Here is a 122417-nt window from a genome sequence, read left to right on the forward strand (position 1 = left end):
TTTGTGAATATTCAGCACGAAAAACACGAGAAATGATCGAGGCCTTAAAGGATAAATCCACCAGCTGTCTGCATTAAAGTGTGTTGTGTCTTGGGGAGCACTGCTACATATGTGAAACAGTATAAAGCCTTTCTGTGGCTCCAGAGGAAGCTGCATGTAATCTGGTAAACTGCCTCCAGTGATGTCACTCTGTGGCTAGATTGTATTGTGGGTAATGTTTTGAATGTTTTGACTTACATTTCCCACAATGCATCACTTAACCACTGAGTGACATCACTAAATTATATTGTAATCACAATATCTGTCAATATAATATTTTGACAATATCATGCAGGGCTAAAACTGACCTTCGGCCGTGATGGGATGTACTTAAGTAGCTAATATTTTGTGGTACTTGTACTTTACTGGAGTATTGAGTATTTTTCTGCTACTTTATACTTCCACTCCACTACATTTTGGAGGCAAATAACACACTTTTTACACTACATTTATTTAAACACTTTAGTTATTTGATACTTTGCAGATTGCATACTGTTTAGATTTTTTTTTTAAAACAATAAAATACAAAAAAAACACTGATATCAATAATCAGAAAAATGCTGAGCATCAGATTCAATAATCAGCCAGGTCGACTCATAGTATATGCAAATATATGCATTTTACTTTTACATGTACTTTTTATACTTCTGTGCACTTAAGTACATTTTATATCAGATGCTTTAGGACTATTTGTATGAGTGACTTTCACTTTTTAAAGATTTATTTTATAAAGATATCTCTACTTTTAAAAAGTATGACTTCTGGGGACTTTTCACAACACTGAACTCAAGTGAGCTATTTTGAGTTAAGTTGTGTTTCCAGGATTAAAATGTTTCCTTAAGACTCTGAGGCATTCATTTGGCCTTCATACGTGCGCCGCTGAATTTCTCCGTGAAAAACCAAACTCCCGGAGAGCTGCGTGTTTTAAATTTCGCATTTATCGGGAGTAAGCTGGTTTCCATCTCAGCAACACAACATGAGCGCCGCCGAGGAGGAACAGGGGGAAGCGTCGAAGAGCAGCGCAGCAGCGCATGCGCACGATCGCGCCACTGCACCAACCATGACGTCACCCATTCAAAATACGGACAAGTCTAGGCATACACACCGACTGAGCGCTGGACAGGCGATGTAAGCCCGCTTTACTTACGCGACCCAGACAGCCTCCGGCCCGGACGAGCTGACGATCCTCGGATGGTTGAAGACAGGAGGCGGCGCACCGACACCCGGCCGTGATTGTTCAAAACGCGCTGTGCGGCGCGCGTGTGTGTGTTTTTAGAGCTGTTCTTGTTCCTCAAATAGGCATCATCAGGCTACCTGTCAGAGCAATCTGTCACACGGGTTATCGCTGCAGATCCGCGGGGCTGACAATGACTCTGGAGGATGATCTGACAACAGCCGCAGCGACGGGAAACACCGCAGATGTGGAGTATCTCCTGCAGGCCGGAGCCGAAGTTAACGGGCTCAACTGTTTTGGACGAACCGCTCTCCAGGTCAGTGTCACCAGATGCGCCTCATCGGCCGAGAGGAGCAAGTTTTTACGCACTAAAAATGCGATTCGTGAACGGTGTTAACATCATCAGCCTCTTCAGATGACAATACGCGGTGCCAAAAGTGGAGGGGAGATATTTGAAACCGGGCTATAAGATGTTTTATTAACTTAAAAAAACAAAACAAAAAAACAACGCATGTGGAAATGACGCGCGGCCCCGTCGGGATCAAACTTCTGCTTGTTTAAATGAGGAAAAACACCTCGCAGCTTTACTTTAGAGGTAAAGTGCGCTAAAATAAATCTCATCAAGCCAAATGAAACGAAACTGTACGTTTGTTAGGAGCCATTAAGACGACCGCACAGGTCACAGCTCATATATTGAATGTTGCTGCTGCGTAATTATCATTTCTCGCTTTTGTTTTTGTTTTTAATCGAGCTGAAAACGACCTGATTAAATAATATCTAGGCGAGGGTCGTCTTAACACGAGGTTGTGTTAAAAGTGGGAATATTGGTGTTATAATAAGGCGCCCAGGTCATCACAGCTCACTCAGGAAATATGCTAAATCTTTTTCCACACACATTTCACGTCTGTATCTCTAAAATAAGCATCGCCTGAGCACAAATAACATTACTGCAACACGGCACACAATTTTAAAGCAGAAAATGAGTTGTATGTGTTTATTCTCTCTTACTTTATTGAAGAGGCTGTCAAAATGCAAATCCACAATTTGAAGTGATCCGACAGTAACGAGGAAAAACGCAACCCTCCTTCTCTCTCGTGCCAGTTTCATAAAATATAATTTTTCTTTAAGATTAAAGAAATCGAAACTACATTTGTAATAACGAGCCTCTTTATGTCTACACACGGGATTTCATTTGCGCACTGCATACATTGTTTTGGTGCGTTCAGTGACACATACTGCTTCTTACTCTCATATACCTACTGAGAAATACGAGTTCAACTAAAGTTAATTGTGCTTCATGTAGCGTAAAACTTCACCCTGGTTTTTATAGCCCTGGTTCAGTCCTTGTAATGTGACATGCACATTAATAAAGAAGTGACAATAAAGCAGCCTAATTATTTTTACCGTCCATACTCTGCTCCTAAATGCGCCTCTATAATATTCCTTATAAGGTATTAACTATAAATGACTGATTATTTCTCTGTCTTTTAAACGTTGCGTGTGTGAATGTTTCCATGTTGTAATAAAGGTGATGATGATGGGCAGCACGCCGGTGGCGAAGGTGTTACTGAACCACGGAGCGGATCCCAACGTGGGGGACAGCAGCACCGGGACCACCCCGCTGCACGACGCGGCCAGGACGGGCTACCTGGACACTGTGCGGCTGCTGGTGGAGTACCAGGCTGACCCGCAGGCCAGGGACAATGCAAACTGTCGGCCCGTGGACTTGGCCGGTGAGCACGGCCACGCAGACGTGGTTGCTTTTCTGGAGTCAGTGTGAGGTTGTTTCCTGCTGCTTGTGTTGAACGGGGACTCGGAGCTCTGAGGGAAGAAAACGGGGCCTGGTGAGGCCTGCAGCCTAAATTATGCACATTTGACTGTTTTGCTGTAAAATATGTTTTTATTTATTTGTCTTCTATGCTGAATAGGCATCATTATTTTGTTTCTAACGAAATCAGGGTTATCTATAGGAGGAAGGGTCGCTGTCATGACAGTAACAGCCTCGATGCTGATGTAAACCGAGGCTGGCGGATTATTCAGGACCGCTTTTGCGGCGACATTAGTACAATTTGTTATTATTACATCTTCCGTTGTACCACTGAAATATTCCGATAAGCCTGTACAGAATCGCACTTATAAAGTGTACAGTTTTACTATTGCATTTCTACAACGTTGCAGGCTATTTTTAAAATAGGATCATTGCGATTTTCATCACAAACCTATGAGGTGATAACCGTGTTTTTAAATATCTTTAAATGTCATATATTTCACCAAATAACGTAAAAGCCATTCAAAAATATTTTGCACATTTGACGCACTATTCTTTAAGCATTATTCTGCAGAGGCTCGGAGTTTGGACATGATGCGATTTATTAAAGATGTAACGTTTATTTTAAGTGTTTTAAGGTTAGACGCAAAGATACTATTGTTGTGCTTCACATATTGTGTGATGGATGGATTAGGTACCAGAGAATAAAAATAAAATTTAAGAAAAACAAAACAGGAATCAGTCGATGATCGTGTGAGTTTGTGTCAGTTGGGAGTTTGTACGGCTTAAATGAGCAAATCACCCCTGGGCGACGACTACAACTTTCTGTTAGCCGACTCCTCTTCGGGTTTGCTTTTGTTATTAAATATTTTTTTTGTTATTGACAGAGACTAAGTGTGTTTCCTTAACACCGCATGGTAAACAGGCTGCGGGCAACTTCAGTTAAACACGCAAAAATGATCAACGCTGATGTAATAATTTATTCATTCTCCGTGAAATGTTTGAGGCGACATGTCAATTCAGATGGGACCAAAACATGCGAGTACATACTTGAAATATTATCATCTGTAGGGTGACAGAAGCTTTTTGTAGAATAATTGTGTATAAAACTGAATTAGGTAGAAAAGGACGTCAGCCTTTAAGAGATAATAATACCGCACAGCGCAACCACAGCGAGAAAAACAATATAATACACAAACATGACTCATAAAACAGGATGTGCATCTAGTTAAACATTTGCTTCATTCAGTTTATGCAAAGCCGTTTTTTTTTTTTATGGCTTTATGAAACCAAAATAAGATTTGAGATGAGCAGAAAAGTTCCCAAAACCACGAGGGGCATAAATTACACTGATTTCCTTTGAAATGGGAGTTTTGCAGGCTGTTTTTATCTCAACAATTAATATGTGGAGGTCACTGTTCAATGAAACCATTGACAAAACTTCTCTGTCTAAAGAGATTCGTGCCTCAAGATCAGTAATTCAAATCTGAACTCTCAAGTCAGAGGGACAAAAATGCACCATTACTGTAAACCTTTTTTTTTTTCTAATTCCCATTATTTATTGCACATGAACCTTTCTAGCACAGAATCTAATCTGCAAAAGACCATGAAGATTTTACTGACTTAAAAAACAACAACAAAAAAAACACTTTTTTTTCATTCAGTGATTTTATGCTGTGTATGCAGCATTCATATCGTTGAGACAAGACAAACGGAAATAGAAGAGGAAATACAAAAAGACCAAACGTTTTTAGATTCTGTGCAGTGTGTGTGTTGAGGTGCAGCAAACACCAGTGGCAACAGGAAGTCCCAATACTCCTATAAAAGGCTGATTTCATTCTGACTTGAGAGGATAAGGTTTCATTTTGCAATATGTCAAACATGTTAGGCTGCCAAAAAAGTCTTTCACCTCTGTCAGTGTGTCGACAAATGCTGTTAAGTACATGTATATAAAAAGTAAAACACTGATGAGTTTTAATTCATGAATCACACATAACCGTAATGAACCCAAAACAAAAATGAAAGTACTTCACAAGTGTAAAAAATGTGCTCAAATAAGCAAAGATGTAAACATGCCAGTGGTAATAAGATGTTATAGCCTAACTAGCTGGAACGTACCCAGTCATTGAAGAGATTCTACTTGAGTAAATACAACAAACGTTGAAGACATCAGATTTGACATTTATAGGGATATTAATTGTTCCTAAGGCTGTAAACAAAGTTTTCATGTGCTACACTTGCAAAGCATTTGAATTGAAACCTGCATTAATGGCAATAAAGACACCAGTGGTTTACAGGCAGCAAATACAAATTTGAAAAGATCACAAAAAATATAAATCCACAATTATTAATATACTCTTAGTAGACTTCAAATCTTTTTTGATCTCTTGAGCGGTTTCGTACACAAAACATCAGGAAACACCTGCTGGACTGATGACACCGATGAGTGTTCCAGAGAAAAATCGTGACCTGTGAATCAGTAGGAAGAGGGAGGGGGGTGGGTTATCTTTGTATTTTGAGTCAAGAAAAACACTGAATCTCCAGCTGAAGACAGAGCACATGCAATATTTATGTGAGGCACTTTCTTGTGATTCACTGATGACAAATCCACAGGCAGGGTTGAGTCTGTTGTCCGTGTCGGTGCGGGAGGTGTCTGGGATCCGTGAGCGTTTTCTGCTTCATTGTGTTCTCAGTGTTTTGGTAACATTACTGAAGATTGCGCCATCGCCTGTAACAGAAGAAACAAGACAGCTCATTTTCCATGTACGTCCACGATTATGAGACAACAATAACTACACAGATCGTGTTAAAGTCGACTAGCATTAGTTTCAGGGCAGAACGAGGCCAAAAGTTTCCAGAAGGTAAGTTAATTTGGTTAGACAGTCGATGACAAAAACATACTGCATAAATAAAAAATTAAAAAATCTGTTTCCAAAAGTTATTATAAGCTAATGTGTTAGGGATAGAAAAATACATATTAAAAATAAATATTAGGGAGCATTAATGCAACAAATTAATAATGAGCAAATATTTAAAGGTTTTGAATAGAAATGTAATTACTTACCTTCCTGTATCCTCAAAGTACTTCAAATACATTCAAAACTATTGTTGAAAATGGATGCAAAGGATGTACCCAGTCTAAAAACACGTGTTTTCCTGAAGTGCAATTAAAAAGGTAGGGAAGACAATTCTGGAGAAAGATAGTTGAGTGTTGAGTCGCATTCCCGGGTCGTCAAATACCAACGCTTTGGGTTAGGGTTTCATCAGAATTTGACGATCTTGGAATAAAACTCAACAATCAACTATCTTTCTCCAGAATCGCCTTCCCTACGTTTAATTTAGTCATTATCTATTCACCCTCATGCTGATGGGAAGTTGAGTGAAGTTTCGAGGTTCACAAGACGCTTCTGGAGCATCACAGCAAAACAGCATTGCAGCATTCCCTTAAACAACTGAAGTAGATGGGGACTTGTGTCTAAGTGTTTAAAAAAACTACTGAAAGAAACGTAAATGGCTCCATACAGCTGGTCTGGCATAATCCAAGTGACCAGAAGCCCAGAGAGTCCAAATTGACTTGAAAAGACATTACTTACACCCTTATTGAAGCCGAAAACTTCACTTTAGCTGCTAAGCTAAAAGCGTTAGCATGCGCCCTGTCTAAACACGCTCAATTGTGTCGAGGGTGTAAATAATGTCTTTTCAGATCAATTTGGACTATAGATTACACCGGATCAGCTCTATGAAGCCATTTTAGGATTGTTTTGGGGTTTTTTTTTTTTCAGTCCCCCTATCTACTTCAGTTATTTAGGAGAATGCTGCAACGCTGTTTTCCTGTCAAGCTCCAAAACATTTTTTTTTTTGGCAATGAAACTTCACGCGGCTTTTCTACTGGTACGAGAGTGAGTAGATAATGCTACATTTTAATTTTTTTTAACTTTTCCTTTAATCCCGCATTTATATACACAATTGCTAAATTTATTGAGTCAAGACTGTATTATGTGTGTTTTCATGCTCAGTTCTGTTAAATACAGACTTCCACTCAAAGTTAAACCAGCTGAGTTTTACTTTTTAATAGCACAAAAGATGCACAATGACAGTGAGTCAGCCTCGCTCATGGAGGTAACTGTCATCAGCTCACTTGTGCCTCATGATAATAACGGTAATAACCACCTTCTTAAACAGGCTGTGTTTAGAGAGCGGTCATGCTCCAGACGGTTTGCTTATTCTCACAGTCTAAGGAGGTGGCTGGGAGAGACGAATAGATAATTATATATTAGATCTCAGTTCAAGATACCCAGCTGAAAAAAGTAAACAGACCCTCTTTCACAACTTCTCTAAAGACTTACTGAATGGAAATGAATCATCATAAAGTTGACAACTTACTTTCAAAGTCTTCATTGTCTGAGCCCAATCCATCTGACTAATCTGTGGTATTGCAGTTAGCAGGATGCTGCTGGCTTTGTTGGCGTTTTCCTTCATCGTCTTCAGCACGTTGTCAACACAGACCTAGGAAAAAAAACAGCAGCCGTGTGGTAAGAATCCTGTACAGCAACACAAATTTCACTTCCTATAAAGACTCAGTCACTTTGTATTTCCCGAAAATGTACTTTCACATGTATCCTTACAGATGCTAAAAGAATATTTGCACTGTGAAGCACGTTGTGTGGAATCAGCAATGTAAAATCAGACCTGAATATCAGATGTGTTTATACATTTTTCAGAATTAACATACAGTTTACATGTTTACACTTTAACATGGAGATAATAAAATGATAAAACGTTCAGCAGTGAGGCGCATTATGAAGATATTTATGTGAGTATCCTATGGCAACGCTGTGATAGCAATCTAATAGACTGTGATATCATGGGGTGGTGTAGAAACAGCATGCCGTTTTATCATGTCTACACAATTTAAGCTTTTAGTGAGTCATTTAACAGCAAATTTTTTCGACATACAGGAATGGTCAAAGTCAGGTCATGTTTGTCAGGTGACTGCCATGGTAACAAAAATAAACATGAGGGTAATGTTGTCAAAAGTTTGGTTAGGTTTAGGCACCAAAACAACTCGGTAAGATTAAGGAAAAGTTCATGGTTTGGGTGAGACAATCGCATGTAGGAAATGCAGTTAAATGACACAGGAAGCAAAAAAAGTGTTGTGATAATACACAAAATAACTTAATTATTAAATAACATCATTCTGTGTTACCAGGCTGAATGATATTTGAATTAGGGCAGGGCAATAGTGTTGTCACAACAGTGGAATTTCTAATTTCTTTAGAATACCTTAAAAAAAAATGTTTTTTTGATATTCAATACCATGTTGGGAAAACTGACAACAATGAGGGTGAAAAAACATGGCAAATTTAGGACCTAAAATAAATTATTTTTAAAAAAGTCTGTTCAATTGCAAAATGAACTGTTACTCTTCACACATGAGTAATACATTTTTTTACTTAAGAATTTGTACGGGGGATTTTTGTACAACAGAGCACAGTCTGAAGAATCCGAAATTTGATAAACAATAATACTGATTTATCACCCAGCCCATTTCATTTCGAGAAAAAGCAGATGTTACTGCACAGATGTCAAGCAGAACTCCAGTTCAGTCGTGGCCAACCGGATGGGCTGGTGAAAGTTTGTTAGTTTCATCTCCAGTTTAACCAAATCACAATCGGATCTCAGCCACACAAACACTAGCCAACATAAAAAACAAGTCACATCAGTGCAGATGTGAGGATCAGTATACTGTTTTTAATGTAGCCAGCTGTGCCTTGTACTCCATGTGAGTCATTATGTGGTATTAATGATGCATTTAGTCTTGAGCCGTTTCACCTGCCATGTCTTGGACACTGGCAATCATCACAGTATTCATATTATTCAGCACTGCAAAGAGAGGGGAAATAAAAATCAAAACATTGCAAAAAGCATGTTTATTCATCTGCTGTAAAACGGAGGCCTGAGTCATATGTTCAAGATAAAATATCTACGTTTATCTGCATGATATTATGTGAGAACTACTCAGCCAGACATAGTGTACAGCACAGAAAGTTACAACATTACTTCCGTCCTGTGCTCGTGTTTACCTCCTGTAACCTTCATTAACCCGTTCCTTCCTTAAGTGCTTTGTTTTCATGTCAAACTCGCTGACTAGATTCATGTTTTCGTGGTGTTTGCCAGGATGAAGACAGTGAAGCTGATGACTCAGTGTGACTCAACCTCCTCTGGCAGGGCTTCCACCGGAGGCTGGCAGGCAAGCTGACTGAAGGGGGGGGGGGAGAGAAGGCCAGGAGGTAGTATGAGGCTGGGAGGGAGTAGACAGAAAGGGGGGGGCGGAAGGATGTGGCGAGTGTTCTGCAACAGGAGGGGGAAGAGGTCAGCTGCAGGAACTCGGAAGTGGAGTTGTGAGTTTGGCTGGATCTGTGACAAATAAGCCGAAACTCGCCCACATGCAGTATATCAACTGCACTATCCAGAGTGTCTGACACAGAGCATAGGTCACTCGGAAGCCATTGGAAGCCACAGATACTGTAGTCTGCTGGCAGAGCACATATGGTAAAAAACCTCTGCTGAGAACGCATCATACAAAAAGGAATCTAATTTCTGGTCTGGGAACATTATTCTTTTCTTAAAAATGTAATGTTTTAGTGATGTACCAACTTTAAAAATTGTAGAAAGCTCAAAGTGTTACTTGAAGCAACTGAAACTTATCATGAAAGAAGCTTTGTTATTTTGATCTCGCCTACAATTTAATACTTCTGCAAATCAGCTGAGAGCAAGAAAGAAAAGTTAAGCTTCATACAGGACTGCCCTAAAAGTGATCAAAAAGTTCATTTTTATTATCCTGACCAAGCATCATTTTGGCTGTTTATGTCTGTTTGCTTGTTATTTGTTTGTTTGTTTGTTTTCATTAAATATCCTGAAAAAGTACACATCATATATTAGGAGTGCAAGAATCCATTGATCCGGATCGATGTGTCGATTCAATGGTCAACAATCATATATCATCAATGCAAAGTGAAAATATCAATCAATATCTATCATTTTTGTCATACACCTTTATTTAGACATTTCTGTAGCGCCTGTGTCACCTTTTGTCGAAGCACCTTCCTAAACATTGAAACAGTGTTATTATTATTATTATCATCATTATCATAATATGGCCAACTGATTGTTAAATGAAAATATGATATTGTCTCATATTGATCGCAGGGCCCTGAAATGAGTTGAAATCAGATCGTGGCAGACATTGTGATAATGGTGAATATTGTACTGTTGACCAAAGAAATGATATCACATCATATCCTGATGAAACTGGTTATTTACACCCCTAGTCTGGCATAGCCAGCGCCTGAGAAAGGTGATGGTACCCTTTCAAAATAGTGTCGAGGGGAAACTAGTTTTGGTGGAACACTGGCACAAGGGGAGGCAAGTCCTGGTATTAAAATAGCTAAATGGTAAAAACTGCCAGCCTGTGTATGTAAAAACCATTAGCAAGCAGGTTAGGGTAACTTGCCTTTTTCAACATGTAGCTTGCTAGTTTGGAGGTTGTTGTCGTTTCCCGTAGAGGGGGATTTAAAAAAACTGTACATACACATGTATGAGAAAAAGGCTGCCAGAAACAGGCTTATACCAACAGTCTACATCCAGTGAGCCGGACATGACTTAATGCCCAAAACAATGTGTAACTATTCATAAAATTATTATTATTACTTTTAAAAAATTATTCTATTTGGCATTTCTGCTTTATATGATAGTGATAATAGAGAGACAGGAAAGGCAGGAGAGGGAGAGAGGACGGCTCGCAGCAAAGGGCCTGGGCTGCAGCAGTAAGGACTCCCCCATAATAAATCAGCATAAAGTGATCAAAAATAGAACGCTCTGAAGCATAAAGTGAGGAGGACCTCATGCACCCAAACGTTTCCTGTTTGCATGAGGACACTGATCACTACAGTTAACAGTGAACAAGGTCGTTTTGTTAGAAGCACAACTCAGAAAATCTTCCATTTGAAAAAAGTGAAGAGAAAACAAGCTAGTTATTATAGTCTATCCATGGTTGTAAAAAAAAAAAAAGTCATTCAAAAGAAAATAAAGAGCAGTGACTACTGCCCTGATGTGCTGTGTCGCAAGACTAACTCTTGAGTTAACGTGGGCGGAAAGGGGATAATTGTGCAATAATTGTTTTATTGCATACTTTGGCACAAGTGGCCCACACCTGCACATTTTAATGGCTCAGCACAATTTTATCTGAAGAGATTATTTTTGCTAATGGTTATGTGTCATAGATCCTCAGGGGTTCCTTGACCTTATTCTATATCACTGGCTAAAGGGACCTTGGCTACTGCTGTTCAGATTAGAAAATCAGCTGTCTGGTTATGAGGAAAAGGGAAAATAGGGAGGGCAAATCCCAGAGAGAAGGTCTAACCAGTAGACGGACTAATAAAATGGAATGAACATATAAAGTAAACAACTGTGTAAAGTTCTGATGAGAATGAACAGATACCTTTGGATGGTATCTGTCAAGCCAAAAGGAATAAACTATATTCAGGAATACAGTCCAAACAGAATAGGAAGGAAGTCACATCACCTAAAGTGCAGCAACCGTGCATCACTCTTTGCTGACAGTGACTCACACATGGCACAAACAAACAAGGACAGCAGAGACATCAAGGTAATAAAAACCCGAGTGTTAAGACCTCCAGCCTGCCACTCACCGCCTCCTCATGTTCCTTCCAACAGTCGTAGTCTGTTGCCATGGCGATGCTGGCATAGCACAAGCCGGCCTCCTTGGCGAGGATCACCTCTGGCACAGTGGTCATGTTGATGACGTCGGCACCCCACTGGCGGAACATCAGGCTCTCAGCCCGCGATGAGAAGCGGGGCCCCTCGACTGTCAACATAGTCCCTCGCACATGGCACTTAATCCCCAGGGTCCGCGCCACCTCCACCAACACCTGCACCAGGACAGAGAGTTAGTAACCGTCTCCAAAAAGCCAGTGACAGAAGAGGGGGGGGGGGAACTGTTGACACAGGTATAATGCATTCACAACAATCTCTCCCCTGCGGTGATGAAGGAATAAAAACATTTTTATGGATCTACTCAACTGTGATCTCAAAGTCTGTTCTTTTTTAAAAATATGTATTTCAGTCAGGAGAAACGGTGGAGGTGTCAACCCTGTGTATGTAGGTATAATTATTTGTATGTCTGGATTAATTTACTTCATGTAAGTCTTTCTTGGTGAGTAATGTTTGTCTTTTTTCTTTTCATGTCATGTTGGTAGGTTCCTGACATTGTTCATGTATGTTGGTCTTTTTGTTGTACTGTTAAAAAGCAATAAAAAGTGAATTACAAAAAAAAAATATGTATTTCATTTTCTAACCATCAACTCCAAATAATTTTAGAAACTTAAGTTTCTAAAGTTATAAAACTGTGTTTCTAAGCTTTATTTACAAGTGTGTGACAGCGCAAAATAATAGAATGTTTCTAAAATAATAAGAAAAAGTCCTCTCTTTTCTGTTTATATGTTTTACTCGCACGTGTGTTAATTGACATAGATATGAAGTGTCCATTGCACAGAATCATAAAACGTTAGTTAAGAGGAAATGCAGCCATCTCCACTCCTCCTCTCCTCCTCCTCCCTCCTTCTCTCATGTCTCCTCTCCTAAATTAATTCAGCAGCAGGGGTCACATTTCAGTAGACGAGATGTTTCATTTGAGACCAATGTTTTATAGAAACGAAAGTGTCAGGGTAGTGACTGAATGACAAGGGATAGATATGTGGTACTTAAGGACTCACCTCTCTGGTTCTGTTGCAGAAAGGTTCAGCCATGGGGATGTGACACACTCCTGGGGGACTGGTAGGCTGTCCATCATGCAGCGTCTGAGCTCTCTTGGTAGTCCTGGACCAAAGAAGTAAACAGGAAGTACTGACAGTTATTGGCAACATGAGGCAAATTCAGATGCAGACGTAGCTGGATAAAATTTTTGCAGATTAACCAAATCCATATGACATTGCAGTTTAGTTTATTTGTTTTGCAAATCTCAACCTTAGTTATGGTGCTGTCCAGATAAATAAATCACATTTCTACAGTTTCTTTTTAAAAACATGTCTTTGTCAGATTGGAGAAGTTAAAAAACTTCAAAATACTAAAAGACTAAAACTGATATCAAGAACCAAGCATTAAGCATTATACCCGTTTGAAATCTTCTAAAGCAGCCACAGTTTTAGTGATAAACTTTATGTTTATCAGAGTGGTTGAATTCCTCCATCATTAAACTATTTAACATGTCATGAACAAGTCCTTTCACAGCTTTCCAGGGCTATAATAAAAGCATTAACAGACACCAGCAGCAGCAGCCTGGTCTCTTGCACCTCGGCAACAATGGTTGTTCAATTCACAGCTGTGCTGAGTCAGTGAAGTTCCACCAGGCACGGCGCCAGCATGCCTCCCTTCAGTTCTGTATGGAGACGGGTCGGGAGACCACAAGAGACTGACTCAATTAGCACAGTGACCTGAGAAAATTCAAGATTCTGTGTCTTCCTGCATCTCTTCAGCTTGTTTGCTACATACTGAATTATATTTAGTATGTTCAGTTCTGTAAAAGGTATGCAGATCATCATGTAATCGAAAATAATTTAGTCATGTAAAGTCGCATCGAGTGGTTTTACAATTTGTACAGCATACAGCACCCTCTGTCCTCAGACCCTCGATTTGGATAAGGAAGACTCTCTCCCAAAAGAGAAATTAACGAGGGAAAAAAGGGCTTGTCTATGGCATAACTCTGGTTTTCTTCCTTTTTCCCAGGGATTACCTAGTCATACCACAATTATCTCAAACATCTAAAATATGATCTCTCCATTGACGGTAATCTTTAAAGTTGATGCCCAACCCCATCTCTTACTCATAACCCTGGCAGTAGAAGACTTAGCTCAGTGTTTAAATAGTTTGAGCCAGCTGCAGCTCCACCCTGCTGCAAAAAGAAACAGTGTGTGAGATATAAACTACGAGTAGAGGACAATGCATATTTATGCTATAAAATCGAGTTACCTTGGCCTGGCATTTCATTAGCAATGTGATTTCAGAATGGCTGTTGCAAATAATGGCTCTCACAGCCTATAATTATCAGCTGTTCAAATTATTCCTAAAATGCAAAAAGAATCTGCAACGGACAAATAATAACAAGATCTATACGGTGACACTCCCAAGATCAATGAAGTCCGGCTCCTCACTTGAAAGACCAAGGTTTCATTTTTTTCATGATAATCCAATACTCAAGAGTGTTTTTAATACTGATACGTTTAAAAATATAGATATCAGTGATTCTGAGATGCCACTTGGTCAGTAAGAGCAAAGTAAGCACTATTATCAGATGTCAAGATTAACTGTAGTACTAAACAAAGTGAATTTGAAAACAAAAATCAAACTGGACAAAGCCAGCAGCACTGAGGTGTTGACATTGAGAAAAAGTATGCAGCCAGAGCTAACATAACAATTGTGACATCATTACAGTGAAGCCTTGAGAAAACATGTTGTCACATGCTGTTGGACAAGTCTGAACAAGCCCCAACAAGAAACTTCCTCATTTCTGATAAATAGATGTTGTCTGTGCTCGCTTGATGTAGGTACTAGTCGAGCCATTCATCGGCTTCACCAGCACAGCCACAGGCAGCGTGACGGAGGCGATTATAAGTGTACTGGAGAGCACAGTGGCACAACTGTGAGACGGCAGTTTAACCAGCTGGATGCCAACTCATCGGTAACAAATAAGCCATCCTATTTAAACTGCACATATCGAGTTATTTAATGGAATTTGTGCAATCAGCTAACAGAGAGCACAACACTCCCACAGGGTCATGCTACACAGAAAGTGTATATGCATATGCCTGGAGGTCACACACTGCTGAGTTTTCCCATGTCAATAAATGAAAAAGATACTCTCAGGTTTACCAGCAAGTGTGACTAACGCTGAGTGTTACTTTCCAGTGATTATAACCCAGAAATACAAGGTTATTTACAAGGGTTCTGCTGCAGCTGGTATTTATTACAGATAGTCACATGGAATTAGTCAAGCTAGTTAATTTGGGGTCAGCTCTCATAACCAAAACCACAATGCCACATTCAATATTAACCTTAAATCATTATTTTATTGGACTTCAAGGAGACCTGTGATGCTTTTTCTGTTTTTCCCTTTCCTTCAGTTATGTAGCTTCTTGTGCATGTAAAAATGTCTTGAAAGTTAAAAAGCCCCAAGTAACAACAACGGTAGCTCCTATCTCCCACAGAAAACACTGCTGCTGAAGTGTCTGAAACGCCTCATCAGCAGTCCCGCCTTTAACTCTTCTTCTTGACATCACTTCGTCCCCATGTCACACATTTGACTAATATATAACTATATTCACAGTAGAAGTGAAGATAACTGGAAGCTGAAAATGCAACAAGGCCAACCAGAGAGATGGTGAGCGGTGCTGGCTCAGGCATGTGTGAACTAACCAAACAGAGCAGACTATTTGGGAGGGAGGCCTTAAAGAGACGGGAGTTAAAAGAGGGTCTCAGACAGAAGGGGACTATCGTGCTGCCGTATGAGAAAACTGGTGTGTTTTTTTGTGCATTAAATATTTTAAACCTATTCTAGTAGTAACCCAACAAAAGTGATGAACCAAAAATGAATAATGAATAATGTGTCCTTTGATAATACGGTCCAAAATTAGAGAGGGAAAGCACATCACTGTGTGAACAGGTGCTCTCCATTACAGCCACTTAAAGGTGATAGCGGGTGTTAGCTCAGTGACTTCAATGAGAACTGTACGCTGGTATTCCAACAACTCAGTGAAAGTGATACATTAAATGAACCCTGAGACAGACAGGAAGGAAACCTGAAGGTTTACACAGAATAATCTCTCTTTGGAGAGTTATTGCTCCAGAAAATAAGTAATAGTAATAGTAAACACATATTTGCTTTGATAAAAGTGTCAACTGTGGTGAGTCAAGCCCTCCCTCACTCAGATGTCTGGACACTCTTGTCACACAGTAACTTGAATCCTGTCAGTGAGATGTGTGGGAAATTGCTTGAATTTTTTTCACAACAAACCTCCTGTACAATCTTGATAGGGTAACAACCAACCAAAACCTTTAACAGAGGATAAAACTATTTACGGGCACACATTAAAGCTCCAGCGTATAGGATTTAGTGGCATCTAGTGGTGTGGTTAAAGATTGCAGCCAACAAACTTTTGTACTGTGCTGGAAGCTGGTTGTTTGCTCATGTCGGCGGAAACCATTTCTAAAATAACGTTGCTCTCTGTTAGCAAAGCAGGGAGAGGAACTGAGACGAGGCACTCGAGAAGGTGCATAAAGTCACATCCTTTGAACTGTCGCAGATAATCCGGCCCGAGTCCTTCAGAAAGAAATCCACAGTCCAGCAGCTTTAAACAACTTAAACAAAATCATCCTAAGGTTCGTATAGGCAACTGAGAGAGACGTTACAATCGGTTCACATATGGCCAACAAAAAAAAGTGATAAATACCTGTAAATTGGTAAAAGCATATATCCACTTTTTGAAAACAAAGGACAATAACTTTAAAACATCAAGATTACAATTTAAATCATTTGACATTCTCTGTTTCATATACATTCTTAGAGTATGTGGAAAGACACATAAAACATCTGTTGTGGTCACAACCCACTCACCTGTCAATGAACTGATCTATGATGACGATGTCTCCTGGCTGAATCTCCTCACGGAGTGAGCCACAGGCCGTAGTAGCCAACAAATGTGTACAGCCCTCTTCTCTCAATGCCCAGATGTTGGCCTGGAAGTTTATATTGGACGGCATTATAGTGTGTTGCCTCCCGTGCCTGAGTACAGGGAAAAGAATGATTCATTATACATTGTTTGTATTTATTTTAGGTCAATGTCAGAAACATGAAAATGCATTTAACTTGCACTTTGCTATTAGACTGAGTGAATGAATAGTGCTCCGTAAGTGCAAGGTATTTCCACTAGATGGTGCCAATAGATCACATTTTCATAAGTCACATTTTAAAGTAAGGTAGAATACTATATAATTACCATTTATAACTATAATATATACCCTTTCTCACCTTGCAAGAAGCACGCATTCCACGTTTTTTATCTTCCCCAGGATAAGAGCATCGGATGGCTGTACAAGAAGAGCAGAATAATCCAATAATAGATAAATACAGTACTGTTAGGTATCATTTGCTAGTAAAATAGGCCAGAGCACCAGTACACGCTGCTCTATTTGGCAAGAAAGATATTAGAAGAAGTTCTTGAAGGAAAAATAAATTGTGGAAATAAAATTTTTTCACTGTTGTTTTCATTACAGACACATAGACCCTAAATACTGCTCATACAGATGCACACACAGTCAGGACATATAGACATGCATTAATTGTAGAGTAATGTCAGCGTCATAGAGTTGCCACACAGTTGGTGCTTCAAGCAGTTAAGGGTTCAGTGCCTTGCTCAATGGTAAGTCAGAAGTGCCCAGGAGGTGAACTGGCACCTCTCCAGCTACCAGTCCAAACTCCATACTGTGGACTGTGTTGGACTTGAGCCAGCCACCCTACTGCCGCCCCCAGTTAAGACCTCACAAAACACAACTGACCTTTCCATATGGTGTGTCAACATAACGCTCAGTCCTTCCCTCCAAGATATCTGGATCATCGAGTCCTGAACCACCGATTATTCCAATCTAAATGAAGAGCGTGAGAAAATCATCAACAGATTATGGCATGAATCACAATATGGCCAGGCGTATAATGAAGTACTGTAGTGCTGCAGAGATGCCCGGTCCTACATATCCTGTTCTCCAGATGTAAGAAAACATGTTAGGTTTGTTACAGACCCCAACAAATGTTACATGATCATGATCTTCATGATATTTTTCAGGGAAAATGAAAATAGTGATGCAAAAAATGATCATTTCCACTAATCAATTAATCATACTGCAAGCTTTGATTACAATCAAAACATACTACAGCCAAGTTTTGGAAATCTATTTATCTACAGATGACACCTTGATGGGTTAGTGCATTGTTTGTGTGAATGCAAAACTGAGAAAGAGCCAAACGTCTTATATAACCAGGACATATATTCAGCTGACATGCTCCTTCAAGCACTTTGCTGATAATCCTTGTATTTGTGTAAGGTGTGGTAGGTGTGGACCTGCTATTTTAACTCCCCCACTGTTTAACTACCTGCTGACAGGTGTCACGTGGAGCGAGTCAACGCTGCAGACCACGTGCCAAATTAACAGTACCTGAGATGGTTTACCTTTAGCTACTTTACAGTACAACTACAGCAGCCCTGCTGTTAGCATGCACACGTTAGCTTGTGTTGTTCAACCACAGCCGTTTAGTTTAAGGGCTGCACATTGTGAGTACAGCTTTGCTAACACCATGCTAACAGCTAAGATGTTGATGAAGCTTCTCAGTCATCCAGGTCATGGTAAATGTAGGTGCTGCATCGTAGGCAACTGGACTTTTCTTGAAGAAACTGAAACAAGTCCAGCTGCCTACGATACAGCACCTAGATTAACAGCTAAGAGCTTTTTCCCGCACTTCCAGGTTGATCATGGCTGCACATCTGGCATTAAACACGCTAACTTACTCAGCTAGCTGCTCTCATTGATTTCCCCTCTGCCCCTCCTGTTCAAACGCACCATGTTCCGACAGTAAGACTTGTCAAGTGACGTTAGATGTTAGGTTATTACCTTAATAGGCAGTGCGGAGGCCATGTTGAAACTATTCTTCCCTGTAAAAGTGTAAATTTGGCTAACTTGTGAGGAAGACGCTCTATAGCATCAACCGCTAACATCCGTCAGCAGCACGCGGACATCACCCTTTTCCTGTTTGATATGCTCGCCTTCAGAATAAGAGCATGGTTTGTACCTTCTACTTGCACTGTTGACCGTTTCTCTACAAAACGACTTATTTACCTTTACCGATTTTTTATTCAGTTATGGACAAAATAAATATTTATGTTTTATCTATAATATATTATATATTGAGTTTATATACTGTTTCTGTGGGAACAGAAAGTTTGCTTTGGCTGTTAGTATTTTTTTGGCCAACAACCAAAGTGAAGAAGACAGCTTATTCTGCACATCCAACAATATTTACCACACCACTATGAGACTAAAATAACCGTACATTGTGTCCTCATTGCCTGTCTCAACCAAGTCGATAACTTACTTTCATTTATATTATAAAAGAGAGCTGGAAAGTAGAAGAAAATGCACACTGAAATCCAAAACACAACACGATGTTTCTGAAATAATCTGTGGCCCTGTAAATAATATTGTGTGATTTGTAGTATTAAACAAACCTATTCAAAAACAGAGGTATGGCCTTTGCCACTGTTCCCTTTCTCTCATCTCTGTCACAACCCTATAGCAACTGTTTTTTAATATTTTAGTATCAAGATATCAGTGTGTCACCTGTGTGCTTTGTGGAAACACCAATCCTCAATACATAGCAGTTATATAAATATTACAGAATATATGAAGAACAGTATGCAAGCACATTTGCACTGCCTGTTATGCAACCAGCAAGTTTGACTACATCATTCTAGTGTTACTTATACTGCCACACTTAAAATATACCTACGTTTACTGTACATACATATTCTACTGCACTGTCTACACCTGCTTCCTGTTTACAACCTCTTTACATCTCAGGATATATTTATTACTACAGTATATACTTATTTTACTATCATTACAAGCTGTTCTCTCGCTGACTTTTTACTCTTCATGTCTTAGATCGCAAGTAATTTGAATGTTATTTATACATTTTTATATATATATTACATATATATAAAAATATGCCTGAGACCTCAGAATTTCAATGATTACAGCTGCTTCACTGCAATTTTTGTGCAGTAACAATGAACAAAGCTTTAGTCGAGCTGAATTCTGATTACAGTTGGAAAATGTATGGCCACTGGTTATTACTAATATGAAATCAACACAATCCAACCTACATGAACAAAAAAAAAACAACATTAATTAATTGGCACATCACATATGCTCATGACAATTTATTTTAAATAAAATCCATTACAAAAGAACCCACTCTGAAATCCATAACAGGTATTACTCGGTGAGCCGCAGGTAGAAATTGTTTTATCTCAAGAATATAGCTGACTTATATTAACAACTAACATCACTGTAATTAACAATATCCCTGAGAGCACCTTAGAAATAAATCCATTAAAGAAAAGTAATTTCAAGAATATCTATTGACACTTAGAAAAGATGTGTGAACAGTATTAGTCCATTAGTCCATGTACACAATGGCACCTTGAACGTAAAATAGGATGCTTTTCGGTGACAACACAGTCAAGAAAGTCAACCTAGATGGTCTTAAACGGTCCTTTAATCCAATGATGAATACTCTCCAGTTCAACACAGATATTTGTGTCTGTCATGAAAAACAGCATCCAATGATCTGTTGCAGTAAAAAATACTTATGGTGGTGTTTAAAGGGATATGTGTACTCATCATATCCTTTAAAGGTCTGATGATGACCTTCAACATATTAATCTTTGTTTTGATCTAAAATACTGCTTGCAGGCATTAGCAGCTCAGGGTAAAGCCATCAGTTCCCAACCCACACAGCGGGAATTTCAATGCAACTACGCATTGGAGGAGGGAGAGGCAGGAGCCAGTGGGTCATCTGTGGTACTGTCCATCAGGTTGTCCTGGTTAGTGCTGCTGGCCTGGGTGACACCGTCGTTAGCAGCAGAATCACTGTCACTGTCGATGGTAATGACCGAGGGTGAGCCCTTCTCTCTGCGTTCACTACTCTTGTGCCTTTTGCTTTTCTTCTTGTGTTTCTTCTTTTTCTTATGGTGACGTTTGCTTCGCTCGTTCGAGTTTCCATCGTTGACGAGCTCCACACTGAGGCTCCTGCTAGTCTTTCTTGACCTCTCTTTGGATTTTTTACGCCGTTTCTCTTTGCTCTTTTTCTTGTGTTTTGTTGACAACGCTGGGGAGTGACCTTCGGCATGTGAGTTGGGAAGTGCGTTTTCTGACGGTTCTTCCAAATGCCTTGTTTTGTATTTCCTCTTTCCACCAGGCTTGTCATGGTGAGATCTCTTTTTTGCAGACGGGGAGCGACTGCTGGAATAAGACTTAGATCGAGAATGCCTCCGGTCCCGTCTCCGTGAATCCCTGCTGTGGCTCCTGGAGCGAGAGTACGAGTGTTGATCTGAGTACTTGCGGCTACTGTAATAGTAGGACCGTCTCTCTGTGTAATGTATCCCACTATCACTTCTCTCTTGGCTGTAATGCCTGTATGATTGATAGCTGTGATCACCATCCCTGCTTTTATAGTTACTGTCACATTTTGAGTAGAAGTCTCTGCCACTGGAGTGTGAATAACCACTTTCTCTGGACAGAGTGCTGACGCTGCTGTGGGAGACTACTGGGCTCTTGCTAGAGTGCCAATTCTCTCCAGTTCTTGACCACCTTCTTCTCCTATGGGCTCTGTCCTTTGACAAGTGCTTCTCTCTAGATCCGTCATTACCATCAAATCTTCTATCCGTGTCTTTTCTGTCTGACTTACTGGACTTCCTGTGCCTGCTAGATGTTGGGGGGCTACATCTGTCTTTTGTATCCAACGGATGATAGCGGTCTGTTTCTACATTTTCTGTCTGTCCAGCACCGCTTCGATCACTGCTCTGTGATGCAACGGGACTGAGACTGGAGAAGCGGATGTGTTGAGGTAGCAGCGGCACTTCTTTAGTATCTTCACAGGCAGATTCATCAGAGTCGGAGGAGAGCTTAACCAGCTCAGGAGTCCGATCTGCTGTCGGCTTAACAAAACCTACAATGACACAGTCATCGCTGTCAGAAGACAAACAATCATCTTTGTGACCTTCAGCCTGAGTCACATCGGTTTGGTTTAAAGGACTCATTTGCTGTGGAGAAGCCCCAAACTCTTGTGTCTCCTCCTCTGAGCTGCTGTCCGAGTCCGAGTCGAGGACTGACAGACACTCTGCTCGGCTCTGCTCTGCTGTCGTAGAATATGATGGCCCAGGCGTCTCATCGTCCCACATAGAGTGGCTCAATGTAGATGTGGAGTTTCCCGGAGTATCCAAATCCACCGAGTGTTCCTCATCCTCCGAGATGGCTATTACGGAAGAGTTGGAGCTGCTGTCTTCATTAGAGGAAGGGGCTGGGCAGTCGTAGACAGCATGCTGGTCATAGGCCTCAATATTGTAGGGGGACTTTGCATAGCTGATGAACTCGTGCAGAAAGTGCTCTGTGCGCCCCTGGAGGAACGGCCTGAGCTCTTCCTGAATAGCTCCATCCTCCATGTCAAAACGTGTAATACGAGACATGATGATGTGCTGAACTATGTTGACTAAAGTGCCGTGGGCCCCATATAGCACTATGAGTTCTCTCTTTAGCCAGGGGATCAGTCTATGTAGGCAGGCAGGATTTCTTCTGAAGAACTCAGCTGAGGTGTCTCGGCAGCGTCCGCCATCGCGTACATTCCTCACCCTCACCCCCTGTCGGTACAGTTCCCTCCTGAAGTTTACCATTTCCTGCTCTCTGATACGGTTCACTGCCCTCCCTTCACTCGCTGCTTTCCTCTTGGCTGCCAACCTCATCATCATGCGCCGGATGTAACGGTCCTGTGGCTGTTGGGGATGGTTTGTTGAGGCTTCAAACATCACTCCATTGTCTGGAGGTGTAGCGGTCCTTCCCTGCATCTGTCGATGGACTCCAGTGAGAGTCGTGCGGTATCTAAAGCGCACTCCCCCAAAAGTCCCAAAAGAGCCATTATCCACCGGCTGCAGGTCATACTTCTTAAAGTTTTGCTCTGATTTTATACTGTGATAGATTGAATTAAACGGCTGCTTGCATAGAGGGCACTCAGCTTTGTTCTTGGACCACTCGTGAATACAGCGGAAACAGAACTTGTGCAGGCAGAGGTCCAGGTAAGAAATGTTGTTAAATGAGTCCAAACAGATGGGACACTTGGAGTCTGGTGACACCTCTGCAGACATTGCTTTAGAGGTTTTCCTTTTGCCACTCTTCTGGCTCTGCTGCAGGGCAATTTTGATTGCTGACATGATCTGACGAAGAACAAAAAACGTATCGTTTACATTTTTACAAAACGGAAAACTGTCATACTTACCCAATCAGAATGGTAAGGCAAACATAGAGATATGACCACATTACACTGTACTGATATTTTTTTTTAAACTTCTAGTACCCCTGCTCTGCACATGAGAACAAAAATGCAATTTTTTTCAAATACAGTATGCACCAGATTCTTTGTGGATGATTATGACCTGCTGCTGTTGACTTTCTTGTTATCATGAACATTTTCTCATCACAATAACATTAAAATAAGTCTTCAAACAATTATTTTCTACACACCATATACGTTTCTCTATGGACAAAGCTGCTATGTCTATGTTTGTTGTGATAAACCAGCTCATTCGGTTACATGAACATTACTGTCTCCTCTCCAAAATGTAAACAGTTCAGAAACATGCATATATAACTTACATACATTCAACACCCTGCATGTCCTTTACTCCCTCCATATATGACCTATCTTATAATAACGACAAGAAAATCGTGTTTTAACAGGTAGCCTAACTGCTTGTCACGGCGAAGAGAGTATAGTAAATAACAGGAAATGGTGCTTAACTCGAACAGACAACGGACGGTGCTATATGACAACGTTGTGACAATCCATGATACGTAACCTTATGTGGTACTGTGGCGGTCCTGACGTTATATTAGGTCGCTGTCCATGTTAAACCCTGGAAATGTCACACTCATCCATCGCTAATATTGACAGGCATGTCACCACTTAAAAGATCACGTTAGTATAAACCTATCATTTGGTTTGATACTTGTTTTAGTCATTCGTCACCTTCAACTGCGTTGTTGTTTTCGGTTTGTTAGCTTAGCAGGCTCGGCTAGAACAGCACCTAGTTACCTCCCAAAAGTGAGAAACGATAGTGTCGGTAAACATTTTGAAATAAGGGCTGATATTAATTGAACAGTCCGTGACGTACAAAAAAAATATTCTGTCGAAAGTATTTTCACGTTATCGCTGATCCAAACGGCGAACACGAGCTATATTATTAGTTAACGAACTGATGAACTTGGTTAGCTAAAGTTAGCAAGTTAGCTTAGCAGGCTAGGCTAGGACGTTGTCGCTAGGTAGCTAAGGAGGCTAGCATAGGGGAAAAGTTGTGCAATATTTACCTCTGACCTTCTCAAACACGTATATAGCTGGCAACTGATACGCTCCCTCCGCTTTGTGTGAACACGTTCATTTTCACATAAATGTTGTTCCGCAGCGGCTGTTTATGAGACCAACGGTTCGACTTCATAACACTCCTCCCATGTCGGAACCTGCGCTGAGCGACACGCTCAAATCCACTACCGCCCTTCAGAATAAAAGCGCCGTCTTCATATTGTGAGGAGGCACCGAAAAGTACATTTTCACACACAAATTCTAACCCTGGATATTTTATAAGGATGCAACAGTTTTTAAACCATCTTTTTTTGTTTTTGTTTGGGATAATATCGGTTTAATCATGTACTTGATGTACTGCAAGCCGCAGGAAGCACACTTCCGGCGGATATTTAACAGAATAAGTGTCATTGAGGCCTTGTTTGTATATTACATGATACCAAATATTGAACATTCATAGTTATTTATTAGATGAGGGGTCTAAATCCAGTTAAAAGTAGTCTGAAGCATGTCTGAAACATCTTTCAAGTCGATTTATGTTCTACCACTTTTATTAGATCAAATTTACAACCAAAATAACATTTTGAACTGCCCTACATAATATACTGCAATCTGATATTATTCTTTCAACTGGCATTTATCAATGTGGAGCATTTGAATGCTTTTTCCTCACATTACACCCCTCTCAAGCATTCTGCTTCAAAAGAAAAATGCATCAAACAAGTGGAGTAACATGTCAAAATGTGATTTACAGCTAACTGCTCCACTACTAAGGTTTTGGATTTGGATGATTTGTCAGTGAACTGAATAAAATATATTCAAAGAAATACTACAGCTCTTGACTTGTGACAGCATCAATACGTGCTGACTGTGTACTGAACATGCTGACTTGTTTGTGTCTGTGTACAACTACTCCTAAGGTTGAATTGAACTGAATTGAATATGTGACCATTTACATTAATGTTTCAAGTCACTAATACTCGAGGAATGACTTTGAAATATTTTATTGGCATATACACAGTTTTTACAACAGAAAAATGATTGAAACATTTCAACTTCAGTGATGACCATGGGACTCTGGCAGATCTGGAACAACTTCACCCGTTTCCAGGATGGTGTCACCCTAAACACAAGAACAAGGACAGAAACATTGACAAATACTCTTTTCCTCCATCAGAGAGCAGCTCTTCTAGGCTACTATCAAAGCATCTCAGGACAATGGCCTGTTTGCATGGAAACACCTGCCATGTCTGGTAAAGCAAGCGAATATGCAGCTGTACATATAAAGTGACCACAGGAAAAACAATGTTAGAATTAATAAATGAGTCATACTTACTGGGAACAACTTGGGTTTCAATTCCACAATGCCATATGGCCTTTTCTGTGGGCGACAAACACCTTGTTATTTAGTATGACTACTGATCAGTACATAGTCACATGACCATTTATCTATTGACAGTACACTTAGATAGAAATAAAGTCACTGCTACATGTCTGTTATTCTCACGTGCCCTTTTGCTTTCTTTGCAAATCTACCTGCACGCTACCTCACAATGACAAACACTTCAGACACGATGCATACAGTTTTCAGTAGTCCTGCTTACCAAGTCATAAAATCCCGTCCATCAGATATGTTCTATGTCTCTATTCATTTAATTGTTATTTTTTAACTAATATTACAAATAATGTGAAACAATACTGTTCACTTACAGCCACATGGTATTTCACGTAGTAGTGAACAACCCAAGCAGGTATCAAGACGCGTGTTAATGCGAAGACTCCACCTCTGTACGCTTTGTAGGTCTGTAAGGAGATACACATTAGAGGCAGGAAAATATTCACAGAAGAGAAGTTCATAATGAATGACAGTGTCTATTCTGCGTGTTTTAAATAGATAACGCAGACTTCAAAATGAATGGAGCTAGGCAAGAAGTTTATGTATGTGAGCAGGGTTCATGTGAATGTCCTAATCTGACCAGACACTTAATTGATTGCCATTGTTTTTGTTTTGTTTTGTTTTGTTTCTTGGCCAGTGAGAGAAGAACCAGTCACTTGAATATTTTATCAGCATTTGGCTGGAGGCTGGTGTCAATGTTGTTCCAGGGATGTTAGATCAAAATTCTCTAAAATGTAATTCATATCTGCTGCAAAAGATAACTTAGAAAGACCTTTGTACCAAATTATAATGTGGCGTTCACTATAAATACTGTAAAGCCCACTGAGGCAATGTGATTGTGATTTTGAGCTTTATAAATAAAAGTGATTTGGAGTTTCCTTTCGTCAACATGTACAGAATCACAGGCCACCATGCAGCATGTAAGAAAACCATCTAACGCAGACTGACTAAACTGTTCAGTCAAATAGTAGCAGGTTTATTTTCATTTCCTTCACAATATGTAGTCACAGCAGAATATAATATATAGCGATAAGACCCTCTATACTAAATAGTCAACTGCTAAATGTAGTAGTTACAACACGCAGAAGTTTCTATTATTTTGACAGTCTGAAACCAGAGACAGCAGCAGTCTAAGTTGGGTTGGCATTAGCTGTTTCACCACACTGGAGGCAGATGAACCTTTAGCTGTGTATCTCTAAATATGTTAGCTTTATTCAAACTGACAGTGTCCACATCATGTAAACTGTTTAGTTTGTTTACCGATATATCGGATGTACTCTGTTAGCGTCAGTGCTTGTTTTGCTAGCTAGCTAGCTAGCATTAGCTGTGTATCAGGACTCACGTAAAGTCTCCACAGGCTCTTGGGCTCCAGAAAGCCAGCCCAGAACTTGGCGACGGCGCCGGCAGGTTTAGCGGGTAGCACGGGCTCCCGCGGGCTGAGCTCCTGGTCCTTCAGCCACTGTCTCCGGAGCTTCGAGAGCTGCTCGAAGCGGAGCTTCTCGTCTGGTGTGTACCCAGACATTGCTTATTTCCAGATATTCAACCTCGAGATACCTACAATGACACCATGGAGGACACTTCCCTTTGCAGGCAAGCGCACCAACGAAGAAGAAAAACAGGAAACGTGTCACAGATAAGAGAGTCCGACAAAATCTGGTGCGACATCTACTGGACCGGAAGAGTAATGGTGACAAGGTTTACTTTTTTTATTCTCCAAATTAGTATGCAATTATAAAAGTAATTTAGTGAGCGACAAACTGCTGTTTGAGAATTATGTCAGAAGCAGAAAATCTCTCTGACTATATGATGGTCAGGTTTAGTCACTGCAAGTAAATGGTTCAGTGTTTTTTTATAACATTCATGACATACAATATGTGACAGATGTGGCACTTCCCCAGTGGTCAGCATAGTGACGAGTTGCATTGATAAGTTTATTATCAACTATCATGTTTGGTGTTTATGCCCACTTTTATCCACTAGATGGCGAAAACCACAAGGATGATAAGGAGCATTTTCATGAGCAGCAGGTCTTTTAAAGAGGCCCAACTGATTTCATGTCATAATTCAGATTGCTGGTCTTGGTTAGTACTCCACTGCCTTCAAATATAATCCCCAGATCATGGTTATCCCGGCTTGGGTTTGGGGGCTAACAGGAAAACCAATGTATGTGGGCATTTAGTACTGTTCTTGATTGATTCAGATTCAAATACTTACATTTAAAATGCAAAATAACACACTTAGCTATTCTGTTCAAATGTATTATAGTACAAATTGAGTGTACGGCAGTTTTAATGCTTGAACTTTATATTTATTGAGCTGACTAATGCCTACACCAGACAGTACGCCTGCGTCTGTGGACAGCAGACCTTGCAGGCCTCCTGCGTCTGCGAGCAGATAGATAAAAGATAGAAGATATCCTAAATGTAGGGGGTTCCATCTAAAACCTCCCGGATATGCTCCCATGATGTCATAGGGATGTGACTTGATTTAATTTAGTTCATTTAAAACAGAAAATGCAGTACAATTTATCTGTTTGTGTAGTCACTAAGTGTATTTCTATGGCTGCAGTGTCCATTTGAAGAAGGAAGACGTTGTTAAAAATGTAATGGGTCCTATTTATAACGCCACCAAGACAAGTTTAACACTTTCACGCTCATGATTAACCCTTTTGGTACCAAGCCTTTTACGCTGACACCACTCCAGCTATTTGTATTTTGTTTATTGAGTTATAATGTCATTATTTGACCTACTAGGGTCTTTGTGGTATGATTACACTATTTTGACAGGAGTAAATTAACTCCTTTGTTGAAATATTTTGTGTACTTTTGATACCCTTTTGATGCTCCACTCAAAAAGATTGAGTAGTGAAGAGTTGTTGTGGATAAAGAGCGGGTGGTAGGGAGAGATTAACAAGAAACAGGTCTAAAATCCAGATTATAAACTCTTCATGAAGTGATGATGATGCACACTCCGGTACCGTAGGTGGAGACATGCAGCTGTCACGTGGATTCGCTATCACACGAAGAAGAAGCAGAAGAACTCGTAGAAGAAGAAAAAGAAGAAGAAGAAGAAGAGTGTATACAGTGCAGCTCTGACCCACCGGCTCACTACTTTGTCGGTCAAACGTAGGATAATGGATGTAATTAGCTAACATTAGATAATTTGTGGAGTTACTTACTACAGGCACAAAATGCAGGGTGTCTGCGGATATGTATTAGCATAGCATTTCATTTGCAGTGACTTCAGGTAAGACCTCTTGTTCCCCGTTAACCCAGAGCGTTTGACACTTCACCTGAGTCTACTTGGCGTTAAGGCTAGCAAACTCAGTTGAGTTATTGTTATGCTAAGCTAGCTGTCAAATCCTCTACACTCAGGATTGAGCTGTAAAATAAGTAATGCACGGCTTGCTACTCAGTGTCATCACCACTGTAACACGTCAAAACTGTTAAATTAGTTGAGCATTTTAAGTCAGCTTTAAGAAGCTAGCTAGCTAACTGTTAGCTGTCAAGGAACTCGCATGTTGTTAGCTGTGACATAAGCCACCCAGCTTGCAACAACAAGGCATGGCCTCACCTATAGAGCAATGTAAAGCCATAAGTCAAGGTGACATGTGTACAACTTGCGCAAGAAACCGTAATAATCAATCAGCGATTGTGTAAGTGTTTGTCCAGCTGTTGGAAGAATTGAGACTTAAAGGGGCACTATGGAGTTTTAGAGAAGAAATTCAAACTCAGGTTTATATTATATTATTATATCATATTAATGAGGTAACAATACAAACTCGTTTTTTTCCCTGTAACTGAATAAACAAGCTGTTCTCAGAGGAAAATAGGTCTCCAAGACACTGATTGAAGCTAGAAAGGTGGCAGGGTCCGCCACATTTAAACAAAGTAAAACAGCATGAAACTGTGTTGTCCTTTGAGGTCATTTTATTTACTCAGCTTAGTTTAATTAGTTTGTTAAGCCATAAACAACACAGTCAATGAAATCTTTCTCTTCTGATTAAAATTCCTTCCCCAAAACTACAAAGTGCACCTTTTAAAAAGCAAGGAAGTATATTTTATAGGATCTGTTGTGAAAAATGTAAACATAAAGGTAATATATAGTATAAATCTAATATTGCCATAAAGCATTCCTGGTCATTGATGTGCAGCCAACGGTAACTGAACATACCAACAAACTTGTTTGAGAATAAAGGATAATGTACATTCAGATTTACATGTTATTGCACAATGTGGAATTTAAACTGGCAGGACAAATAATTTTTCCTCTTACTGAAGGTTGATACATTTGGTAAATCCCTTTCTGTTCACCTCTGCAGGACCGTGCCAGACTTTGGATGGAGTCAGCACCCAGGTTTTCAATTTCTTGTCTAGTCACAGTGAGGGACCTCAGGGTTCATGATTCAGGCCATCCTGTAAATCAGCGAGGGAAGAATGGTCAAGTATTTCTGTAACACCGCAGACATCAGGAGTAGGTGGGACCATGTTGTCTCTGCTTTTTGGCAGAGGTACCCTAATCCGTTCAGGTATCGTAGTATTTTTCGTCATCAGTATTTTAACATAGACGGTCATTGTGAATGTGGTTAGTGTCAAAAGTCAACACAGTTTTGAAAATATTCTTGTGTTTTAATCTGATATTTCACCGGCAACAATAATTTGGAACAACTTCATCATAAATATGATGGGAAAGTGTTTGAATTTTCTGATCCATATTGATGAATTAGGACTGTCACACTTTCACGATGTGATTTGGATGACAACTCTTACATACTTGCAGGCATCTAATTATTACATTGCATTAGAATGGATGGAGTGGAGTCTATTGCTGAATCCTACTATACAATTTAGGTAAACTTTACCTACATTACTTTGCATATGTGAACCAAGAACTCAAAAGACCCTTCAGTCGTGATTAAGATGGAGAACTGAGAAAACACGTCAGAGAAGTAAAACTGAGTTCAGCGTATTAATAGTTGTGTGGTCGACCTGTTTTTATTTGCATTTGACCTGACCTAACAAATGTCAGAATCTAGAGGTCTTTGTCCTATTTTATCTCACAAACATTACAGTAGCATTAATGAACAAAATGTAGCACCGGGACCAAAAAACACACGTACATGTTTTCTTTTAATTGACTGTTACAACATGTTAAAAACTTGTTTTAAACAGAAGTGAAATGAATCACAAACTGATACGAAACCTGAAAGTTAAAGGATGGGTTCACATTTTTTCAAGTCTGTTTGAATTTACATGTGGGCACGTGAGTGTTGTTTAACGGTTCTCCTTCTGTGCAAAAATGTATTCCAGAGTTGAACTGTGAGTCAAAGTTGGTCTTTTTAGTGTTGAATCCCACATTTCCACAGACAGGGTTTCCTTGCTGAGCTGCAATGGTGGTATAGTATCTCTGACTTAACCCAGACCGCTGAGGCTTCACATTAACTTGTTTTGTTTGCACAAAATGAGGACTTTGGAAAATTGTGATCTGATCGTAAAACATGAACAAATAACTGTCTGTCTGACATGGCTGTGTGTTTTTGTGTTTTTTCGATCAGCACCCATGTTCTCACAGAGGACGTTGTGTACCGGGAGGTGACTGCGGACCACCGGCTCTTCTCCAGACGCCTCCTGATGAAGACCAATCGTATGCCTCGTTGGGCAGAGGTTCTCTTCCCCGCTGGCATGTCTCGCTCTGTATACATCGTTGAGGACTCCATCGTGGACCCTGTGAACAGGAGCCTGACCACCTACACCTGGAACCTCAACCACACAACTCTGATGGTGAGGTGTCTGATTCTCTGTGGTTTGTTGCTTTAAGGGAAAAATCTGAGCTTTTGTTGCTGCCAATTTCCCATAAGCCTTTGCAAAATATCTAGATCTATGTTTGTCTTTATCACCCAAATCTTAAATTCTTCCCATTCCAATGTAAATTTAGTTGACGTGTTACTCTTCACAAAACATTTTTGGAGCTTCACAGCAAAACAGTGTTGCAACATTCTCTTAAACAACTGAAGGAGAAGGAGCCCCAACAAGGCAAATTGATTTGAAAAGACATTATTTACACTTTATTAAGCTGAAATCTTCACAAAGTAGAGTTGTATGGAACCATTTTATGTTTTTCCCCCCATCTACTGCAGTTGTTTAGGAGAATGTTGCAACGTTTGTGCGTCCAGAAATGTTTTGTGGACTACTACTAAGTAGATAATGGCGATGATTTGTCAATCTTGTGTTTATAACTTGTTTACACTGCCCTCAAATGGTCTGCAAATTCAATTATTGTAGATTTAGAGAAGCACTCTGCTTCAGAGTTTGACATCACTGTTAGATGCCATTGTAGATGCAGTATTGCAAACGTTTTACCTCAAAATCTGTTCAAAATTTAAAAACAAATAAATTCTTTAGTATTGCAGTTTCTCTTCACTTGATACTGTACACTATGTCGGCAGAGTATAAAAGACTGAACTGTGTGCCATGACTGCAGTCACATGTAGCTGCTTACCTCAGAACGGAGGAGGAAATATTAATTAATCCAGCCTGATGTTCAAAGGAGGCGAACGTTTGAACACAGTTCAGATGTAATAATCTCCCCGGGAAGAAGGACCTTGACATGAGTTATGCATTATGCAGCTATAAGATGCGCTGTTTTCACTCTCTTACTGCTGTACACCTTACGCTAAAGCATGAGGGATTTATTTTTAATCTACTGCAGCATGAAACATAACTGGAAGTTAAACTAACTAGCTTGTGTGATCAAAGCATTGACAAATGCAACCAAGAAGAATCTGGGGGAATACAGTGTTTTCTGTTGGAAAGAGTTATGGAAACTATTAAGAAGCATCTTAAAGACAAATGGTGAGATGTCTTCATTAAAACAGTGGTAAAGCTTGGTAGCAGATTTTTCTAGTTTAAAATAGATTTTAAATTGAGAAATTTAGGGATGAAAGATATGGATTTTTTCCCTTTCAGTTGATACGGATATGCTAACCAATAATTTCACATTTTTGTATTTTAAAAATAACTTCATTCAGCCTGTGGTTTCTACATACCTGAGAAAAGAAAGGCCAAGTTGTAACGAACAAAAATGGATGATTTAATAGTCCATAACTTTATTAAGATTTGTTGTGTTAAAATTCGTAGACCTCTCTTGTGGAACATGTCGTCTTCCTCTGAAACTGTAAAAACGTCCACACCGGTGACGACTTGTTTGACGACAGGCTTGACGACATGCTTGAAGACAGTTGACGACATGCTTGATGACAATTATATAACAATATTTACTCAATTTATTGGCTATAGTTTCACAGATACCAATATGTAACCGATAATATAAATTTCCCAATAATGTGCCGATAATTTGCATCATGCATCACTGGAGAAATTAATTTGAACCAGTTATGACCATATGAATCCAAATGAAATGATAAAATTCCCAAATATTCCCACCTGTATGTTTAACATCTATTATGCAAGTTAAAATGAATTCTCGAATGTTTTAAAGCTAAACCTAACAAATTCTCACCACATTCATATGAAATTATGAAGAACATGCAAGAAAAGTGCATTTATAGCACCTGTACATTCATAAAAATGTTCTTTTCCGTTTGTTCCTGAACCGTGTTCCTTCACCTTAACCTGCTGTCACTTTTCTCTCTCCCATGTCAGTCAGTGGAGGAGCGTTGTATTTTCCGGGACTCAGTGGAGCAGCCAGCCACCACCCAGCTAAAACGGGAAGCGTGGATATCCTCAGGAGTTTACGGCTTCTCCAGACCTATTCAGGTACGTTTAGCCTCTTTGTACAGTGGGTAATTACCATTAACTATTCAGGAGGGTAATGTACATTAGAATAAAGTGCTTTTTCCATTGCATTTTTTTCCCCCTTTTTAAAAAGTCTTTCTGATTTCAGCTACTAATAGCCATTATGTTCTTTACACAATTCATCAGTATAAAGGTTGAATAGCAGTAAGATCAATAAGCTAGTATTATCTATCCTACAGTGTAGAAGTGTCTGCTTCACTTGTTTTTATCCTCGAGTGAACGTACAGAATCCTATTTTCAAAGCTTTGGTTTGATTTGTGGGTCACAGTATGAGCAGCAGAGGCGTGGGAGCCTGTGTGCAAATGCCAAAATAAAGAAGTTGGAGATATGAGGGGAGAAGTGAAAACGGTGCCAAAAATATGTCAACCTAAAATTGTTATTATTAGATGTGGAAGATGCCAGGCTTGTTTTAATTTCCCCGGAGAATAGGAGGGAGAGGACTGCTAGCTAAGCGTTGTTTTTCAGACGGTTCCCCCCCATGTAAAGCCATTTCCTGTTCTGTCTTTTCCCAGGAGTTTGGATTGGCCCGCTTCAAGAGCAACCAGGTGAAGGCCATGAAAGGGCTGGAATATGCGCTGTCCAACTTACAGGGTACGTACACTTCAGCAGCAGAGACGAGAGTAAAGTGCGAGGGAAATAGAAAGGGGAAACAGAACAGTTTATTTTTAACTGTTGCCATTTCTGGAAATGAAAAAACACATACGAGATCTAGGGCTTTCTTCCCTCCAAACATCAGACTATGACAGATCATACATTATATATTTTACTTATTTATGGCTTAATGTATACATTTGTATGCTTTGGAGACATGGCTGAACATACTGATGATGTATTTTCCCAAATCTGGTGAAAGAAATTCAATTCTGAATGATGCCCTCCCAAAAATGATTCACTTTCTTTTTGTGCAAGATCAACTCAAGTGTAACCGAATGGCTTGAAGCAGTAATTACTCTGGAGTTGGAAACTTGTCTCAGTTAAACCTCTCAGCATTGCCTAAATGTTTGTCATGGAAACAGGTTAATTTAAGACGCCTAGAGGTCCTTGTTGTTGATCAGAAGAGACATGTGACTGAGAGGAGACATGAAACCATAACGACTGCAGTGACAAACCGCTTGGATTTCTGAATTCAGGCTCTGACCAAAACTATTTATGTAGTCAGTGCTGCATAAACAAAATACTGCATGAAAGGCACTTAAGAAGCCGATTGCCTGAAGGAAAAATAGGGAAAAAACATCAATAACCTGATACCATAAACATGATTCAGTTTCAGACAACTTTATTTAACCCACAAGGAACGTACACACAAGAAAAAGTAGACACATAAATAAATAGATAAATAAATAGATAAATACCAAGGAGCTCAGTGGCATAAAAAGAGCATTATAATCTATGAATAAAAAATGTAATAAATGGTTTGATCAAATCAATTAAATCAATAAAAAACATCTACAGATACATTGTGAAACTAATTAAAGGGGAAGTCTATAAAATACGAGTCTGCAGTAACACATAATGGCAGCTTCAAAAGAGCATAACATCTGAAAAATACATGTCCTCCTTCACAACTCAGGCTGCATCTAACAATTAGTTTCACTGTTGATTAATCTGATGATTTTCTTGACTAATCGTTTGGTCCATTAGATGTTCGAAAATAGTAAACAATACCGTCATTGTCTTCCAAATAATAAGTTGACCTTTTTGCATTTCCATTTTTGTCCAGTAGGTGGTCAAAAACACAAAGGTATTTAGTTTGATATCAATGAAGAGCAAGAAAACCAGAAAATCTTCACATTTGAGAAGCTGGAAGAAGCTTTTGTCATTTTTGGTTTAAAAAAAACACTTGAACTGGCAGAATACCAATGTTTTGCTTTAACATATCATTATGAAGTAAATGTTGATATAATTAATATAATGGCTATAACATAATGACACCATCTGTATTTAGATTGGTCCCTTATAAAACTCGCTATCACTTTGCTATTAATAACACCACTTGGAAACGCTAGGGCAGAAAAGTTCTTTAATTCAGCTCTCATCACAACCCTTTATTGGTCCTGCACAAATCTTCTGTCCATCATCAGACTCGATGAAAACTTCACTTAAGACAAATCAATGCAACACAAAATATTTAAGCTTTAAAAGTGAATTCTAACCATCAGGGAGGTGATACAAAGGAAGGGAAGCCATTCGATGTAAAAAGGGTTGTGCCTTGTTTGGCAGTGGGCCCTGATCAGTGAGGATTGTGTTGCGCTACAAACTGTGTGTTGTGCTGATGCAGCGTACTGTTGTCTGAAAGGACTGTTGTGATTCTGTCCCACTGCCCCTTTGTTGATGGCACTGCAGGGATTGGCATCTGAGCGTTGTGGTGAGTATGTTAGCAGAGGTGCATCGGTTTGCCATCCCAGGCCTTGCCCAGGGTTGTCACATGATGCCATTAATGAGCCCCACACAGTAGAGTGTGTAGCAGAGGTAGTGACTGTCTCGCTTTGTGTGTTGTGTAGGCGGATACACACAGTTAGAGTTAGAGTGACTGAAAAGTTCATGTGGAGTTGGTGTAGAAGTAGTTTATAGTTCAGTAGTGTGTTTGAGATGAACTGAACCTGAAAGTCCTGACCTTATTCTTTCTTGTCAGAAATGATGTATAATATCCAGATAACAAATTAATCATCAAGTTTTTTTATGACTGTAGAAAAAGCTTGTAATCAATATTGTGTTTTAAATTACAATCTCTTAACTTTGATCTTTTCGCTTATGATCTGGCTGACTTGTACATGAAAAGGAAAAACATTTCAATAAGAATGTAAAAAATGTAATATATATTTTTTTACATGTAGCTGCAAGTATGCTACATAAACGCCAGAATAAAGTTAAATCCTGGACATGCATCAAAGTGCACGTTACATTAACAAAAAAAAAAAATCATTTGTAATACAGTAGCTTGAGGCAAACATTGTGTCAGTTGCTGCATTCTGCCATTGTATGGCAGTATAATCAATGAAACGTGATGTAGAGCAGAGCGGACCTCCTGTGTTGTTGCTTTAATGACTTAAAGACATTATCTATCTGTAATTGAAATAAATCTGTTTGGACAGCATGGAGGACAGAGTGTGAGACAGCAGAGTCCTGTGTGTCTGATCTGTTAGCTGAATAGATGTTGAACTGTAGTTTTTATAGATTAGATTTATGGCCAGATACAATACTCAACTCACTGGTTCATATGCAGCATCTTTAACATTTAGCTGAGCAGCCTTCTTGTGATCTCTGCTGTGAATAAAGTGTAGGTTAAGTGGCATTAATGCTATCATCTGCTAGAAATGCCCCGAGTAAAGGCCGATGCAAAACTATGAAATTAAAGTTCACTTAAGCTGTTACTCATGATGTTATTAAATCCCAAACCTCCGGGTCACAGTGGTTTGATTAAGGTGATTGAAAGTGTTGCATTGAAATTTAGATTTTGCAACATAGACAGAATCATTATCACACTGATTCTCACATTATCATGCCAATCAATAGCTGAATTATTATAGTTAAATATTCAATATTACAAGTCAAGTACAATTTATGTTAATCCCATCAAGTAGAAATGATTTTGGTGTGTACTATTCGTTTCCAGCTGTGGCCCTTTGGCATTTAGGAAACACTTTTTGAGAGGTCTAATAATTAAATCTTGGTTACATGTACAACGTATTAAACACTTACAAAACCTATATTATGATACAAATTGCACATAAAATGTGTGCGTAATTTGCAGCGATTGTTCTTTGTGATTGTTCTTGGTGTGGGCGACCCCGAGACTCTTAAACTCCCAAGATGTCAGCTCTTATTAGTATTTTGATTATTTTAAAATTCAATGTGTGAGGTCTTAACTTCAACAGTCATTTGAACATATATATTTACAATAAATTACTGAAAGGAACAATAGGTGTACACAAATATATAATTACAGCGCTAATGGACATGATTGTCCTTCTGTTTTCTGCTGTTTTTCTCCCAGCTCTCGACCCTCACCCATTGCTGATGCAAAAAAGGTTAAACATGAAATACTAATAAATAGCATACACATTAATAATAGTAATAAAAATACTTTACCCCTTTAAACTGTTATATTGCACTGCAGAGAGAAATCAAAACATCTTTCCTAATACAATTTTAAAGCCATCTGAAAATGAAACTAGTATGATCAATTTGAAATGTATGGAACTTAATATACCTAAAAAGACCAAAATCATACATTCATTTTATGGTTGCGACAGAGAAATATCATAATTAATACAAACTTTATATAAACCTCTTGTATAGCACCACATAAGGGTTTTTAATTGTACTTTTAATAACAGTAATGTACCAAAAATCTATCCAGTGGTGTCAAAGAGTAAAATTACCGCCTGAAACACCTTTAACAGTGTCACTTAACAGCAGATAATTCAAGTAAAGAGCCAAATATCGACTGTGGGAATGCTGCCGTTTTTCTGATACGGTGAAAGTACCCTGCGGAGGATATGAACTTTTTTTTTTTTTATGGTGCTTTCATATAGGCTGTGAGTTCACCTTTCAGTTTCAACAAGAATTGGTGGAGCCGCTGCAGCACACTGTGACACTGTCCGCAAAGCAAACACAAACGAGAAATCTGAAACAGTTGCAAGTGAAATCTGCTGCCAGTACTTCACCTCTTAGAGAATTTATTTTTAGTAAGGGCTGACACGCATGGTGACCAAACGATGGATCACATTGCTCAGTGACTTAAAGCCAATTTACACTTATTTGTGTTTGTTTTCATTGTGGAAAAGATGTATAAATCAACATTTAACACATTGGCTTCCTTGTTTTTGGCTGCTATAAATTCCCAACATCTCCCCCCCAGTTATTGTCAGCCTCCAAACATAAAGAGGTTTCTCCCTCTGCCACCCTCCCAGGAAAACCACTTATCTCTGTCCGAAAGCAGCTGAATGTGAAGGAAGCCGCTCGACTCTGCTCTCTTTCCGTCTCTCTCACAGTCGAGGGAAACTGCTCTGTGGTATTATGATTCTGGTGGTTGTTGTTCTCACGTGAGGTACTTTAATTTTGAGGGTTCACGGCCAGGTCGGGCTCAAATAGACTCTTTAGCCCATGGCACTGAATCCCATGCGAGGCAGTTTGTAACAGCAGACATATATGGGTGCGCTCACTTCAGTACTTTTTAAAAAAACATTTTGTCTTTTTAGAGGAAGATCCATAATGTTTCCACCTTATATAAAGACTCTTTCAGATATAAATATGACGGTAACTTTGCATAAGGGTCACGTGTCTGAGTAAGACCGAGTCAGTTTTACATAGAAGTCATGTTAGCTTCCTTACCGGGCAGGGCAGGTAATATTACCATAACAATTTCAACACATCTCTGAATTGAATCCAGTCAGATAAACGTAAAGGCTGCAAAGGCTCAAGGAAAAACACTTATTATACTAATGATATTGATACTAAGTATCATCTCCTATAAAAGAGCAGTTTAACCGATTATAAAACATTGAATGAGCCGGTTTTCAGATCAGTTTTCCCCATTTTGCAGTACCACCAGGGTAAAAGAGGTTAGAAAACACTTTGTACAACCACTGTACTCAACAATAAGGTCTAGCTTGTTTGTGTGCTGTCAAACACTATAAAATAAGCAGCAGAGAAAATGTGAACATGTGAAAATCCATCACTGATGCTGCCTGTGAGAAAGTATGAGGATGAGTAGATAATAAACAAATCTTCAATTTTGGGTGAGCATTTCCTTTTAAGTGTCCCGTCACGTTGTGCTTGATGAAGCCAGCAGTGTTGCGTACTTACGTTTCAGAAAACACGTTGTGATCCTCACTCTCGTCATCCTCATTCTGTCCTGTCCGTCTCTTTCTGGACACACAGGAGAGACGCCCCAGCGGCTGCTCAGGGACACGGTGAAGGACGCGTCAGAGAAGGCCAAGGAGGCGGCCAAGAGCCTGGCTTCAGCTGCTGCTGTCCCTCAGAAACCCCAGCAGTACGTCTGACGGGGACGGTGTGACATGAACTCGACACGATGCCTTTTTGATCATCTTGACTGGACTGAAGTTTTCTGGGATCCTGCTGATTCTTTTTTCTTCACTTAGACTTTTTTTATCTTTCTCTCTCACTATTCTCAGCTTTCTGTCTTCCCTCTGCTTTCACTACATCTCAGGTCTCTGAGTCTATGTATGAGACATATTGCCTTTGTGGAAACTTTCAGATTGAGACCAGCAGCACACTTTAATGCTGTAACTACGTCAGGTGTAAACGCACATTTTTGTGTCGTTACCATATATTTAATGTATCTACTTTATTATGATAAGCTTATTTTCATGCTTATAGAAGTTTAAGTGACATTAATCAGCAGTTAAATGTGTATGATATTTATGCTTTAGGTTTTGGTCCGGCCTAAACACATTCACAGTAGACCAAATCATTATACTGTGACTGTGTAGTTTTATTTTCACTCAAGCACAGAAGTACGAGGAGTAACACTTTTATAATAACCATCATTGATAAATGATACATTTATAGTTGATTAAATCTTAGTTGATATTTATTTGGATGTTAAAAATCAATGAAGTGCTTTATAAACCATTTATTAAGCAGTTGTTGATCATTAAGTTGCAGTTGATGTAAATGAATAACTGGTTCATCTATAAACATTGTTTGGATGACCATCACAAAGTTGCAACTGATGTTTTTATGAAGCTTTACAACTGCTCAATAAATGGTTAATTAAACATTTCATAGTTAAACAGTGAAATAACTATTCATTATAGTTTTATTAACTATAACTTTACTGTTAATTAACGATGGTTATTATACAGTGTTGCCTTTGGTTTAATGCGCACACAGGTGATATTTGAACAGTGAACGAACTGTTGATGATGAACTGTTGATGAACTGTTGATAATCATAACATACCAAAGTGACTTATATCAAAACAGTCACATCGAGTGACGTTTTCTCCTTTCTGTGCACAGGTTTACTCAGTGCAGCGGTTAGCCTTCAACAGTATGACTGTTACACCGACTGAGGTGCGTTAGTGAAAATCATTTAGATTGTTTCTATCTGCTGACATGAAGCTGAAGTTGTGAAGAAGATGATATTGTGAACATTTAAGTGAATGCATTCCCTCTTAGATGGAATTGTCTGGATTTCTCTTATGCAAGACTTGAATTATAGTTAAAAACTATAATGTATTTTGAAGGATTATTTAGCATTAAGCGTTTTTAATATGGTGTATTGGGTAGATTTATTTTAAGCAGATGGTCGTTGGATGTTCAAGGAATATGTAAAAAATAGAAACCACTGGAGTTTCAGTTGAAGAGTTGAACATGTTTTTCCACTCATTCAAAAACATTTTCAACCATTTCTGTCAAGTGTTTGTTGTCTTGTGATTTCTTCTCATTTGTCAAATTGAGTTTTAATAAAATTTGTTAAGTTATTGATAAAATGTTGCCCCTTTGTTGGTTTCAGTAGTTAACCTTTTGGTGACACTGCAATAACCTTTTAATAAATGAAACATTTATAGATAGTTAAACTTCCGTTGATAGTTATTTTACTGTTAAAAAACAATTAACAATGATGGTTATTATATTATACATTATTACATAAGTGTTACCAACTTTTCTCTGCTGTAAGTGTCAGTAGATGAACTCTGACCTTTAAAAAACGACTTAATATTCCAGACTACAGCTCAGTTTCACAGCTGCACAAACCAAACAGGAAGCCGTGTAACTTCTGAACATCTTCATCTGCATATCCCTGCTGCTTTGTTCAGTTGAAGGTTGTCACAGTGCCGTTTCCCCCCCACAGTGTGTAAATCCATGCATCGTTTAACAGACAATAATCAGGCAGCAGCGACTTTATGTATAAAACATTTTAATTATATTACAATGAGAGAATACACAATACCTTCAAGTGTTTGCTCAAATGTAGCCAGCACCAGGTAGTCGTGTACACGCACTCGCACACACAAAACAAAAAAAAAGGAACTTATATAACATCTTCTGAATGCATATTACACATCCACTAAAAAGGAACATATTCACAGGTCTCTGGCACAGAACTCTCCCTACTCCCTACACAAAGTCCCCACCATCCTCCCTCTCAACTAGCCAGCTCACCCTCCTCTACAACCTCCAGGTTCACGTGGGTAGAAACGATGAACCATAATGCTGGTGTGACGCCCGATACGCAAAGATGCAAACTAAGGAGAAAAGACATAAAAGGCTTGGAGTCCGGAAAGAGGGAAGCTGACCTAAAGCCTACAAGTAGTTAAAGCTATCATCTGAAATCACATAAAAGGAACTAATCATTCAGCATGGAAGGTTTAAAAGTGACTATTTATTTGGCAGGAATAATATTTCTTGGAAGTCCGTGTGTTGATTTTGTAAGCACCGTTACTCAGCAGGCTGAGGCGATGGAAGGTGTGTGATTTCATCTGCGTGCACAGGCTTCTCCGCCTCGACCCCGCTCTCTGTGCTTCACCCGATTTCATCCCACCGCCCTCTCTGTCTCTGCCTCGGCCTGCTGACTTCCCCAAACACCACACTGTGCTTTTGTGCTCTAAAAAAAACCCCCAACACACTTCAGTAAAATCTCTGTGCAACAGCGACATGAAAGCAAATATCAAACCTTGTCTGTACTCGCTCTGAAGTCAACAATTTCTAAATCGAGCCCCCTAATCTCTCTGATGACCGTTCAGCTTCTTGACATGAATGTTTTGCAGTAAAGCAGGAAGCGGTAACATCTTCCGTTGCCTCTTCAAGGTGTTTAAAAAAATAAGAGCAACTCTGACTGATTTAACAGTCATTAATCGGTACAATCTCTGCTTTTTTTTTCTTTTTTTTTAAAGAAAATAACTTTTTCCAAGGCACATCATTAAAAGAATTTCCATAAACACTATCCGTCCAGCATTCAAAACAAAATGTTACCAGTCAACTCATTCTTGAGCGTTTGTGCTATGTACATTTTTCAATGACGCCACTGAAAAATTATAATCTCATATCTGGCCCTCGGCTCATCCCATTCAACTCTTGTCGCTTTTCCGCTGGGGAGGTTCTGTGCAAGAGAATAACTTTCATGCCATCAATACGGTTTATCGAGTTGTTCATTTTTTGACCAACAAACTGCAAAAGGACATTTTTGCTACAAACAGTCATGTACAAATCCTTTGACATGAATGTAAACTCTCAATGACGAAAAGAATAAAAACAGCTTTTCCAAAGAAAAAAAAAAAAGAAATCTCGATTTTTTTTTTATTTTTGCCCTCCTGCAGTGTATGGAGAGAGTGCAGATAGGAGGTAAAATTCATCAAAATAAAATATCGAGTTGGTCACCAAAAAAAAAAAAAAAAAAATGCACCACAGAGTCAAAAGCAAAACCACCTGCTTGTCTTTTAAAAAACCCTGCCCGCCCACCCTCCCCTCAGAAAGCACACGATGGTAAATATTGCTGTGTCTCAAGAGGTCCCCTGATCAACGGGTAACACTTTTTTTGGGACGGACCACTGGGAGCTGCGGAGGATAACACCTTAAGCTGCCATCGATTGGATTATTCTTTTATCGCTCCTGTCCCAGTGACTCCCAATTGAACAAACACATAGTCAACATACAATAATAGTAAAATGACAAAAAAAAAAAACATGCGCTTCAAGCCCAGAAGTTTTGAACCCCGTCGGTGACCATTCGGGGCGACTGGAAGCTGCCATGGGAGTTTACCAGTGTGGTTTTTTTTTTTTATTATAAATTTTTCTGCGACAGAGGCGGCACTGGCAGACGAGCGGGCGTCAAGAGGGTGGGGAGTGCCTGGACGAGGGTGTACTACAACAGCGGCTTCTCAGTAGAGACCAAAGGGGCTTTTTTCTTCTTCTTTTTTTTTTTGAAACTTTTTTCAAAATGAGGTCTTCTCTTCAAGTGCCCCCTTGCTCACGGAAGTGTTTTGGCATGGTGAGGGTTGAAATGGAAGTTTTCAGCCCCGCCGGAGGACGAGAAGAGGGAGGAGGGGGAGGAGGAGGAGGGAGTGTGACCTGAGTAGGGAGGAGGGACGAGGAGGAGGAGGAGGAGGGAAGTCGAAGGCTCACCAAGGCACAGAATGACAGCAGGAGAGTCACCCAAAGGGAGAGGGGCCAGTGTATCAGCTCCCCTGCCCCCACTCTCCCTTCAACAAGCCTGGCCTCATGTCTGTCTGTCTCTCATATATATTTATTCATATACTGTATATATAGATAGATATACTCACTCTTTTTTGTCTTTTCATTACAAGAGAACATTTAGGAAAATATAATACAAAATTTAATACAAGAAATATAGACTACACTGGCTTATATCACTTTTAGTGATGCGTAGCTTCTTCTGTATGCAAGTTTTTTTTTTTTTTCTTTTGAGTCTTTTGTTGATTTTTTTTTTTTTTTGGTCAGGCCTGCTGTGGTGGACTGGCCCTAGTTTTTGTAAGTGTTCGGGACGCCAAGCTCCAAAAACTGCCACAGACTGAGGCCTAAAGATTATTAAATGGTCAGAGAGCTACAGAAGCGCCTCCTCCGTCAATAGTGACTATTGTGCATGAGTTGCAGACGAGTTAGAGAAGAAATTGCATCTACGTTGGTCTTCAGCAGTGCCCACAAGCTCCAGAAACAAGCAACAGAGAGAAAATAAGATCATTCGCCTCGTTATAGAAATCAAAAGCTCAACTGGGTGTGATTAGTTTGCGAACTAAGCTAAAATGAACACCTCTACACAGAACAAATCATTAGAGCTGGCCCTTTTTTTTTTTTCCTTTTCAGATTTTTTCTCCACTTTCACAGCTTTGACTTGTTGATCGGAACAAAACAAAATCCAGACACACACGAGTGAACGCTGCTTGAAAAAGTAACGAAGCTGTAGAGAAATGCAAATTGTGGATTAACGGCGTCGCGAGCGTCGAGACGGATCCATTAGTGAAAAACGAAAAAGGGGAACTGCCCCTTTTTCTGCAGGTCCGCTCTCTGCGGGCGCCGTCTACAAGGTAAAAAAGTCTCCCATGACACCTCGTGGTCCATCAGAATCGTTTAAACACTCAGAGGAAGCATCCTTCCTCTTGTATTTATTGCTACATCAATTCGCTACTGAGGAAACACAAGATTTGAATCAATCTTTTCAGGAATAGAGTTTTAGTTCTGAGGCAACTCCTTTTTTTAAATTTGATTTAGTAGTCCATCCACACCATAGGGTGGTATAGTGTAGTGGTCAGTAGTGTGGAGTAGTGGTTAGGCAGCCCAACCAGAGGGAGACATGAGGGTTTGGACAGTAACTGTACATCTATTTACATTCTTTCTTCTCTGCTACAGCTCCGTCACTTTTTCAGCTCGTCTTTGGCCAAAGATCGGCCACATTTGGTGATAAAGACGTGACTACGTGCAGAAGTAGCTGTTGGAAAAGTCTCACTTTAGGTTATGTGGTCCTAAAGAGCGAAAGAAATTCAAAGAATACTTTTACATTTTGGGAAGTTGGCTCATAAGATTGACACCACTCTCATGTCTGTTTGCTTAAATCAAGCTTAGCATAAAGACTGGGGACGAGGGGAAACGTCGAGCCTGGTTCTGTCCAAGATTTTAATAAATTCCCCACAAAAGCTCACTAATTGACATGTCATGTCTTGTTTGTTAAATCCATTTAAAGTTACTGTTTTACGGAGGTTTACAAGCCCAATTGTTTCTTGGCCAGAAGCAGTGGTTTCCTCATAACCTCCCGTCAAACAGCACCTTGATTTTACACTTCAATTTATTTACGGATCAAACAAGCAAGATATAACATGCTAATCAGTGAGCTTTCTAAGGACAGAGCCAGGATAGCTGTTTCCCCGTTTGAAGTCTTTATGCTAAGCTAAGTTAAGCTAATTGGCTGCTAGCTCCAGCTTCAAATAAGTGGGGCGATTTTCTCATCTAACTCTCGGCACAAAGGCGAATAAATATATATATATATCCCAAAAATGTCAAACTATTCCTTTAATCTTTAACCATTTCTCAGCAGTGAGATTGTCCACAGCTACTCCTGTTGGTCTTGTGTAAAGGAAAGATACTGTATGATGTAAATAACTGTTTGTTGCATTTATTGCTGAACAAACCGAAGTGCTTTACCTTTTACATCACAAACTTTGTGCAAAAGCCTTGTTTGTGTGTTATTGCCTCATAGAGATGACACAAAGCTTATATTTTGTTTCTGACCTCTCTTTAACTCACTTGGTTTCTCTCTCGTTTGCGCACGCACACACACATACACACACACCTTAAAAAAATCCTGATTAACAAGTCAAAGCTGTCTACCACACCACAGATGTCCCCATCAAAACCACAAATTCTGCTCCGCTCTCTCTCTCTCTCTCTGAGCCTGCAGCAACACTAGGTAGGAATTGTGAGGGCAGCGGGAGGGCAGGGCGTGTCAGGAGGGGCAGGTTCAGGCAGGATACAGTAGGGTGAGGTAGGGTCAGTGGTCAGGAGGGTCAGGAAGGCTTGAGTGGCATTTGAGCCCCATGTGCTTCCTGGAGAGCCGGGGCCAGGAAAGGAGGAACAGATTCAGGGTGTACCGCCGTCGTGGACTGGTCTGATGTAGGTAGTGGGCAGCGTTGGCAATTGCAAATGGTCGGAGAGGGAAGCATGGGTGGGTGGGGGGGTGGACGCTGGATGGCCGCGCGGTGTTTTAACAGTGGTGCGGCTGCAGTCTGTGGGAATGTGTGGCTGTGTAGCTGGTGTCGCTGGAGCTGCTCTGGAGGCTGTAGTGGTCCTCCTCCTCCTCCTCCTCCTCGCCGTCGCTGATGCTGTCCACACTGTCCGCTTCAACAGGGGTGAACTCCATGCCCTCGATGTCCACCTCTGTACGTAAAAAAAAGAAAATACACCAGGTTATTTCCAGTGCTGCTCGAAAACGGAACAAGACAGGGGGAAATGTTTATTTCCACCCAACTGTGGGCATATTTATTAGGGAGCCTGCTGCGCCTGTGGATTAAACCCGGATTTAGGCAGCCATTAACTCTGGGCAAACAGGCATATCTTTGTGCTCCCATGGCTAATCCTCATCCATTGATAAACAACTGCATGTGTGTTTACCTCGTCCAGGATTAGTAAACATACTGTAACAGTCCGAGCTAAGCATTTCAGGGGAGTCTGTGACACTGGTGTGCAGCACGTTGCATCCCTTCAGCTCGAGTTATGGTCAAACAGAAGTGGATCATAAGACCACATGAAGCGTTTGTAGCTGTTCTGAACGGCCACACTGGATCATAGAGAGGGGTGAGACAGGATGAGATATGGGAATGAGGGCACACATTTTCAATCTGGTCCTGTTCCGGTTCAGAAACCTAATTTTGAACTTTTGAACCTGCACTTTGTGTATTGGTCGGCATAGATCCAAAACTACTGCGCTGAAAATATAATATTATATAGTGTATCCTGCTAACCCTGTATGGATGTGCTTGAAGTTACACAAGTCGCTAGCAGTTTATGGATATTGACACGGTACACATTGGTACGGGATGCCGCCGGGAAGCAGAGTGGTCTCGTTTCTAATAAATAAATCATGTGGTATCTGATCAGTGCAAAGATCTAGACGAGACTCGCCAATACAGATTCCAGCCAACCTGCACCAGTCCACAGTAGACCAGATGAAACGTAGTCTCCTGTCATCAGTAGCTAAAGGGCAGAGCTACATTTCTTCACCTGCAATCTGAGGCGTTAACCTCTGACCCCGGGGCATCGCCTGCAAACAAGGCCCGGGGCTAATCATCGAGTTGTTTTTCACTTGTCTCTCAGTGAAGCTCAGAGTTTATCAGTGGACAGCGAGAGGAATGCAAACAGCAAACAGCTCTGAATGGGTTGGAGGTGAAACTGGAGGTGAAAGCACGAATAGCAGTTATTTCCAGATATACTGTAGCTGCAGGGTATACAGTGTACGTGTCAGCCTGAGCCATACCTTGGTCGTTATTGATTTGCATCACAAGGTTTTACATTTGATTTACATCTCTTTGTTACACAACAATGCCCAGGGCTGTCAACATGATACAGCGCAGCTGCACATTGTGAGTTTCTGAGCGCTTGTGAGTGACGTATTATTCTCTAGAATGAAGCTACAGTTTCATTTAAAGCGTTTCAGAACATGGCACGCCGTCTAAACCCACTTTACTTTGGCGTTTGAGTCAGCGTACCTTGCTCTGAGTCGGTAGAGATGGTGGAGCCCATGCTGTCGGTGCGGATGCGCTCAACGGATCCGGACACAGAAAGCTGCTCCAGGCGACGTTTGAGGTAGCGGTGCTCTCTCTGCAGCTGCTCCTTCACATTTAAAGCCTTCCTGTCCTGCTCTTCCAGCTTCTGCAGTGACACATAAATGAAGGAGAAGAAGAATCAGTGATAAAGTGGACTAAATAGGTGATGTGTCTGGTCCTGCTTTATCGATTTTTACATTCAGCTTCCTCTGGAGCCACAAAAGGCTTTATACAACTTTTTTCACGTATGCAGTAGTACTCCCCAAGACCTGTGGACACACTTTAATGTGTAAAATTGGTGGAGATACCCTTTAAATAAACTACCTACATATACAACCACATTTTTTGTACTTTGTGCACTTTATCTTCCCACAAAACTCTTTTAAACAACACCATTTAAAAGTGTCAATGTACATTAAAAGATAAGAAGTGAGCACAAGTATACAAGAGAAGATTATCATATTGTTTTTGAAGGATCATTTCTGTTGCAAGGATTCGAGTTCATTCCAGGTGATGTTCGTGGTCTTATGACATATGACTGTGCAGGCTTATGAAATCAGTTTTGTTTTCTATCATCTCCTGCCAAAGACACGAACGAGAGCAAATTTCAACATGTTATAAGGAAGCAGCCATGTGGCCGTGTGACGTTCGGAGGTTAGAGGGTAAAAATAAACATCAAATCTTGTGAAGATTTGACTCAACTTGGGATTAGATTTTGCACTCATTTGCATATGAAAGTTTTCGGTGGTGAATCAAAGCGAAGCCTCGCCCCTCCTGATACGAGAAGACTCAATAACAGCTACGAGAATTAGCGGAATTTGTCTGAGCAGAGGGGACACACATGATAAACAGGAAATGAAGGGTTAAAACTCGCTACGTCTGGATTTTCCACCAACCGCACTGTTGCTGCTTGTAAACAGCTAGATCAGTACAGCATGTCCTAAACTGCACTTAAGATTTATGGCCCATCCTCTGCGTGACGTTAAGGATCAGATAATGCTCTGCAAACGCTGATGTTCAAAGTTTTGTTGAGCCCTTGAAAGTATCTTCCATGTCTCTCAGTGTGAGCGAGCTGCAACAGTTAATGAACCGTAGAAGGAGGAGTTTAACAAACCTAACATCCAATTATGTGCTTTCACATATCTGAAGATCAGCCACCAAATGTCCTGCATATTCCACTTTGTTGACTCGTTTGTTAGGGTTTTCTTTTTTCCTTTCAGTCTTGGGAGCAATTTTTTCTGGCAGGCCCTGAACCGCTCTGATTGAAAGATTAGACAACAATATAACACTTAAAGAAGGCAAGGCAGAAAACCAAACAGCTCAGAGAAACAGGAGAAGTAGAGCATGAGTTTGGCGCTCACGAAGCTTTTTCGAGGGACTTTTATCTCCTTATTCTTCACACTAGAGCTGCAATGACAATTATATTGCCTCTTTGAATTATTTTTCATTGATCTATTTTTTTTTTTTTTTAGGTCTAACCAGGTCTGAGGGGGAACATCTTCAAATTGCTGAGGATGATTTGAGGTGGAGCCAGCAGATGTTTGACATTTTTTAGTGAACACATAATAAATGATGGCTCTGAAAGGCTAACTTCAATCAGATATGTCTCGAGCACTTTTTCTTTTATGTGGCTGTGGGTTTTTTTGTTTGTTTTTTTTTAAAGTACCTTGATGTGCATCTTGGCCCTTTTCAGCAAGCTCAGTGTGGTGTGTCTCGTGCTGTCTGGACCTAAAGGCACCAGCTTCTTCAGCTGCTCCAAGTACAGCCGTAGTTTGGCACGTCTGCAAACACACAAGCACAAGGGTGAGTCAGCAGACATCCACCAGCAGAAAAGTGAGAAGGCACCTACACAAACAGACTGTCGAGAGCTTATCCCTTATGTCCCTGAAGGGCGAAACAAATACTGTTCCTCCCACACTCTGAGTGTCATGTTCTCCTCTTGTGATGGAAAACTGAGTACTACATGATCTGGGTTGATGCTCTGCTGGTTTGGTTTCACTTGTGACTTTTGGATTGAGTGTGAGAAGCTGCATGTTCAACGGGCTGAGGGAAATCAGAGTTTTGCTGGTTACACGTGTTCAAAAGCTTGCAGAGGCTCCGGCGAACCACTTTTAAATCCCTGTTAGAGGTTTCATCCTCTTCCGTCTTCCCTCTTCAACTTCAAATTTAATTATTTTTTATCATGTCAGAAGTTCCAATGAATAAATAGTCTGAATCCCATGTAATTAAATTTAGAGCAGCGTGATTTGAGGCCGATATTTAGTTGTGCAGAATGGACCAAGATTTGCAACGGGGTCTTCCCAAACTGCACTTTAATTTGCTGTACATGAACGACTGACTCATGATCTCACTCGTAAATCGGACGAGTTCTGGAGACTCTGAAAACACCACCAAACCTTTCTGAGACTCGTTTTTTTTACTGCAAAGCGATGGTTAAATGCCTCGTTTGTACAAGCTCTTCATTTTCGCTCAGTCGTTCATAAGCGAGGACGGGGCGTGGTTCACCACTATGAGAAACTCATGATTACCACATGGGCTCAGGGAGACTTTGTAAAAACCTTTCGTTTGCAAATGATCGCACTGTTTTTATTGGGGGTTTGTAGTTGCCAGATGCCTCAGTGCAACCTACTGGCCTCAAAGTAACAGAGGAAGAGTCCTTAACCCACAGTGACCAGGTGCAAAAATCATTTTTGACCAAAATGACGGCCATGAGAACTTTCTCATCCGCTCTGGTCGCTCAAGACGCAAACTGTGGCCTCGGAAAACCCTGCATCCCTGCCAAAGTCCTCCAGGCCAACAACCCTGGACCCTCATAAGTAAACAGCTCCCTGGATGCGGCATTTAATTCAGTGACGGTGACGAGAAGTCCAAGTGAACTTCGGTGCGGACGCTGACTTACTTTGCATGGATATTGTGTTTTATTTCAAAGGGCTGCTTTTTATTTATAACATTTTTATCAGCAGATTACCCTCCCGTCTGTCCTTGGTCCATTCAGATTTGTTCATAAAGGCCTTTCAATCATCCATTAGTCAAGCTTGTCCATGAACCGTTCCTTTGTTCTGAGCTAGCCTTCCCCCATTTTCTCCCGTTCCTTTGGCTAACTCTGTCTGAACGGTAAACAAACTCCAACAATGCAAGGTCTCCACTGGCCATCGCTGCAAGCACAATAAACCTAATCAGAGAAATGAAGCTCTCAGGGGCCGGCAGCAGAGCAGAGCACACGGGGGAACACAGCGAGTACACAAGAACACACTCTTTACACATGCACACACACACACAGACACACACACAGAGTCTTTTCCCTGTTTCTTTTTCAGGAAGGGCGTCGCCTGTGTTTCCCACATAGAATAGGACCCTCTCACTAGCCCCGTCTGTTTCAGTTAGAGGTCAGCAGAGGCGGCCTTTGGGCAACAGGAGAGTCTCAGTGACTAAATATTATAATCCTTAAAAGATACTTGCATCTTTAATTTCCTGGGATTTGGCTGTAGCTATAAAAATGCCCCGGATTTTTAAATATATACATAAAGAGGATTAACAAAAGTGCCCTTTAAACCATCTCTACCTCTCTACAGGTGCATACAGGCACTCCCAAAAACAGGGCGTGTGAAAGTGCTCTTGGTCTTTTATTTCCTCCTCTCCCAGGGGGCAATTCCTCCCCCCCATCAGCCGAACCCCTCCGCTCCACCCTGCCAACACCAACACACCCCATCCCACTGGAAAACAAGTGTCTTCTGAGGACAGGGGCGGGGGCCCACCTCCAACCTGCCCCAGTCGAGCCACATGAAGCACTTGGACTCTGGCCAGGGGAAGCAGGGCAGGAAGGAGCTGGGGGTCTGGGGGAGAAGCTAGGAGTGTTTTTTTGGAAGGGAGCGGGGTCCGAGCTCGTGGATGACTTTCACTTGGGTTGAAAAAAGGCCTCTTTGAGTGCAGTGTGCTCAGCTGCACTAGGCAGCGCTCCACACACATCATCCAAAGGGTAACTTGAGCCAATGGGCCACCATCTTGCACCCCGCTCCCCCCCTCTCTCCCTCTCTTGTAATGAAAAACAAAAACAAGGCGTTCCCCCGAATACTCTGCCCTCCTCCCTTCCAAGAAAACTCTGGCGTTTTTACCGACTTATTCATCACAGGCCCCACCTGTGTGCTCACCACATATTTTACCTGGCATGCAGAGGGATAGAAATGTGCACAGATGCACTTTCACCATTGCTTTTACCACATGAAAACAAACATGAATGTCTGCACTGTTTGGTATTCAAGACTGCAGAAAATACCGCTTCTTTTCATTACACCTTAAATCAAAGGCAGACAACCAGGTGACCTGGAGGAAAACCGTACCCATGTTTTTATTGAGTTTCACTAAAGGAAAACCTTTCAAGAACAATTAAAATCCAACCAAAAGGATATTATGGAATATGCCATTCCTAACAGATGATCTAAAGTATCTCAGGAACACTGAGGAGTTTACACGATTAAGGAAATTTAGCTTCTGGCTAAAATTTTGCCTCTAAATAGAAATGGCTTGATATTATGATTTAAAAAAAGAAATCAATGCAACATTAAAAGGTGTAATATGTAAGAATTGGCCACCTGTCAAATTCATATTCAAAACAAATAGGGGGCAGCGTATCGCCAGAGTAACCGCTAACTACTGCTAACCATAGCTGCCCTTAGCTAGTTAGCACAGTTGGCCGTGCAGCTAGTGGGCCGGACTGGGAGCTCGGGACCAGGGGAAGTGTTGGTGTTTACACTGTGAGCACAGGAGTTTTGGACCAGGACGGACCGCGGCTAGCTGGTTAGCATGCTAATTTAAGTCAATATCTCTGCAACACAATACAGAGACATCATCACATTAAAACTGTTATCCATTCTCATTCTGTTGATAATTTTAGTTAATTTTTTGAATGTTTTAAAATAAAATTCTCAGATACAGCCCCTTTAACAAGTAGTCTGATTTTTACAGTAATGGTTGAAGATTTGGCAACCTAACGCTGACGGTACTCAAGGAAGCACTTCTTAGTGGCACTTTTCTCTCCCTACTACCCAACTGCAGCTTTTGAATAGACGTTAACAAGCTCTTTCTTTTAATTGAGCTTCTCTTGCAGATGCATTAAATGCTTCACATCTCCCTTCTATCCAAAAGCTTCATGTTTCTGATGCATATCAATAAGACAGGACCTGGTTAAACCCGGCAGCGTGTCCCTGACAGCTCCCTCCCAGCGGCACATGTTCCCCTGTCGAGAGACACACTTGCTTTTTTTTTTCCTTCGAGTGCACACAGCAGATTTGGAGCTGGGGGTCAGGACCCTCTCTCACTCACGTTTGTTATTCCTGAGCCGAGCCCTGGTCACGCAATGTTTATCAGATTGCCTCAAACAGCCGTGCAAAGTGTGGCACCAGATGAACGTGAACGGCAGCGCCTGGCCCACGTGGTTTTGAATCACGTCAAATTTTCCAATTTGTCTGGCTTGAAAATAGGACGGTCCTTTCATATTCCAGTAATGAATAGTGTCACAGTGCGGGACTATTTGTGTGGAGTCACATAAGGTTTTGTAGTGAAGGCAGATTCCTGGCTCGTGTGTGTCAACGATGTTTATGTACAATGGACAGAGACACTCGAGATACGTGCTTTTAAAACTCAAATAGTCTAATTTTAAGGCAATTTTCTTGTGCACTGTTATGGTGCAAAAGCAGCATTTTATCACTGAAAAGTTATTGTGACTTTGCGAGAACTGAAAACTGCAAAAGCAACAACAAAACAAAACACTGCCTTTAATTTCTCTGCAGCTGAGGATTTAATAGTAAATCTGCAATTTGATTTGCTCTGAAGTCGTGTCCGCAGGGGAAGTGACCACCTGACTGTTCTCACGTGCAGAGTACCACGGGATGATTCCTGTCTGATCTCCGGCCCTCCCCCCTCTTCTTCCCTCTCCATCAGTGCCAAAACAAAGCGAATGCAGAGGAGAGGGAGAGCGACAAAAAGTAACTTTTGCTCCAAACGCTGCACGCTTCTGAAACTGGAACGAGCCATTTGAACTGCCGACTTACGCTCCAGGGTTACTGGGTGCAGACTCTCACAGATGTGCTGCTCACACTTTGGGCCTTGGAAGAACCATGAGATATCTTGTTTTGCTGCTTAAGTCAAAGGCGAGCAGTGTATCTGCAGCAGCCTGCGTATAATGAAAGGATAGTTATGTGTTCTGCACCAGTGAAAAGAGGTGACCGTGACCAGTTTTCACAGTGTCTCCACAAACACACATACACACACACACCCAGATCTGGGATTGGAGAGCCATTGGTACACAATGAGCTGCAGGGCCTGAGAAGGCAAGCCAGTGCAAACAACGGGCCTTCACCCCTCACTCACTGCACTGTTTAATGAGCTCGCTGCAGCCCAGCGCATTCCTCAACCCATACGCACAGGGCCGAGTGGCTTGTCTGGCGAGGAGCCAAAGCCGCTAAACTAAGGTCAAAGGTCATCAGAAACACCACGGCAATGTTTCCTCTCGCCGCCAGAGCTGACTCGGTTTGTTCCCCGCTGAGTCTAGAGAAAAGAAAATGCTATACCAGGCCCCTGGTGTTGTTTTGACTCGAGCCCACGAGACATCAGCATGAGGGATTCACTGCCCGGCCTGCTCGGCTTTAAGCAGGAACAATAGTGACTTAATCTGAAAATGCAATCTATCAATTTGACAAAATGTCTTTAAGCCCTTAAACTGTGTTTTTAAGGGCTTAAAGGATTCCAGCCAGTTCTAATGTGGATCTTTTTTTTTAAGTTTGGGCCAGAGATCTGAATACACGATAACATTGCTAAAAAGACGTCTGATCTACTGTATTTTCCTACTTACAGGATAACTTACATTTTGGATGTTTTCACTTTTAGTTTTACCTCCGAACATGCTCTTTTTTTTTTTTTTCAGGCCTAACCACTAAGTTGGTTCAAAGGCTGTATGAACATCTGGCTGCATCAGACTTGCTGTTTCTAGACATCAACAGTTACCTTCGTGAGTACAGTGGTTACAGATAGAAATTATGGCTACAAAAAAAAAAAAGATTCAAGGTGTACTAAAAGCGAATGTTTCTTCTTTTCCCTTAAAAAACCCCAGTAACACTTTCATATGTTAAATATCTTATTTTGTATTTAAAGCCTTCATTTATCACTTGACTTTTCAGAAGGATCCGAAAACACCTTATCCAAAGCAAAAGCTTTATGCGTCTGGCTGCTTGTTTACAGCGCGGCACTGTTATGTGAAGTGAAAGTGGGGGCTGCGTTGCGTGAGTGTGGATCACCAAGTTTGAGGTGGTGGAATTTGGGGTTGCCAGTGAAGTGGCTCCACATCTGGCTGGCAGGTTCCTGGGGGAGTACGACGCAGATGGAGGGACCCTACCCAGGGGCCGGCCGACAAACACAACACACACACACACACACACACACTGGGCCTTTCAGCAGCCCTTCATCAGTCACCATCCTGCCCTGCCCTCAACGTGTTTACATTGAACAGATTTCTGATGTGCCGTCAGAGGGCAGAAAAATAAGACGAAACTGGCTGAGCGGTTTGCCGCGCCTCCCGTGTCTGAGACACCAGAGACACCCAGGGAGGCACGAGACGCTTTTATCACGCTGATACAAGTTGAGCTGTATTTGTTTTCTGTCATCGAGGACGCCGCACCCACCTAATGTGTGCTGTGACAACTGTGAGCCGAGACAGACAAATACAAGTCCCCCCCCCATAACACATTCTCCTGGCGGCAGGAATATGGAGCTCGTTCTCACATGACTCTGCTCTCACACGCAAGCAGCAAACAACCACAACAGCAGCAGCACGCAGAGGGAGGGGCCTGCTTACTTCACAGCTCCAACGAGCTCTGCGTGCTTTGCTGGTGATTAAAAACACAGGAAACTGCAGAATTAGGTAGCACACTCGGTGTAGTAGTATTTCCACAAAACAAACTGGAATTTCCACTGGGCGTACAGGGGGGATGCCTAGCAATTAGATTCATTTGAGTTTTTGGCTTGTACTAAAACGATCCCCTGTGAGAGAGCGTGGATCATTACAAAATCCCTTCCCCAGCACAGCCGTTTTACACTGGTGCTAACAGAAAAACAGATGTCAGATAGAATTTAAAGAGCAGAGCGTGTGAGCAAACAGAGGGAGGGCTGAAGAAAGGTCTCCCTGTGCATCTCTGAATCATTTCAACACAATGTCAAATGACAGACCTGGACATTAATTGCCTTCCGCTGAGTGCGCACCGAAAAGTACATCTGCACACGTCGGACGGACTAGCAGAGACAAGTTCAGCGAGCTCAATAAACACATTCCCCTGACGAGGGGAGCTCTGGCTCTATAATGACTCCTCGTCAATGATTAACACGTAGGAATCTGGTGGCATGAGAGGATGTTTCCAGCTTCCATGTTTAGTGTAAAACTTTGTCTGTTTACGTCTGGAAGGAGGTGGGGTGGGGTCCAGTCTGAGAGTCTCGATAAAAAACAGAAGAGGAAACATTTCTACTGCACAAAATGATCCAGATTGTGAGCCAAAACGTTCACAAACTGCCGTTGTTGTATTTAAAACTAAAACCGCACCAGAGAGAATAAAGGAGAGACGAAAACAGATTGACGAGTGACAGACCGCCTGCAGCTCTAATCCGCTCTATCAATGCATAATCAAACAAATATTCGCTTGTGACTCCCTGCTTGCCAAAAACACAAGCGAGCGCCGAACGTGGAAGCGGGGCATTCAGCTCGGCCTGCTAGTTATGTGACCCCCATCCGCCCACCGACTCTCCCCCCTAAACAGCCTCTCTTACTTAACTCTGCATTCCAGCGTATGTGTGCATACTCCGCTGACCTGAATTTCAGGCTGCATGCTCGACACACAGAGCAGCCACGTCCTGCACCGCCTCCCGTCGCTCCCTTCGGCAACGCTCAAGAATGTCTACACTTCCCCAGGCTCGCACAAGGCCTGAGGGACCCCCAACCGTTTTTTCTTCTTTCTCTAATTGTCTTTCCTTACCCTTCAAACCCACCCCAAAGCTGTGTACGCACCTTGCTATTAAAAGTGTGTCCTGTGCTCTTGTTTTCAGGAGCATCAGCTGCTTTGTGGCGGTGAAACAAGTTCACTGACACAGAAAGGTGCAGCACCCTACAGCGCCAACACCTGAGAGGGAGCAGGAACGTTCTCACCTAAATGTACTGTAGGTCTACGTTCTCAAATATCTCCGTGCGACAAAAAGCCTGAGAAGATCCTCCACGGGCCTTACGCAAACACACAATCGTCAACAGACCGTGTACGTACGTGCAGCCTCGCTGCGATCGTGGCCGGGCGTGACCTGAGCAGGCCGGAGAGCTTCTCAGCGCCCGGTGACCTTAGGGTGGAGAAATTCCACATGTGACCTCTGCTGCTGACCTCCAGCTGTGGCTGGTTTAGGGCTCTTTGTCCATATACAGCAGCCTCTCAAGAGTTACAGCCCAGACTGTCCTGAGGCCACATCCACCCACTTCAGTAAACGCACAAGAACAGTTTGGACAAAGTCTGACGTAAGGTTGGGCAATATGACGAAATATATGAGGAGAGGACAGAAATGTGTCGACCAGTTTTGCCACACGAGATAGCCTTACATTATAAATGGTTTTATTTTTGAAAGCAATATCTCAATATTAAAGTGCATATACCTTAATTTTAACTTAAGTTGAAGTTCACTGATTTCATGTGAAACATACATGTCGCTACAGATTACCGCCTGGACCTTCATGTGCCTTCATGATCCGAGCGTGTACAGGACAACACTCATTACTCTGGCTTATAAGCTGCCCATGCAGGCCCTAATGACTCCAGGTCACCGCGCACACACGTGAGGAATGTAACTGACAGTGTGGCGTTTGAGGAACTACAAAACCCCGCGTGCAATCATGTGAGCATGTGAATGCCACACCAAAAAATCCAAACTGGAAGGAATCAAGAAGCGTCCCACTTTGTTTACAAAGCTGTCTGCAAGAGACAAACATGACATTTAACTCTTTAAAGAACGCTTTCGTTTTTAAAAGCAGGATGTGGACACAGTGTGACCTTAACTTCAGATGTATTTACAACGGCTGTGCAGTTTATAATCCGCATTAAAATGCAGATTAACAGGATTAACAGGCCCATCAAAGCCTGGCCTGTCACAAAAGAAGATTTATACCTCAAAAGCAGAGAAACGGGCACAGATGAGTTTTGGCAGGAGGGCCAGTATAGAGTGATAAAGGCCCTCTGTGAGGAGCGAGCGCTGCCTTTCTCCTTCTTACTGCCTCAGGTTTCTGCTGACTCAGACAGTTTTTAGGGGTGAGAAAAGAGAGCCACAATGAGGAGGAGGAGGGAAAAAATAACAGAAAAAACAGATGTGGACTCCGGAGAAAGACGGAGACAAAGAGAGAAGGCATGGAGGTGAAGTAACAGGACGGCTCTCCCTCCCACCGATACGCCGCCGTAACTCAAACAGCTCAGTGAAGTGCCCGTCTGGCCTATACACACACACAGACACGCACACACACAGGAGCCGAGCTCCACTCGAGGGGAAAGAGTTCCTCGAAGCCAAATAAGTCATCCATCACAGCTGGGAGTACGAGACACTGGGAGAGTAAATTTAATTAGAGAGAAGATTAGACCGTGACAAACTGAGTGCCTGCTCCTGTGGCCATGAAGTGCATGTAAATTTAAAGTTAAGTTCAAAAGGTGTCACACAGTTGCTGCACATTATCTGTCGCCTGACGCACGTTGTAAGAGAATCCTGTTTGTTGAAACAAATGTGCAAACTTTGAGCATCATTCTGGCTGATCTCAGAAATGAAACCAAGAGCACCTGACAGTCATGGGCGGTGTCTGTGTCTGGAGAGGTAAAAATAGAAACTGTAAATCCTTTTTTCAATTGAGGGAAGCAGCACGAACATACCAGATAGAGGCCTGAGATGAGTGGACTCAGGTTTCCTGTAAACAGGTGATATGTGGGAAAACAAAACCTCTGCAGTTTCGCAATGTCTTGGCGTTTCAAGAGAAGGAAACTTGTGGCGTGGAAGAGTCGTCATAGGCACGATCGAGAGCGGTTGAAGTCAGAAATGGGAAGGAAGCAATGCCAGCGAGAACAACCACACAGTAGCATTTGGTTGCACAGAAACGTCAAGCTGATTCTGTGCAGCCGATGCAATGATGAGAGAATAAAAAAGCAGCAGAGTCACCCTCGAGATGGTCTATACAGAGCTGTCACAGCCGCGCTCGGGCTGCAGCAGATAAGCGGGTTATGTCAGGACAGGCGACCCTGTGGGACGCTGCTGGCACCCGCCCAGACGTCTCACTCTGATAGCAGGGCACAAATATATGCAGGGCGCCTCCTGAACGGCTGCCAAGGCAGCGGTCAGTTTCATGAGAGACACCTAGCATGCATATGAGAGCCTGATGTCCACAGGAAGGAGATAAATTTAGGCAAGAGAACACATGAAAGTTGTCACATTAGACACTGACACTGGCTTAAAATGGACAGATGAGTCAGAGGTGGGCTGGGTGTCAAAAGACTGTATTGAATTTCTGGTGATTTTGTCAAATTTTTAGACAAAATTCTCCAAACTTTGGCTTGTTTTGTTAGAAAAAAATGGGCATTGTGGAAAAAATGCTGATATTTTCTTATACAATTCTGATATTCCTACAGAACATCTGGTATCAGTTGCATGTACACTCATCCTTGCTTGCAAGATAGCAATCGTAAACTACTATTTGACTATTCATAATATGTTCAGGGCCTTCCGGCGTCTGAACCAGACATTCATCAGTCACCTTGTCTGCCATGTGAATGTACAAACACAAGGATGGCTCTGTGCTGCACCAGCGTGAACCAAACACACCGACACATGACCAAACAAAGACAGTGAGTCAGGGCTCAAGCAGCAGCACCTCCCTGGAGTGGCGTTTGAGGGCGTGAGGGAGGTCGAGCTTTTGGAAACGATACCAGGGCTGCCGTAGATTAGACATGGCTGAAGCTCAGAGTGGATGCACATTAAAACTGGTTGAACAGGACGGCTGGAAAGGAACAGGACTTTTCTTATGAATCAGCAACAGACAGACAGAGATCAACCGAGGATACTGAAAATTCCTTTGAGTACCATACCAGTAGGGCCGGAACGAATCGAATGTTTCGCTTTGAATCACTCTCTTGTATATTTCTTCAGACGTTAATTAATTTGCTTTGTATGGCTGCATTTAACACATTTTTTTGGTTATTGATTAATCTGCTGTTTGATTTCACAATAAATCGATTAATCTTTGTACAAAATGTAAAATTATTGTGAAAAACACTCATCACAATTCACCAGAGCTCAAAGTGACGTCTTCAAATTGCTTCGTTTGTACGATCAATGGTCCAAAACACCAAAACTCTTCATTTACGGTCATTAATGACAAACAAAGGCAACAAATCCTCACATTTAAAAAGCAGCAAGAGTTTGACAAACTTGATCAAAAAGTGTATCAAATGATTAGTCAATTATCAAACTCTAATTTATTTTGATGAACTATTTGTTGCAGCTCTATTGGTCTCTAAATTGTAACAACACACTGAAAAAGGCCTGTTGCACGTCCTTCATGTGCTTGTTTTGCTCAACCAATATCAAAAAAACAAAAGATTTCAATACACTTCATACAAAACTAAGGAAATCGGCAAAAAACCCTCAGATTTGAGGAGCTGAAAACAGCAAATGTTTGTCACTTTTGCTTGAAAATAACATTAAAATTGTTGTCGACTAATTTCCAGCTGGTGAACTTAATTAATTAAACAAACTGCAGCAGGAATAATACACTGTAGATGACTGTCCTAAAGCCTGAAGTCAACTTGTATGTTGGAGGTGTTGGATGCGTTATGTTGCAAAGGATCACAATGATGACTAGCACTGCGGGGCCTGTCATTACAAAAAAAATTGGTTGAAATATTTCCACGGTCACGGGTGAAAGAAAAACGACGGCAGGGAATTACTTTCAAAAACGCGTCACTAGTCGCTAAGAAGCGTTGCAGTGTGACCTGCATTTGTTTGTATTTTTATTTAAATTCTTACGTCTAACCAAAGCAACAGTGAACAGATAAGAGAAGTCATGACACAGTGCCAGATGTTAAAAAAAAAAAGTCTTCTCTGAAAACTTGTGGCTAGTGATGGCAAAGGAAGTGAGTAACCTGATTATGGAAGACTTTACTGGCACTTGCATTTGTCAGTTTGACTGGACGTCACTTTGCTGGTAACCATGACCACACCCGTCTCCGGACGCTGAGGTAACTGTCGTGTCTCAACACCTGCAGTGTGTAATAATCAGCAGGGGCCTTCTCTGTCTCCCAGGTCAGGGAGGAATATGTCTGCACTTGTCTCTCTCTGCACTACAACACATCCATTACTCACTCACAGACATGTGACTGGCAAACCCCGATCGTTCGACTTGGTTGACAGTGTGTCATGCACACACAGCCCTGACACGCCCCTCTCGGCCTTTGCTCACATGCTGATAGTCACATCAGCTGTTTCCTAAATCCTCTGTAGCTGGCAGTTTTTAAAAAAAAAAAAAAAAAAAGCTTTGGGTGACCTTGATGCAAAAAAGCACCAAAGAAAAAAAACATTTTCCTGAAAGCAGCTCGGCTTCTTTGTATCAAAGAGGGGCTTTTGCTTCCTGACAAGAAACCCCTTAAGATCTGTAAAGTCACTTCCCCTGTTGGTGAAGTCAAAACAGAGCAAGAACAGACGTCGGTGCCTTTAATGAGCGAGGATATCACATCACCATGAGCTGAAAAAAAACCAATGTTTGTGAACTGGAGTAAGATGCATGAGTGTGCGCGTGCCGTCTATGGGAGAGGGCTAGATTCAAACCGCCTCTGTTCACGGCGTCAGTCTGGGCCGGATTATCACATTACTGACAGGATTCCCTCTCTATACAAGGTAACGAGCTTCATCCGTACAAAATGAAGACAGATCTAATCAACATGAGGGTGCTCTTTGAAATCAGCCTGTTATCCATTTTCAGACACAACAAATTAATTGATTAAATCTCTCTGAAGATGACCCCCCGATCCGATCTGGAGCTTTTGACGGAGAGGAAAACATCCGACATGTGACGGTAACAGTAATATCAGGAACTCAAAGGGGGCTGGGCGCATGCAAATCAGACAAAACGTGAGAGAGGTCAAAGGGCCTCAGATGTCACCTCACCTGTGTTTCTCCAGCTCATTGTGCGACGATCTGAAAGGACACACAGACAAAAGACAAGGATTAGCGTCAGTTGCGCCACAATACTACAAAGACTTAAAATCAGATGAGAGTCAGGATGTGGTGTGATGAATAATCCCAAGGTGTGAGGCCTGGTTACTAAATGTTTTGATCTCAACATGAGACAGATGAAAGTAAGAAGTTTGGAAGAAACAGGAGATCTGAGGAACATTCGGGAAAAAATATGTCAAGACATCAAAGAACTGTGTCGATTCGCCTCTGGCTTCAGGCTTCAAGGCTTTTGAATTTTGCTGTAAGCTGCTGCTGTACAATAAAGTTTTACCTGAGAGAAAATGTAAATAACGGGTTTTATATGCTGCACATTCATTCATTTGCAGAGGATTTAAGTGGAGCCTGACCGATGTATCTGTTGGTCGATGTTGGCCTATCACACATATATCGCTGTTGGCGTTCATGTTGCTGGATATGCACAGATATATATATTTTTGGGATGTTATAATGCAGAAAAATATGTTTGGGGTCACTTAGACTTTCCCCGTAAAGTTTACTCTTTCAGTGCGCCGGTGTCATTTTTGACAATAAAGCTTGTGGTTAAAGTGTAAAATATTCTGCCTCGGTTACATATTTATATCAGGCCTCAAAAACAGAGGACTGGTCGTGCTCTAGAATTAAGGTCACAAACACCAAGTGTTGAAAAACAGAGCTTTTTAAATCTTTTTCCATGTCTGTGTGACATCTGTCAGATAGTGTGAGCGGAGGGCAAAAATGACCCTGGGAGAGAGAGAGAGCAGTATTTGTGACACTGCACAACAACCCCCCACCCTACACACTCCCCCCCTCTCTCACACACACACACAAACAGCATGCGCACACACACACACTGCTGGTGTTGCCGCACACAGCATGGACATGGGATAAAAACACACTCAGACGTCTGGAGGCCGAGACGCTGCAGAATTCCTCAGCGTGTGGGCTATTCCGAGGAGAGCCCCTGTCCTGATGTGCAGCGAGGGCACTGCAGTCCATCTGAAACAGGCCCTCTGTTCATGAGACCGCCATGGATACCACCACGGCAATAAAAACAAAAACAGCAACAACAAAAGGCCAGACAGACAACAAGCCTTTTCAAATTTTTTTCCGCTGTTTGAGAGCCCTTGTGCTCGTGAAGCAGTGGTTCCCACAGCTGTGTCGAGGAGACTTCTGCACAGCGAAAAAAAAAAAAAAAGTTGAACGTGCAACTGGGATAATGTGGCGTCTGCACAAAAACATCCCAGACGGAGCTCTGGATGTCGCACTGCTGCGAATAAACTTGATCCAAAAAGGACAACAAAGAGCTTTATGTCATCATGCAGGAAGTTTTGCTATTCAAACGTTTCCCCTCTAATTGGGGAAACGCCCCAGTCAAAGCACAGGGCATGACCAGGAAATCATATAGCAGACTGACAAGGAAGAGTATGCACATGGTTAACACACACCTTTACATGTTATGTAAAAGAATGATGTGGCATGCAAATGTCTCTGCTGTCATAAACTTGGCCCTGCTGATCAAAGGCCTGTGAATTAGCCTTATATCACCCTTTTTATGGAGCGTAGCGCTGCCAAACGCTGCTCGTCCTCAGAGCACCTCGCATATGTTCTCGCACATTGGCAGCGTAGGATTTCATGGATCCAAAAGAAGCAAAGCAGGTTTTTTCATGTCATCTGCTCTATTTATACTTTTAATTTCATATCTAGCGTGACAAGGGGGTGCAGCAGGAAAACTCTGTCTTTTTTTTAAGGAGCATTTTGATTTAAGAGCAGTCTACGAGTAAAAGCAAAAAGGAGTCTCCAGCAGGGTTTCTTCTCTCTGTGTGCAGACTTTTTTCCCCCTCCACATGCTCTGAATATTGCACCATGGCAAAACATGTTATCTGTTTTAATTCGCAGATTTAAATCGTGATATCAAACGCTGAAACACCAGTTTCTGCTTCTACAAAGCAAAGCATTGTGCCGCTCAACCAACAGCCAGCTTCTGTTCAGCTGAAAATACATTTAAAGTTCAAACATGAAACGTGTTTTTACTTCACTTCTCCCAACATCCTGTTGATGTTTAAAAAAAAAAAACTGCAGGAGAGTATAAAGGGAATTGGGGAATTTGCCCTCGGTGCAGTCACTAGAAGAAGTTGGGGGGGAAGCAGGCCTGGTGCTGGTGTGTGTCACAGTGTGTAAGTGTCTGTTTCAGCCACCACACCCACCTGCCACATCGCCACACACACCCTCACACACACTAACACACACTTTAAAATAATTGTGCTCCTCTGTCAGAGACTGAATAAAAGGAATGTGGAGGAGAGTGCGTTGTCATTCATAACAATATCAGTTTCAAATTCACAAAAGTCTACGCCTTTAAAGGGAGTGTAATGACAACAGTGATACTATGCCGTACGTGCACTGACGTAACTCACTACTGAGGAAATACACTGCGCTTCCCTAAACTAACATTAGCCAACGGGAGATTTGACTTTTTCATCAGATCTTGATGTGCCAGAGCTCTCGGTGATGAAACTTCACGCAAATGTTTCAGGAGAATTTCAACTAAAAAACATTAACAGAAGAGTGAGATATGAAATAATCCTATGAACGTGTATTTACATGTAGCCTGGGATGTAAAGTCCCCAAGTTAGGGTCATGTGACTTCAAGAGAAAAGGGATTCATGATGAGGGCGCGCCCAATATTGATCCAATCAGTTTAAACCCTCTTAGAAAAACATAGTGAAAGAAAAGATTAATCAATTAATTGATCGTAAGATAATCGATTGAATTATGCATGACTGACAGCTAAGAATCTTTGGCTTTTGGATTGATGGTTGGACAAATCAAGTGATTTAAGTGGGAAATTCCTTTTTTTTAATCTAATAGGCAAAACAATTAATTGATTAATCAATAACATAATTGGCAGATTAGTCAATAATGATTACAATTAAAGGTTAACGTGCTGAGGTTTTAATGACCTTTAACCAGCTGTCCAACCCGAAAGTGAAACTCATGTCCTCCTGTATTATTTTATGGCCTTGCAGCAGTATCTGCAGGCTGTAACAGCACATGAATGGGGTCAAACTCTGCACGAACCCGCCTTAATGACACTTTAATGAGGAGAGAATGAAAAGCAATCGATACTTCCGATCAGGAGCTTCGATCCACGACGGCAACGGTGCAAATCTAAAAAAAAAACCGCGTGTGAGGAGGTGGAGGAAGGACACTTTCATTTGACATCACACACACACACACACCAAAACCCACATGAAAATAAAAAGGCATTTCAAAGCTCTGCACTGGTGTTTGAGTGATAACCGTGTGAGACAGGGTGCAGAAATGAAAGGTTATTACACGTCCATGTGTGTTGTCTTAGCTCGGGGAGGGTTTGAGGTGTGTGTGTATGTGTGTGAGAGAGAGAGAGCCTGTGTGTGTGAAACAGAGAGAGAGTGGGAGCAGCAGAGTTGACAGTGTACGCGTGGCAGTGTTTATTGGACAGACCAAAACAGAGAGCCCAGCCCAGGCAGGCAGGCAGGCAGCAGAGAGATGGCAGTGTGCATGGAAACAGCTCTCCTGCTCCACTTGTGTGCGTGTGTGTGTGTTTTTTTTTACCCTATAAGGTGAAACAAATGTGGGGGGGTGAAACAGCGAGAGTTATATTTACCTATTGTTCTGAGTTTTTCTGGAAATTGGCGAGGCTTTCGTTTTCTTTCTGGAAAAGTCGCTACTGTACGGTAAAACAGACGCATAGCCGTGCTCTGCCTCTATGGAGAGAAACAAACAAGATACATGTTAATGCACCGTGCAGAGAATAAGCTGTCAGTGAGTCACATAGCAAAACATGACATTGCTGGGAGAGGCTAGGGGAGCAAAGCGTGATCGGTCATCAATAATCGCTTCCAATACAGCCATACAGACCTCCATCGAGGTCTATATTTCACATAAGGCTACGTGAGCGTGTTTGAAGCATCTGTCATTCTGACACAGGCTCACATTTTCAATGTCACTCTTGTTTACTCGTTTCCGACGAGCTAACGCACAAAACACAGCGCGTTCTGAGTGAACACAACACACGTCCTGTGTCAGACACACAGCAAACACGGCTCATAAACACATGACACGCTTCCAAGTCATAAAATAAAGCTGTCCTTTCCTAGCATACAGGCTGCTAGGTCCACTTTGCTCCCAATCGCCTGCCCCATGTCCCATTGTCTGTAAAGTGACATCATACCTGCACTGTGTCCGGGCACGTTAAAACTTTACACATACACAGAATATTAAGCTAGCTGCCATCCTCAACGCTCCATTCACGAGCTGGACGTTAGCTTAGAAATGCTGTCAACTTGTCAGTTAAGCTCGAAATACCTCTGTCTCTTCTTTCCAAGTACTCTGCAGCCTCCAGCAGAATTAAAAGAGAATTAAGTTCCATCTTGTTGTTGTCTCGTTATAAAAAAATAGAAGTAATCTATTTACACAAATGTACACGTCATGAAGTAATGGAATGGAGAGTTTAAAAACTGTGTCACAGCGATGTATGAGCGCTGCTATATTCAGTTCTGAGTCTTGATGACTCCAAACTACAGTCAGTATCAACAGCACCTAACTAAAACTCAGGGGAGGTGACTGATCGCACCTTTGGCAAATCAGAAAAGCCGGCGGGTGGGTTCTCCGGGTTGTCTTAGCCTATGAGCAGGCTGAGGACGGTGAGGCGCGATTTGATTGGTTCGACAGTGTAAAAGTCATTAGGGACATACCCTAGCAACAGCCCGAGCCGCCCGCCCCCTCCGCAGCTGAGTGGTTTGACACGGACACAGGCGGCCTCTGATTGGCTGGGAGGAATTCTGGGCGTGTGTCATAGTTGAACTTGGGGTGTTGTTTTGGTTGCCAAATGTGATAACTTCTCAAAAAAAAAAGTACGCTTTTGGATTTGGAGCGTGAGTAAACTATATTCAACGGCCAGTCAGTCAGCAAGGCTGTTATAATATACGTCAGCTGTTTCCCATAAGAGAGTGTGACATAGCAGAATTACCCACAGGGCTTGTGTTTTGTATTCACTTCCTGTCCAACTCATCATGAAAGTGTTGTGTGAGGCTGCAGAAACTGAAATGGCTTATGAGCTCTGCAGATACAAAATGAGCTAAAGCATTAGTTGCATGTACAGAAGAATGGAAAACTTGAACTTTTTTTTTTTTTTTAAACAACCACAGCTAGATCCGGGCCAGTGCTGTTGTTCTGCAGCCAACAAACAAGTCTCAGGTTTTTGCCATTAAGTCCTAAACTTGGTTTTCTTTTTTTAGTATTTTGCTAGTCATTAAGCATCTTTCACAAAAAGTAATGCCATTTTATGAGTTTAAACAGAATAATCTATATGCATAGGTAATAAGTGCTTTTAAAAAATCTTATTCATTACTCAAAAACAACTTTGAATAATTAAAAGCAAAATTTTAGTTTAGTGTCTCTGTACTGTATGTTACTACTGTGACACAGAGCTGAAACACTTTGACATAAAATTCATCTATAATTTTAGTAAGTGATCACTTGTTTAAAGGTGCAATATGTATATATTATATAAGAATTGTGGTTGAAAATATTAAAAACTTAACTAAAATTATCAACAGAATGTAAAAGAATAACAGTTTTGACATTATGACATCTGTGCTACAAAGCATGTTTAGTATGCTAACCAGCGAGCCCCAGCCCCTTCCTGGCTCCAAAGCTCCTGTGCTAGCAGTGTAAACACCAACATTTCCCCGGTGCTCCAAGCTCCCAGTCCAGCTTGCTAGCTACATGGCTAACTGAGCTAACTAGCTAATGGCAGCTACAGTTGGCAGCAGTCAGCATTTACTCTGGTGATATGCTGTCCCCTTTTTGTTGAATATGGTTTCAGTAGGTGGCCAGTTCTTACATATTGCCAATAATATTCTAGTTTCAGCTTCTTGAATGCGAATACTTACTGTTTGCCTGACAAAACAAACGTTTATCTGCTTGGGGAGAATATAGGACAGTTCAAGTTGAGAGGCTGAAGTCCAAGTGAAGTTATAAGTGTTTGGTGTTGCGGTCAAAGTCCAGTTGTGCACGTCTTTTTAAATTTTGTTTAATTAACGTCTAATGTCATCAGATTCATGACTCACGGCTGACTGAGGGCCAAGTCATGTGACTCGAGTCTACACCTCTGGTAATAGCTTCTTCTGCCTCCGGATTTAGCACCAGTGCTTCATTTCAGAGGACCAATCCCAACAGAGTCAAAACTTATGTTACTTCATTTTGTTTTTCCACTGTGTATCATGCTTCAATTGTGGTCACGAGCAAACGTGTCACTTTGCAAGAGCAATGAGAGGGTTATGAATATCTTAGCAGGAGTGCTTGAAGAGTCTAAATGTGGGCTGATCTGCATGGCAGGCAGTTTATATGTAGCAGCCAGATGTTTGTGCCTCAGATTGTTGGAGTGTATTCTGAAGAAATCACAAAGGCGTCACAATGAGGGAAGTGACTTTTAGTATGACTGATGAGGAGCAGGCCCTTGAGGACCAGAGCCACAAACATTGTTTTTGTTGTAGTTTCTTGGTAATAAGTGTCACGCAGGATCCCAGTGGGACCTGCAGTGCAGACAGTTTATCATGGATTGCAAGATTTCAGTCAGTGCAAATTGCTGGTTAAGTTTATTGCTGTCAGCTTTTTACAAGTGAACAGTTTCGCAAGTGGGATGTGTGAATTAAAAAAAACAACAACAAAAACCTTAAATGTGTAAAGCTGTGTATGATTGCAACTAGCAGCCACAAAAACACTGGTGGAAATATATTAGTGCAGCTAAAAATGTACTGTATCCATTATATCCTGTCTCTTTAAGCCCCCCCTCAGCTAATTTCAGTCACTGATCTTCACTTTTTGGCCGTGTTTGTGGCTTTGATGCCTTTTGGACAATTTTTAATGCACATATTGAATAAATAATATGGCTTTCTGTGCAGTAAATTGGACTAACAGACTGGGATGGAGGGACAGACGCTGGTATTTTGGATTAATGACCTACCGTGTTAGCAGTAACAGCTTCTGGAGCTGGTAAATTCAACCTCTTTGCCCATTATTGCCAAGATTTCAACAGCTGGTAGCTACCACATTGAGCTCCACTCTATTTTCTTTATAGTGGATGGTTTCTGCATTGACTCTGATCACATTTTTGCAACCACGACTGTGCTGGGGCCGTGGCTATGCGCAGTGACTGTATAGTTGTGGTATCACAACCTTAAAGAGGTCACGACTGCTTGTTTTAAGGCACAGTTTCTGAATACAAGCTGTGAGCATTTATCTGTGGATAAAGTGTTTTGATACTTTTACAGTATTTATGTTGCATCTGCTTTATAATGAAAAAGGACATGGAAATATCTCTTTCTACAATATGGATTCTGTTATTTGGTTTTGGCAGTTTATTTACATCAAGCCAATGCTGTATACTCAGAGGTGTTTCTAATATTTCTAATTGACCATAAAGTTAAATCAACATCTCTCTGAAACAGTTTGACACAGACTCAACATTATAAATGTCACAAAGGTAGGATTAATTGCAGAACTATTGTAGTATACTGCATTTGTTTTAGCTGGGTGTGCAGAATAAACAAGTGTAAATGTGAGTGAAAACTTTAAAAGACATTCAGGATGCAGGTGAATGTCGATGGTTTGACATTTACAGAAATTGTGATTATATTTGGTCCACCCAGCTGAAGCCATGCAGAAACCACATTCAGCTGCAAAAGAAACTGTAAATGAATTTATGTATATCAAGGGCTTTTATTTCCTGTTTTTTTTGGCCTGCCTTCGTTTTGCATGACTTAATTTAAGTGTCGTCTGAATGGAGCGGTAACTTCTGTTGAACTCCCTTTGTGATTCACAAATATTTCGTTGTTGCCATGATGCAGACCTGGATCATGTTGTGTTAGGTATCTTTTGTTTGTCCTTTTAATACCCACTTATGTTTAGGGGGGTGGAATTGATTAATGATCTCTCCTTCTAGTTTTAATTCACAATGTTCTCATCAGAATAGCAGAGATTTTTTTTTTTGCTTTTGTCCCTCAAGCTCAATAGAAAATAATGATTTATTTATGAGGAGGTATGACAGCTTTTCACAGGAGAATAACGTTCGCTTTCGTGTCTGCATGTACGTTCTTCATGGTGTTATGAAGACACAGTAAACAGGAGACCAAATTAGCTGCACTACATCCTCGTTTGAAGCAGTGCAGCCGCTGCACAGTCATAACGAAAATATAGCCCAGACACACGTACAGTGCGAGTATTTCACAACAGCTCAGCTATTACATTTCTGGTCAAGCCTGCTGCTGTGTTAGGACTACACCTCATGACTATTACCGGGGTAATTACAGAGACGTTATGCCACTTGTGCATTTCTTATCATAGGCCCACATATGCAGTCATGCCAATTCACTCTGAGCTGGACTTTGTACATCTGTAGCTTATTTCAGTCTTCGCAGGAGGTCACAGGTTTATGGAGTCACACGGTGTCTCTTCAGGTTTTGTTGTGTGAGCATTTGTTTAACCTCACCCGGGGTCATGAGAAAGTTGACCTTGACCTGCCATGGATCTGTTATGTAAGCAGGCATTCATCATCTTGAACATTAGTTCATCAAGACTATTTTTTTTACCCTGTTTTGTAAATACTGAGATCTGGAAAATGGCTCTAAAACACTATGCACCGTACAAATGGATCACAAAGTACAAAGTTGATCTCTTTTAATCAATTTAAATGCTTTTTAATAGATATTGAGCAATGTGAATGTTGTCGTTTTAATCCATTTAATCGCTGAGCATTACAACTGTAGGTGTTTTTATCAGAATTCTTGCTTTATATGTATCATAATACATTTTATTGGTTTAGTTTGGTACACTGCCCTGTTAAAATAAAGGTAATAACGAGAGTGTGGAAGACTTTAAAATAACAGCCTTATCTGGGAAAGGACTGTTAATATCACAATTGTAATATCTTCTAGAATGGAAACTGTACCACTGACATGTAGACATCTGCAAATGCAAATCCTTTTGATCAGCAGAAGCATTTTCACTGTCATAAAGAAGCCCAATCATAGCCTAAATGGATCATCAGTTTTCTTGGTATCTATATTCACGGTTGTTGTTTTTCTATGCAGTGTTTCCTGGATGCTTTAACTTGTGTTTTTCTATTGGCACAATAATATTTCCTGACAAAAACATAGAGTTTTTGGAGTAAGCTGTTCTTTATCTGCTCCTCAAACCCACATGGTGACGTGTGTTTAGCACTTAGCAGCCTAATCTCGTGACATTTCATTTAAATATAATATGATCAGTGATCATGCTTGCATGTTTTATGTCATTTAGGCAAAATAGATGAAAAACAAATTGCGATGATAACAGGTCATGCTCTTAAACGCTCATTACATTATCGAAATTCAACCATCCATTGCATCATATGCAAGGAAATAGCCTTTGTCCCTCCTGCTGCATGTTTCTATTTATAGACTTATCATCTGCATGCTCTATGATCAGAGTGGCTCAGGCCTTGCATTGCTCATTGCCTCGGGCCTGTCAGCCAAATGACTACTCTCTCCACTCTTTCTTTGTTTTCCTCCATCTATCGGTCCATCTTAGCCAAACATCTCGACCCTGTCGATCCTGCCGGTAACCAGTGATCCGATCTGTAATATAAACAAGAGCATTATGACTACACTTTTAAAAATGAAGGTCATTATATAAAGTGAGAGGGGATGTTGATGAATATCTGAATATTGAATATCGAGGCTCAGCATTTTTTATTTAGATTTTAGTAACTACAAATTAAGCACGGTACCATGCACCACTATTATATATTTATATTTGGTTAATTGTGAGCATAAAACATATATATATGTGTATATATATAACTATTTCAGACTCAACTGAAACTACAGGCTTCATTGTGGTCTTTTAAGGCACTATCATAATTTTCTCATTTCCCTTTTCCCTTGTTTACTTGTATGTTACTAGGCAAACTGTTTTGAGTTAAATTTAATACGTACCACACTAAGGCCTGTGCTGAAACTCTGCAGAAGTCTTCCACATGTAACCACCAACAAGAACTGAGACTCCACTAAAGGTCCTTTTTTTAGGAATTGAAAAGATAATAATTATATTCTCCAATTCACAGCTATTTTTTATGTTAAATATAAACAAGGTAAATGACAAATACCTGAATTAAGGAATGAATAAAAAATGGAAAACACATACAAAACAGGGCCAAAATTTACAGTTCAGCCATGTGCAATATTCATCAGTCATAAAAAGAATCGACTTCATGATATGACAATGTCAGGTTTCATTCTCCTGCTTCACTCGATTTCCATATTTAGGCATAACCGAGGAACAAAATATCAGCAACATGTGTTTTCTGCTTCCTGAACCACAGCAGGCGGTCTCAAAGTGATAATCCCCCAATCAAAGTGATGTTCTCAGGAAATAACCCAAATGCTTTCAATATGCGACTGGAGGGTGGTTCCTTTTTTACACGAGACTCCTCTGTCACTCTGCATTTACAGTTGAGCTTGTGGCTCATGAAACCTTCACCAGTAAATGGTCTGGAGACTCAGAAGTTACCCGAGTCTTATAGTCTTTAAAAGACAACGATAAATAGTCTGGAGCCAGGACGGACGAGCACTGTGTGTCATTAACAGTTTGTGTCATTTATTATTTTTTTTACCTCTCTTTAAAAAGGATTGTTTTCTTAAGACCAAATCTTAATCACCACCATCTCAGTGAAGAACCTGAGTGCCTTTAATGTGCAAACTGTAGGGATAGCCCACTTACTGAACATCAATATTAAACACCCTTTTCCTGCAGTGTTTTCTTATTAAATTAGACATATTATGTCTTCAGGATCATAATATTTTAGGTTACTACTAGAATATGTTTACATGCCTTTAATACTCAAAAAAATGCATCAGTTTTCTCATACTGTCCATCCCCCCTCTGTGACGTTCTCTTTTAGCTCCTGTCTCTTTAAGGCCTCCTGCTGATTACCCAGTCTGCTCTGATTGGTCAGCTCACACACGCCTGAGCCAGCACTGATCACAGTGTCGCTGGTCAGTTTTGTCGTGTTTTCAGCTTCCAGTTAGCTTCACTTCTGCCATGAAATTATGCAAATGTGTGACATGGTGACGTAGTGCGATGTCGAGAAGTCACGTAATTAAAGGCGGGACTACTGACGAGGCGTTTTCTGTGGGAGAGATGAGCTCCCGCTTGGGCAAAACACACTGAAGGAAAGGGAAAAAAAAAAAAAAGCATAATAGGTCTCCTTAAACCATGCCAAGCTCTGGTACAGTGTGCTAATATGACTCCAGTGACTGTTGATCAAGAAGAAAGAAAGCCATTGAGAGACGAGGGAGGAGGGACTGCAGATTGTTTATCTTGTGGACACTGATTGTTTACTGACTACCTTCCTCCCATATGCTGTCCATCCTTTAGGCCAAAGGTCAGTTACTGTAGGCTGCTTTCAACCATCTTGGTTCCACATGTAATCAGGATTAGTCCTATTAATGCCCCTGTAGTGTAACTGCAGTGACGGCAAAAGTCCACGGACACATTTTGCATTGCACGGGCCCATGATCAGATTATTTTTAAAGCTTTTTTTTTAAATACAAATCAAGCCTATAGGTCTCCCTGTGTTGAAAAAGATGCTAAAACCCTGAGCTGATGGAGGTAAAGCCTATTACAAGGCTAAGATCAGAAATCCAGCGTTCATTCCCATAATGAGAGCACGGTCTGATTAGTCTCGAACAACATCTTGTGTTCACAGGACTAATTGTACGTCCCATGACAAAAAGGTGCTCCTGACACCTGCAATCCACAATTTTCCATTCAGCTTTAGCTTGATGCAACACACCACATGGCTTGCGTCGTAGACACCGACACATTAGTCACTGAAGTTACACCTCGAATCATCCCCCCTCCCCCCCAGTGTGTTTTCAGGAGCATCCTATGTGTCATAGGTGGTGACGTACCAGAGAAATACCAACAGGTTAACTGTCTGGAAATGTTCTTAAAGGGCGAGGTGGGGTGTGTATGCCTACCGCAATCCAAACATCCAATTGCGTGATCCAATGTGCGTTAGTTATCTGCCTTTCAGTGTTCAATTAAAACAGCAAAAACAAATGTTACTTTACAACATTAAACTTGAAATTCAATCATTTGTTTGAGCAATTTTCTATCACAGTGAATGAATGTTTCAGCCCTGAAGAGCACAAAGAGGTTCTGTGTAGTCTACCGCATCATGTTATTTTGATTTTAAGGCAGGGCGCTCTCATGGTAAAGCTGGCAGTTTGCATCACATATCGAAACCTCTGTAAGCCTGAGACTCATCTCAGCCCCGACTTGAAAGCTTTGATGTTGCGGCGCTGCAAACCTCAGTCCGTGGGATTTAATTTCATTCTTTCAACCAGAATATCTCAGATGTATAGGGCAGTTCACCCACGCACATTCACACGCACATATTGTTGCAGTCGGTCTAGACATTTTCCTTCCACAATCATTGTGGTCGATCTTTATGTTTATGTTTTGCAGCAACATTTAGTGGTGTCCCTGTCAGCTGACTCCAGAAGGCCGTCTTTTTTTCAACAACAATATTTACCTTGTTAGCTTTTACAGCCCAGCTTCCACATGCTGGCTGCCTCGTCCTTTTGAATCATATCTACCATGCTTATCTCAGCCTGCGTGATGAGCTGATGATAGATATTTTTAGGTCACAGCTGGGTTGGTTTTCAGTGACATAGAAGGGTAGACTAAAAATGTAAATAGATGTTACTAAATACTTACTAAATCTCTTCGGTAAATTCGAGCTGGTTAAATCATGCGCCCACAGGCTGCATGACTGTTATCACTATGTGTAAAAGTGTGCATGTCCGTTATATCATAAGTCATCTTTCTATCTAATTGTCAAGCAAAACTGAAGCAAACTTCTGAAATGTCGCAAAAAAGAAAATGCAGTTAGATGTGTTTCTACCTTGGAGTGATTATCTAGACTATGCAAAACATAGTTTCATCAGAAGTTGGTGGTATAAGCTGCAATAATGGCTGAAAAGAAGTAGGTCACATACAGGAAACAAAAACCAGTTTTAACCAACTCCCAATAAAGCTTTAAGAAGAAGAAGAAGAAGAAAGAAAACCAGTTGCCTTGGCCATCCACGAAAGGTAATTTGGCCTCCTCATTGGCCCACATGATCTTGTTTCTATAACAGCCTTGTTTTTGCAGAAACAGCTTCTTCTTCTTCTACTTCTACTTCTTCTTCTTCTTCTTGAGTGGGTGAAAAATAGCTGATCAGTTGTATACAAAAGCTCAGGAAGTGTGCTAGGCTTTAAAGCCGATTTTACATAGTGGCTTTGCATCATCACATGATGCACAGGGGCCCAAAAGACTTTTTTCCCATAGGATTACATTGTGAAAGAAGCCGTGGTAACAGTGGATACATTTATTTATAATAATACAATAATTAGTTCAGTAATTATCAAAAGAGCTGCAACAGAGTGTGAAGAAATAACAGTTTTTTGACACTGTATCAAATACGTCTCTGTGATGGGTTGCAGAGATCAACTGAAGTGAGCATGCTAACCAGCTAGCCCTTAGCCACTTTGTCGGGTGGTAGTCCAATAGACTACCATAGCGCAGAAGTAGGAAGAAGAAGGAGATTGGTCATTTTATACACAACGTCAAACTTTTTTGGTTTCATGCACAACTGAGAAGCTCTCACAGCAGTGAACAGGGCGACACCTCCGATGCTATAACCAGTTCTCATTATTCATCCATGGTCATGTGAGCTTTTTTTGCCGTTTACATCAACCTTTTCTTTGGTGATACTTCAAAATACTCATGAAATAATGTTTATGGAAACACAACTATTGGTAATCATAACCCACTATTCTTTCTTTTTGATATTGTGATTCTGGAGACTACTCCTTGACATTTTTCGTGCACTGCAGTTTTTGCTTCTGCAATTTGCATATAGCTGATTTAGCATCTCTGGATCTCTTTGTTGGTAATTTACTTGTCACCCTCACAGCAGCGTGTTCTGAGTCTGTACATGTGCATAAAGCCCATCTAAAAGACTCTTTCCTCCCCTCACACCCATCTGTTCTGCTTTCTCGATCGGTGTGGTTCTGCCCACAGAGCTGACGGCTGTTCACACAGCAAGAAGCTGAAATGTGGCAAACTATCCGCCTATACTATACCGATTCAGTCTCGTCAACCAGAATCTTTTTTGTGGCGCTAGCCTGGACGAATTTCTGCGTCTGGCACTGCTCACCTGGAATCTCCCCAAGTTCCTGAGTTCCTCAGTTCCTCTGCCTCCCTGGCACGAGTGCTGCGGTAGAACAACTGTCGCCTGCTTCTTCCCCTCTCGTGCTCAACATGCCACACGACAACACCATGTTGCTGTGGCATATGTCCTCCATGGGACCAGCAACTCAAGTGATGATAAAGCATGAGTGCATGGGGCATTTAGATATGTCAGTGACACAAATTTGCATTTTTTTCCTCACTAAATGTTTAATTTTAACATTAGTGCTGATTAACTAGCGAGGTAACATCCAAAACCACGTAAAAAAAAGAAGCTGTACAACCACTGAAACTCTGTCTGAAGTCTGAAGGGGGGAGCAGGGGTGTGTGTATGTGAGGTTGAATGGGCTCAAATAAAACAACCATATCCGTGACCATGGCAACTGGCGAACTTAAGCTAATTCATACACTCAAACAGCGGGTCTCTAACAACAAACATCCTCCCTATAAATATGCAAACCAGGCCTATCTTCTCCAGTGGGTGGGCAGCCGAGAAGGATGGTGACAGACCACCCACCAATGGATGTCATTCTCTTCTGATAATGGATGAATTTTAGAAAATGAAAGCGCTCTCCAGATGAAACAAGAGGCACAAGTGAAGGCCCTGTCCCAGTTTTAGACTCGAGTCTGATATCCCACTGAGAGTCCTTGTCAGGATGTCTGGATTTACAAATCCCTGCCGTGCCTTTGCGTCTAACCTTGTTTACTGTGCATTTCCGTGCATTCAGAGAAGTGCTACTCCACCCTAAATCTTTCTTTGAGTATCAGCCTCTGGAGGCTTGAAAGGTGGCTTTGGAGTTTTGTAGTTTTTCTGGAAACAGTAGCAGTGGTCAGTTTGGATGTTGATCACTACAGAGTTTTAAAGATTTTATAGCCCTCAAAAAATATTAGTATTTGATGTGACGGTCAACACCACTGTCATGTCTGTATGTTAAGCCAGGGCCAGGGGGTTAGCCTAGCTTAGCATAAAGACTGAAAGCGGTGGGTAAAAATGTAAGTGGCATCTATAGCTCAGAAATTAACACTACATATCCCTTTTATTTAATCCGCATACAAACCAAAATGCAAAAAAAAGGGGGCAATTTGTGGTTTTATGGGGAGTTATGTGCTTTTTTTGCCATACTGTACGCCTTCTGAAAAGACAAGCTTAATTGCCTCATTAAATCACATTTTACTCAAACTCGACTTAAACAAAATTAAAAACACACAGACACAGTCTTGGTTTCTTGTCATCCCCAACGTCATAGTCTTGGTCAGAGCTGCTGTAAATCACCTCTGTACTTTATCCACAAACTGAACCATGAGCTAATTAGCTAACGGTAGCTAGCTACAGCCGAGGATAGCTAGCAAAGAGCAGCGGTTGTCACTTACTCTGCTGATATGCTGCACCCTATGTTTCTGTGACAAACTTTTTGAACCACTCCTACAGCACAACCCAAAGTTCTCGCCTAAATATGGCTAAATATGCTGCAGGCCTGAAAACAATTTAAATATACTGTTTAAAACAGCACAACAAGACAATTCAGTCACGCAAAACAGTCATCACACAGAGAAACACTAATTAAAACATCCACAAAATATGTAGCTTTATTTTGGAGGAACTGTGGTTGGAGTATCACTCAGTGTCTTAGCTAGGAGTTAGCAACTGTATGCATTGGGAAAAAAATGTGCTCACGCGCTCCACCAATAATTAGATGCATGCGTGTGTGAATACCTGTGTCGCTGGAATGTCGAGCTTAATCCTTTCATCAGATAGCTCACAAGTGGTAAGAGGGCGTGGCAGGGACAAATGTCAGAGGCAACACGCCACTGTAATTACTACCATCTCTCAGTCATACAGCGTGACATGTGTTTTTGTGAATGATTGCATGTGAAGCTTTGTTTATACTCTTTATGCACGCACACTTGGATTGTGAGTGTGCTATATGTGGATGAATGTAGTTGGGTGTCTGTGTGCATTATTTTGTCCATCTGGCATTTTAGGCCCGCAGCTGCAAGGTACAGGGTTTGGCTCATATCCGGTGCTGAGCTGGCAGCGGAGGGAGGGGTGTTAAAGGGTCCGGACTGAGGAGAGTCATCGCAGCTCTCTTCCTGCTGCACTCGTCCATTGCTTCGCACAAACTTCAGTGGTGTGTTTTCATGCTTGTGTGGTTTTGTCTCCGGCTTTGGGGAGGGGTCTCTTTGTGTTCTTGTGTAATACTGGATGTGAAGATTGATATGTGAGGCGCTCCACTCCACAAAAATAAGCCATCTTTCTTTTCTCCGTACACATGGTGAGGCCCCTGACAGGTGGTGTCCCCATGGGCCGGGGCAGGTAATTACCCCCAGGTGCTGTTCGTGTATATATGTATATAAGAACCAGCTCTGGCAATTAGGGCAGGTCTGGAGGGGCATCGAGGGCTAATCCAGACATGCTAGAACGGTGTCACCTTCAGGACCACCGCAGCTTTGAATTCATCTCAGGCACTCGCTGGTTAATTCATGTTACACATCAGCTATTGTTCAGAGCAGCAGGAGGGAAACACATTCTGTAGTTGAGCAATGTTTTCATCCGAAAACAATAGGCAGAACCACAGATATGCCCGGCTGTTTTGAAGGGCTCGGAGAAAAGGAGGGCAATGAACCTCCAGGGGTGTTTTTATGAAGGAACCGAAAGAGCAACAAGAGAGGAAAAAATGCATGTTGGGAAAGAAATAACATGCTAATGCATTTTTTATTCTTCAGAGATCAGTAGGGCAACAGAGATTGCCCTACTGATCTCTGTTGCCCTACAGAGATCAGTAGGGCAACAGTGATGAACAGGATTCACGAGAGCTGTTTGGAGCGTGTTTCATAAGAGCTGACCAAAAGTCCTCATGCAATCCCCTTATTCATCATTTTTACGGGAGGAAAGTGGAACGAAGTGCAGGGGTTTCAGAGCAGGGGGGCAACTGAACTGCATTCAGTTCGAGCCCAGTAAGGCTCTGCGATAGCTGCTGGCCTCAGCAGACAGAGAGAATGGCCCACAAACGCACAGCTGTTTCTAATCGGTAACTCAGCACCGATGGCTGACCTACATTCTGGTGCTTGCACGTCTTTGAACCCGTGGCCCTGCTAGACTCAGCCATGGGGGAAGGTAGAGGGAATGAGGGAGAAAAACAAGAGGGAGGAGAGGCTGGAGTCAAGAGGGGTAAAAGAAACAGCAGGGGAAAAAAGATGAGAAAAAGAAGGATTTTTTTTTTTTACTTTTCTGTTCTGCTTTTATGTTATAATGGATTTTGCAGGTACAGGTCTGACATAGGTTGTGTGGCGTGCATGCATGTTTAATGACAGAGTTTGTCAGAGAGCCAAAGCTGGCTGTGTGTGCCTGCAAATGTTTCCACATCCCTAAAAGTGCAGCTGTGCACACCTAAAAAAGAAAAAAAAAGTGGGGGGAAAAAAACTCATAAAAACCGCCTGACCGTCAATTTTCTGCTCCTCTGGATGGACTTGTAACGCTTGGAAAATCCTCATCTTTCAAAATTGCTTTTCTTTGTCAACACCCTGCTGTCTATCAAACTTTCATAAAGTTCTGCTGTCTGCATGTGAATGAGTGCCCCCTTTCATTAAGGCTGGAGTGCATCTAGCTAGCATTCCTTGCATGCAGAGGAGGGGTACACCCGAGTGCCAGGGGTCCCCTGGTAATGACTCATGGCAAAGATCCCTATCCACTCCCACTTGCAAACAGGACGCTTCCCTGGGTCACGCAGAGAGTGTGAGTGAGTGGGGGTGGGTGGGTGTGTTGTATGGGAGAAAGAGAAAGAGGGGCGGGGGGCCTTCGGAATAAAAAATGCTGCAAATACAAAAACCGTTAGCTTTAACATTTACGCGCACACACCGCTACGGAGAGAGGAAGGAACTGGAAGTGGGTCACTGTGTCTCAGGACTCTAGAAAAAAAAAAGAAAGAAAATAGAGAGCAGCAGAGCGGGGGAGAAGGGAAAACTGAGAGAGAGAGAGAGAGAGAGAGAGAGAGTCAGTGGTGGACGCAGGCCAGCCAACTATTCACTGGATTGAAATGTGCAGCAACAAATCTGCAAGCAGAGGAAGAGCGCGAGGGTGAAGCGTATTAGTTGAGAGATGTTTCACTGAGTCAGAAAGAGAGAAAATAACAAATTAGTGTTTGCAGAAGCGCTACTCCTCATAGTCAGGGTTTCATCTTGTGTCACCCAAAACAGGTGTGACACAGAAAAGTGCAAGCCTCAAAAGCTGTTTGTAATATAGCACAAAGGGGCATGTCTCAGTATCAGTCAGTCCCTTTTTATAGACACCATATTAACAGCTTCTCACGATGCAACAGGCTGTGGAGCAAAAAAATTGTTTTTCTCTTCGTGCATGTTTCCGTGGCTACAGAGACTTGAATCAGTTAGTCCTCGTTCAAACAGCGTCACTGAGCTCAAATAAGACGTGCAGATGGGGAAACAGACACATTGCAGACATGCACTGGGAACCAGCTTTTCCGCTTGTGCTGGAGTTTCCTCTGCTGACAGTCGGTGGTGCAACTCGGCTTGCTGCACTTGTTGTCCTGCTCATGCTTCTCTGTTCCTCTCTGGGCCCTGATGGCCCTCCGGGTTCCTCTTGTTATTGTGCCGGGCTGAGACAAAAGCCTTGTGTCAGCAGCAGCACCGAACACCAAAGAAAGCCATCGAGGTCCTGTGGAGGGAGTGGAATCAGCAGGGGGATAAAGGGAGGAACTGTGCTGATATGGAGGCTTTTTTTTTTTTTTTTTAACTTATTCATGAATTTTCCTTCTCTGTTTTTCCTATGTGGCTCTTTTAATTCCCTGCCCACATGTCGTCCAATGCTTAAGTTATTCTAACCAGAGTCTTAACTTTTGGGCCTGAGTCTGACCCCTCCATGGATAATTCATTTGGAAAGGATAGAAGCTTTGATCCCAATGGTTGGTTTAATCTCCTTTGTCTTTGATATATTGTGTTTTTCCAGCGCTCAGCAGGGTAAACCACTGTTGTTTGTGTCGCTGCTGTGTACACATTAGAGTGTATCAGAAATAGACTGGCTAAAAGCAGCGCATATCTAATGGGACCATTAATTCCCACTTATTACATCAGGGAGTCACAAACATCATTGCTCTATATTCATGCAAGTGCATGTGTTGCTTGCAAACTAACCTTCATTATTACTCACTACTGGTGTTGGTCTTTTATTATTTAAAGAGGCAAATGGTAAGATGTGGCCAGAATTTTAGAAATTACAATTTGGAAATCTACGGAAGTAAGCATGCTAACAAGCTAGCTCCAGTTCTTCCTGTCTCTTTATACCACTTTTGTTGTTTTAGTTTCAACTCACAAAATGTCAAGAAATTAAATATACTTACTTATATTTTCCTTACTAAACAGAAAAATACAACTGAACACCTTCATGGCTAACTGAGCCATGAGCTAATTAGCTAACGGGGGTTAATGGATAGCTAGATAGCGAAGGGCAGCTGTTGTCCGTTACTCTCCCTATGATTTTTTGAGATACCTTTGAATTCTCACATATTACATCTTTAACACAAGAACTAGACTTATTTTTTACATTTTGCATAAATGTCTGACTTCTGTCAATGTTTTAAAAATTAAAGGTGTTAGTGATAATATTCAGCCACTTAGTGTGGTTTTCCAGCTCCCCCTTCCAACGCTGGTCTTCGAATCATCAGTTTTTTTGCACCACCTAACGTTGCTAACGCTGGCTAGCTAACGTTAGGGCAGTAGATTGTACAAATCAGCCATTTTTAGTTGTTTTTTTCCCCACAAACTGCCAACTACCAATACTGTTGAAGCTGACAAAACGCAGATACCACGTGATACCAAGGAGCGTTAGACTCACAAACCTTGTTAGAAGCTGGAACACAGACATAAACAAAACAATCAGCTGTTTTGGTACCTGACAAAATGTTTTAATATTATTAATCATAAATCATCATTAAACCATCATAATAATGATTTTAAGGAAAAGTGATACTTTCCACAAGCTCTGTAGACGTATTATTTAAATAAAATGATTTGTCAACATAAGAATGTTATCAGTATGACCTCATTTGTTTGTGTTCTCCGCTTATCATACTCCGATGTGCAGCTACAAGCAGCAGCGTGAGGTAATCTGATACAAGCCTTCTCATATGATGTTTTGGTTGTTTCACTCAACGGCATGATAATCATGTTTGATGGCAAGCGCTTGTGTGTGTTTGTGTGTGTGTGTGTGAGTGTGTATGAGTGTGTGTGTGTGCATCAAGGTCTCTACTACCCTCATTAAGTTAACTACGGATGACTTGCCAAGACTTGTCATGAACCTCTGTTTGTCCTGTGCTTCCAGACTGTGTGTGTGTGTGTGTGTGTGTGTGTGTGTGTGTGTGTTGGGGGTGGCGGGAGGAGGAGGAGGAGGAGGAGGAGGGGGTCAGTCAGTCTAATCCGCTGTCAAAGAGAGGAACAGGAGAGTAGAGGTGCAAAACAGCCTGTCAGTCACATGTGCTTTCTGTCTGAGTGGGAACCAGAGTTTGTTCCCTCGTGAGCGGTACATTATGTTTGCTTCGACTGCTCTCATGCCCAAAACAAAAACTTTTATTTACAACAAAAACTCAGGGGGAGGGAAATGTTAGGACAGGACGTTTTTTTGTTTGCGTCGGTGAAGAAGAACTTTGTACAACGGACAGCAGATCGTCACCGCCGGCTCATTATTTAGCAGTGTGCACTTTTAGCAGGACAGATAGTGAGTCACACTGATACAACTGTCGTGTTTCTGTGGAAGCAAACACCGCACATTGATTGGGCACACATCAGCAAAAAAACACGGTTCCCACAGAATATCGCGTGATGTCTGCTCACATGAGGACTCATCATAAAGTGGGAAAAGCAGAATGCTGTACGCAGCGAGGCCCGTCGTGTCTCCGTATTGACATTAAGCACCGGTATTGTGTTTTTCTGTGTTTGGTTTGCGTGTGGTTTGTGTAGGGCTGCACCTCATAATGTCAAATGTTTGCAGCCGGATTAGATGCGTGATCCTTCGACAAACATCAGAGGAATAGCTTTGTGTATGTGTCCCCTTTCTGTTTGACAGCTGTAGCATATTAGCGCAGGGACAGCTGATTTACAATGCTGATGATAACACGCTGCAGTCGTACTTCAAACAAAGAGGCCAGAGACACTGATCCAGTGACTCGGTCTGTCTTAACCAGTGACAGCTGGTGGAGGATCTTTTAGGGGGCACATGAAGGCCTCAGGCTGGACGTCAGGTATCATCGGGAGGGACTTGATTGACGGGACAAGCGATGACGATGTGTCTAAGTACACGTCGTAGTTGACGAGGTTTAAAGCACTTTTTTTTAAAATCTTTATCACGTTTAACATTTAAAGTGATGATCAACAGATGAGAGTAGGTTATAAAAACAGATACGGAGTACATGAACAAGAGTTAAACGCACAGCATGTGATTTCGTTTACTGACATCGTGTTGGGCCTCTGTGAATAAATGAATTAAGGAGTATGGTCTGGACCTGCTAAATTTGGGAAGTGTCATGAGATGACTTGCTGTGAATTGGCGCTGTACAAATAAAGATTGATTGATTGACTGATAGTAAACAAAAGAGTGACTAGCCAGCCAATTTCCTTCCTGTTTCGTGTTTTTAGAGGGATGTAACACCACTGCAACACTTCTTTATCCCTTAACATCTGAATAGGTCGCTTGTCAATGACTAACAAAACGACACACATGAAGGTTCTCATAAGATGTCACGTGGTGAACATATTGAAATGGTCACAGTTTGGTTCGGGTTCAATCACAAAAACTACTTGGATAGGTTCAGGAAAAGCTCACGGTTTGGGCTAAAATCAGTAAGTTTCATCCGTAACGTAAAAAAGATCGCCTCGGTTAAGTACGTTACCGAAGTTAAAGACCTCAAACATTTCCTTGCACAGACATCGTCGCTCTATGTCACCCAATTTCCCCTTCTGCTCCCCTCATAATTTGGGATAATGTAAGTGCAACACTCAGCGAGATATAGAGCAACGGTCGACTCATTTTAGACATTTTGGAAGGGGATGTCTAAGAGTGAAAATGTTACAAGTCATACCTGTACTGTCAGCAGTCAAAGAAAAAGTCTGCACCATCAGGACTGTGTGGGCGTGGTGTAGTCAGAGTTGACAGCGGCATCTCCCTGGCGACGTAACAACTAACCTAAACAAAACTCACATTGTGATGCGTCTTATGAAATCCCTCTCCGTTCACTGTAAAGTACACTTAAACTACTTTATAATATGTCTCAGATTTATCTTGAGTCCTCACCACATCTGTACTGTAAATGCCTTTTTCCCATATTGTTAAATTTTAACAGGCTGGTGTTTGGAAAAATGTGACACAAATTACAAATCTAGAAATATTTGATCTAAAATAACTTGTATCATTTGAACGGATACGACTGTCTTCATGTGAGAGCCTTTTTATTATAAGCTGATTAGGAAAATTCCTTTAATGGCCTTTAAGCAATTCGTTCAGGATGAAAAACAAGAACGGAAGATGTAGAATAAGATTTTGTTGACAATCAAAGTCTCAGTCGAGGCGTGTTGGACTTGAACGCTGATTGAGTTTTTATCCGGAGATCTCTCGCTGGGCAGTAAATAAATAAACCTTTTGCTTTGCATGTTTTTAGAGTACCAAGTCAAATTGAGTGCAAATCAAGGGAAGGGGAAGAAGCAAACATAAAGAGAACAGAGCTCACGTCCGTGCAGATATTGAGGGTTTCTGGCGAGCACGCATAATCAAAAGCACACACAGAATAAAAGACGAACATAAGTGGCTGTAATTTCATATGCAGATGTGCAAAAAAAAAGCCCCGTGCTCCTCGTCGCCTTGGAAAAAGGCTGGTAATAATGCAAAGTGTATGGAATTTTTTCTCTCCCCTTCAGGGACCCGTCGTGCACTGTGCTGTCATTTACAGTGGCATTTTTAAATGTCACATGTCCACGAGGCACAGGATGTGACTTGACAGTGTGGTAAGTGCAGGCAGATGCGTGTTGTTTTTGCAGCGCCAGACCACTTTGCATTTCCCGGCATTAGCAAATTATTAAGCTTCGGCGGCTGATTTGTGGACTTTTTTGGGGCATTTAGAGAGAAAAGGGAAGTGTTAAGTTGCTTTTTTCCTGATCAGCTTTCCAGACTGACATCATTGTGAAGATTTATGTGAATCATTTGATGGACGGGTTGTCAGCAACAACGTAGCCACAGGAAACATTCTTTGCTGTCTTGTCGGGGCTTTAGTTTTTGACAGCTGTGTCAAAGTCTCAATGAACTCTTGAGTTCAGGTACAGGCTGCATCTAATCCCTCACAAAACAACACTGTGCGTACTGATATAACTCAGTCATATTACTACAAATCATGCAACTTCATTTGCAGGTTACGGGACACAGTGACTTATATTTAGAGGGCCGTAATATGTTAAGCCCTTTTAACGACTGCTCTTAACACCGTCTGCTTTCTGGAGAGAGGAAGAAATACATCACCCCGTGCCAAGAAATGCTTTGGTGGTTGTAAGCATGCCTTTTGAACATCACGTGTTCCTGCTGGCTCAGGAGGATTCAGTGCCAAACAAACTTTGATCAAAGTCTCCCCTAAACTGTCACCTGAAACTGTTCCCCGAGTAGTTTCTGTTTGAATCAAAAACCAAACGAAACCAAACGTGTATTTGTGTTAGTGCAACCCTTAAACAAACACACACACACACACACACACACACACACACCTCCTTTATGAAACATGCATTTTTTAAATGTATGTGTTGATGTGTCGCTGCTGCTGAAGCTACTCCCCCTCTGTGCATCCAGAAAAGGGTGACGACTGTGGTGTGAGATAAGGGAAAGGCAGACGTGCCGCGAGGCCACGTCTCTGCGTGCGAGTGCCAGCGTGCAATTTGCAAAACCTACATATTCCTTAATTACAAAACTGGATTCATTACTGCACGGATCACATGTCTGACCTCAGCGTGCAAAGGAAAATAAAAACATAAAAAGAGTTTCATTTTGAGTTTCCTCTAAATTACACTGCAGGATATGTGCTCTCTTCTCGTGCTCTGTGCCACAGCACGGTGTATTCGTGTCACTTAATTTGAACTAAAACTAGAAATATAACTTCTGTCGCATTTACAGTATTAACTGAGCTGGTTGTTTGTTTGTATCTGCGCGTGGGCGTGCATGTACATGTGTATGTGCTAAGACAGGTCAGAGGAAGTGTGTTTTGTCACATTGTGTCATTACGTGGGTTAGCAGACAAGTTGACCACATGTGTCGTCTGTAACACGTCGGAAAATTACTGTACATCAGCTGATTGAGTCAGCCCATTTCAATAACCGGTCACTAGTTTGTTGGTGAAAATCAGGTAGAAATTCCTGTTTCCATGTGGCTCATCGACACGGTATGAAACATGTGATGGTTGCCAACCAATTAATACAAATTGCTAGTTAACCACGACACCTTTAAGCGGCTAACACACCCTGTTTATTTGTGTTTCCTCTAATCCAGGTGGTTTAATGGGTTTACACGCAAATGCACAAACGAAACTGGTGAGCAAGACATGCAGGGAAAACAATAGGCGGGGCGGTGGAAATACTTTAGCTTCCTCGTTCCCCTTTTGTGTCAAGGGGTTCACACGCACACACACACACGCACGCACACAAGCACACACACACACACACACACACACACACACACACACACACACAGAAAAACAGAGCAACACTAAGAGAGAATTAATTGATTAATTAATTAATGAGTACAGATGAATAATTCTACATAAACACAACTGTAACTCTATGTCCAGGTCTTATTTTTCTACTATGGGTCACTCATCCTACCTCAGGGCCTGAGTGCAGCAGAAAACTGAGAAAAGCTAAAGCGTGTAGTCTGCTGCCCTCTTGTGACGACCACAACGATCTGTTTTTGATGCATGTTGCTGGAACCGACCCTGGTAGGTTTTAGCTTATATATCAAGACACATGACAGTCAACCATTTCCTGTAGATGCCATGAAAGACAAAGAAGATAAATAAATAATACATTTAGGCCTATTACATTGATTTTGCTTTACTTTCATTTTCAGTCCTGGTCAAGACAGCAAAATAAATGATGGAAAATCAAATATTATTCATAAACACATACAGGCTTGGCATGGATAAATATATAGGCTATCAACTGGTCAGGAATTGTTTTTGTTTTTTTAAATGTTGACTGAGATATTTTAGCTTACAATGACGTGAAAAAACTGGGCTTATGTTTAAATGTAGGGTATAACCTATAACATTTGTGTGAAAGTAGCTGTATCAAAAGCTCTGTACAACATGTTGAGGCCTTCAACCAGGCGCCCGCCAACAACTGTGGTCCAGGCTCACCTTTGAGGTAAAGGATGATGGCAACACCTGAGCAAAGATCACAGGTGTGACTCTAGATGTGGCACTTTATAAGCTGGTTAGCATTAGCTAGCAAGACTTTCCTGCACGGAGCAGTTTGGCAAACTAATAGTTTTACGAAGCGTTTTTAGAGCAGAAACTCAATTTAAATCATTCACTGCTCTGGTTGACAGTCTGCCAACTAAGTCCCTCAGTGGTGGATGTATCATGCCTTCAGCCAGGTTAGCTAACGCTTATGTTTGAATGTTTGTTTTTTTGCGAACATCACTGAATTTATAGCTAACAGCTAGCATGATATACAAGCGCAGCATTTTCTGTTTAATGTTACATTTTGAACTACTAGCTACGTTTTTCTTTTATTTATACTACTTTTGGAAAGAAAGAAAGAAAATAAGATGGTCAGAAGAAATTTCTTTCATGTTATCGTCACCATGTAACAGTCAGCTAGCGAATTAAACTGTCGAGTTCAGAAGTAGGTTAGCTAGCTGGCTAACGTAACACTTTTCTTGGCTAAGCTTTTTTAAGCCAACTTTGTCCTTGAAGTATGAAAGAAATCCAAATCTGAGGCTTTAATTATTTCTGCTACTTGCTCACTCATTTCTTCTGCGCATTTTATTTGCATTTGGGTGATTAAGTATGAAGTTTATTGCTTATTTCCCGTCTATGCTTGGTTCTTACAAATCACCACTTCACCACTATCACACATCACGCTTGTGTGTTTTTACTCCATTTAACACAACAGACACGTGTTGCGGTCCTTAGCCGTAGTTAATAAAGCAACAGTGTGTATCACAGCCCGGCGGAGGCTGCCTCTGTGCGGCTGTTGCTGGGAGCTCCGGCCAATCAAAGCCGCAGCGCTCCCGTACAAGTACTTCAGGGGGCTGGAGAAGCATGACATCATGCACGGCTCCAACCCTCTCTGCGAAAACAAAGAGTGAAACATCGTTATCTCACCACAGCGAACAGCAGTCGACGACAGGACCGTCTGCACTGTGACATCCCATCTCCATCCGTTACCAAATACGCGCTGGTTGCCCCCCCGGTGTGTGCAGCGGAGTCTGGGGAGGGGCATCCGTCTGTCCGTCCGGGCAATGGCGGATGGGGAGGCCACCGTGTCTGCGGAGCGGGACAGCGGTGATGGGGGCTTAGCGGAATAACATCCCACTTTCCTGCGCTCATCTTTTTCTCTGTGTAGCTTGGTATTCATCTGTCGCCATGGATCCAGAGAAAACGTTGACTTTCTGCCTCGGGCTGAAGGCAGAGGAGGTAAAAATTGCGCTGCACGGCTCTGCTTTGACACAAACACCGCTGCCGACAGCTGCTTCTGCAGAGCAACACGCTTCTCCCCTCGGCCTGTTGTTGTTGTTGTTGTTGTTGTTGACAAACAGTGGCTTCAACTTGTTCTGTACCCATCTGCCTTGTCATGTCTTCGTCTTTGCATCTGTTGATGTATTTCTGGGGACAATGGGTGCATTTTTATTTTTTTTTGCACCACTGCAGCAGATGTTTGGTGAGCAGTAAAGTCAGTCAGGTCTGGTTTGTGTTGCTGTAGTCCCAAGTTTTACAGTTGTGGGCCTTCAAGTGCACAACGACATGTCAAGAGAGTATTATGGGGATTTTCTAAGCTCACTGAAATTCACAGATTTACAAGATTGCTGCCTAAATGCAGTCAGCTTCCTCCCCGGTTGATAAAGGAAAGCTGTAAGTCAGTATATTGTCGACTTAAAGGAGTTGTGACTTGTTGATTTGTGCTGCTGAAGCTGACATTTGATTTCAAGTTCACCATCACAGCCTCATCACATCTAATGTACAATTTCCAAACACCACACTGCTGATTCAGGACCCAGTGCGTGAAGATACTGTTTCCTGTCTCAAGTCTGTTATCGTCGTCTGAAAGCGTTCAGGCTTTTACGACTGTGTTTATAACACCACAACGAAAATGGCGATGACTTACATCTGGAAACTTTGAAAGTACTCAAGGAAGAGACGTCTATGTTCAGCCTGTGACATGTAAAACAACATAGACCACAAAGCCTCTGGCACTGTGAAGTGAGAGTGTTGAGGGGAGAGAAAAGGTGCATTAGTGGCATAATGAGCACAATTAAGCACAGCAGTGCCTAACAGGTTGTACTAGATTTACAGTCCAAGTCCAACACTTTGTTTTTATGACTTCATATAAGCTTCATATACGGCTTCATAGGCTTTTATAGGCTTCATTGTGTCCTATTTGTCTGTCTTGAATCTGGTCAGACGTTGAAATTGAATTTCTTAGACCTGCACGATGACAACAGTTTGCTCAACAGTCTCAGTCTGAGGAGTCTTGACTTCACACTAATCACATATAAACCCATATTCCTGTTTTATAATCACATCCTCTGTCATAACCTTGATTATGTCACACGATAGCATGCTTTCAGTGCATGTTGTCTAAGACCACAACTTCTAATTATCTTCATTACTGATTATTTTGCAGAAGTCACGTCTTCAAAATGCTTCTTTTGTCAAACGAACAGTCCAAAACCCAAAGAATCTTCATTTACAATGAAGTCCTCACATTTAACTGACTGCAACCAACTGAACACCCCTCGTCTCACCCTGCCCTAAGGGAAAAAACGAAAAAGGCCCACTCTAGAGTCATTGCTTGTTCTTGGCTATTGTAGAAACACAACAATTCTTAATTTCAGGTGATTATACATGAAAGAAAACATAATTATGAATATTATATTCCATTTTTGAAAGGGGTCTACCCTAAATCCTGCACACCGGACCTTTAAAGCTGCATTAACTGATATTGTCAAACGAACAGTCCAAAACCCAAAGATTGTTAATTTACTATCAAGTCCTCACATTTAAGAAGCTGGAACCAGCAAATATTTAATGTTGTCTCACTTTCTTCAGCCTCTCACAAAGACTCATGTTCCTCAGTGCTTTCATGTAGCGTGGGTATAGTGAAGGTATATGTGTGTGGCGGTCCCCTGGATACGTTTGGGACCCCGGGGGTGGAAGTTATTTGTGGTTGGTCCGTGGTCTCTGGGGAAGTCTGGATGATCTCTTCACACCGCTGTGCCTGTACTCAGTGCCGTGTGGTGGGTTTACCACAGGATCTCAGCTCCACATCAACACTTCCCCTCTTCACTCCGCCTTTACAACAGTATTGAAGTCTAGTGAGGAACCACGTGATCAGAAACAAGCATACAGTTAGTTTCTACAGTTCGCTGTAGCAAGGTAAAAGAAAAAGTTTAACTGATGTTTAAAATGATAATTTGGCTGATAGCCTTTGTTGCTACCATTGTTTATTGTTGTTGTTTACTCCCCCTGTTGTGCCAGGGAAACCAAGAAATCATAGCCTTACAAACTGATGGCAGTGACGTCACGAGCCGGCACCACATGAGTGTACCGGGCGCAAAATTGATATGTCACAACAGATAAACGTCGCCCGCTGCCACTGGTCGATGTTAATCCGTCATCTTATTCACAGATAAGCTGATTGCAGTCGACAAAGTGAATATCAGCTGATTTAATCTCGTCTTGATGTTGAATCTTGAAGCTAAAAGTTGATCGTCAGAACTCCACTTAGTCTTTGATCAGACGGTTTCTCATTTAAAATCCTCATCGTGCCACTCTGTGACTGTTGATTAAGGTTCTTGTCTGGCCTGTACATCAAGATTTGAGCATGTGGGCTTCTTTTGTTACATAAATGGAATGTTTTGCAGAAAAATTAAGTTTATTTGGTATCACTACAAAACCTTGAGTATTGTATCAGCAACGGCATTGAAAAATGTACCCTGCTGAGAGAGCACTACCTGTGAAGATCATGTCCACACAGATCAGCTTTAAGCAGAAAGGAGGAAGCAGGCAGTATGTCCTTGGTTAGACATTGCTCTTCCACCATAGTGTCATGTAATGTTTTGACTGATTGATTGGTTGGTTGGTTGTTTTTATTTCTGCGTTATCAGAGAAAAGGACAAAAATCTGAAGGATAACATGTCAAGTAAAAACACTTATTTCCGACATGTTTCAAAGATATTAAAAGACACAAAGAAGCAACAACACAATCCTGAAATTCAAATACACATGACCACAATTTAACCTCATCATCCCTGTCCTAAAGTCCTGCATTGACATCGTTACTTGAATAAAAGTATGAAATTGTTAAAACCCCTAAACCCTGCCGGATCCTACGATCGCTCCATCATTACAGCTGCAGGTTGTGTGGACAAGGCCCCGACCTTTCCAGAAATATTAAATTCACCAGGTTGAATTTGTGGGAAAATGCTTAAAATGATGCAAGACATGTTGAAATGTTTCCATTAAATGTAACGTAGCATCATGTAGCTGCGCTCACGTGTTGGGACGGACTAAAAATGTCATATTAACGTATTTATTCTAACTGTGAAGCTACAATCTGTTAAAAAATTCCAATCAAGATAACCATAGAAAAAATGTAATTGTTTCATGAAAAACTCCTGACCTGGCTTCTATAACACCCTCTCTTATTTACAAACTGTGAACCTGTGGATGCATCAGCTATTGAATAAGTGTATATATAGTTTATTATGTATTGTTGCATGTTGTACAGCCTCAGGTCAGTGTGTGGATTCGTCTGCTTGTTGAATTTTGGCTCATTTTTTCATTTTGTCCTGTGTAAACAGACCGTCGTTGTAATTCTGGACCTGCTAATAGCTGTGTGTGCATTGGCTCGTATGCATGTCGCACACACACACTGCAGTTGTAGGGCCAACATTGTTCCCCGTGCTGAGTACATAACCGGCAGCCAGTTGTTAACAAAAGAGGTCTCATTTACATTGCTGCAGGCCTGGAGCACAACAAGCCAGCGAGCCCTCGGTGTGTGTTCACATTGTTTGTGACAGTGGCCTCACATCCAGCAGCACACACGCTGGCATTTTTCCCCCTTTTTACTCACAGTGGGCCTGAGTGACATTTGCAGAGGTGTGAGTGACACGCAGAATTTTTAAATCTGCACAGTGACTGGGTAGCGAAAACGCACGTATAGTGTTAATTTACTCTGCTGATGATATTTGGACGCTAACGGTGCCGATGTGCTAGCATCCATCCTTTTATAGGTAGGTTAGCCTGTTTATAGGTTAAAGGTTTCATTGCCAGCTGATGTGTCAAAAATAATCCCATGCGGAAAATGAATGTTCTTTTAAAATGACTGGATGTTTCACGCTGTATGTATTTGAGCCTTGTCGACTAGCAGATCAACAGAAAACTAATCAGTTTTCAGGCTCACACATGTTAGAGATTTCTGTTTTTCTCGTTTCAAGTCGTTGTTAAATGAACATCTTCGACTGTTGGGCAGACAAAACCAGCTATTTGAACATCTCTGACTTGGAGAATGCACGTCCAACAGTTAGCTGGTAGATGGAAAAAATAATCTGCAGACAAATCAGTAATGAAAACGATCCTTCGTTGCAACCTTTGACTGCTGTAATTCAGTTTCAGAGGTGAGCTACCTTTTGCCTGAGAGAGGGAGAGAGCTCACGAGGTTTGAGGAGCGTGCCTGGGAATTGGTGCTTTCTGTCTGCTCATCTCGACCCACAGAGAAGAAATAGCTTTTGTTAAAAAGCCATTGACCTTCCCGTCTCCTTGAAGAGCCAGCATCTTCAGACTGGAAAATAGGCCTTTAGTGGCCTTTTCTCGTCATGCTTGATTGTAGCGGTGTAATTTGTTTCGTGAAGCGTGTGCCCTTGCCAGCTGCAGATCTTCTGTTTATTATTCACTGTATCACTTTTCTCTCTCCTGCTATATATTTATTACTGTACCCCTCTTGTCTTTGACCAGATGACCATGTCCCTGCAGGGGCTGGATGGGACTGAAGCTGCTACGGTAAGGAGAGCTCGACCTTCACAACCGCAGCTAAACATTTCATACCACTGGATAATATAAAGCATTGTCCACATGAGTAGAAAAAGCCTCAGAGCGTAACCACGGTGGTTGCCATGGCAATGCATAATTATTTGTTAGCACTTCTCAGTCTCATGTGTGGTAACTATGTACATAACAGATTTAGAAACCTCTTCTTCTTGCTGCATGATTGTTGTGGTTTATGGTTGTGCTGAAGTGTCCTGAGCTCATCTCGCCTCATCTCTTCTCCCCGAAGCATTGAAATGTGTCAAACATTTAATATTTAATGTCGGCGTTTAATTCTTCACTTGCTTCTCGCCCTCACACCGACTTTAATGATTAAGATGTCACTGTAAAAATTCTCAGAGGTCCTTTTTATTTCTCATTTTAGGTGGCGGTTCCTCAGAAGGAAGCTGACATGCGCACAGTGAATAAGGTGTGAGATTTTTTACATTTAAATTCAACCTGTGGCTGCCCACAAACATACCGTCATCTAACAAGATAATCTTAAAGGTCCCGTGTGTAAGATTTAGCAGACTGCAACCAACTGAACACCCCTCGTCTCACCCTGCCCTAAGGGAAAAAATTAAAAAGGCCCACTCTAGTGTCATTGCTTGTTCTTGGCTGTTGTAGAAACATAACTCTTAATTTCAGGTGATTATACACAAAAGAAAACATAATTATGAATATTATATTCCATTTTTGCCCAGAGGTCTACCCTAAATCCTGTACACCGGACCTTTAAAGCTACATTAATTGATATTTTTGTGTTTTGTGTCATGTGTAATATAGAATTATCACCTGCTATGAAGCATATTAGCATTTTCCAGCTCACAGTTTTGGGTTATACGGCCCACAACCAAGGATTTAGCAGCCAGATATTTTAACGGAGCAAAAATACAATATGAGAAACAGGACTCTATGATACTCCAACGACAATATGTGATATGTGAATACAGATATTGTGCTATATATAAGTTCAGTCAGATGATAACAGGTGGTTGTGTGTCCTTTTCTGCTTTATCCTGATTAAAACCTCTAAATAAAAAAAATAATAAGGATCTTAAGTCAAGAGTATTTTGTCAAGATACTTTTGCGAGGGTCAAGAACAAACTTTAACACTCTGAGTCTGCTGTTTTCACTGTGGTGATATGTGATGCTGTGTTTCGTCCACTAGGTGGTGAAGCATCAGGGGGGTTCTGGTAGCCGGCCTGTTGTCAGCCCCAAGTACTGTCCTGGGGTGAACAATCCAGGTTACCTGTGTGAAACTGGGCACTGCTGCGGAGAGACAGGCTGCTGTACCTACTACTATGAACTCTGGTGTGAGTCAACTGACTGACTTTTCTCCACTGTAGCGTAGACAGGCTCCTGAGGCTCAGGCTGTAATTTGTGACATTTATCGTGCAGTGCTGCCAGGACTGTATATGCACTTTAACACACTGTGCTGCTAATTGTTGTGTTTTTATGTAACCAACCTGTTGTATTTTAGATATGTATTGGTCCGTCGCACTGCTATGGGCTGGAAGGAACAATATTCTGTTTTTTATGTGTGCAAGTACACAAAGAAATGACAGTAAATTGAATCTTGAAGCTTGAGGACACTCTGAGTCCAGACAGAAAAATTAGATTTTACTTAAATTGCTCTTCCATATTAAGAAGAGCTTATAACAGTATTTTGGTTCTCCTTGTGATTTGATTTCTGTTGACATGACTAGTTATATATGAAACATAATATACAGACAAGCAGAGGAGGAAATTCAGAGAGGGACGATGTCAAAATCATTTCATGTCTCGTTTTCAAACTAATTCAGAGATTTGCTCTTCTTCGTCAGACAGACGGTGATAAAACATTTAGGTATAGTTGATGAATAAGCTTGTTTGGTGCTTTACCTTCATTGTTGTCATTATGCCATTTGTTGAATTTTAACTCTAAACAAAAAAAAAACCCACTGTACTGCCATGGTGAAGTATTTCAAATAAACACTAGGAGGCACCAAACAACTGTTTTAGGCTACATGTTGTTACGCTCTCTAATTGAATCTGATTGTTAGATCTTACAAATCACTTTGAAACTGTATGTTTTTCTTTGTCAGATCAGAGGATCATATAAAAAAATTACATTTACAGATTAGATTAAAGGTTAAGTACATGGTTAAGTTTGACATTAAAGGATTTTTTTTGCCACTCCCCCAACTGTTGGCTACTGAAGACCAGACCTCCACCATACATACATATGTTAAAAAATAAAAAAGCAGCAAAATATGAACTGAAATGAATTACTTGTCTCTAATACGAAGTCGCCACCAAAGCCAGGAAACAAATCTAAAAGTCTGAGTAGATCTAAGATGTAATTCAGATACCAGGTCGACAGTTTAACGTTCGTTTTCATGATGATGAATGTTCGGTTCATGTTGGATACATTTCCTGTTTCCTGCAGGGTTCTGGCTGCTGTGGACGGTGCTGATCCTCTTTAGCTGTTTCTGTGCTTATCGCCACCGCCGGGCCAAGCTGAGGATCCAACAGCAGCAGAGACAGAGGGAGATCAATCTGATTGCCTACAATGGAGCCTGCAACTACCCTTCCTCAATGCTGGACCTCAGTACGTTTATTTATTATTTTATTCCACATATTTATTTAAGAAATATGTGTTTTTAATTTTGGGGTGAACTGTTCCTTTAACGAGCCAAGTCGCAGACCGCACATTTGATCTGATATGTTTCTTCTGTCACAGGTTTTCTGGCTTCCTTCAAGCTGCCCTCCTATGAGGAGGTGGCAGCACAGCCCAGCACCCCTCCTCCGCCTTACAGCTCCGTCTTTGCCCTGCAGGGAGGTGCCATGGGAGGTCCTAGCTCCGCTTACCCCCATCACCACCACCACCGTCACCCCTGCCCTCCCTATCTGGGCCCCGGCCCAAGTGCCCTGACCTCCTCCCAGAGCTCTGATAACTACACCAGCTGCTCCTGCGAGTCGTGCTCTCTCACCTCCCCCTGCAGCACCTCCTTCTCTGTCCAGGTGACAGACGAAACATATGACAGCAGCCACATCTCCACACCCAGTGAAGCAGGGGGCGACTGTGTTGTCATGCCAAGAGGTGTGGCGCACTATACAGCAACACCTTCCCCGCCACCACCGACACAAGTTCCACCCGATGTTATACCTGCAGTCACTCCTGATGTCATACCCGTACAGAGACGGTCCTCGAGTGGCAGCGAAGGAGTCTCACCCTTAGCTCCACCACTCTCTCTTCCTTTACACTCTCGCCCCTCACACCCCTCTCGTCTCCCTCTTTCTCCTCTCATTCTGTTATCCTCGCTCCCTCCCGGTCAAATCCATCCTCTCGTCCTCTCAGACCCACTCGGAGCAGTGGCTGTCCAGAAAGAGCAAGAAGAAGAGGCCTCGCTTTGTGGTCCGATCCTCAGATCAGCTCTGTCTCCCCCAAAACAAGCTCTCTTCTCCTCAAATGTGGCTGTTTTCATGCATTGCGACAACAAAGAGGAGCACAAAAAAGAAGAGGAGGAAGAGGAAGAAGAAGATGACGAGGAGGACCATTTCCGGCATCGACGGCTAACGGGTGACTCGGGCATCGAGGTGTGTCGCTGCCACGTGAAGAGAGAGGAGCGCGAGGAAGAGGAACTGCAGAAGGGGCCTTTTGGTAAAGGAAGGAAAGAGGCTGCGAAGGAGGTGGAGAGGGCAGACATGCTGCACGACAGCGTGGACTGTTCCCTCCGAGCGAAGGGTGCCGTTCAGTCACCGCTCCTGGACGACTCCTCATCCTCCGGCATCATCCAGAAGACAGGCGAGGCCATCATCACTGTGGAGTCCTCGTAAGCTGACGGCCAGGGAGATGCAGTCATACCAGTGGAAATAGTGAGATGCTAATGCTTGATAGCATCCACGTAGATCAAGACTAGTAGGTGAAAAGTTGAATCACTGAAGGAAAGTCTTGTAGGTCTTAAAAACAAGAGGAATGCATCCTCTTGTTTTCTCTGTATTCTAACTCCAAGATAAGCTGACACCTGAAGGTCCTATTTTGTAGTTCATTTATTTGTGGTTCAGCAGAAGGCGTATCTTTTTCTCTAAAGTGGTGAAAATGCTAATGAGATTCTCTTTCTCTGTGTCCATTTTTCCATATGCTAACCAGATCTGTTTTTCCCTACACCCCTCTCCCGTTTGCTTCTGATCTCTCCTTTCTCTGTCTGCATGACGCAACATTGCTGAAATAGCATTTTAGCTCTTGAAATGAATTTTCTTACGGTCAGTGGTTCCCAACCTGGAGGAAAGGACCCGTCTGAGGTTTCACAAGTTAAATGATTAACAAAACAATCAGTTTTTTTACACAAAATTATACGTTTATTTTCTGATGTTTCTCTAATCCAATTATGGATTCTTTGACCTCTTTGGACATTCAAATGAAACAATCTGATCTGAGAAGTGCAAATCAATCTTTGGGGGAACTGCTCACAAGGTGTTGACATATGCAATGTGCGATGGGGTCACATCAATATAGTCTTTCATTTTAAAGGGTCACACAGCAACAAGGTTGGGAACCACTGCCTGATTTAGCATATACAAGAATCAGAAATGACCATGACTGTTTATCATTAACTGACATCTTCTTGAATTGAAATATATATATATATAGGTATATATTCTAGGAGTTTATGAAGCAAAACTACTGAACAATTCATTTTCAAAAGAGCAGCTCAAACAAACTGTGCGTGGATCACTCTATTTACTTTTTAACTTTTGAAAGGGATTACAACTCTGTGGTTGGAGGTCACAGGACTAACCTGTGACCTTTGTTGTTGTGGGGTGAATTTTTGCTTTCACCAGCCTACTTCTCTCTATTTATCAGAGGAAATAATGAGAAAAGGCAACTACTATAACTTGTTCAAGAGGTGTGTTTTATACATTGTGTCTTACGTTGCTCCCTAAAGAAAAGGGGGTGCAAACATTGATTAAAATGTGTAGGTGGCAAAGCTTTACAATGGTGTAATGATTATACGTTGTTGTATCAGATTGTTACATGATTATGCTGTTTAATTAACTGACTGTTTGACTTTGGATTTAAGGTGTTTGAACATGCTCCTGGTTGGTTGTTGCCATTTTTGCAAGGCAATGTAAATCTGATTCCTCCGCGGACGGACTGTTGAGTTTTTACGAGGCAGAAACTTTAAGCCTAATCTCATCACTGATAATGAATGTAAAAGGTTATGCATCGCAGCAACAAAATATATATACTTAAATTGTTTACGGAGAATTTTTATAGCATGACGTTTGACTGAAAACCTCTGGAAAAGTGTCCAAAACTGCATCAAGTGCAGGCTTTGAGAAGACACTTTGAAATGAAGTGCCCATTGTAATGTCTGTCTGAGTCAAGTAATGCTTGTGAAGTGTTCGGAGTGAGGGTTTAAAGTCAGGATAATGCAGTTTATTCTTGCTGTGGCTAAAGATGTGGTCACACATGCTTTTCTCTAAATGCGTTGATCCTGTTTTCTGATGTGGAATAATTTGTCAGCTGATGTCCAGTTTGTTTTACATAGAGAGAAGTCTCTGCCTCAGCCAGTTGATACCCTAGATTGATGCTCTGTACTTCCTGGTCTTAGCCGTGGCAATAGCACACATGTACTCTCTTGTATTTGATTCACAGTACAAAATGTACTGAAGCTTAGAACAGGATTTAGAAAGAAAGAACGTCTCGCATCACATTTATGTACATGTGTCTCTGTAGTTCATTGACTAGAGGCCACTTTGTTGTGTCCTTGACTCAGCAAAGAGCCAACTTAATTGTCTAATGCCTGAAGGCAAAGCTTTCAACTCATTTAGAGTTGTGTGGACAGAAAACGCTTTCTCGGTTCAGCTCCATAACGCCTTTATTAGTCATATAACCGCGACACCAAAAAGGTTGGGACGCCGTGTAAAACATACATTAAAGCAGAATGCAATGATTTGCAAACAAACTTTGTTTGGTGACAAACGGATTTAAGACATTTTCCTGAGCCCATTAAGTGATATCCTTCGTACAATCATGTGAACTCAGAGAGGCAGGCGAGTTGAAAACAAAAAGCGAGCTTTAATAGCTGATGTCTAATGAAATCCAATGTCGCAAAGCAAAAATCCAAAAAGCAAGTAATAAAAGACAGGAAAGTCCAAGGAGAAAAACTAAAGAGAAATATAAAACTGAGGACAAAAAAATCACAAGGAACAAATCAAGAACACAGGGAACACATGAGGAACAGGCACAGGAGACGCGTGGATGGAAACAGACGAATCGACAAAGAGTGAGGGAACGACAATATAAACTAAACTAACAAGGCGACTGTGAACAGGGCAGTTCAGGGCAGTAAAACACTGGGAACACTGTGAGCAGGAAGTGGAAAGTGGCAACAGGACACAAGAGGATATAACTACAAAATAAAGCAGGAAATAACTAACCAAAAACAGAAACCATGACAGTGTATGTCAATAAGGATCAGGAAGTTAGCACATGTTTTATTTATGCTTCACACAGCGCCCTAACATTTTTGAATCGAGATGCTCGACAAATAATGGGTTTGTGTTGTGGGTTATGAAGGTCATGTTGACGTCTTCTGATCATCTCAAAGCTCTTTTGCATTGACCGACAGTGTGTCTCAGAGGTGACTCTTTCTGACTCTCTATCCTCTGAACATATCAACATGAAAGCCTTTCGGCTCCTGTACATTTTTTGGCTTAAGATTGGACAGTTGTTATTTTCTCATTGGGTCTCGCTAATGTGTGTTTCTTAAAGTAAATGGTGCCTAGATGAGAATAGACTTTCTGTTAGGCATTTCTATAGTTTACTGCTGCTATGTGAGTGTGTGTGTGCGTGTGCGTGTGTTTTCTGTAAATTGTGTATAGTCGTACATGAAATGGGCAAACATTTTCTAGCAGTGCTTAGCAGTCTCTTTATAAAATATACGCAGTATGTAGTACATGTGAGACCTGCAAAAATAGTATTTAGCAATAGTATTCACACTTTTTTCCTTACTCTAGTCAATGCTGGTTGATAGGAAATTAGCTGTTGTGAAAAAGACATTTACCTCTTTATAACTGATCCGTGAGCTGTGCTGGGCAGAGGCCTGTGATTGTACATAACACTGCATTTTGAATGCCTTTGGCTTAAGGTTTCTCCCAAGTGCAAACTCGGATTATCTGGTTTTACTTTAGCCTCATTTTGTGCCTCTCATGTGTTAAACATTACATTCAGGTCACAGAGTTAAGCATCCGTGTTTCTGGAGAAAAAAAAAAGTGACACCACTTACCGCTGTCCTGTAGGTATTTTCCAGGTTCCTTAAAGACTTTTCTGGATAAAACAAAACATCCTTCTGCTGATGTAAAAGGTTTTTAAGCTATTTCCACTCAAAGGTGCGAGCTGGAAATAACGTCTCCGGTCCTTTCTCCATGTGTATGATGTGAACCAAACTGTAAAAGCATCATTATTTGTTAGATTTTCTATATTGGTGTTTTGTTTATATTTTCATACAGAAAATTGAATTATTTGACCCTGAATCATATGTCACGTCTTGTTTATGCACATTCGAAAATAACATGTGAGCAGTGAGTCGTGTTATATGAGGGAAGTTGGAAGTGAGTCCCATTTTCTTTCATATTGTAGACACTATGAAGATATGTGAGTGTCAGTGATAGATGAAATGGCTCGACAAATCCATGAAAATATTATGAAGTTATGCAGTTGATTAAAAATGGATGGCTGTGTCAAGTTTGTCTCAAAAGACGGAAAAAGAGGGCACGATTGATTATTTTATCATTATTTATTCTGATTTCTCCAGTACATGTTTTGTCAGTATTTGATTTTTATTTATTATTTTTTTGTGGACATGAATGCTTAAAAAACTAAAAATAGCTCCGATTGGTCGCTGCATTTTTAGACTTTCGTTTGAAAATGTATAAGCAGCATTCTGAATGTGATCTTTATGAATTTGTAGCATCTTTTAGGATGTATTTATGATATATAATGATGAAGTGTGATACTAAACATTAGAAAACATGCACAGGAAATAAAGTCTAGACTTAAAAAGAGAGAAAGAGATAAAGGAAGATCTTTTCCTCATGCAGTGGACTGAATATTTGTTTATCCAGATGTTTTAAACAGTCCTCGAGGACTCTGACAGTGTAGTTAAATCACCTTTTTCAAAGACAGTGATACACAAGAGGCACAGACGGAGGCTAGTTTTACTCCAACTCTGATTTCACATCCAAGCCAAACTGATCTTACTTCAGTGTATATAGAGCCAGTTTGATTTTCTTTTGCCTTGTCAGCAGCTAGTATGTACAGACAAAATGCCCAAACTCTACCCTCAATGCCACTGAAGGCCAAGGCCTGATATAAGACTGTTACCTCGCTGAGTTTTGACTGCAAAGGACTGTTTACTTCTCCTTATCAAGATAGTATTTACTCTATATTTGTACTGACTTTATTTTGTAATGCCAAGAATTGAAGAATTGAGAAAAAAAAAAAAAGAAAAACTCACAGAGCCCACATTGGTATAGCTGAACTCGTTTGCCAGGAAAAAACAAAACTCTCGACTGTTCGACTCCGGGGAAACAAAAGCGTTCACCTTTTCCTCCTTGCAGCTACGAGGCAGCAGGATTTATAAAAGTATCTATATGTGATTGTATGTGGAGTAGTTCAGATTAATATTACTACAAACTGTGGTGTTCTTTGAGGGTATCCTTGTGCAATTCTACCTGCAGCTCTTCAGTGTGTCGTACGCATGTGTGAGAGAGTTATCGTCAGCCGTGTTGTTGTGGTGTTAAATCATTGCCGCTTATTATTATGAGGCCAAAGTTGACTGTTGTTGGTATTTGTTAACATGATATTTGTCGATATAAATATCCAAACATTTTTATGTCATCACGAAGTTGATTTTCTATCTTGGTGTATAGCATAGAGATTTCTGATGTAAAATCCAAACAATGAGATGCTCTCACCTTTTTAAGCGTTTGTTTGGTTGCACATATCCAGGTGCTTTTCTCCAGAAGGTGAGGTTGTGTTTAGGTTTCTTCCATTTGAGGTTTTTTCATTGAGATTCTACCACGTTGGACATCAACGCTACTTTATTCGACAAAAAACTGTGGATTTTGTGTCAAAATAAATGCTAACAAGTGCTACCAAATACATGTCTGTGCTTTTGTGAACTTTTTATACACATCTATAGGTGTAGCGTCCACAGGTGCCACAGTGTTCTGCTTTGCAGCACAGCACTCACATTTGATTTAAGCAGGGAATGAGCTAAAAAAACACCCACTCATGAGTAGCTGTCACTGTGACTCAGGATGAATCATCGAGCACCACTCACCGCTCTGAAAGCTTCATCTTTTCAGGAGTAGACCACAGGAAAATGAGATTGAGTTCTGTGACTGCGTCTAGCTGACAGCACTGTGCATCAGTGGACAATCACAACATGCAGCATGAGAAGATTAACAGTCTTTTGTTTCCTTACATGCTTATTATATACCGACCGCTACCATATGCCTTGACAAGACCAGTCTGTTTGAATCAGTTCCTATCTCACTAGAGCTATTACTTACTGTTATGATGTGGAGCTGAGATGTGCGTCCTCGAGTTTGTCTGGTTAAGAAGACAGATTCAAGTTTCAGAAAAGAAACAAAGCCTCTAATTAAAGAAACCTTTTTGATGATTTCCCCCCAAAAGAAGAGTCGTTAAATAACCGTGTGAGGTACAAATATGACAAACAGCTTACATTTAAAATAAGTAGAAGAAACATTTAAAATGAATGACCCATGTAGTTTTGAGGAAGAAATTTTAATTTTGAAGACAAATTAAATAAACAAACTCTCTTTGTTTTCATGACTGAATAAACAAACTGACCTTTAAGGGCAACACACTTTAATGTGGCGGACCCTGCCACCTTTCTAGCTTCAGACAGTGTTCTGGGGACCGTATTTTCCTCTGAGAACAACTTGTTTATTCAATTATGGAATACATAGATAAATATTTCTGTGTTTGTATTATCACCACATTAGTATTGTAAATGTTAAAATTCTGACTTTGAATTTCTCCTCCAGAACGACATAGTGCCCCTTTAAATGAACATTTACATAATAATCATTTAAATCGATTGTTCAAAGATGAAAACATTAAGAAATAAAGTGGAAAATTTCATTGGAAAGTAAATAAATTAGGGGACATTTTACACAATTAAATAATATACAGAAGCAAATTAACAAAAATATCAATTTATGCCACATTTTGTAGATTAATTACTGCCCAAACTTATTTTCAACATCATTTTTGGTGCATTCAATGGCATATTCATTTATTTATTGAATCTTCTTTTTATGCCTTTGGCTGAATTCAAATTTCTGGACTTCACTCACAGACTTTGCGGGTGCGTTTGAGGGAAGTCTGCGAGTTCTGTCCAAACCCACAAGGGGCCTCAAGTGGACTTTCTGCAGACCTTTTAGAGTAAAGGTTACTCAAGCAGCTTCCATTATGTTTTCATCCATTTAAATATAAAGAGTTGGCTGATGCTGCTCAGTTATCAACCTGACTGCTGCTCAGCTGCACGTGTTTTCAGCGTCATCTGGTGGTGTGACTTTGGATGACAAAAATACTTCAATGAGGATTGTAAGGTTTTCTCATGTACAGCAAGTTTAGCCCTAAAATTAAGCAGAAAATTCGTATTTTAGGGGCCATGTTTGACAAACAAACAAACAAACAAACAAACAAACAAAGCACTGCTAATGAGATGAACAATCAGAGAAAATTAATTAATCAATTAAAGGTTATGTTTGGGGACATAAACTGGCATATAATGTGTAAAATCAAACATATCGGAGGGATTAAAAACATCAATGAGATCATTCAAACAGAAATGCTCCACATTTTGAGGATATTTTTCATTTACAGCAGGCAGGTTTATCCTGCTCTGTGATTGGTCAGGAGGGACCAGCACCCACCCCCTCTTCTGACCAGTCCCCATCCGTGTTTCCCCCCCACGTGACTCGGATCGCTTCTGCAAAGTTAAAAACAGACTTTTGTTTATCTTGCAGGCTGTTTGTTTGAAATGCTCTCTCCGACCAGTTAACCTGCCCTCTCAGTGTCGACTCTTTCCCAGCCGTCCACGCTGAGAAGAGCGTGAAACCTTTTTGTTTTCTTTCTTTGCATTTACCTCCTTCACTCTTCAGCATTTGAGCTCTTTGTAGTTCAACCTGAGCATTATTTTTTCTGTGTGTTTTCTTCAGCTGCACGATCAAAAACGAGTGAGGACTCTTGTTTTTTTACCCCCCTTTTTTGTCCAAAGATCGTCTAAACTCTGAACATCTTGTTCTGCAGACGTTTTGCCTTGCAGTTTTTTTGGGGGGGATTTGTTGCTGGAAAGGAGGAGCGCACAGTGAGGAGGATTTTTTTTTTTTTTTTTTTTTAACCGAGCCGTCGGAGAGAGAGAGCCATGGCGACCGAAGTGGAGACGTGGTCCACCGCGCCACAAGCCGACGGTGAGTGACTGAATTCGGCCTTCGCTTTGTGCAGGTGTGAGGTCTCACGGAGCTGCCGCTGGGCCTGCTGGCGTGCTCTCTCCCCGATCTATTGTCCCTGCATGGGATGGGCTGCAGAGCTAGCCATGCTCCACCATGTGCTCTGCTAAAAAGCCACACACACAAACGCACACGCATATACACACATCGAGCACTGGTGCAACAATCGGTGCACACGGACGGCTGGTTTTGCACTTGGCGTTGCACAACTCGAACCGAACTCCATTTGCTTTTTGTGGTATTTTAGCAGCTTCGCCTCGACGTGTGTTGTTGTGCTGCGCTTACATTTAACCCTTTCGCGTTTCTGATTGGACGAGGACATAACGCTTACTTCCGCCTTTGTGTGCACGCTCAGTGCATTCTTATACACACACTTTTCCTATGTGTACACTCTTTGTGTATATGCATGAGTGAGATCGAGATGTTTTACTTCCTGTTTTTTTGGTGGGGGGGTTATTCTTCCTCAATTACATACTTGTGTGTCAACACTTTCTGTGTCAGCCTGGGTATTTAACCGTCATTAAGCTCCTCGGTGCAGTCAGGATCACACCACACGCCCCTTTCCTGCATGAAATCATGTTTTTGTTGAGCAGACGCCTCCATCACACAACAGGCTGCCAGTCTCACCGCTGAGAAACACAAGGAAGGGACGTTAACTCGATGTAACTCGATCGATCCGGGCAGCAGCGATCACTGATGGGTCGATTCTCTGTCATACACTCGTCTTTAATGCGTACAGTGTGAGGGCAATGATTAAAACCGTGCCACAGTGGCTCTTCCTGACTGATATCCGAACACACTCAGTTCCGTACGTGGTCTCCCCTCTCAGCCTGGCGATGACGTCGACATGTATAGCCTACTATAAGAGCCAATAGGAAAGCCTTACATAATCTCTGCGTTGTTGTGTATTTAAAAGCTTACATAAGTGGCACAAGTGTATAGTTAGAAACCTGTCCTGATGTGTCAATCTGGCGTACCACATGTGGGATAAGCCCTTGATTGTGTTTGCTTAAAAAAGAAAAGAAAAAAAAGCCCCACAATAGATTCAGTTGAGGTGACACAGAGGTAGATCGGTGCACGCCACACACCGCATGGTATCTGGGATGTCATGGCGTGTTGTTGTTGCTGTAGAAAAGCCAGCCCATGCTTCAGTGCACAGATGGGGCTTTTCTGCATGAGCTTGACCAGCCTGTTTCTCAAGGAAGGTCACCCACGCTTGATCAAGCTGTCTGTGTCGATGAGGTGGTCACACACTCACACACAGGCTGTCAAAGACTCTATTGTCCTGGAGAGGGGAAAAAAAATGGGGCAAACAAACCCCTCCATACGTTGTGGGGCAAGTCTGGACGCTGAACTCAACAGTGTGGGAAATATGAAAACCTTACAAGTCTTGAAAACGTAGATCGCATCTAATGATCCATTACTCCTGACCTGCCCGGTGAAAGCTCATGTCGCAATTATCCTCTCCAACAATATTTGTAAATCTTTAAGATAAAAACTAAATTTGTACTGAAAATATACCGAAATCAAATCAAATATACAAGCAATCTCAGACAAGTAATCATAAATCAAAAGGTCTATACAAAAATGAAGGATAAATAAATGGTGGTAACCCCGTCTCCCTGTTGTGGTTTTAGTTTGAAATCCACGTTATTTACTGGGGTTAGACCGATTATCGACCCTGGCTGATCATCTAGTCGATATTCAGCAATTTTCCGATTATCAGTATCTGTGATTTTTCTGTTAAAATGTGCCACTTTGGCCCTGATGCAGTATTCTCTCGCACACTGTCCCGCCCACGTCATCTGACCGGTAACACGTCACAATTAATAGCCGGTAAACACTGAATAATCTGAATCCGCAAAGGGACTAGAAATTAAATGCATCCAATAAATGTAGTGGAGAGAAAGTATTGAGTAGCAGAAAATGGAAATACCCGCGTAAAGTACCTGGAAAATTTTTCTTAGGGACAGAACTTAGGTTGATTCCATCACTGGGTGACACACAAAGAGTTTCATTTTTGCTTGTTCCCAAATGTCATTTGTTCATTGTCCTTGATTTATAATGAATATCGGCCCTGAAAAAGCCACATCGGTCGACCCCTGGTGTTTACACTTAGGCAATGAAATCAGGAAACCAATCTAAGACTGTACTGTACTGGGGCAACCAGTGATGGGTCGCTAGGTCTGCACAGCGCTGAGTCTCATTTCCAGATCGTCAAATAGCAACGCGTTGGGTTAACAGCTAGGGTTCAGTGCCAACCCAAAATGTACCTGGGAACGTGACTCAACAATCAACTATCTTTCCTCAGAATCAGTTCAAAAAGTTACATAGTGTTACTTTAAACAGTAGATGTAATTTGCTTGATTGTCAGGTCTTTTTTCAATTAATCTTTATTTTTAGTGCGTCAGTTCAACACATAACGAGCCCCTGATGAGTAGTTTCGTAGTTCTGACATACAGTTATGCCTTGATACAGTTTTGGTCAGGACTAACTGGAAACTGCACATGATTCAGTGACTTATCCAGGTATGTTTCACCAGAAATAATCTATCAGGCCTGGGTGAGTTTTCGAAGCGACACATAGCAAGTCTGTGCTTTGATAAACAGGCAATATGTGCAGATTTAAAGCCTGTGTAGATCCCCACCTGTGTGAGCATTTACATAGCTCCTTAGGTAAATACATGCGTTAAGAGCCTCATGGAAGAAACCCACGGAAGTAAATGTCAAGCCAGATCTGTTCGTGGCCTGCTGAGTACACATCATGTTATGGTGTCTGGCCCCGCTCCTCTTTTGTTCAACCCTCCTCCCTCCCACATACATTCACAAAAACATGTTTGCTCACACCATCCGTTTGCATTGAGTTCTTCAGTATGGAAACCGAAAACACTACCCATGCATAGCAGTGTTTTACAGTGCATCCGTGCTGGCGATGACTAATTATATGAAAAAATAAACATGTTATCAGGCCGAGCCAGTCACTTTATCTGAGTAGCTCTAATCTTTTGTATGCACTTTCACCGTGTTGTTGTTTGCAGCTGCTACAGAAGCGCAGTCAGCAAAACTGTAAATGATTTCTTTTTTTTATGTTCCTTCTGCATTGATTAAACAAAAAGAGATTGTTTCATATGTGGCAACCGAGCGTGTGTGGCCACTTCCTCGGCTCATGTTACTCTTGTATATTTAAACGCTAAATCACCACATGCACACAAGTTAAGGTGATGCGTCTGAAGCATGTTTTTAAGTCTCAAGTCTCCTTTCATTAAACGAAATGACAGTTAAAACCCCTGAGACATCCACACCCTGTTCTCCTTTGATAGCTAACCACCACAGGACCACATGCAGCCGGGCTGTGTTCTTTTTGTTCCCTTATCATTGTGCAGATGCTTGCTTGACCATAGAGGGACACCACACATGTTTTTACTTAAGTCCGTCCGTGCGTGGGTTGTCAGAGAAGGATCTCTGTTATTAGATTTTTGTTTTACCCTGTTGACCCTTGTTTTAACCAGGATGTTCGACTGAGATTGAGATTTGTGTCTGTGCTACAGTGGTACAACATGAGTTACATAAACCAATGTAGGCATGAAACGCAGAAAGGAGAGGAATAAAGGAAAGGAAATATATAAAGGTGCAGAAAAAAATGTTTGCCCATAATGTTCTGCTTCTGCCTGAGTCCTTGCAAACAAACAACTTTCTTCAGTCAGTGCGAGTCGGATCACTTACTGCTAACGTCTAACTATAAACTATTACACCGACATTTCATCAACAGTTGATATATTGCCCACGTTGCTGGCAGTTTCTTGAGATATTTGTTAAGATGCACAGGAAATTTAAAAGCTTACTGAATCTAAATCAAAGCACTTTGCATATATGTTTTTGACAGAAGGCCTTTACAACAATGTTGTGTCATCTGCGTAACAATCAAAATCTACAAGTAACTTTTAACTATCTATGAAACGATCTCAATTTAATACTGATGCCGACTGAACACGACCTACATAAGCGAACAAGACCATCTGCGAGAAGATTCACTATTTCACTATGTTGGACCAATCCAAGGTCAAGGAGGAACCTTTTGAGGGAACCGTTGCGTTTCCTCCTCAAGGACCAGGGGTCTAAATTAGGTTCCAGGGACATTATTTAACCCCTGAAAAAGTCCCTGTTTGGAGGGGTAGTACTTTAAAACAGTGGAAGATCTCTTACGACGCTTCAAACCAGTTGCATATGACCGATGGACCAGCGTTGTTGACTGTGGTGGAAATGATGACAACAACACGCTGAAGGTACCTTGAAAGTAGTTCATGGGACTTAAGTTACTTTTATTTTTACTTTGGCTGGAAACGTGTCTTTCAATTTTAAAGCAAGCACAGAGAATCTTCTCCAGCTTTTGAGTGTGAAGCTCTTCTCATAAATCATGAAGAGAGACAAAAAATGTTGCTGCATTTCAATGATTCACCCAAAAATGAACACTGCATACTTAAAGTTACTGTAAGTCTTGTAAACTAGGCCTGGCCCTGAGGAGGAATGTGATCCACTGACCTCCCTCTCACTTATAAACACTGCTACTGTACAGAGACCTGAAGCTAAACACCTTGACACTGTGGAGAGCTCCCACACGGCTCATAGACCAGAGGTCCTCTGCTGGTCTGCAGCTGACTGTGTTTGAAAAACTGGTTAACCGTGTGGGCGGTTTTGAAAACCATCATGACAGCGTTGTGTGGTTTGGTGTTCATTTTGGTGTGCTGTGGTGGGCGTGCAGGGTTAAAGACAACAGAGTGAGTTTGTCACAGCAGCTGTAAGCGACTGTGACTTACAGACCTTAAAGTAACAACTCGTTGCAAAAAAGTTCTGCGTTACAGAGTCACACGATAAGAACTTAGTTCGGTTGCATTTTGTGCTGCTTATTTTGCAACTCTTTGTCTTGGCAAACACCTCCGACTTTTTTCGGCCTTCCCATTTTTCTGCTTCTTCCCGATTGGCCGGTTGTGTGTTTGGCAGTGTGGCCTACTTAAGTGGAAAGAGGAGGAGCAGGGGGGGAGGAGATGACACATGGTTGCCTGTTTACAGATTTTGAAGGCCAAGGGTGTGGTGCTGGTCTTACTGCAACAGGTTAATGCAGGGAGGCGTCCTGCTTTACTCAGAGGTGCTTCCTTTCATTTGTTAATCACACTCCCAAGCTGAAGTCTGAGCTCTGTTGAATAACTTTTCAGTAGATTTGCTTTTCTTCATCTACACCAGAAGTATGATAATTACACTACTTGTAACTTTTTCAGCACACAGACTGCTGCAGCTTTTTCAGATTGTTAGTTTTATCTGTGGCTTGGACCTTTTTCCCTCTCCTCGCTATGTGTATTTTCTACATGTCCTGTAATCTATAGGGCCATAACTCCTCAAACTGCCATTTGGGGCCCATGCAAGTATTCATTACACCCTCAGACATTCCTCCTCCTCCTGCTTTTCCTTCTCTCCTACAGCCCCGTGTCATGTGACCACCCATGGACCCAACCATGCCATATGTAGTCAGGTCCACTCTGGCTGCTGCGGAGCGATCGCGAGAAGACGGAGGAGTACAAAAAAAATTTGGTGTCAGCATTTCTGCGCCATGTGTTCCCCTTTGCTCCCTCCCTTCCTCCTCCCATGCCTGCAGGAGCGCTCCAGTCCCACTTGTTGTTGTTTCTGTCTCTACAAGAAGCCACCTGGGTAGACGTTTTATGACTAAATACAGAGTTTTCTACACACCCACAGAAGAGTAGCAAAAAAGTTTCTTGTTATTTAAGTTAGATGGCACTTGTAACGCCTGCTGATAGAGCTGGTGAGTTTCACAAGAATGCGTGTGTGAATTGAATTCTGCCATCTTCTTGTGTTATGCTGCGGGTGCTACGCGACCTTTGGCTCGACGTGCAAAACATGGCCGTGACATGTGGAGGTGGCTGGAGCACACATGCAGTCAGACAGCATTGTTTTCACGCCTTGAACCGGTGTTGCTGTTGTGTGAAAGTGTTTGTGCAGTTGTGCTGGATGCACTGAGGTGGCCTGTTGGTGCAGATAATCAAAGTTAAACAATATAAGCAAGTTGAACACAAAGTGTTGTCTCATTATAGATATGAGCTGAATGTGTCATGTACAGCAATAATATGCAGAATGTTGCCATGTCTTTTCACTTGTCGGAGGACATTAACCTTGTTTAAATAATTTTTTTATTTAACTGCAGATTTTTAATAACATTGTTTCAGAAGCGGTAAATCCATTTACTAGTGTAGATGTGATAAAATCTCTCTGGATCATCTGAAATATAGTTAAGATTATTAGCAGTGGTGGAGAGTAAATACTCAAGTATTTTTATTATTTGAGGTACTTAGGTTTACTTGAGTATTTCCATTTAATGCTACTTTAGGGTAGACGATTATCGGTGCCGATATTCAGCATTTTTCATCATTTTTCAACACAATGCATGACGAGTTGTAATCCAAGTTTTAATGAAATAGGCCATTCTGGATGAGTAAGTATCTTTTGATGTTAATACTTTTGTACTTCTACTTAAGTACACATTTGAATGCAGGACGAAAGGTCCTGTAGTATCCATGATTTCACCTGTTGAGCACGGTTTGTCCTTATTTTTCTCCTCTGCCTCTTCGCCATTGGCAACTTATTGTCAAAAAAATGCTGCTAAGTCATAACAACGGTTTATATATCGACAGAGAGGTAATTCTTATCACACAGGCGCAGAACGTACAAGCTTGTTGGCCGACAGCTGTAGTCTTTGCAGTGTGTTTACGTGCAGCCTTTTTGCCGAGATACAGAGATGTGATGCAACGCAACAGTCTGCGTTCGTAGCAGCTACCTCTTTTATGTCAGTTTAGTGTGAGACTTGAAACAGTGTGGTATTGATCCGAGTCCTTATTCAACCACTAATTATAAATATTTTTTGGACACGGAGACAAAATAATCTCTAGTAGTAATGCACATATTTCAGACTTTTTTGTTTGGTTTACATTCTTACTCTTGTCACCCAAGTGACATTAAAGATATACATCGATCAGCCAAAACATTAAAAGGACTCACAGGTGAAGTGGAACACAGTGATCATGTCGTTGCAGTACAGTGGCCTGCTCGGAAACCTTGCGGGCGTTCATTTGGATGCCACTTGACATGCACCACCAATCCAAATGACATTGCAGAGCAAATACACCCCCTTATGACAACAGCACTACTCAAAGACGATGCATCCTGCCAGACCACAAAAACCTGCTGAGAAATGGCCCGAAGAACATGACAAAGAGCTCAAGGCCTCGGCCTTCAAATTCCCCAAATCCCATTCCGATCAAGCATCTGTGAGATGTGCCAGAACAAGACCGACCCATGGAGGCTCCACTCCCCCCAACCCACAGGACTTGAAGCATCCCCAACCAACGCCCTGCTGCTAGACACCACATGACGCCCAAAGAGGTCCTGTGTCCATGCCTCGATGGGTCAGAGCCGAGTTCAATCCACAGTTGGGCCTCCATGGTCTGCTACAGTGTTTGAAGGAGTGGTGCGTGTCAAGCGGCATCCCAAGGTGTCCCAGCAGAGTATTGCATTGTAACGAGATGATCAGTCGTCTCATTGTCCTATTAATGCTGTGGCTGATCAGTGTAGGTATACTCTACAAGGCAAGAACCAGACCCCTAACCTAAGCTATGTCCATAAGAATAGAAACTGGCCAAAGGGATTTGCTCCTGTCCAGCTGCAAGAGGATCGTTGAGGTCCAACGTGGCTGATTCATCATGACCACAACCTCAGAGGCGTCGGATGGGGTGGAGGTCAGCATTGTGAGCCAGCTAGTCGGGTTCCTCCACACCAAAAAACAACTTTTTGGACTAAACATAGTCTATGATGGGTTTTTTATGTCTTCCCGAAACTGTTGCTGTTGTGTCAACTTTTAGCCACATAGTGTACCAATAATGTCTCAACTGACGTGCACAGTTTTATGGCAGTATAATAACAAACATCATTAACGGCATCTGTTCTAATTTTCTGACCGCAGGAATGTTCTCTTTCGACGAGAAACTGGCAGACGCTAACCGTGCCTACAGCGGCGACGAAGATGCGCTGAATGACGCAGAGGTGAACGGCAACTGGACGCCTCAGGAGAAAGCGCTCCACGAGGCGCGACTCAAAGCCAAAGCCAAGCGCCGCCTGCGCAAGTCCTCGTCCCGCAACTCCACCAGCGAGTCCTTCTCCGAGTCGGGAGATGTGCCAGGGGGTGACCCAAATAGTCCAAAGGGCAAAGTCAACACCAATGACCGCAAGTCCAGGACGGGCAAAGGCAGAGGCCTGCCCAAAAAAGGTATCTTTCTGCTTTTTTAGTTTTTCAGAAGCTGCCGCAGACTTTTTACAGTAACAGTGAAGGAGAAGCAGCTACTGTTGACAGTATCTGATTGGTGGTTTGTCTGGTTGTGTGCAGGTGGGGCAGGTGGTAAAGGAGTTTGGGGGGCTGCTGGGCTGGTTTATGAAGTCGAGGAGCCTGATGTACGGGACCCAAACTATGATGAATCTTCTCAGGTGAGTGAGTGTAGCAGACTTGTCTGGATTTTTAACTCTCCATAGAGTAATATGTATATTATTCTGTCTTAATTAGACAGATGGCAGTAGAGAGATGACATAAGGGGTGAGAGAGAGAGATGGGAAACTGAATGCAACAAAGGTCCCTGCTGGAATGTGATCTGGCGACGTCGTGGCTCATGTCGACTAAGTCTTGTTTGGAAAATGCTTGATTTAAACTGTAATGCTTTCAGGCTAAGGAACACACTGGTCTTATTTTCTCATTTAATTGATTAATCACGGGGTCTGTAATTTTTGTCCAAGGTGACATTTTCAAATTGCTCATTTTGTTCAGGCCACAGTTCAAACCTGAAGACATATCCAAAGAAATAAGACATAATTAACTGAAAAATGACTCCAAGATGAATCGATCAATCTAGTTGCAGATTATTAACCAACTAATCGATTAGTCGTTACAACTGGACATATTAAAGGGAAAGGTCTTCTTTTTGGTGCACTCTGGAAGTTGACGGTTTAATTTCCAAAGTGTTTGCATTACCTGTGCATCAGCAACCTGTGTACACACACACACACACCTACGCCAGACAGTTTTCACCACAAGAGAAAGAGCATCAGCAGCAGAGGTTAGTTTGAGGCAGCTGTTGTTGCTCTGACCTGTTGTGTGCAGCAGCTTTTTGTTCCAAAGAGGCCCACTGATCAAAGCTGTTTCGACTGGCTGACAGCTTTTATGTCTTGTGTCAAACAAACGTGCTGATGTTGAAGGGCTGCTGCTGAAACGCACTGAATATAAACGAGGCTTCGCTCTGTGAACAAGATAATGATTGTCCACACTCAGACAGCAAGCGTATGCACTCCTGCATCTGTAATGAATCATACAGTGTACTTCTCTCTTGTGACAAACTGCAATATCTTGCGTAAGATCAAAGACGAGTTTGTAATTAAACTGTATTGTTCATAAAGTGGGAAATGAGTTTCATATCAAAGTCTACATGATCTGGCCGAAGCGCATTTAAAAAAAACGCCTACTCACATGATTCATCCAGATGGCTCCGTCCCATCACAATCATCAGTATTTTCAATCTTTAACCCTGTTATCAAGCAAACGCTCCAAGCGATGCTGAAGTTTGTTTGTCTCCTGTTGCGCTGACCGACTAGTAGAGTGGGAATTGAGCTTCTGTCTGTAAAAAGGTGATAATGGTTTCGGAACGGCTCAGAGAAGCCGGTGTGATTTGGCGTTGGATATTGAAGGAGCGTAGCAGAAAAAGGTCAGTGTGTTATCAGGGAACTGGGTCAGAGTGGTACAGAAAAGTAGCATGTGCAGACGGTACTCTCTGAATCAGAATGAGGGGGAAGAAGGCTTTCTGTGTGGTACAGGTTGTCTTGTCCTCAGGAAAATGACAAAAATAATTTTGCTTGAGAAAATCCCGTTTCCTCTCCTTTGAAGGATCCTTGGTTTCAGTATAACCGGCCTCCTCTCTTGAATCACAAACAAAGATCTTGTGCAGGAAGTTCATTCGTTGTCTTGTGCTCGGCCATAAAAGATTGTTTTGGTTCTCTTGCATCACCGTCACAGTCCGCAGACACTTCAGCCAACATGAGCAGAAACAGGAAGTGAATCAGAGTTTTGGACTCTTGGCGACAATCTGTCTTTATACTAATATTTGTATTCCTGTTATATGAACTTCGGCTTTTCAAAAAAGGTCAAGACAATTTAGTCCTTATTTATTATGCTCTCACTTTTACAGGACATTAGAAAGTCAAAGTAGTTATTCTCCTTTTTATAGTTTGCAGTGCACACATTGGATAGATTATCGGCCCACAAAGATTATTATTTTGCCAACATGCACTATTGTTCTCCAGGTCTAGCAAAACCACACCTGAAAAGTTAGCTGGACAGGTTTGTACTGACATTCCTGGCAGTTGATGAATGCGATGATGCAAGTATTGAAAAGAAAAAGAGAAAAGTTTGTTACGTTAGCACAGAAGGGTAGAAAAGGGACCGATAACAGAAGGCACAATCAAAGTAATCTTGTTAAATTGTTAAATTAACATCTATGTGTTGTGTATGGAGTTAGCGTGCTAACAAGCTAGCCCCGCCCCAACCTGTCTCGTAATACCACTTTGTACCAGCAGGAGGCGGTGGTCTGATAACCCCTATGTTAGCATAATAAATGAACAAAACAAACTCACAGCATCCCAAGAAAGGAATTACGCTGTCTTCTACAACCTTTTGAATTCAATTTTATCTCTCTTACCAAACTAAGACGAGCTTAATTGCCTTGTTAACTCAACCAACCAACTGAACACCCCTCCCCTACAGTGGCCACTAAATCCTACACCCTTGTGCTTTAAAAAACACGCAATAAGTAATGTAAATGAACTTTGCTGTGCATAGTTTAGACTGATAATGTGTTTGTTCTCGCACAGGGAGACACGGTATATGCAACAGTTGTGCCAGAGGTAGATGAGAAGGAACTGGAAAAGATGGTCAACCCAATTGTACAGGAGTACTTTGAACACGGAGACACAAAAGAGGTCCAGGTGAGTGATCTCTTCACGCCAGTCGATGCATGCTGACCAGGAAGGATGGATGGATGGATGAACCATGCCTGTATAGCTCTGTAAAGTCTGTATATCATACAGTTTCCTTTGTCCTCCCTCCTATCAGATGCTGCTGAAGGAGCTCAACCTGGGCCCACATAAGTACGAGTTCTCCTCTCTGGCTGTGTCTCTGTCCCTGGAAGGCAAGGCCAGCCACAGAGAGCTGACCTCCCGCCTGCTGTCTGACCTGTCGGGCAAGATGCTGTCACAAAGTGACATGGCCCGCGCCTTCGACAAGATGCTCAAAGAGCTGCCAGACCTCATGCTGGACACACCAGAGGCTCCACAGGTAGCAACGGTGGCACGGTGCATTAACGGTTCAGTTTTTATAGTGTGATTCAGGAAAAACAAAATTCTTTAAGTTAACTACTATTAAATAAGTATTAAGTGAAATTTCATAATGTATATATTTTTTCATATTGCCGTTGGACTAAAAAGTACATAATGTGGATCCTTTTTGTCTAATGTCTCCCAGATGTTAGGCCAGTTCATAGCCAGAGCCATAGCAGACCACATCCTCCCCATGTCTTTCCTGGACTGTTACAAGGGCAAAGTGGACTGTGACCATGCCAGGTGAGCAAAGATGGGAACAAATAGCAGATCCAGCAGCTTATACTTGAACAAAATCAACCTCAAAGCCAACAGCTGTAAGGTTTCTTAAGCCTCTTTAGGGTTCTTTAAGGGGAGTTTGTGAAGCTAATCTTATTATATCATTAAATTTCCTCCCTTCTCTACTTATTCAAGAGAAACAGATGTCGTCCTTTCCTGTAGTGCAGTGTCTTTATCTGATAATGTTTAAATAGAATGAAACCTCTGTTGTGATGTTATTTTTGTATTAGTCACACTATTTTCCCATTTCCGCGCCAAAAAAACAACTTTGTGGGTATTTGTTTTCTAGGGTGGCTTTAGATCGCGCTGCCGTGCTGCTGACCATGAAGAGGAAGATGGTTCGTCTAGATAACGTGTGGGGCGTGGGCGGAGGCCAGAGACCTGTCAAACATCTCGTCAAAGAGGTGAGCTCAGGCCGAAACACGTAGAACATTACACGTTGTAAAAAGAGGTGAGGAGTGTTATGTATTGACAAGCTCCCCTTCCTTATTGTTATTATGTCCTACACATAAACAGAAGGCAGGAATGCATGCTGGGTAGAGAGCAGCAGGCCAGTCCTCTGCTATGTTGCTGTGTCAGCAGAGAGCTTCTTTCCCCTGAGAAATGGGAATAGCAAAAAAAACGAGGGCACAGGAGGGGCTGACACAGATACACACCCTGGACGTTAACTGAAATACACGCGCGCACACACACACACATGCACACACACACACACACACGCTTTGTCTTTGTTTATAATTATTGTTCCATGATCTTGATTTTCTGGAATTATTCGTGCTAATGTGGGCGTGCGAGTGTGGGAGTTTCAAGTGCACATCTTGTCAATCGTAAGTTATGCAACATTGGAAGGGATTTTGTGCATGTTCAGAAATGGGAGAGTGGGTCCGTCAGTCATGTAGCGTTGTGTAATCCTCAGTAGCCCTCGGACCCACGGGCTCTCCTGTCCAGTTTTGATTTCCTGCCTGCTCGTGTGCAGCCTCAGGGGAAACACTGCAAGAGGCCTTTTTTGACTTTCTGATTCACTCTGTTGTTGTGCTCCCGCTCGCAGCTTCTTCTAATCCTCTCAATTTCCTCGTCCTCTCCCTTGTCACCGTCCTGCCTCACCATCTCACATCCCCTCGTGTGATTTAGTCCCACCCCCCCCCACCCCCTCATGCTCAGACAAACCACACATTCCCCCAGCTCAGTGGATTAGACCCAGAGTTGACTCACAAGTGTTGGTCTCGCTTTGAGGGTTTTGAACTTGTTGCATCAATCAAGCGCCTCTCAAATCTCAAGCGGAATGAGTAATTGTGCCATAAATAAATTTTAGGCAAAATGGTTGATGTGTGTGCAGCTCAGCAGTGAGAGTGACATAACCAAACGATGCTAGCAAATGAAGCAGAGACTAAGACGGGAAGAAATGTTCTAGCTGCCTTCGAGTTGTCAAGCACGTCAGGCATGTGTGCCAATTTTATTTCCCAAGGAAATCAGGTTATTGCTGGAGTAAATCCCTTTTATGTGCAGTGGCTTGATGGAATAGTTTTAAGAGACAGGTATTTTCAGGGTGTTATTGAACTCTCAGTTCGTCTCCGTCTGTATCCAGTCTTGTGAATACAAACATATTGTTAATCCAGCGTCTGTTGGCACAAATAAAGGTTTTCTCCTCGATCAGGGCTGTGGTGCTAAATAAAATTAACTGTTTCATGGTCATACCTCAATCATCAATCCTTTTTAACAGAAAGTGTCCAAGATTTAACGCGTCTGTCCACGAGTTTTCACAGAAATTCCTTAATTATATTTCAGACATGTGACAGACATCAGGTCAGAACAACTCCCTCCGCTGTTGATAGTTACAGGTCGTACTTCATTCCAGCTGTGTTTGATGCACACAGGAATCTGAATGAATGTTTTCTTTGTGTGTGTCCTCCTTCCAGATGAACCTCCTGCTCAAGGAGTACCTGATATCAGGAGACGTGTCGGAGGCAGAGCGCTGTCTGCGAGACCTTGAAGTCCCACACTTTCACCACGAGCTGGTCTATGAGGTATTTAAGACTTGATGCTACTGTATCATCATCACCCCCCCCCCCCCAATCCTCTTTGCTGCTGTAACAATGCAAATATCCCTGTTGTGGGACTAAGAAAGGATAAGATGATCTTTTCATATCTTAAAACAATAAAAAGCACACAGATTCAAACCAATGTAAAACTCTGACATAAAGAAAGTCAAATCAAAGAAAATAAACCAAAGTTTTCTGCATAAAATTGAGGGCCTGACAGGATGTAGTCATATATTGGCAATGAAAATGTCCAGCATATTTAGAATTGAAAGTTGGGTATATCCATGTTATCCCCACTGTATGATAAGTCAGCAAAAGGGAACTTTTTGGTGTGTTTTCTCTTCCTGGTGCTCGGACAGGTCGACTACAGAGGACAACTGGTTAATAAAAAACAACAAATTCCTCCTGGTGACCATTAATTCTGTTTCCTGCCAAGGACACTGTGTGTGTGTCTGGCAGAGATCTTCTCTCATTAGCTCTCCATTTATTAACAGAGCCCAGTCCAAATCAATCGATCCAAAATGGCCAATCACGTTGCAAAACATGGAGCTGTCCATCTACCGTACAAATGTCACTGCTCTGTGGGGGTTGCTGAAAGTATTTGTGCTAATTTAAGTAATGAAAATGGACTTTCCTCTCTGTGACGCCTCCTTTTGTAAGTGAAAACAGATGATGAATTGGTCGCCAAATGTCCGGTTGGATTTTAATATTTTTCATACACACAGTGTGCTGTTATTGTGGAGCCTGCTGCTGTTTTGTTGTACATGTCCAGCACGGCCTGAACAATTCACCCAGCTGGACTTTCTGCCTCTCTCACTAGATTTTTTTATCATCTGACAAATTTACCACAAATTAAAACAAGAAACCTGTGTTCATAATTGTGAAACTACTACTTCTCCTCTCTGCCTACACTAATGGCAAATGGCAAACGCTGCCCCCATGTGGCGAAATGAGCAGCTGTCCCTGTCAGGTTGTTTCTGATCAGTACTTGTTGATTCGACTGTTCTTTGACTTTATCATTAGATGATGGCTGCACACTCCTTTTTCTTACACACATTAAATGTTTTATCATGATTGTTTTTCAGGCTGTGGTGATGGTGCTGGAGTCGAAAGGAGACACTGCCAGTCATATGATGATAAAGCTGCTGCAGTCCTTCTGGAAGACGGGTCTCATCACTGTGGATCAGATGAACAGGGTCAGTGCCTTTTACACGTACCAGTTCTCAGCCTAATTGAAGGTTAAAATAAACATTTTCTATGAAAATTCATGTGCGTTTGACATTGTAGTCCATCTTCCACCATGTTTTCCATGTAGGGCTTCCAGCGTGTCTATACTGAGCTCCCTGAAATCAACCTCGATGTGCCACATGCCCACTCTATCATGGAGACCTTTGTGGACCTCTGCTACCAGGAGGCTGTCATCACCAAACAGCTGAGGGATGCCTGTCCCTCCAGGTTAGCTAGCATTAATTAGCACCTGAAAACACTTTAGTTTTACTTCTTACAGATTCCTTTATTCTTATTTTATTTATTACTCATCTATTTTAGTGTCTACATGTTACTGTATGTTTTAGTATGTGTGCAAGGGAAGCTGTGTAAACAAATTGCCCCTGGTGGGATTAATAAAGTTTTCTGTACGTTGAACTGCAGTTCAGTTTAATGCTTCATGTCCTGCTGCGCGCTTAGCTCCATTAGCTGTTAGCTCCGTTAGCCGAACACAGGAATACGCTGTCTCAGGCTCCTTTGGCCTAAACATATAATTAGGGTCAATAGATTTTGGATTTGTCCTCAATGAGAAAAATCTGTTTAATGTTAGTTACCCAAAATCTTCCCAACACTACTCTCAAACTATCTTTTCCTCCACTAGAGGGCGGAAGCGTTTTGTAAGTGAAGGCGATGGAGGAGTGATCAAGAACTAATCCACAAGAGGAAGAACAAGAACAACAGCAGCAGCAGCAGCAGGAGGAGGAGGAGGAGGGGGAGGAGGAGGAGGGGTGTCTTCAGGTTCTTGCACCCTGTTTCCGCTCCAGCATGTTTCCTCTGATACCGGTCATGCTGGCAGTCTAACGTTTCCTTGTTCCTCTCTTGATAATGTTGTCATTACACAAACCAGCGTTGACGTTCGGTGAAAGTAGGCTGAAGAGTGGCCTGGGCCTTCAGTTCTCTTCATCTTGTTAATCACTGTTTTTGACTTTTTTTTTTTTGTAAGAATATTCTTTATTTCTGGGGTTGATGTGCCCCTCTTGCCTCAGTCTTTGTACCTGTTTCTTAAGAATAATTCAAGTCAGAGCGGCAGAATGACGGGGGGACGGGCAGGGGAGTGTGGGAGATGATTCAGGGTGTTTTATCTCTTGCTTTGCTTCACCTGTTGCCATGTCTGTGTAAGTTTTTTTTTTTTCTTCACGCAAAGCGCTACAAAAGGAAATGGCACTTAAAAGACAGAGCATACCGTACAGCCAATGAGCACTTAGTAAATGTAGCTCAACAAAAAGGATGTAATACTTTTTTTTTCTGTCGCAAATGATTTGAAATAATTTCAACACGCTTCGTAGCTTCTGGTCTAACTGGTTCTATCGATCCTTCATGAACAGTTTATTTTGATTTTCTTTGGTTCTTGGTCTCTGAGGCCAAATGTTCACTTTGTGGAGCACAGCAGTCAAAATGAGAAGTGTTTTGGCAATTTTTTGGTGTTTATTTGAAACTTTCATTTGGGAAAATGTACTTCTTTTCAAAAGGAAAAAAAAAAGAAAAAATTGGAATGTAAAAAAAAAAAAAAAACAGCGATGTTTAAGCACTCTGATCTTGCTTGCAGTTAAATAATCTACAGCTACATTGTCAATAAATGACCCTGAACAGGTAGAAAGCCAAACCTTCTGTAGAGGGCAGCATTATTATGGAGTTATCTTGAAAAAATGAATCTGGTTCATGTCTGTTTAATGGCAGCCTTGGAGGACGACTTGTTAAGCATATTCAGACTTTTTTTCGCAACTGTCTGTAACAGTTTTACATGTTGACCAAAGTTTATGTGGCTAAGAAATATATTGCATTCATTAAAAAAAACAAAAGAAAATGAGGTTTTTGTTGTTTGATTTTGTTTTTGCTCATGTCAGCGGGGCTGATGAAACGAGGATAAGAGATTGGGCAAAGGTAGTAGAGATGTACATCAGTCATCAGTTGTGATCTTCGATGTATATTTCAGTTGTCAGTTTATCTCATGTCCCATCTTTCTCTCGACTCACGGTCAGAGCAGGTGCAAGAATTTAAACCTGTAACTGGGAGGCAGTCTGAGGCCGATGGCTGGAATATTTTTGTCTCCCAAGGCTCTGACTCTTGACCCCATTTACGGTACATCTAAGATACTCGGCTATGTGTCGTCATAGCAGAGCTTTATCACGCCTGCAGTGTAAATAACTGGTCGAGAGAATTTATGTTATATGGTTCATATTAGGAAATTGGTGGTGTAATTCACACACTCTTTCATGCATGCAGGCTGTCCACTGTCGAATAGAGGCTATGATGTCAGTGTTTTGTATTACTATAGTCATCT

General features: G+C 41.6%; 7 protein-coding genes across 11 annotated transcripts; 4 read left to right on the top strand and 3 right to left on the bottom strand.

Moving 5' to 3' along the window:
- Positions 1-1096: 1096 nt before the first annotated feature.
- Positions 1097-3865, top strand: cdkn2a/b (cyclin-dependent kinase inhibitor 2A/B (p15, inhibits CDK4)). The gene is made up of 2 exons (XM_084372446.1): positions 1097-1529; positions 2742-3865. The coding sequence occupies exons 1-2, from the start codon at positions 1407-1409 to the stop codon at positions 2991-2993; spliced, it is 375 nt and encodes a 124-aa protein (XP_084228572.1). The 5' UTR covers positions 1097-1406; the 3' UTR covers positions 2994-3865.
- A 1066-nt stretch (positions 3866-4931) lies between these two features.
- On the bottom strand, positions 4932-24408 carry LOC311268667 (S-methyl-5'-thioadenosine phosphorylase). Of its 2 annotated transcripts, XM_084372424.1 has the most exons (9): positions 24243-24408; positions 20741-23092; positions 17610-17696; positions 17083-17141; positions 16669-16836; positions 12776-12878; positions 11693-11932; positions 7365-7487; positions 4932-5709 (listed from the first exon to the last, which is right to left on the bottom strand). In XM_084372424.1, the coding sequence occupies exons 2-9, from the start codon at positions 23087-23089 to the stop codon at positions 5671-5673; spliced, it is 3168 nt and encodes a 1055-aa protein (XP_084228550.1). In that variant the 5' UTR covers positions 23090-23092; positions 24243-24408; the 3' UTR covers positions 4932-5670. The 2 variants fall into 2 exon arrangements, with proteins under 2 accessions (XP_084228550.1, XP_084228549.1); XM_084372423.1 differs by lacking the exons at positions 20741-23092; positions 24243-24408 and adding an exon at positions 18717-18844.
- An 814-nt stretch (positions 24409-25222) lies between these two features.
- On the bottom strand, positions 25223-27243 carry ndufb6 (NADH:ubiquinone oxidoreductase subunit B). The gene is made up of 4 exons (XM_084379588.1): positions 26973-27243; positions 25945-26037; positions 25571-25615; positions 25223-25357 (listed from the first exon to the last, which is right to left on the bottom strand). Exons 1-4 carry the CDS (start codon positions 27150-27152, stop codon positions 25292-25294), a joined length of 384 nt encoding a protein of 127 aa, XP_084235714.1. The 5' UTR covers positions 27153-27243; the 3' UTR covers positions 25223-25291.
- A 1453-nt stretch (positions 27244-28696) lies between these two features.
- Positions 28697-40903, top strand: LOC311268857 (PRELI domain-containing protein 1, mitochondrial-like). The gene is made up of 6 exons (XM_084372785.1): positions 28697-28876; positions 29952-30158; positions 31185-31410; positions 33292-33405; positions 33957-34035; positions 39328-40903. Exons 2-6 carry the CDS (start codon positions 30067-30069, stop codon positions 39447-39449), a joined length of 633 nt encoding a protein of 210 aa, XP_084228911.1. The 5' UTR covers positions 28697-28876; positions 29952-30066; the 3' UTR covers positions 39450-40903.
- Positions 40904-41311: 408 nt separating this feature from the next.
- On the bottom strand, positions 41312-88879 carry mxd4 (MAX dimerization protein 4; the record flags this gene model as incomplete). Of its 3 annotated transcripts, none has more annotated exons than XM_084363700.1 (6): positions 41312-46297; positions 47626-47788; positions 49349-49463; positions 61894-61923; positions 65588-65687; positions 88627-88879. In XM_084363700.1, the coding sequence occupies 6 exons, from the start codon at positions 88877-88879 to the stop codon at positions 46125-46127; spliced, it is 834 nt and encodes a 277-aa protein (XP_084219826.1). In that variant the 3' UTR covers positions 41312-46124. The 3 variants fall into 3 exon arrangements, with proteins under 3 accessions (XP_084219826.1, XP_084219827.1, XP_084219828.1); XM_084363701.1 differs by lacking the exon at positions 88627-88879 and adding an exon at positions 66289-66537; XM_084363702.1 differs by lacking the exons at positions 41312-46297; positions 47626-47788 and adding an exon at positions 48803-48940.
- Positions 88855-102698, top strand: LOC311263545 (uncharacterized protein). The gene is made up of 6 exons (XM_084363692.1): positions 88855-88938; positions 93478-93522; positions 93932-93976; positions 94718-94862; positions 95978-96139; positions 96272-102698. Exons 1-6 carry the CDS (start codon positions 88888-88890, stop codon positions 97366-97368), a joined length of 1545 nt encoding a protein of 514 aa, XP_084219818.1. The 5' UTR covers positions 88855-88887; the 3' UTR covers positions 97369-102698.
- A 1876-nt stretch (positions 102699-104574) lies between these two features.
- Positions 104575-121943, top strand: pdcd4a (programmed cell death 4a). 2 transcript variants are annotated; one of them, XM_084339784.1, is made up of 11 exons: positions 104575-105042; positions 113104-113406; positions 113524-113621; positions 116049-116162; positions 116290-116511; positions 116698-116795; positions 117121-117235; positions 118748-118855; positions 119956-120066; positions 120186-120325; positions 120738-121943. In XM_084339784.1, the coding sequence occupies exons 1-11, from the start codon at positions 104997-104999 to the stop codon at positions 120787-120789; spliced, it is 1407 nt and encodes a 468-aa protein (XP_084195910.1). In that variant the 5' UTR covers positions 104575-104996; the 3' UTR covers positions 120790-121943. The 2 variants fall into 2 exon arrangements, with proteins under 2 accessions (XP_084195910.1, XP_084195911.1); XM_084339785.1 differs by lacking the exon at positions 104575-105042 and adding an exon at positions 110748-110892.
- Positions 121944-122417: the final 474 nt, after the last annotated feature.

The sequence above is a fragment of the Pagrus pagrus genome, assembly GCF_965226575.1.
Source record: "Pagrus pagrus genome assembly, chromosome: 2".
NCBI classification, from domain to species: Eukaryota; Metazoa; Chordata; class Actinopteri; order Spariformes; family Sparidae; genus Pagrus; species Pagrus pagrus.

Bases quoted from the DNA above. Each gene is read 5' to 3' on its own strand.
- LOC311268667 (XM_084372424.1), bottom strand. From the start codon at position 23,089: ATGTCAGCAATCAAAATTGCCCTGCAGCAGAGCCAGAAGAGTGGCAAA. The intron at 16,837-17,082 runs GTGAGAAAGGGT...CCCTGTACTCAG, and splicing joins GAATGCGTGCTTCTTGCAAG to GCACGGGAGGCAACACACTA. The intron at 5,710-7,364 runs GTAAGTTGTCAA...CTTCTGTTACAG, and splicing joins AGACAATGAAGACTTTGAAA to GCGATGGCGCAATCTTCAGT.
- cdkn2a/b (XM_084372446.1), top strand. From the start codon at position 1,407: ATGACTCTGGAGGATGATCTGACAACAGCCGCAGCGACGGGAAACACC. The intron at 1,530-2,741 runs GTCAGTGTCACC...GTTGTAATAAAG, and splicing joins TTGGACGAACCGCTCTCCAG to GTGATGATGATGGGCAGCAC.
- pdcd4a (XM_084339784.1), top strand. From the start codon at position 104,997: ATGGCGACCGAAGTGGAGACGTGGTCCACCGCGCCACAAGCCGACG. The intron at 113,407-113,523 runs GTATCTTTCTGC...GGTTGTGTGCAG, and splicing joins CAGAGGCCTGCCCAAAAAAG to GTGGGGCAGGTGGTAAAGGA. The intron at 116,512-116,697 runs GTAGCAACGGTG...AATGTCTCCCAG, and splicing joins ACACACCAGAGGCTCCACAG to ATGTTAGGCCAGTTCATAGC.
- ndufb6 (XM_084379588.1), bottom strand. From the start codon at position 27,152: ATGTCTGGGTACACACCAGACGAGAAGCTCCGCTTCGAGCAGCTCTCG. The intron at 26,038-26,972 runs GTGAGTCCTGAT...ATCTCCTTACAG, and splicing joins AGAGCCTGTGGAGACTTTAC to ACCTACAAAGCGTACAGAGG. The intron at 25,358-25,570 runs GTAAGTATGACT...TCTTGTGTTTAG, and splicing joins TGAAACCCAAGTTGTTCCCA to GGTGACACCATCCTGGAAAC.
- LOC311268857 (XM_084372785.1), top strand. From the start codon at position 30,067: ATGGTCAAGTATTTCTGTAACACCGCAGACATCAGGAGTAGGTGGGAC. The intron at 30,159-31,184 runs GTATCGTAGTAT...TTTTTCGATCAG, and splicing joins AGGTACCCTAATCCGTTCAG to CACCCATGTTCTCACAGAGG. The intron at 33,406-33,956 runs GTACGTTTAGCC...GTCTTTTCCCAG, and splicing joins GCTTCTCCAGACCTATTCAG to GAGTTTGGATTGGCCCGCTT.
- LOC311263545 (XM_084363692.1), top strand. From the start codon at position 88,888: ATGGATCCAGAGAAAACGTTGACTTTCTGCCTCGGGCTGAAGGCAGAG. The intron at 88,939-93,477 runs GTAAAAATTGCG...GTCTTTGACCAG, and splicing joins TCGGGCTGAAGGCAGAGGAG to ATGACCATGTCCCTGCAGGG. The intron at 94,863-95,977 runs GTGAGTCAACTG...TGTTTCCTGCAG, and splicing joins CTACTACTATGAACTCTGGT to GGTTCTGGCTGCTGTGGACG.